Source organism: Anopheles maculipalpis, chromosome 2RL, assembly GCF_943734695.1.
Source record: "Anopheles maculipalpis chromosome 2RL, idAnoMacuDA_375_x, whole genome shotgun sequence".
In the NCBI taxonomy this organism is placed as follows: domain Eukaryota; kingdom Metazoa; phylum Arthropoda; class Insecta; order Diptera; family Culicidae; genus Anopheles; species Anopheles maculipalpis.
Window position 1 is genome coordinate 46127954 of NC_064871.1, and position 121896 is coordinate 46249849.

Genomic DNA, 121896 nt, shown 5'->3' on the forward strand with positions numbered 1-121896 from the left:
GCATGTGAAGTAATTGGTCGCGAAGAGGCAACGGTGGAATATGAAAATGGGAACCTTTGTGGTAAAAAAAGGATGATAAAAATTGCAAATATAAGTTTTTTTCCCATGAATTTAAAATTTGTCGTTAACACTATTTTTTGTAAGTGTTATAAGAAAACAAGATAATTTTTTCCAGTAGAACAGCCTGAGCGTATTGCTAAAAAAGACATAATTATCACCTATCAACCTAAACTTGGGCTTGCTGATGCATCTAAGTTGCTGAGGAATTTATTTATTTAATTTAAGTATGACAGCTTACAACGTATTGTCTTACTGATGAATTTATTTAAGTTACATAGATGTAAAATTATATTTTTTAGGCCATAAGTTTTAAGACACGAACGCATAACCTATTAAAATATTAAAAACATTTTAAGTGACTTATTATGACGCGATTAACTTTGAAGTTCTCTCACAATCCAAAAGCGGTGCAGTTATAGCTGCATTTTTTATCGCAAAGATATGCAAAAAAAAGAGGAAAACTCCCCCCGGGAAAGCGTTGCACATCTACAATGGTTTAGTCAAAAGGGGCAAACAAACACTCGCCGAGCGCTAACGCGCCACATTAGCCCATTTATGTGTATCCGTACCATAAATGAATTAGGCACCGTTCAAGTGCTCTCAAGTGTCATTTCAATTTGCATGAGCCTAACACAGGCACACACACACACAGACGCCCCAACTGAGCATTGTGCGTGGCAAGAAATGGAAGCATATGCTTGAGAGAATTGAGACCAACCAACGCACACACATCAGAGGGAAGGAAAAACTAAAAACAAAAAGAAAAAATCCTGCACTTTTCTTCGTAGACCAGACGCAGGATGTACGTGACGATGTCAGGTTACGCGTTCCGGGCGGATATGGTTTGGCGATGTACTGTGACAAGGCTAGCACAATGTGAACGATTCTAAAACAAAACATTAAACCACGGACGCACACACACACACACTCGTTGAAGTTGTTAATCCGTAATCAAAAGGACTTTATTAACCCTTATTAATTTCCGTTCTATTGTGCTATGCGATATGTTTTTGTGACGTGTTTTGTTTTTTACCCCGCTGCGTATCCGCGTGGAGTTTGATGATGCTTTTTGCCATTCTGCGGTTTCCGTCGCGGTGGCTTAATTCTGCAATAATTCGCGCTTGCTTATTACAGTTGTGCACTTCCTTCCGATACTGTGGAAATGTGTTTATACTGTATTTTGTCAAACTTGAAAGAATATTTAATATCTTTAGTTGTCTTTTGAAGGTTCTCCTAATTAAAAGCAATAATTTTATAAGTCTTATTATAGATGGATAAGAAATATCTCTTTGTTTAAAATTTTATATTTGCTGTACGTTGTGCTAATATTTATTGACTTTCTTCGCTAGACAAAACCTGGAGTGTAAGACGGATCTTCATATAAGCGGACTTAACGGCCACGTGGAGCCCCCACCTCGAAAGGCCCCGAACTGAGGGATGCCTCACCGACCAGGGATAGTGTTGGGTTCTAAAATTCCTTCCGCCTTTGGCCTCCTAACATCTTGATCCGCCACTGCCCCGCTCTCCCAAGAGCACCAAACCCATTTCCGCTAAGCGCCTCGGAAGGGCAAAATCCATCTGTGCGTGGAGTATTGATCAGACCTAATTAATAAACAATAAAAATGGATTTTGCCTACTACGGCCTTGACCGTCTGCTGAGATCCAGAAGACTTCGAGACCGCACGAAATGTGAGATATATCGCACACTGAATCGCCCGGTGTTTGAGCGTCGCATCCTCCGGACCATGTGTTCGAGGATGGAATGTGGAGGAGAAGGATGAACCACGAGCTTGCTGCGCTATACGGAACACCGGACATCCTGACGGTAGCAAAGACCGGCAGGATACAATGGCTGGGGCATGTTATGAGGATGCCGGACTCATGCCCCGCGAAGAAGGTATTCGTCAGCTTCGTTCGGTACGAAGCGTCGGGGAGCACAGGGAGCTCGTTGGCTGGATCAGGAGAAGCTGGAGACCTGTCGGAGATCGGGTGCCTACACGGATGGGAAGTTGCAGCCAGGGATCGAGTTTCCTGGAGAACCTATTGTTGACCGGGCCATGTCACGACGAAGTGCTCTTTAGAAGAGCTGGCCAACATGAGTGTGAGAGTGAGAGTAAAAATTGATTATTTCCTTTTTGTGATTCTATCGGTGTACTCTGAAGAAATCGTGCAGCGTATTACACTCGCCCTACTCTGGAGGGCCGGCCATGTCATGAGAATGACACCGGCAACCCAGGGCGTTCACATTGACAGAGGAGTGGTGGTAGGCCTGGTTGAGTTGGAGTGATGGAGAAAGGTCTAGGTATTGGATTGGACGACGACAGTTCTAGGATCATCAGAGATTTCGAGAATTTCAGCAGCAGGTCAAGACTGCGAAGCAGTTGTGTAGCCTAATAAGTAAGTTGATAAGTAAGAAATTCTGCTAATTGTCGCATTTTCTTGTTAACATTATTAGAGAGTTGAACAACATCTGTGAAACATCACGGAGAGTAAACACTTCAAGCATGCCGGGCTATAATATGACGGGAAACCGAAGCTCCCAGTACCACGTGATTAACCACTTTCACAATGACCAATTTGAAGCAGATATCAATTTGCCATTTGTTTTTTTAATATTAATAATAAATATTTAATTTAATTAAATTAATTAAAGAAAAAATAGAAGATTTTTTAACAAAAATGCTAAATAAAAGGTTCATAAATTTGAAGTTGCCTTTATTTCATTAGCTTATAAATTTGATGATCAAGTTCCTTGGAAGGAATAATACTTTGTATGAGTGTTGATAATAAACTTTGCAATAGATTAATAAACACTAATAAGTCACAGATCAAAATTGTTTGATAAATTGTACATATTTTCCATTTTATCCACTATTGAATCGTCAGCAACTATTTGTGCAATTTTGCCAAACTCAACAGACAAAACGATTAAGTACACGTGTAAGAAACACGTCGACTGTCAGCCACCTGCTCAGCCTACTGTTAACCTCAAAAACATCTCAAAGCTAGTGGACCCAGCTTCACGATAACCAACCATCCGGGCAGTACCAATCCGATGGCTTAATTGAGATATTCCACCATTAATTATCGAGACAAATGATTTCACGTTCGTTCAGCGGTAGACAGCATTGGTAGCGGACGAGCAGGACCGACGAGATGGTTACTGTTACCTACTTATTAGTCCGAAAGTACCGTGAAATACCACACCTTACTGGCATAATTGTTCATGCGATATGCTCAACGATCGATCGAAAGTTGTTGGAGCAAGTGGGATGCAAAGCAAATCTGGGGCCTTTTCCTTCAACTCCTTAATCTTGTTACTTTCCGTTCGCGGGAATCGATACTACGCACCACCATCAGGTGTGGTTTGTTTTCTGTTTCTGGATTGAAATATTTATTCGAATGCACTCGTTGCACCCTTACCCCCCCCCCCCCCCACCTCCCCTCCCATCCCCTATTCGGACAGTCCGTTAAGGAGCGTTAAGATTATTTATGCGTTGCGGACTGTTACCTCCGGCAAGTCCACAGCGCGTCCGGTAGTGCCCTTGATCCCTAGGGAAGGCGCCGGTGCGGTGGCGACGTGGGCGGACATGTTTTGGGTAACATCATAATCGATGCGATCGTGCCACCATTTGAGCCACACAATCGAAACACCTCGGGGATAATTCATACTTCGGGTTTTATTATCGCTTTTGTTTGTGGTTTGTGTACAACAGAGATCTCTGAAGAAAATCTTTGCAGCGATAAATACCAGGTGGACCCAGGTTAGGAGCTGTTTGGTAAAGGATGTTTGGTCGTGTTATCTACACCAGTTTGTAGCACCAAGCAGCAGCATCAGTTTTGGCACGTACCGAATGATTAACGACATCTCGTTCCATCTTTCCGATCAAAGCCAGCATTAACTTCAAGGGAGATTTACAAAATCTTTGTCTTAGAAATTCAAGAACCAGTTGGTGGAGTGCAGTCTGGGTGGAAGTAACCGATTCCTCAGCTTCTTCCTTTTCGGCGCAAGAGTCTTGCATTCACAAAATATGGATGCCGCCTCTTGTCCATTCGTACGCCAACTTTGTGTTGGGTTGTAGCCTTTAATTATCTGCAACTGCAACAGTACACCGCTGCGGCTGCTGTCCAGATATCGCTTCAGCGGATATCGGCAACTCCGTGCCAAATCCGGTCCAGAGAAATGGGTGTTAATAAGGGCTATAAAAGTGCAGTAAATTACACGGTTGCCGTAAAACGAGAAGTTATTCTTGAATATTATACTTTTGTGGCTGCCGGTATTTTCCTTTCTTGTGAGTGTGGTGTGTACCGTTTAAGCGAAACCGCTCATCGCGAAACACCGAAAGGTGTTGTACAAAAGCATACTTTCATTCATTTAATTCCCGGTTTAAGCTGCCTGTTTTATGTCCTTTCTCGAGGTGGCTTGGAATGTCAAGGAGGGAACTTGAAATTTGTTCTTCATTTTAAGTATCATATTTAACATGACATTTTTACGGCATTTGCCACCTGGCAAACGAATCCCGGAGGCTTCCGTGAAGGTGTGTATGGTTGGGAATGCAGACCTTTATCTTTGTTCTGCCGTTGTAAGCGCAACATATTTGTTGGAAATTTAATTGGAAGAGTCGTTCGGCAGTTTGGGATGATAATGAAGCAGCGCCGTAATTAATTTGTTTTCTTAAAGTGTATAATTTACAGTATGTTTAAAATAGTTGTGCTAATTTAATGCGCATTTCAAATATTCAGTCTCCCAGGTCCATTTACGGTCATTCGAGGAAAATGAGACTTTATTCGGTAACGGATTAAGAGATAAACTGGCATCTAATTGTAGGGTACGTATCTTAGGCATGTTTGTTAGAACTCAGAGATCAGTTGATCAGTTGGAAGGGTACTCCGAGTGAACACGGATGCTCTGACTTTCGGGCAGAAAGTGGAAACTGATAGAGTGACCATTATCTTCTAATACACTTCAGGTGTACTTTAATAGCACAGCACATAACAGTTTGTTCAATTCCAGAAAGAAAAGGATAATTTAAAAGATTAATTGTCTGCCATCAGTGGTCAGAAAGCGACACACTATCTTCAACTTTTCCGAAGCAGATTATGACTTTTATAGCTGCTACAAATTAATTGTTGAAAATTCCCAAAAATTCTCATGGTTTGAGTGATAAAATTTTTGTTTGTATTTAAAACAGTTCCATTGTCTACATAACGCTACACAATTTTTTGCAGGGGCCGGTTAACATGTGGGTGGAATAGGCGACCGCAAGATACATCGATCTAAGCAATAAATACTTATCGATGTAGTTTTTAAAGGTTTTATTTGCGATTTATGTGAACAGAATTATCTAGCTTAGCCAGTCACTCCGCACATAACTCATTGAACTTTTTTATATTTATTGTTTTTTGATTGAGTTACTTTATTTTATAGAAGACTCTCCGCCGCACTGGCTATTTATTTATTGTATTCAAATCATTTTCTAAAATTAAGTTGAAAGTCCACGTTTAAGCGAAGGTTAGGAACAAATACAAAAGTATATTCTCCACAAAATCGAGCCACTGTTTAATTTCAAATGTGTCCGGATTGTGCTTGGGGCATTATAAAAGGGCACGAGGCAGTGATCGTACAATAGTGGCGTGAATAATTTAAACAGTGCATTATAAATTTAAAAAAGATCTCCATTCAATCCATGTCACCAGGTTATTTGGACCGGAAACGATTCACAGATAATCCGTAACTGCAACACACTCAGTGGTTCGGATCTGCTTTTACCCCTGATCCCTTTTCCCCACAGCCTTTGGCCCGAGCGTAACGCTAGCCGATGAGCCTAAAAGCGTGTTAACGTGTTAAGGCGAAACCAAAACAATCTCCGTATGTGCGTGTGTGTGTGCAGGGCTGCATTCAATGGAAAGCCGTTGCATTACCATAAGGCGGGCAGGCTGTGCCGTCTGACAGAAAGAAAACATTTACCTTTTAAAAAGCTGACCAACAGCGACAGCGTTGTCGTCGGCTGTGGATGGAAAAAGTTCTTCCGTTGGAGACTAAACTCTAACGAATGCATCTCGCTCTCGTTCTGTGTATCTATTACCAAGCGCATACCGGACGTAGAATGCATGCGCACCATCAGGAGGCTGATCCAGATTCCGAAACCTACCCTTCGAAAGGCTCCGGCGGATCGGGACACTGTCTTGCTGACGGGCGAGATCCTAAGCCACAAAAATCACTCTATTAAAAACATATATGACAAAGCAGAGGTGCTACTTTGAGCCGGATTATCTCTTAAGCAGTAAAATATCCCAAAGGTTTGTTATTTTGGTTCTGCCTGGATTTTTTTTTGTGTGTGGTTGTTGTTGTTTTAACCAGCCTCAATCTTTCGATCTCTCTATCTCGCTCTCTATCTTTTCACTCTTGCTTTGATGCTGATATTTGTCAACCAATGCTGCAAAGGCACTGAATAACTGTGGCCGTAAGTTCATCCAGAAGTTTTTAAATCTGTTAAAATATTTCAACCATCCCTGCTTCACCCTCATCATACAGTCAATAATATAGGATTGCTTCTGGTCCTCACTGGCCGCAGTGTTGACAAATGTGCTTTTCGATACCATACGGAAAAAGGTCGTCTGGATTTCATCTGCCACACCGATGCGGCGGTCAGTTTTTGGACCAATACAAACAGTGAAAGAAAGAGCGAGAGTGACCCGAAAAGAAGGTGCATGGTGCACTTCACCGATCACTATACCGATAGCAAAACATTCGTCTTGGCGAGTTGCTATTTCTGGATCATTATCCGACTAATAGCCGTTCTGGTTTCATCAATGGTTCACCCATTTTGCAGAGGATCAGACACTGGAAAGGGGTCCAGATCTGGTCGGGATGCTTGTTGGTGTTTGTGTTTTGCCCCTGCAAATTCCTGCAACGGCAATGGGATAAACTCGGGCTAAACCAAACAAACAATGGTGAAAGAAAATTAACGCAAAAATTTCAAAGTTGCAAAGTTTGTAACTTGGTCTTGATGCATCGGACACTTTTTGTGTAGTGCAATGTAGTGTAATAATGAGTGGTTTATTGAATGGTTGTGTCAGCATTGCAAAATAATATCGCTATTTAATTTTTCATTTAATTTAATCGTTCGACGGACCTACAGGCCTCCTCAAATACAGTATTAAGCTAAGTGCGCAATAGTACTTACATAGATTGCTTAAGACTATGGCATGCTAGCGAGAAAGGGATAGTTAGCTGGGTGGCTAATGGTTAGCCATTAGATTGGTTGCAGAGATTACGGTGGTTGTTGATAAACTCTGTGCAGGATATGCCGGACTCAAACAGATTACAAACATGGTTTAGTTGACGACACATAACATATAATTGATACAGACCGCGAAAACGCGTACAGCGGTCCCCTAAGTTAATACACACTGATCGCATTCCGGTAGCGATCACTAGGAGGCTCCATCGCATTCCAATGTCATAGATCGTGGCGTGTGGCCTTGCACTGTACGGATTCGAGTAGTGCTAAAGAACGAGTAGCGATGAGTCACCAAACCACAAAGGCGTATTTCAGTTGCTGTCGAATTTGATCGTTCGCCTAAACAATACAACACATTTATGGAAATTTTATACAGAACTTCTTCTTTTTCTTCTTCTCTAGCCTCAAATGTTTAGAACGTATCGCCGCAGTTTGCGATCTGCACATGTAGATGTGCTTTTCCTCTAAAAAGGCTCCAAAAGTTGGTTTCTTATTGCGCCGTATTGCGAAAAATCTCGTCAAACTAAGTTTAAGAATCCATAAGCGTCGTTAACATTAATTGTTTTAAACAAATGTTTAGAACGCTAACGTCTATGATAAATCGTCAAGAATTGATCATGATTCTGATGCTCTGGGAATGTAATCTTTTTTTTTTTAAAGCTTTTAACTTTAAGGCTTATGCTGGGTTTTATACAAACGTTGACTCATTCATTTCTAATTTCTGATTATTTTAAATTTACCGCTCAATCTTTAGTTCGGTCCAAAACTCCTTCACTTGGTCACAAATGTTCAACATGCCAGACCACAGATCAAAATATTACAAGTTTAGTAATTCCATGGTTCCATACCATACGATTGATGTTCTAATAAAAAGTTTTTGAGTACAATAGAGCATTATGCGGAGGTAAAGTGACTTTGAATACCTAACCGTCAGCTTCCAGCTTTCTTCAACAGCTATGAAGTTCTATTCCCTTAATCAGCGCTTAGGCTGTGACAAAGTTCATTGGACGGATATATGCTATTAAATGGAATTGAAAATTTCCCAAATCGTACTACTTTTCTGTTACATTATTTTACTTGCCATAAGGCTGCGTTCATAAATCTCCCAAAAGCTCTCAGTACGCTTTGCACCATCGATCGTCGATATCCTCCCATCTTTGCAGTCCTTGCACTGCGCTCTCCCAGTGGCAAATAATACAAAAATCGCCGACCTATCCGCACTACCGGAGAATGAGTTACGATCGGTGAGAAACGAAATGCACATAAAACCCGACTGCTCATAACACCACCGGTAACCGATTCCATACGTCATCCTAATGATGGCCATCAATATCAGTTTATCATTCTGTCAAATTAACCTTCCGGAGTACCGTCCCTGCCAGAGATAGAAGAGCATCTGTGTTTACGCTTGCCCGTTTACGGTAAAAGTTCGACCGAACGTTGCTAGCAGGAAAAGAACGCCAGCGAATATGGATGGTGCTCGTGAGGCGATTGTTTTCTGGTTTGGTGAGGTTGAAGTGTATGGGAATGGGGCAGCTCCAAAAAAGTGAACCATTTGTACCCCATATTGAACACACTTGTAACTGACCGCGGGTGTAAACGTGGCATGGCGCGGCAAAACTTTAAAGAACAGCAAGCGAAGTAGGTCCTGAGCTGAACTTTAAGCGCCCGCTCGTCAGAATGTGCCGCACTGGTGGGGCGATCGGCGAGGAAAATTACTAATTACCATTGGCCACCGGGGTCAAATAATCATCATAAGTTATGCATTAGGTGTAGCCGTATGTAGAGAGACTTTAGGGCATGTGTGTATGCTTATGCTGCAGCACAATGGAGAATGGAGTACCGAGTACGATGGCTCATTTTCATCATCCGGTAGTCTCCAGCGAGTACTCACTGCTCACTGTTCCCGCCTTGACATCTGCTTCTTGAGTGGTGGTGGCATTTTGCTGGAAACGAATCCGACCTGTGAAACAGGAATATACACGCGAGAGCTCCAGTGTTCGAGGAGTTTTGTTTCTTCATGTTTTCCTGCCGGGAATAGATCCTCAGATCTCGACCCGAGGCTCCCACATCCCTCCCAAGCAGTACGAAATGAAGTTGTCCCGAGTTCAAAAACATAGCGCAATTAACCAAACCATGTGCATGGGGACTGGATGAGTAAGGTTTGCCTCCGTATGCCTTCCAGTGTTTATTATTTTAAAACAACCCCGCCAGAAACTTCTTGATGGATGTCCGGGACCCGGTCTCGATGATTCATTATTTATTAATACATCAACGTTCTTGGGAGGAACGTTTTTTAGGAGGAACTTTTTTTTATTGTTAGTTACGTACTTGTGCACAGGCAGTAAACGCGAGAAAATGTTCCTTTCTTTGCATGCATCTTCATGCACATGTAACGGCCTGTGGCATTACACCTTCAATACTGTTTCGGCGTACGTATGCTGCCAAGCGCGACATACCTGTGCCGTATGTTTTATTATGTCATTTGCGGGCTAATATTGTCGGCTTTTGTCTCAATCAAAACCCGTTGTGCTATGATTATCCTTTTTTGCTTTGCTTCCGAGTAAAAGGTGCGCTGTTCATTGAGGAATTGGAGCGATTTGGTACACGAAGTTGGTTCTGAAGTTGGTTGGTGAAGAGGGGAGCACAAGTGCCCGAGGGGTGGATATGAAGAAGGCGTTGGAAAAAGGACCCTCGTACCGGTAGTGGAGAAATGATTAATGGACAGTCGTCAGTGGGATGAATGAATGGAAGTGGAAATATTTATCGTTATTTGTCAAGCTGAACCGGTAGGAATTCTGAATTGCGTCTACACACATACACACAAAAAGTGTGTATCATACAACCTGTTTCATGCACATTTACAAAAAAAGGCTTTGGTTTTTTTTTATTAATGTGTGCTTTTTTTCTATGCGCTTTATGCGGTCGTTTCTTTTATGTCGCCACTTTTGCACCGACATTTGGAGCTGCACGAGCTCGCAATAATTAAGGTTCCGAGCGCAAACTCGGAGACGAGACAGTGTCGCATTAGCCGGATTGTTTCAAGTGAACTGATGTGTGAAACAATGGTTTCTAGTTTCTCTCTTCCCAGTCGACCGCGTCTCACGTCTGCCTATAACGCAATTAAATTAGACATGATGGTTTTCTAGGCAGCCTAGTTCAACGGCAACTAAAGAAAACACAATCGTTCATCCGATTAGCTACGCCTTTCTTCTCACAAACTCCGTGACGAATTGTGCAGTCAAAATGGGCAACCGAGGACGCATCCTCGATCTCCGATCGTTTGCACGATCATGACTTCCTGGTGTAGAGTTGCATCCGGTAGCAGTGGTAGCCATGAATATGAGGTTAGTGTGAAGTGCTTAAAGTGAATTTCACCTGCCCCCTAGAATATTTAGGAACAGAATATGCTTTTCCGCGTGGGACAGGTGTTGTTGACGTTACCTAATGAACATATTTCGTACACACGTCAATCAATGTGACTCTGCACTTTTTCTATCGGACAGACTAGGTCTGTGGTCTCGTTTCGCTACTTTCAAATGGAGCTTGTTTTTACAAATTTCAGCACGATTGTTTGTGGGTAATTTTCCAATGCTTTTGTTGGTGGTAAGCATAGCTATGACCAAAGATTACAGCCACCCAGAACGGTTGTAAATTGCTATTTTATTGTATGTGTTGGATCCACTGGGAATAACTGGACGGGAATGTTTTATAATAACGAGGATATACGTAAACATACGAAATGATAGGTTGATTTGAGTACCAAAAATACTTACACTGGAAAATAAAACCATTCGAGAACACTAGCATACACTTTCGGAAATACTCTCTCTGTTTCTACCCCATTTTGTATTGGTTCGGAGATTAATAAATTATTTCATTAGAACCCGAACTCTGAAACATGCTTTTAAATAAGTTTTTTAGAACAAAAAGCTAGCCTGTGTTAATATTAAACATCGGAGGAAGAGATTTGCTAACAGATTACAAAATAAAATGTTAAATTCAAAGAAAGTTCTTCGTTTGTTGTATCACGTGATTTTAACGTGGAAGTATAATCGATCGATGTAAAACTTGGTAGCCTTCATTTTAATAATAAGGAAACTTAATTGATTTCATGATTATCGACACATTTCTTTCTTTAGTCCGATAGAACGGCCTCGTCGTACTGTTAACATATTTCAAAATTTATTTAGATTCTATTATATTCTCACTAGCCGTTTATTCAGGCTGTTCTAAAGTAATTTAAAAAACTGTTGTATTAATATGTAAGAACAGGTTCTAGACTTCTCGTGCTTTGTTTTATTTTAAATTAATCTTTGAAACAATATTTTACACGCTCAGAACCTTCATAAAACAAATAAATAGTGCTTTTATTGAGCGTCTTTAATTTAAACTTCCTCATTAGAATTGCTTTTTATAGCAAAGACTTTTCCCGTGGATAGTTTTCGTTGAACATCAAATCATTGAAGAGTCGGTTGAATGCTTCGGACTTCTTTTTCTTATTTAACTACTAGCTTAAATTTCCAGCTCAGTATATGATTAATCGTAACCGAGTATGCCCGGGATAAGGCAAAGAATAAGGAGGAAATTCCTTATAAATCTGTGAAAATCTTTTCAACACAAGCGGTGTTGACAATACGGCACTGGACCGTAATAATCAATTGTAAATAAATAAAAAAAATAAATAAGTAAATAAATATGATTAATCAGTGTACGACGAAACGGTCCAAATGGGATTTGATTCTGGTCCTTTTGTTATAAAAGCTAGCTGTTCTAAATTTATTTGAAAAATCTTTAGCTGGTAGGAACAAATAGAGACATTCGTGTAATTTTTTTTAAATTTTGTAATAAACTTTAATAAACATGTTAAGATTCTAAATGCATAAATACGTATTTTTTACATAATTAAATTACAGCTTACAAAATCTTGAAATTTGGCAGCGCCATCTAAGCAAATGTACATCAATACATCAATCTCTGTATCGATGCTAGCGCACTCTAGCGACTAACTTTGGAACTTCTGTACGACTCATTTCTTCTTCTACAGATTGCTTGCTCGTGAAGTTAATTTGTTGCAGCGTTAAACCACTCCCATTTATCGACATGTCGCCATTTTCGTTACTCTTGCATTCGCTTTATCTCTCTTTCATTTACTCACCATTTTTTTCTCCACTCCACCATCGGACTGTAATGGCCGTCGTTCTCATTCGGTTCCACAGTATGACCTTCACACCAAGATATCGGTATTAATATTGACACATGCTATTGTAATATTGTAATATGATATAGACAATTTGATACTTTTGTATAGCAATACGAACAAAACTAGTTTCCCATTGATTTTTTTTTTCATATTGTGAGCTAGAAAACAACGCAAAGCAGTTTTGCTTCTCACTTGATTCACTCTATGTGTGGCAAGGATTCTTGAATTTATCGATGTGTCTTTCTATCAATTAGTTTTTGGAGGTACAAAACTGGATTCTGTGACCTAACTGCACGTGTCTTCAGCGCGTTCTCACGTAAATTAACGGCTCGTTAGCATTGCAGAAAACCGAGATGAAGAGCATCTCGTGTGTCTTGACGACAATTAAAAATGATTGATTTAGTGTCACTTCAGCTGTAGCATCGCAGTCACGAGAGCTCATCGTTCACGTGAAAGCCAACGATGGCACTTCATCGTCAGAATCGTGGCTCTAATTATCGTCTTCTTTTCGTAACTTGCGATAGGAAGGAGACGGTGCCGGTGCGATAAGAAATTATTAGTTAAATTTAGCCAAAGATGAAGAGCTCACAAGGCCCAATTTGAAATCTGATTTGAGGATCCTTTTACGGAGACAAGTCGCGGATTTTTTTTTACTACTCTTGCAGTGAGATAGTTTTTTGTTACATTATTTTTAGAATTGTATTATTCTTTATAAATGGAAAACTCTATCATTTTTATCACAGCTTTGTAATATTCGTATCACCATATTAATACGAGCTTTTTTGCCCTAAAAATTTCATTTTTAAATTTAGAATTACGGTATTTTTACTATGTAGTAATTGCCTTAAAAATTGTTTTATTAGTCTGCACTTATCTACATATATAAGGCATTAAACGTCACAAAATAATTAAGCAAAATAATCAAGGAAAGTCAATTGCTGTAAGTCAACAGTAGCAAAACTACACCCGTCCGTCGGGCAACCAGTAATTGAGCATCCGTATCGTTCTGAAGTAGGTTCACCTATTCCCGTATCACCCAATCTCCCGTTATGCAGCTCCAGCCATTTTCCATTTGCACCCAGTACGTTAATCCACTCGTCAGTATGGCAGACATGTTCAAGGACCCTACTACCCGATCCTTCAGGCGTACGGGTGTGTAAGGACGTGTACGAGAGTCCTCGAGAGACGGTGGCAGTCGTCGGGCTAAATTAAAACGTCACAATCTTGGCCGTGTGCTGGAAGTCAAAGAGTAGAAGCAAAAGTCCTCATTTTTCTTATTCCTCGTGGAATGTGGCTGCGTACGCCAGGTCTTGACGATGTGCAATAAGTGATCAGTGAAGCTACGATCGGATATTACGTTATGGTTACCGTGACGTTAAAATGCAACCACGGCACGGCTGTGGGAATGAAGAGGATTTTTTATGTGAAATATAGCACGCCGCACATAAATAAATCGATACATTTTGCTTATGAATTACCAGTAATGAAAGGAAAGAACATTTAGGTAAAACATTTGGGGATTATTATTACTTTGGTGATCATAAGAAAAAATATCTCACCAGGAAAATGTGTTAGAACTATGACTATAAATTGTACGTTTTATTAATTATTCCTGCTTGCTGACTGAGCAAAGATGTTTAATGAAAAAATATTTCCTTAACATGGGATAGTGTTTATGTAATTTTGAAAATTCTTCCAAATACCCAAATGGTTTTTTTGGAAGATTATGATTACGATGTTGTCTGAAAGAATGAGTCAGCAGCATAAAAAGTAGACCCAAGTAAACATTCCATAACACAAAAAACGATCCACGACAATTTTTGTAAATAATTTTGTTCATTTGATTCTTAGGATGACGTTTGAATAATATTTAAAAGAATCAGTAGCCGGTTTGAAGGTTTTTTTTTCCTCTTTGGCTTGTATTTAAGATAATGTTTAGATATAAAAATGTTTTAGTAACAATTTTTCCTTGTTTATTTATTTTTAAGTATGAAGACACGTCGCCGTATTGTCGAACAATCATTTTTCCTTCTTACCACAAAAATTATGCACATGTTCGAATGTCTTAAAAATATTTTCTTATGCACATATAATAAAAAAAGACTAGTAAGAAGATAAAGAGAAGAGAATAAATGGGGAGTGGATAAATCTTAATTAATAAGTGTTTTTCTGTTGATTCTATCCCTCAAATCACATGTTAATACATTTCACAATAACTACTACTTTTTTCGTACATTCAACTTTTAAACTTTTTCGTAAATTACAGTATTTTAAGGAAAATTTATTTTTGATTTAAGAAAAATTATGTAAATAGGAAGCTCTTTTGTTTCCATTATCTTCTTATAGATAAAAATGTGATGAAAAATAAAGAATGGCTCATTGCATTCTTTTTAACAACTAAATATTTGTTCACATACATAATTAGGCCTTTGAGACATAATTAGACTCTAAAATCATTGTAGATTTGGCTGTATGTTCATGTTTAACTGTATAATATTATCATTAAAACGATTTAACACCCAAAAGTGCCACGGATAATCCAAAACTTTAGAATGAATAGTCGGATTTCATTGAAATGAAATGAAATGAAATAAAATGAAACATAACTCTTCTCTAGACTTCTAGACGGTCTTCTAAGGTCTAAGCAATTCGACCTTAGACAAATTGATACCACTTAGTAGGATAGTTAGACCTCATATGATATGATTGATATGATATATGATTGTTTATAGAATTAAATCAAAGCACAAATGGCTGGTTCATAAATGGAAAAAATAGTGATTTGTGAAAAATATAAATGATTTGTTACAATAAATAGTTTTCAAATATATGAAATACCAATCAATGATCAATTCTACTTCCTAGCAAAGCAGCTCCTACCTATTCTTTACATAATCATAAAATATGACTCAAACTCTTACCGATGACTCCGCAATATGTAACTGATGTGTTGCAGAACAAGCACAACAGCAAAAAAATAGTCTAATTACACCAGCAGCTTAACGAACTCTCTCTCTGAGTGCCAAAAAAAAAAGAATACAACAACGTGCTTGTCAGTGAACTGTCCCGCGGGGGAAATTCCGCACCGTTCCGGGGAGTTGATCGAACACAAAAAACTGAACGCTTCAAGCGATTGGGAAGGATAATTTCGTTATCTAAACCATAACGATAAGGTTGTGAACGTATGTGTGGCTGTGTGTTGTGTGGCGCCTCTCCCGGAGGATATTATAGAGAATCGGTGCACAAGTAGCAGCAGCACCACAACCCGACAGGAAACCATTTCCATCCAAAAATCCTGGCCGCCATCATCCTCGCACACTGAGTTCAGTTCGAGCGTCAGTTGTGTCACGACCCGTAAAAAACTCAGAGCATTACCAGAGTCTGCGTAACGTTTACCACCGCCATCAGCGACCGAAAGCACCCTTGCTACTTCTTGCTGTGCCTCAGCATCACCCCGCGTGTTAGGAAAGAAAATGGATCAAATTTATGTAATAGGAAACGCTACCGGAAAACGAATGTCAATTATCCAAGTCGTTTCTCGGCGCAACATCAGCGCCCCGCCCGATATCATGGGCCGCCCGTGGCCTCGCAATTCACGCAGCCCTGGGCAGGGCTTTTGTTGGACCGTAAATTGAATTACCGAATTCATACACCGAAATCAGTCTGCGCGATAGCGCTTCGGGAGGCTATCGAGGAACGCCCTTCGAGGGAGGAGAGGTCAGGGTTAGATAAAGTGAGAACCGAATGGATAATGCACGACCGAACAACGCCCGAACTCCTCCCGTGCCGTTGTGTGTCCATTCCAGTTGCCCATCATCGTTGGCTGTGCCATTGATAGTGCGTGTGTCCTGCCGACACAAGCCCTACCCTAGCCGAGGCTGTCGAAGGTGTGCAATACGATTAGGAGCAAATGGTTGGAAACTTCCTGACTTTGTTCGAACGTCGACCGTTACGGTCGGAAATGGTTTCCATTTACAAAATGAAGTCAGAGTGCCCTCATTCGAATATTGAGTTCGCCGGGAAGGTTGCTTGCCGGCCGGAACCTGAAGGACACGCAACAGAAAACAGGAGCATTACGCACGTGGAGTTGTGGATTGAATTAATTCTTGCGAGGTGTTTTGCTTCCAAGAAATGTTTTCCCGGGTTTTGAAAGGAGATCCTTAAGCAACGGGAGCCTTATATGACAAAATGGATGGAATCCGAGCTCGAATGGTCATTGAAGTGTCCCAATACGGAGAACCGAATCCACCAACTACCAATACAAACCACCTCGGGGAGCTTTTATACCGCTGTCCGACAAAGCATTGACCAGGAACCTTTTCCATTTTGTTGTCAAAAATACATCCTGAAATAGACCTCACAGAAAGCAACAAAAGATCAGCGCTGGTTCGCTTATCAACTCAATCTTTCTTCCTAACGGGATAATCCTCTCGATAGGCGACCCACCCACAGCTGCAGAGGAAAGAATGTTTTAGGAAAGAAAGCAACACCACACCATTCGCAACGTGTGAAAAGACAACACTCTAAAATATTGTCGTCCAACAGCTACAAAAACGGCACAAGAAGTGTACCATTCTTCTCGCCTACCCATTGTGTTAACCCCGAAGCAAAACCACAAAACGAATAATGCTGGGCTGCCTGTCGCAGTTGCCGGAGGCATTCTCTGTGGCTTAGGCAATAGAACTGCCGGGTTTTAAGTATGGCTAGGCTACATTTTTTTTGTGTTGTGTGCATTTTGTCCATACCACTGATTCCATACCGATAATCATATTACACGCTCGCATTGTGTCGTATCATCTGGAAGAAAAGCTTTCCGTTCTCTTTTCTTCGCTATGCTCTTTCAAGAACACCTTGAAATACGAGTGCAAATTCGGTTTGATTGAATTAAATCGGGCTACGAAAAGGTGTGTGCTGTATGTGTGTGGATGGTTGTGTCTGGAGACGGTTGTGTGGCAGTTATTGTGACTTATTCCTAAGATAGGCGCTACCAAATTAACGTTAATGTTCTTTACACGGCAGTGCAAAAGAAAATGCGTAATAGGGTAATGGTGCAATCTAGTGAAACATTCGAAAACGTGACTTGGTGCGTATTGGTCGGTTTGGAAATTTATGTTCATTAGATTTATTGGAGCAAAGAATTGGAAGTTTTCTACCAATTTTGAACCTAGCCATTAAACCTACTTGAAGCAATTACACAATCTCTAAGAACGCATTCATTTTGTTACAATATTATTATTAAACCAACTACGTTCTTTGTTAAACACAGCATAGTCGTGTTATTCCTTTCAAGGACCAATGGAGTAAAATAAGTAAAAAAGATTTCTTGGCTTTTATTTTCTGGCATTTTAAGTCTCTAATTACCATTTACCATTTTCCATTCATTTCCTTGTATATCATTTCGGACAGGATAAGTTTTCTCATTAAAATTGAGGTGACTTCGTTGTTCAATAACAAATCTCATCATTTGCACACAAATCTTTTTAAATATTAGGCCCAAATTTTACCGGTCTTTACCTGTACATAGGATCCCATTCAGCTTTTGAGGCTGTAAAGTCGAACAGAGAAGAAATTGCTGAGATGAAATACTGACGTGGTATTTTGCTGATTGATGTAATTTTAAAAATTTCTTACGGGAATAAACTTGCATAGGTACTGTTCTTCAAGGAGGATTAAACAAAATGTGAAACAAAAAATTGGAGTGCAAAAATGCTCGAAAGAGTTTATTATTAACAGTTTATTATTTAGTAGCACAGCCAGGATAAAATTCTACGAGGCCATGAGCTCTTTTGAAATCCCGACCCAAACTGATCAGGCTGGTTAGAATGACCATGACCAACGTCACATGCCAGGTGAAGGTGGATAGAAAACTCTCAGGGTCTTTTGCTACCACCAAAGGCATGCGTCAGGGAGATGAGCTCGCCTGTCTCTTATTCAACTTGGCGCTAGGTAAGGCCATCCGTGACTCGGAGGTGGAGATTTCGGAAACCATCTTCTATAAGTCAACCCAGATCCTGGCTTAAGCTGATGATGATATGGACATCATTTATCTGCGTCTCTCGCATGTAGCAGAGGCCTAGCAAAGGATCGAACAGGCGACAGAAAACCTCGGGTTGCAGATTAACGAGGCAAAGACCAAATTGATAGTGGCACCATCAGCGGACCTACTAAGAAATCCGGAACTACGTCGAGGTGATGTAGGTGATGTATAGATGATCGCAAATTTGAAGTCGTCCAAAACTCCACCTATCTCGGGTCAAAAGTCAGCACCGAAAACAGCATAGAGACGGAGTTGCGCGCTAGGATGCTGGCAGCCGGTACTCACCTATGCCTCTGAGACATGGACCCTGTTCAAAACAGACGAAGCCTTCTTAGCCGCGTTCGAGAGGAAGATGCTCAGAAGGATCGTTGGCACCGTATGTGTGGAAAGACAATGGAGGAGCCGCTACAACGACGAGTTGTACAAAGTGTATGACGACCTCATCGTCGTGCAGCGAATTAGGCTCGCCAGGCTCCAATGGACTGGCCATGTTATACGCATGGTACTGGACGACCCACCTCAGAAAGTCCATTTAGGCCGTCCACACGAACAGAGGAGGTGTGGTAGACCCAAAATGAGAAGAGAGAATGGCGTAGAATCATTCACCATCAAGGCCGGGATAACGGATTGGCGTACAACGGCGCGGGACCGACGTGAGCGGTTCCGGATTCTGTTGCGGCAGGCCAAGACCGCAAAGCGGTTGTAGAGCTTGATAAATTAGTAAGTAACGCTTGAGAACAATATACGCGGATGTGTGTTAAAAAACCTGTAGAATATCTGCTAAACATCTCTCCAGAGTATACAGTATCTCGCATACAACAAGCATTACGTAGCATTATACGGTGAGGAGGAATTCACCAATTTAACAAATAACCTGCACTAGCCAAGAACGTAAGAAATGTACATTCAGCTATTTTGACCACGCGCACGCCTTAACATGGACATTCAAACACTGACCAGCGCACCCGGCTAGCGAGTGACGCAATGCAAAATAATAATGCAAAAACAACCAGCGAGTCCAGACAGTGGTCAGCAACACAAAACAAGCAACTTCATGATATCCGGCACATTTTAGGCAGACTCAGGAATCGATCGCACCGCGATCAGTTCAATAATAGCGACGCATTTCTTGCAAGTGCAACAGTCGGTCTCACCGCGACACATTTTGTGCGTACGTAAACATTTTTGTACTACATGGAATAACAAAAAGAAACACCAAAAAGGAACAATTCTTGGTTACAAAAAAATGAGCAAAAACTATGGTAAGAATTGGGTATAAATAAAGCGGTCTAGGAAGCCTTCGGGGCCAGATGGAGAGAGAGAAGAGCCTAGAGAAAAGGTACAAGAAGCTAAACCTTGCGTTCAATTCTTTCTAGAGGTTTGTGTGTCCCCCTACCCAAGGTAAGGCTTCAAACCTCCAACATGCCTGTAAGGGATATTCCTTCTGAACATCCAAAGTCCCCTGTCAGACTTGCTTCACCGATGAGCATCGAGAGTCCCCGCACCAAAAATAAGGCCTCGATGTCTTCAACGTTCCAGCAAGGAAGATTCTCATTTAGAACCCTCAGATTGCCTGGAAAGTCAGATAAAAGAAAGTATTGGTCCGCACAGCTAGCATCACGAAATTCTTCTTCTCCACCAATTGACGACCGTCCGAGTAATTTGTTCTTCTCCACCACAAACCATCAGGATTGCTGCTTCTTTTTCTTTGTCGATTTTACAAAATAAAACATAAAATAAAAACGGAACAACAGGATTGTATTTCAAAATACCATACCGTAAGTATTACTGTCGTCAAAAGATGCCTACATTGCAATTGCTCATGTAAGATGAATAATTGGATTCCTAAAACTTCAAGGAAATATGAAGAAAGACGGATACAGAAAACTGTTCCAGTAAGCAACTGAATTCGACGTAATTTAAGCATCACTTATTAAATAATAGTTAACATTTTGTAGCAAAATATATAATATTACTTAAAAATTTGAAAACATGCTGATCGTAAAACATGCCACAGTGGAAGTAAGTAAGTGGATAATATATAAATTTTAATACTGAATGCACCTTATTATTATTGTTAGTTAGTTTGTTATTTCTCTTTTTTCACTTCATTTATTACTTTTCATTTACTTGACAGGGTTTGATGCAAACATAAATAATTAAACAGTTAAGTGTATTTTAATCGTATATGTACACATAATTAGAAAATGTTCATTAGACAATTTGTTATTCCAACTTGATGGTGTTGAGAACAACCATAATTTCCTAATTTATTTTTAAATTGTGTAATCTTCTCTACATTTAAAATTACTATTACCAAAAACCATGAAAGTCTTTGATTTGCCATCGTTTTACAAGCTTTGCAAAATGTCTTCTTCAATCTCTCGCGTGCGAAATACATTGTAACACGGAAGCCCTCCATTTTCGATATTACGTCAATCAATCAATCAACCATCGCGTCCGGAACTGATGCCTGCACAACGTTCTACAGAAGGCCAAACGGGCCTTCATCAGTATTCTACTTCAAACGTATCCATGTACGCATGCATGAAGGATGCTTTCTGCCAGCCGAGAGTGTTCGTGACATGAAAGCATCCGGCATCCAACCGCTCCATGTTCTGAAAGGTGTGCGCATGCATGGCCCTATGGAAAGAGATACACAGCCGAGATAGTGCGATAGACTCACAAAGTGGCCCCCAGTGACCGAAACGATGATTGCCATCCACCGAAGGGAATCGATTGTCTCCTATCAAGGATCAACGTTCGAGTGCGAGCCGTACGATGAGCCCCGGGGTTTTTCTTTTTTTTTCCGGAAAGCCTACGGAAAGTTGGGTCATGATGGCCATGGAAAGCCATCGAAAGCCAAAGTGAGTACGATCCGGCTCGGCGTGCGATTGGTTTTACGCTTGTCCGTGGGTCAATATCCGTGTATCGTCGAGATGGCTCGAGTGCGATCAAGTGTTTCGTGCGATGAATAAAATATATGCATTACTCCGGTCAATTTAAGTCTTTTGGGGAGTGTGGATGGGAAGTTTTTGGAAGGGCAAAATTGACAAGAGTGGTTCAGCATACACAATCACGCGTCAGTTCTGTACTACAAATATTATATATTAAAATATATGAGAGAAACGATTCAAGTTTTTCAAGGTTATGTAATACAAAATGAATGCTTTCTATCCATATCTTCAGTGAAATCTGGAAAAGATATTGAATATTGCGGGGCGTCGCTCATATCATGCTAAACCTCATTTTGACTAAAAACCACCCTCTCGCAACAAAGATAAAGTAAAGTTTTGTAGCGAATAAACCTGCTAACCTCGCATAACAGACATTTTCACTCTTCGGCGTGCGTTTGGCATCCTTTTCGGTCCCCTGCTGAAGATATCCCTTGGGAGGAGTAAAACTGGTTGGGCAAAATGGAAGAAGAGAGGCAGAGAAGGCGTTGTTGGACCAAGATTGATATTTAATGCTTTATTCGCTCGCAAAAGCGATAGCAACAATGACTGCGAAGCAAAAGCATGAAATGGAATGATTGTCGGTGGATTAAAAGTACATTTTCAATTTGTATCCGCTTTCAATGGTGTCGTCATCGCTGTCACTTTAGCCATATTGATCATCTGCTTTGCGGGCTTTGATTGCGAGATTTACAAGGGAAAGATTAAAATAAATGTGGCTTCTTGTTTGTGTTTTTGATGTTGCAGTTTCGTTTTTATTTTATCTGTTCCGAATATTGATTCTAAACTAAAAGTATGACAAGAATGTGTAAATTAATCTGCGGTTTGAGAATAAATGCAAAGCAATAAAATGGAATACGCTAAACTTCTACCAGGCCTTCGCAGAACGTTGGTAAAAATACTTGAACTATTTATCGAGCTATCGAAAAACGGCGCACAGTAGCCAAAAGAAATCAAAACCGCTCTCCGTTTTGCGTTAAACAAGCGCTTGAAATAGGAACTTTTCGACTCGAACGAAGGGCGATATAGTACAACCAACGTTAAAAAGAAAAAATAAAACACAATTCGCCAACGGGCGCCATTTTTGTACGGCACCCTATGTGCGTTAAACGAAGTGTGTGCACCCCTTCAAATACGTTACCCCAGTCCCTCCGTAGGAAGAAGGAGAAGAATGAAGTCAACAACAAAAGCGTGAACGCGGACGCCTGGTGCTGAATATTGATATTGTAAGAGGTGCTGAAAAGAGTGTGTTACTCGGTGGGAGAATTCAATTCTTGTCACGCTATGAGACAACATGATTTTGTTGTTGTTGGTATTGCGTTGCTTTTCTCAACAAACAAAAATAAAAAAAATAATACAGAACCGTTGTTGTGTTGAGAAGATATTGTATTCGAGGTACAGAGAAAGAGCGAGTTAAATAAAATATTGTATTCAACGACGTAATATTTGGGTGAAGGATTTTTGTTAAAAAAACTACTTCACTTCACAAACAAATGTTGTAATAAAGTTCACATTTGTTCCGATAACATTGCATTAAAAAAGAGAAACTTTTTCTTTTTAACTTTTGCTGCCAAAGAAAATATTTCAGAAGAAATCGAGCCTCGGAGTTACTCTTAAGTTTGTATTACAAAAGAAGAATCGTATAGAACTGTTTAATGGCCAACACTTGTTCCTTATTCAATTTCTCGCGTTCTTCCTCATAGAATTAGGGGGTTTCAACGGGCAGTTGCTTACTATTTCCATCATTCTTTCTGAAGCTTTTAGACTGTTTTGGTCATAGCTGCGTGAAAGAGGTCGTAGCGACAATAGTCTTTAGATGGCAGAATCGATTACCAAATACCGTCTGAACCATCTTCCTGCAGTCATGATTGACTGAGAAGTTAAACTAACCGCAAAGATGCCAGCAGTGGTAGGCCAAGGCCTCTAGAGATTGTAGAGTTAATAGAAGATTTTTATTTCATGACGTAATGCCTTGAGCTACGCAACTATCCACCTTCTTTTGTGTCGTATTTATGAATATGGGACGGCCTAGTCGTATTGCTTAAAACTAATTTACAGGATAGCTGCAATTCACATTGGGGCCTCCTCCCGGATTTGCTCGGAAGTTTCGCTGACTGTTGTTTCGTCATCCAAGTAGTAAGTCCAGTTTTAAGCGTGGGTCAGAATTCATTCCACGAGAGTACATCACATCCCGGGTGTTCTTGATAGCGTGATCTGTGGTTTTGATGGTTCTCCAGGGCCGTTGTTCATTCATCCATATGCTTGGTCTGCTTGGTTGTTGGCCGTTGTAGTCCAAACAGTGTTTCACATATAACAGAATAAGTGTCGTCATGTTTGGAACAAATAATATTACGGGCAATACGACACAACAATATGATAATTTCAAGATTTTTCTCGTCTGGGAGTAATAATACTTTATTAAAAGCCACGAAAATAATATTATTGGGATCACTTTTTCCGAGTTTAGTCGAGATTAGTCCCATAATGCAAAAAGTGATCTGAGGGTTCTTGTTGAATCTAAAAATGTTATAGAGCTTAGTATGTTAGGAATTGCCGAGAAGGAATTGCCATTCTATCGAACGAATTGCCTTATTGCGTATCGGGTGAACTTCTGTTGGACCGCTTCTACACGAAAAAGATAATATATCTAAGGATACTTGAGGAGCAATAAAGAGCTTTTATCGTCAAAACGTAGTGAAATATCCTTGTTATTACATTAGACCTAATATTAGTGATTGTAATGGATATTTGATGCTGACTAATTTGTTGCTGGCCCTAAAACTGACACTACTTTATCCATGGCTCGTGAACAATACGTACGTTCCAGTTTCTGGTTATCAACTTTGTAGTAAACCATTACATTATGTCTAGAGAAGTAAATTACACGCATTTATCATTATACAAGTACACAGTATTACGAAGACACCGTCGGAATCGTCGGCTTAGAATTTTCACTTATAAATAATTTATAATAAAAACAAGAGAGATTCCAAATTTCCCCAGCGCAAAATCACGAGGTGTTTTGTTGTTCAGCCTTACACTGTATGAGTGATCAGATAGATAGGAGTGATAACCATCCCACAGCGTTATCAGAATCTCTGAGTTTATCAAGTGTCGCGAGGAATATGCTCTGGGATTCTGGGGCGGCCCGGTGGTATGGCGAGAGCAGCACCAGTCTTTACACGGTAGGACCATGGTTTAAATCCTATACGGACCGTCCCCCCGTAGTGAGGATCCATCCAACTATCCAACTACGTGGTATCGTCAAGTCTAGTAAGCCCTTCAATGGCCAGCGTGTCCTAGAAGGTCGGCAAGCCAAGAAGAAGATGCTCTAGAAAACCGAGATCTCATTGCAGAACTTCAGATCTGTATAGCTTGCGTTAACCTGTAATTCGGAGTTATGTTTACATTTGCAGAAACTGACCAATTTCAAACCAAACATTTGCAGTAGCTAATGTAGATAGAAAGTCATGTTTCTTATTGCTTATGCAGTTTCAGGATTAATAAGTAATAAGAGAATTGTAAAAAGAACGGTCGTATACCTTTGATGAAGCACTTAGTGAATAGATAACACCACCATAGTTTATAGCAATTTTTCTAACTCTTTCTTTAGTTACGGGCACCAGTCAAGATGTTTCTACGCTTTAGGGAAGAAAACCAGTTTAGAGAGTTGTTAAGGTCTGCCGTTTTGTAATAAAATAGGTGGACGAATGCATGCGAATAAGTTATCACATATAAAACCTTTATTCACGATCTTATCCTAAACCTATCCTAAACCTTATCCTAAACCCGAACCTAACGGCATCTCAGGAGATCAGCTCATCTGTGAAAGGCGCAATGAGTACAGGTTTCCTCACGAAGGCAAAATATTCACCATAAAAAGAGCATTTTTAAATCTGAAAAAATGAAAACGTGTAAAAGGAGATATATTTCGGTCCCCATTAGTTAAATCTTTTTCTTCTTGGCTTAACAACTCTTCTAGGTCATGCCGGCCATCTAATGGCCCATGGCACTTGCTGATACCACGTAGTTGAATAGTTTGAGCCATAAAACTCTTAAAATACATCAAACTACCCAAGACAGTCCAACCAAGGGACCAATAAAATTTGTTGGTCCACAAGTCTAACGCAAGGCCTTATACGATCCTCTATTCTTTCTGTAGCCAAGAGGGAGTAGCAACAAATCTCGATCACCTACAGTAAGCTGAACATCTGCGATAATTTGTTTTGGTACATTCATGACTAAGATCCTAGTTAACTGCCAAAAAATCGCCCAGGAAGGGATTTCAATATTATTTTTAGGAATTCTTTTATGAGCGTCGAAACAGATTAATGCATTTAGTTATCTGAACCATCAACCATCAAGTTGTTTTTTAATTGCTTTTAATAATTCCACTTTAATTGCCAATAATCCTTTATTTCATCCTTGTGGCTTTATAGTTCATAAATGTTATTTTATTACGTTAAAATGATGCTAATTTTCTTAAAGAACTAAATGCTATCCCATAAATTGTTAACCATTACACGATGTCCCACTGATGTACGTATGCATAACATCAACCCACTGCTTCATCAGTTGATCATTACCCTCTAAGCTTAATCAGCCCGTATTCATATCAAACGGTCCGGCACACCGAAACCGGCTTCATCAACGTACCCAGCACATGATTGGCAGGTACTTGACTATAATTTTTGACACTTTCAATGTCTGATGCCTTGACCGACTAAATGGCAGTTGCGTCAGCAGTCGAAACACCGAAACCGGAACCGAAAACGGAATCGGAAGCAAAACGGCCAACTGTCTAATAGTGACACACGCCGGGACTTTGCAGTTTCGCAATGTTTTAGATCAGTTATCATCGTTAGAGTTGGTGGCTAGGTGATGATTACTGGAGTTATGTGCACTGCCGCTCTCGGTAAACCACGGGCAGGGTGAAATGAAGTAAGAAAAGCAACGGAGAGGCCGAGAACGGAACGGAACGCCTGCCAACGTGAGTGGATTGCCCAATCGCGGCGAACCATTCACGTTTGACGCTGGACGCGGGACGAGTATTTTTCCAACCATTTCTCTAGCACACGCTGCCGGGTGGGCCATCATTTCGTTTACCCAATTACTCTGGATCGACACGATGACTCCGAGAACCCACATTCGTAGATATACGTGTGTACACTACTATGCAACAGCCTGTACATTGCACAGCCTGTCGGACGGTGGCTGCAAATGTGCAAACGTATAATTTTCTGTTTCGCACGAAGAACCAATTTATTATCAACTATAATTGACCTCGTTAACAACAATGACGGTGCAGAAATTCGCTACCATGCCACCGTCCGGAGCATTTTTCATTGCTCACCACCCCAGTGGCTACATTCCTTCGGAAGCTATCGATCGGTGATGGTGATCGTAGTTTTTATCGTGCACTAAAGCGCTAAAGTGGTGGCTCTGAAATTTATTTGCATACACTGAGCCAATGCAAATGAGTGTTGGTCCACAAAGATCAATAGCTGGTTTTTGTGTTTTTTTGACATCTTAATTAGTCTGCTTATGGAACATGTAAAACAAATATGGTTTTGTTTTAGGAGAAAGTGTAGAAAGTGTTATCATCAAGGTTCGTCTTGTTTGAAAGTTCATTGGTAGTAATTGTGCCTTATCCAATACTAAGGCAATATCATTCTTTTAAATCGTCTGAAATTTACTACCGCTTGCCTATTATAACAGAATCCAGAGGCTTCACACTAGGCTTAGATTATTTGTGGCTTTCGTAGCCAGATCAGATTTGACATATGGCAAGTTCATTTCTAAAAATTATGCGTAGATCCTTTGACCGTATCTTAATCAACTGACGTTTCACTTTGGTTTCACTTTTGTATATGTTTTAGAAACGTAGTCTCTCTTGAAGTCCTTATCGAAGTCCTTATCCCAACTCCCCGACTTTTGTATTTTTTAGTCGAGAATTTTAGTCCCGATAACCTGAGGAACAGTCAGGCGCAGTTATGCGACAACGGCGCCTGTCTTCACGTGGCAGTACTTACAGTCTGTTCCTCCGTAGTGAGGACTGACGATCCAACTACGGTGGTATCAGCGAGCCTCGTAAGCCATTAGATGGGCGGCGTGACCTACAGAAGGTCGTTAAGCCAAAAAGAGAGAAGAGAACATCATGCTAAATACACAATCAAACTTCTCAAAAAGTTGAGACAAACATTGAATCGAAAAATAAACAATTCATGACCATAAATAATGTTTGAGTAACATGATGAGTCAAATTTGAAATAATTGAATCCTCAAAATTTGAATAGCCGCAAGACAAAATCAACAAACAAATTATAAAGCGTGTGGATAACCACAACAAAACACGAAAACACAAGCGTAATACACGAAATACAAACTGGAACTATGTACCTTTTAACAACTTAATTGGCATCGGCCAGCGATAACAATTCAAGATTTCTAAGAACACAACCGATCAATGCGTGCACTTTCAATTTCGATGCTTCCATCTTCACGGCTTCAATTTACTATTGTGTTGTGAGTTTTATGTTGTGTACTCCATTTCGCTGTTTCGTTCCAAACTTTTCACCTTCCTTTCTATTCTCTACCTGATGATCTTTCGCTTAACCGTTTTCCCTGAAACTGCTTCACCGTATGTTTAGTGCCGTTGTCTATTAGCTCTACTGACCATGACCATTATTATGATTGTTATTATTTCTATTATTTATGTTATTTTGTCGCCGAGGATATGTGATGGCACAAGAGTTTGTGCCCCCCCCCCCCCCCCACCCTACCTCTAATCGACAACACGGCAACAAATTGTCCAACTGGTTTGGAGAACCGGCGCCCGGTTAGCGTTAAATAGAGCTTGGAGTGGAACATGTTGAAGTCAAAAGGGGTGGCTTAACAGGCGAGACGGGTAGCCGACAGTTTTCCGGTCATCTCATGCTCTGTCCCGGTGTGCTTGTGCTGTGTCATGTCCGATGACGATGGACGTAGAATTAAACACTTTAAACAAGCGCTCGCCACCCGTACCCGGACCGGGAGTTTGTTGAGGTTCCTCTGGACCGTGTCGGTAGGTAGGTTCGTAGCTATCCGAGACGCGTTTTCGAGTGGATAAAGCGGACATGGGTTGAGGGTGGGAGTGATGATGGGCCTTGTGCGGGGAGAACTCGTGTTAAGTGGCTCGTGTTTTTGCTGTGGCATTGAGACGCGTCCGCGTCCTTCTTCGATCCCTAAGTCTTTCGCCATGTCTGTAACTGCTGCTGCATTAATCTCGTGCTCATCAACACTGGAACCGGTTGCTGGTTTTTCCTCCATCCGCTTTTTCTCTCTTTTTCTCGCACACCCGCTTGCTTGCAAGAGTCGGAAAAGAAAGAATTGGGTGGCGCGTCAAGTGGACGTAGTGGTTGATGGTGATGAAAATGTTTCATGAGATGTAATTTAGCTGACTGGCTGCAAATGTCAAAAGGCGATCCTACGCCGTCACGTTGTGCATGGTGTGCGCTCGGACCTCCGGGTTACACTGGGGCGGAGAAGCGAAGAGAGGAGAATTTAATTCGTCAGTAAAACGGACGACTTGTCTGTCAAAACATTCAATTTGAGCATTTGAATGCATTGGGTTGCTATCTGAGGGCGAGCATCAGAACCAGGAGCCGTGTACAGGGTGTTGGGTGGCCCATCAAATGAGTTGTTTGATAAATCATCGTGGCGTGTGTGGTTGAAGATGGAAGTGGTGTTGGTGGGTGTAGTATTTGTTTCGCACTCTCTTATTCATTGCCAAGAAAATTGACTTCTTGGAGCATTTTATGCCCCTGCATGATTCAGAACAGAAGCTTCTTTGTGTTGTTTAGTCTGTAAATGTACAAGTATTAAGCTTGAAAAACAAATGGTTGTTATGGTGAAAGGAGAACAATTTTATTTATTCAAAAAATTAATTAAAGTTTAGATCGGATATTGAGTCCACCTAGAAATGATAGATCTGGCACTAACATGTCATGTGTCTTGAATTATGTATATATTCTCAAAATACACAATTGTCAACAATACCGATTTAACAAACGATTTATCATAACACAAGGTAACTCCCAAAATAACAGGTCACCAAAACGACAGTGACCTCCATTGAACAATGATACGTAAATAGAGTAAAAAACTCAACTGACTTTAAAACGTTCTATTTCTCGACTAGCTAAAATTCGTCGGACGATAATCACGACGTCAGAACGAAATGGAGCCTGGAGAACATTCATATTAATTTCGCGTCTTTTCATTACAAGAGCATCGGGAGTCCCCAAGGTAAGGCCTCAATGTCTCTGACATGCCAGCATGGGAAATCTCCTCTAGATTTCTATGATCGCTTGGAAGAATAACTACGTAAAAGGTTTTACGTAATGAGTATGCAATAAGAAGGGATCGTGTGTACTTCGGATAAGGCACAAAAAATAAGTGCCTGCGATCGTATACATTACATTCGTAGAGTTTCGTGTTGATATTTTATATGCAAAGAAAATATTCCTTTCGGGTGCATTAGTTTTAATATTTACCAGTAGAGTGATGGCATCGATATATCCTTTCAATATTGAGTCATAATTTGTTTTTAGATTCTGAACCAATGCTCTCATCATAATATTCCCGATAGTCATCCAACTTGCGCATTAATCAGGAATCTTGTAACGTAGTTGAATTCATTGACTGGCTTTACCAGCGCGGCAAATAACGTCTTTAAGCACATAGAATCAGTTAAATTATTTGCAAACCTTTTCAAAAAAAATCCTAGCATTTTGTATGTTTCGTAAGTAATTAAGGTCAATCGCGGTTTTGAAATTGCGAACAGTCATATTTATTTTCATATTTAAACGTCCAAAATTTGCAGGAAAACTGCTACCGTATCATTTTTTTATCGAGAGAGATTTTCTAACGTCAATTCGTTTCGTACACTTCATAAATAAAAACCAATTTATAGCCCATTTATAGAAGTTCATTTTCATTTTCACAGTCATTTTCACTTCATTGACTTCTTTTCATATCTTAATGTCATCAGCATAACGGTCAGCTGCGAGTCCTTCATAGTTAAATGATTTTTTAAAATGTTTTGTTTGTAATCCGCAGTAGGTCACGTTGGATAAAATAACCTTATTCCGGACAATCGGGCAACTCAGGCTTTATAAGGGATTTGGTTGGTTGTGTTTCCTCTTCTAGGAAACAGATTAATTTGAAATTTGTTTTATGATTGGTTTTATCCCATTTTTATACATTTTTTCATAATTCATGTTTATTTTCAATATTTCAGGTTGTAAAGGTCTTTGCTATCTTCTTTCGAGGTTTATATGTTTTAAATAGATTAAATAACGAATTTCGATGTAAATTAGTTCATTTCTTTAAATTTCCTTTAATGCAAATATACGGCCACAAGCTCAAATCGGTTTAATGTACTTGCTTGTCAAAGTTGACATCAGATAGGAATTTTCCAAGAAATATCTTGTTGAAAATCATACAAAGCATACTTTCACTATTAATGAAAACATGCTGTAGAGATGCTTATACAAACAAATATTAGATCCATGTTTTCATGTTTACGTGTACAAAAAGTAATATGTGACAGTTTGAATAAATCTTACCTTTTTCGCATCCTAATTAATATGTGCTAAGGAAAACATCAATTCAAATTTGGTGTTTCCCTAGCAGGTTTTAATTATTTTTATTACAATTAATATAGCAATATGGCCTGGCCGTCCTTTATGAATAACAAATAAAAAAATAAATAAATAAATTTTCTAAACAAATTTTCAAACGATTCTGGCTATTTGATTAGCAAGTTCTTGCATGTGGTTTAAGATTAAGTAATTTTTTGAAAATTTCGTTACATTTTTAACACTGAAATTTAATGTTTAAGCAGGTGAGGTGAAAGTAATAAGATTTGAATTTTATGAGCTTATTCTGTTCCATCATTTATGCTCTACGGAATGGTATTAAAAAATACATCATTTCCTGACAATATTTTTATTTTATAGTTAAGTATGATGGCTCTTTGCTGTATTGTCCCTTTTTTATAATATGGTGCAACATACTTAATGGTATTTGTTCTGTTGTAATTTCAAGTATAATAGTAAAAAACAGATAAAATGAAGAGGTTTAGCTAGTAAATGATTTTTTGTATGGTATATGAAAATTTGTTTAACTTCAGTGCAACTCTGTGTCAATTTGTCTAATTTGTTTTATTTTTTTTTGAATTAGTAAAATCAAAATGAAACATTACTGTTTTGAGTCCATGTAATTGAATTGACAGCTCTATAGACGTTTACTGATGACAATATGGCGAAATGCCGTCATTCTTAGTATATATTAGCCGTTCACTGACCAAGAATAAAAAAACGTGGTCCAAACTGCATAACAGATTATGGTTGAAGATGATAAATAATCAATATGTTTAACCAATGAACGACACTCTTAAATTGTTTTATGTGCTTAATTTAAAACACCCTTAATTGCTTAGTTGTTTGGAATTGTTCTTCTCCTAAACAGAATGAGGATGTAATGGGCTAGGTTCAATATTTATATTTGTAGTTCCTTTTTCGCATCTCAAGATTATTTATTTGTTTATTATGACGCCTTGTGCCGTATCGTGTCGCATCTCAAGATTTTTACAATGATTTGATTTAACAACTCATACATCGTAAAAATAGCTTTTTTTCGTTATTTTAGACTTGTGGTGGTTCCATCGTATGATTAATGCCACTACATTAATACTACTTTGTTTAAGTAAACTCAAAACATGACTACCATGCGTCGCGCCTTGCTTGCATAGTTTATCAGCTTTTCATAATTGTTGGGGTCCCATAATTAAACGAACGAAAGAAAAGCAAATTTAATCGGTAAAACAATCTTTATCTTTACCGTGGTCCAACCCATGGAGGATCTCACCATCTGTGCAGTGGCTCAGGCAGGCAGGAGAAATCAGGCACCCAGTAAATGCCAACTGTGTAGACCCATCCATTTTGGTAATTCTTTCAAATTATCCATTCATAGGCTCCATTCCATTCCACTCCCTAATCGAATGGTATGGTACGAACAAATGGAACACAAAACACGAGAAGCGTGTACCTCCGTAATTTTACAATTAAGCCAAACAGCAATCATACGAAACCGTTAATCGAGGTAAAGCGAAAAAAAGAAAGGAAAAAAAACAAAAAAAAAACACACACACACACACAAAATATAAAAGGTTGTAATGTGAGAGTTCTGCAGGGGACGGGAGTGAAAATGCCTGGCCATACTCCAAAACATCCAAAACAGAGCGGACGCCAGTGGCCACCCCGAATAGAGGAGGTTTTGTTCGTCGTGTCGTTTTTGGTTTTGTTTTTGTTTCGTCCTGTAGCAGATAATTCTGATTTCATCTAGCTTTTCAGTGGGCGAGTTAAACGATCGATGTGCAATCGGTCCTCCTGTCTGCCCAATTCAGATCGAGTGATCAGTTTTTTTTTTCGGACGGACTGACGGGCTGAAACTGTCGAATCATCCAAGTGCTACCTTTCAAGTTCACTTCGCATCCTTCCTAGCGCGCGATTCGCGTAATGGAGAAGATTGTTTTGTCTATGGCATTTCCAACCAAGACGAACCGATGGCGAGCGAACCCGACGGAAAATCGTACACGCAAGATGGAAAAGGTTTTTGCGGTGGGTTTTCAAATTGCTTAAAATCAATGCCATGTTTGGATAAAGCACCGTTTAGTTGGTCAGCAATTTGGGTCCGGGAGCATTCTTTGGGATCTGTTTGTTTTTCTATTTTGCTTGCCTTCTAATGGACAGCATGGTTGGTACCGGTTGGTCGGTGATCGTCATTCTTTTCTGCTTTTCTGGTTGACTTGGGCAATTATCCTGATGCCACACACGATCCAATGGATGGTGCATGTGTAACGCGTCAAATAAATCATTTCCTTTTTAAGTATCGATGCTCTAAACTCAACGGTTTGCCGCTTCAATTTCTTGATATAACAGACTTTATTCAGAATTAGTTTTAGCTGCTAGGCAATACGGCCAGGTCGACTTGTTCCAGAGTGTAATTTGCTTCTTATTCTGTCATTTAACATATAAAATAAGGTTTTCACCTACGAGGCGTATAAAGACTTCATTAGGCGTGGAGACAAAAGATTAAACTTAAATTCTTGATAACCAGACAAATTCAACAAGAGCACATCCAAATCTGTGACGAATTTACAAATCTCTTGCAAATGAAGTTCGCTGGAACACGAGTTCTCTTGGTAAACGTGGCCTCTTGATCGGTGAAATCATTTGGATGATGAGGTCTTTTAAGCGACGTTAGAGACTAGGTCTCTTAGTAGACCAGACTTGTGGACGGCAAAAAACCTAAGTCTACGACACCTCATAGTTGATGACGTATCTCATAGACACCTCATAGTTGAGGACGATAAAAACCCTTGGAGAACGAAGGCCATTGACGGTCGCCTACTAGGCCAGTGATTAACTTTGATGCCATTGGTATATCAAGTGGCAGTGTGAATACGTTTATAACATCTCTTCCTTTTCTGAATGATGTTTTTTTGCACTCAATATTTCCTTATCCTAGCAAAATGATCAAAAAAGTATTTATATTTGTTTAATACGTTGCTAAAATCAGGTACAGCACTACACGGCAGGCTTCGCGGCGAAACATAGGCAGTTCCGATCGATATTAAAGTTCACAAAACTCGAGTTCTGTTTCATGTAGTTCCCATCCACCACGTAACAGTTGTCACAAAATGGTGGTAAAACGGCAAGGGTCCCATGTTTCCTTTTGCGTAAAACTCGGCACCGTCATCGTGTTTCGTTATCGCGTTACAATTTATCGAAGAAAGAATAACCGACGCGCTCTCACCATGCGGCATCCAGCGGCGCGACATGTCGACCCGCTTCCTAGTACATAGCATCTATTGCCAAACGCTATGTGTATCCTTCTGAATGTGCGTGCTAACGATGCGTATCACATTTTGCCGTATTCAATCGGAACCTCAATGGGATGAAATGTATGAATATTAATAATCCCCTTGACTCGCGCACCCGTGTTCTCATGATGGTGTGTCCCATGCTGGGCACATAGGGGTGAGAAACAATACCGACGCCCAGTGTCAGTTTTGTACATGAAGCTGTTCCGATGGTTGTAAGCGGCAGCCTGTAATAGAATTTCGACCCTTGTTCTCTCGATAATGATACACCATTCTACTCTTTCGTGAAAAAAATAAAGGATGGCTTTCTGGCAATGGGGTGGGCGAGCGTAATGGCGTCAGAGGTTGGATAATGTTTCGAGGGGTTTTTTGTGTGTGCTTCTCAACAGTTGACAAAAAATAGGGGAAAAACGAAATAAGGATCATGCGCAAATTGGTAGGTCAAATTTGAACGAATGCTACCCCGTGTTTTTAATTGTGTTGGGAGAGTAGCTATTTTATATTATATATATTGTGACATATATTGTGTAAAACCTACAACTTATTTAAGTTTAATGTAGGTAATGCAAAAAAGTTTGCAATTTCAAAATGTAATGTGGTTCCTATAAAATCGGTAAGAGGCGCTAAATCAAACTAAATCGATATGTCGCTTTACCGATGTTAGCGCCACCTGTTGTCAACAATATTACAATTACAACGGTGCAAATAATTCGTAGCTGGAACTGGAGAGCAAATTAAACGTTTGTTTGATATTTTCTGGATTCAGTACCATCATCGTGTCCCTACAAATCACAATAGACTTTGGAAGAAATTTATGTCTGTCGACTATTGCATACAGCTTTTGCGTTTTTTAATGATTTACATACTACGCTTTTTAATCAAACAACCTCAGCCGGATAGCATCGAGAAAATTTTCGAGGATATACGATTTTATAGCCTAGTTATGTTAAGCAATTAATGAATTGTTAATTGCATTTTGTTATTTGATGTTCATATTATTTTCTGGTTGGCTTTGAGATGCAGCTGAGATGATTGGCTTTGAGATGAAGTTCACGGATTCTCTAAAGGATAGTCCAGTGCAGCAGACATTCAAAGTCCCTTTAGACTACACGAAAGATAAAGAAGCAAATATTCAAGGAAATAAACGCAAAATTGAACCAAGAAGATAGTTTAACGAATAACTAACAAGCTAAACCAGCCAGAAAAACTACGGAGCATCATGTATGTTCGCTAGAAGCTAGAAGCTCCACTAGCAGAAAATATGATCATTCCAGTGTCACCTGCTAACGGATACCATCTAAAGGTTTAGGAGGTCTCCTAAGGTGACCCCGCCGGATGTCTAATACAATGAATTTTTTATAAGCAGTCTTGTTGTATGTATGCTGAATCTGATTGAATGTTTAATCTTGAACAGTTTGATCTGGTATTAATGCAACTGGGTCGAAATTGCAGCGCAATGCAATCCATTTCCACATTGTTTCTTTGTTTCCGAGGTAAAAGATAACTGAGATTTTAGCCCCTTGGAAGGCCTTAAGTGGAATGATATTTGGACTATCGCCATGAATGGAAGATGGTGGAAGATCCTTTGTGGATTCGGGGCCTCATGCCAGAACTCGCCCCACGGCCGCTTACTCCGCGTACCGTTGAACCCATCACTGCGACCACCACCAGCACCGCACAAATTACCACGAGGCAATGGAGAAAAAGTTGAAATTGAAAATTTGAGATTTTTGGCACATCGATTTCAACAGTTCAAAATTTCCGTGGTTAACCCTAAGGCCTAAGCCTAAGGCGGATTGAACAGCCTCGAAATTTTATTCAATTTTGATCACTACTAAACAGCTCTGAAGCTAGATCACGGCAAAATTTAAACATAAACAGCACTTAAACAGCTAAGGAGTTCGTTTGCATACATTCTGAACGTTTAAGAAGCCATTTAAGATGCCATGCGAGACCATCAATTATTCGACTTTGCTAACGGTTTAATGGCTCATGTTCAAATGTTTGTCCTCATTAGAGGGTGCCGCTTGTGGAGTGGTCTGTTGTTATATAACAAAAATAGGTTTGAAATACAGCAAATAACAAAAAGTTTCTTTATGAAAATAAAAAATTTGGAACATTTTTTACTGGTTTCTGAATGCTGCGTACATATTCATATTATTTCTTCATTGCATTTTTACTCAAAAGAACATCCAACATCAATCATTTATGTTTTGAACATTTAGAGTTGATAAAATTGTTGACCTGGGCAGCACCGTCCAAATGTCACAACATCGCTCACTGAACGAAAACGTCAAACCCTGTCAAATACACAGCTGAACGAAGCAAACGTCAAACGTATCACACTTGCTTGACGAAACTATTGTTAAAAACGTCCATAATGCATAAAATAGTTGGTAAAGCTGCGAATATTAGTCATGCCTAATATTTTGTAGTTTTCGCGTGTTTAACAAGATAGTTTCGCATCACGGGAAAGTGTTCGTGAACGTCGTGCGCCCATTATTATCCGTCAATTTGTTTAGCTTCGTTCCCCGTGCGGCCATCGGTGGTGCTGGTGGTGTTGTGTGTATGTGCTAGAAGAAAAAGTAGATCATCTCCGCGAACCAGAGCATCTCGCGTTACAACACACCGTTGCCCGAGTGCATTCTCCTCCAGCGACGGAAATTCTTCTTGGCTGGGGGCCTCCGTTGAAGTAGCAGCAGCAGCCCGAGCAGCAGCAATCCGTAAAACCCACGTGAAGCAGCAACATTCACCGTGCGGGTTTGGCGGAAGCGTAATGCAATGCACGGGTAGTGTGCAGTGAAATGGTGTGTGAATATGGTGATGGCAAGAAGCAAATGAACGCGTGAAGTGTGCGTGTGTGTATGCATCGTCATGACGGGTGCCTCCGAAGAAAGTAGCGATTGAAGGAAAGTTGATTGGTTCTGCGGAAGTTTTTGCCAGCCGCCAGGTTGCACGCCATCGAACGTGCCCGGAGTGTAAAAAAAGTGTGCCCTAGTGTGCGAATGTGTGTGCTCGCGTCTATTTCGAATAGTGAAAATATAAAGTCTTTCAAGGCTTATTTTGAAGTCATCGTGCAAGCAGAGGGAAGGTTTTAGTTTCGGAAGTTACAACGAAGTGCCACTGCCTAAGGCCAAAGTAGAAGAGCAGCAAGCAGTGCTTGATACAATCATCCGATACACCACCGTGGTACGAGGCCGCACTTTACGTGGCTATCAGATTCCTGTTTCTGCCCAGTCAAAACCAGCTGGAAGTCGCTCGTACCAGCTGCAGCAGCCAACGAATGCGAATGGTAGACGCTGCCCCACGCACACCCGGTCACTTGCCATTGGCCCACCAGCAACGGCAGCATGAAATGAGTAGCCAGCAATGGGTTCGCAAACGTTAAAAATCCTACGACAGGGTGTGCTGGCCAGCTTGACCGGTGGCTGGTACTACGACGTGCATCAGAATGTCTTCTGCAATGCCGTCCATCTGTACATCTGGCTGTTTTTGTTGTTCCTTCCGTTCATCATTTATATGGTAAGTGTGCTGCGACCAGTGGAATCGACCGAGCGATAGAAAGAACAACAACAAACCCGTTCCTGCTCGGTGCATGAATCATCATTTTGGATGGTTTTCAGCTTGCGGTATCGGCAGAACGCGCCTACTGCAATCTGGGGGCACAAAAATAAACACAGACGAATTCACAACATTCCGCCAACGGTGCAATCCTACGTTGATAAACATTGGCATTTATGAGCCCCGATTATTGCCTGGATGCAATATATGTATATATGCCTCCTTAAGGGTTCGCTCCATATCGAAATGGAGCTCCGTCTCACGTGATGCGTAAAAACGAAGCTTCGGTTTATTGATAGCTACTTTGACCTAATTAATCAAAGCGGCTTTTGTCACAGTACCTCTTGGCAAAGGAATGGCAATAGAACGCTTTTTTAACGATACGCACTGTACCAGGCAACCATTTCCGCCTTCTTTGATAGTGTCTGTCAGGAGTGGTGTTTTTATTTCACCATGCATCATCAGCCATCCGCGCAACAACGTACAGGCGACAGTGTGTTCCCCGTGGTGTCTTAATGCTCACGTAATTCTAACCTCGGACGGTCGAAGGTGCTGTGTATCGGAGATAGATAATCGAGTGGTGCGGGGGTGGGTGATGGCCAGAGACAAAGCCCTCAGACGGTGTTTTGCTGTCGATTGATTCAAGTAGATCGTGTGCAACACCCATCCACGAGGCGTGCTACTGTCGGACGGCAACACAAGCAGCAGCTTCGGCTTTATCCGGCTTGTGTTATGCGATGATGGCAAACGCTATTACACTTGACCATGGCCTTGTTTCATAATGATGTTTTAGAGACGCGAAAGAAATCGCACGCATTATCATCCGCGGGGATTGTTAAGTAAGGGGACAGTTGGCGGCTTGACGGTAGTGTCTTTCTTATCACCATATTCGGAATACGAATTAGAATCCAAACACATTTAAAAAGGTTGCTTCAAAGAATAGCAAAAATTTCTGACCTTGTAATAGAATTAATAACATTTAGGTTAGTTATGTTCTGTAGCAAGTTTCTCTTCAAATGGCCTACACACTCTGAAACGGTATTGTTTAATCCAATCGCTTTTGCACATTGTACTACACGGCCTTTGTATCTGGTGCTTGGTCTTGGTGCGATTTTCCCATCCAACGGAACTTTTGTGAATCCCACGGCATGTAACAGTAGTCATCGCGCTAGCTAGCTAAAATATCTTCGTCTTCATCTTCGTTAATTTAATTTTTCTTTCCCAATTTCCTCTGTGACAAATGCACACCGTTCATTTAGAGTGGTGTACCGTGGTGGCACGGTGAAAAACTAGTCCTAATTTACTAGCAAACCTCCGACCTGGTACGGTAAGGTTGGTGTAACCTGTCTAACGTCTACTTTTGCCTACCAGTTTCCGGTTAGCGATGGGTCCGCTGTACAACGGCCGTGTAGGAGGGGTTGATGGGGAGGGTGAAGGATGCCCGTAACGAAACAGTACACGACCACACGGCACTGCAAGTGGACCTGTTCGCACTTTCATTTCTTGCGCGATGGTGATGCACGATGACGAAGGCATTTTGTTGGTGGACACTTTCGTTGTGCGTCCTTGCTACTTGTTGGACATAGGCGAATATTATAGAAACTTTTCCATTTAATTTAATAGTACAAAACAGCTTGGTGTTATCTTTGAGAATGCTTTTTAGTTTCCGTTATTTGAGACTAATACACATACAAATACAGTAGAACTATAACAGATGATTGTTAAAATCCTCTCTCATCCTACGATCAAGAAGTATACACAACATATTGCCACCCTTGGCATTGGCTCTTCAGCAGTTAGTCCAGCGTTAGTCATGGTTGTCGTGAAAATCTATGTTTACACTAGTGATGGGAACATTCAACTTAATTTCGGTACGGAATGGAATCAGTTTCAAATTAAAAAAATGGAACGAACCTGATACGATCCTTGAAGCAAATCCTACAAAAGGACTTCGAAAATCGGCAATGGAAGTGCAGTGTTTGTCAATCTAGAAATCTCATCTCAAGGATGGGCCATAAATGCTTAAAAAAATAAAAGATTCTTACAATACAGCAAGTGCTCCAAAAAAGTAGTAAAAGAGAGTATTTTAATACGATGCAGTGCTGAGCAGAAAAACTAAAAAATATTGCAGATTTTAATGTTCCTATTGACGATGAAATCTACCTACCTACCTGCAAGGACGGAACGAAGTTAGTAGGTTAGGAATGGTGTTCCCATCACTAACTTAAACTTTATTCGCTCTGTCTGAGCCTTAATAACCAGGTGATACCTTGTCTTGGTTAAATAATGATTGGATAAGGTCCATCGGATAAGCGATCTCCACACGACAGGACCTTGCTTCTCCTCGTACAAAGGATTGATTCAGCTGGAGTTAAATGAAGTCAAGGAAAACCAGAAATAGCAGGCTACAAGACCTTTAGAGATTTGCTAGTAACAAAGAGGAAGAATTTACCTTCGATAGAGGTATAAAATGCATGAAAAATCCCCAAATAAATCATTGAGGTCTATTTGAAGCTCCCCGTCGATCAACAACTCGCCTTAGAATAATAGAATCGCCTTAGAAGAATTATAACTCGAATTGCCTGGAAGTACCTCACTTTTTCCATCTTTATTGTTCAACAATAGAATTGTTTGGATGATCAATAATGGATAAGCTTTGAATTTTAGGGTATTCCTAATTTGTTTAGATTCCTTCCGGTGTATGCTGGATTATGTCCAACGTAAACCGCCGTCGTGCTGTGACCAATGTTATGTTTGATCTTCAATTTCCTTTCATTGTTGAAAGTCAACCTGATTTGTAATGTATTTATTTTTCTCATTTACGTTTCCAGTACTTCCCGACCACCGTAGTTGTATGGAGCATTTACTGCGTGCTGATCGCGATCATCATCACGTTCTTCAAGATGGTGAATGTGGCGCTGCACCGCATGTACGATCGTGCCCGGACGCTTTCCGAGACGAACCTGAAAAAACCGGGCAGTGCCAATTCCGGCAAGGCACCGCGCGAAGCGGACACCGGCATCATCGGGATCGGTGGCTCGGGTGACGATGAGCCCGGGATTGAAATGCAAATCCTTGGCACGGTGGAAGTGGTCGGCGGTACACCACCGGTAAACGCATCGTCCCGTACGTCGGTCGAGCACCATAGCGATGAAAACAGTTACGCTAATAGTGCGATATCGATCGACTACCAGGAGGTGACCAGTACGATCGATCTAAAGGTTGACGTCCATCGGAAGAATAGCTCCGAATCGAGCGATAGTGGACTGAGTGGTGCTGCTGCGGCGTCATCGGGCACGGCAGGTGCTGCCGGTGTTAGTGGAACAGCGGCGGGACTGGGAGCAGTCGTTCCATCGGCAGCTTGCAGTGACGCGTGCTTTCGAAGCGATCGAATTGCGGAAGCAAACAACGAAACACCATTTGGTGTGCCAGTGGTACGATGCGGGGCACCGGTGCAAACGCACACAGCGGAGGTGTGCAGTACGGGTAGTACGCATAAACGCTCCCTGTCCACTCCGAATCAGGATCGGTTTTCTGAGCTGGTGTTGGAAACGGTGATGCGTGAGATGACGCGCGAATTTGGCGATCTTCCCTCGGCGGGCGGTGGTGCAAGTGCCGGCGGTAGTGGAGCCGGTTCGAGTAGCAGCACGAAGGGAGATTCGGGGACGGGCACGCGAATGTTGGGTTCTGCCCAATCGAATGCATCGCTGCGGCGCCATCAGTACAAATCGAAGCGGAAACAGCGCTTCATGAACAGTCAACTACAGCGCCAAATATCGCTCGATTCGGAAAAGCTGAATGGCAGCAATGTGTTCACGGCAGACGAACAACCGGTCGACGGACAGAAGACGGTGTCGGGTACGGGTATTAGCGAGGTAACCGACGGTGGTACGCGTAATCGTCGCCGAACGGGTGCAGGAGGTGCTGCTGGAGCGGAGGGAGGAGGCATGCAGTTGCAGAGGCATCTGAGTTCGGAGGATCAAAATAACAAATCGGTTAGTTCGTTGTTTCATCATCAGCTGCACCATCACCACCATCATCATCACCATCATCATATGCTTGCGATGCAGAATCTCGATCCGGATCTATACATGGATCACAATTACACGAAATCGGCCGTACAGCTGGCGATAGCGGACACGGGCAGTGGGAACGACACGTCCAACAGCTCCAAGATCACCTACCTCCTGCATCAGGCCACTCCGATACGGCGAGATTCGAGTAGCACCATGTCCGCGCTACAGTTGCCAACGATTGCGAGCAGTAGCGGTCCGGCAAGCGGCGGTTCCATTACTGGCGGTGTGTCGGGGGATGGTGTCGGTGGAACACCGGGAGCCGAACGGACCGTTAACAGAGGTGGCAATAATGCGTCCGGCAAACGACGCCGACACTCGAACACTACCAACAGTGGGAATGGTGGACAGGGGCGACCACTGCCACGCTCGTTAACGTCCGTCAGACGCATCAAAAGTGCAGCCCTGGAAACGTGCAGTCCGGCCTCGATACCAAACCTAACGCCAACCCACCCGAACAGTGTGGAGGTGATCGGTGGCCAAACGCTGCGCAATCCGCGACATACGGTGCTGCCTCCGCCGAGCAAATGCTTGTCGCGCAATCCGTACCTGAACTTGTTTACTAAATCCAACGAAGGAAGCAGTGGAACGGGACTGGTGGACGTGTGCGGGGGCGGCTCGTCCAGCTTTATGGTTCAGCTTGGTTGTGATAGTGGTTCTGCCTTCGAATCGGTGCTTCCCGGCGCTACCAATGCCGGCAGCGAACCGGTATATCCGATCGCGGAACAATCTGATGAAAGTACGCCGGTAAAAAGTAGTGCGGTTGGTGGTAGTGCGACACGGCTGCGAGTGAGAGATGAAAACACACCACCGGTACAGCGTTTTGATCTGCATTCCGATTCGGACGATGACGGGCTGGAAGATGACGATGAGGATGAGGATGACATTCTAGAGGATGAGGATGATGGTGGACCGGAAAGCGAGGTGGACGAAGGGGATGATGTGATAGACATCGATCCCGCGGACGTGTCGGAAAATGGACGAACGACTGAGCGGACGAAGATGGAAGAAAATTACTATCCCTCGGAAGAACTGAAACCGAACCAACGGATAGGTGATAGCGAAGAAGATCTCACACTGCACGACCAACTACGACGATTGCACCATCAACAACAGCAGCAGCAGCAGCAGCAGCAACAGCAACAAAGAGTTCCAGAAGAGGAGGCGCCAATTGGGGTGGAGGAAGCTCCCGGTGTTGAATCGGACCTAGAACATCCCGACAGTGGTCTTCAGTCGACCGATTCAGACACAGAAACGAATGCCGGATCACGATCACCGCTGCTAGAACCGCGTACCCATCGAACGCATTCCGAACAGCAGGTTGGTGGAACGGCCACGATAGTGGAAGCGAAAAATCCAGCCTGTTGTGCCATAGTGCCTCCGAAGCTGATCGGTAGTAGTGAGGTGAAGAAAACTTCCTCCAGTCCAACGATCAGCTGTAGCGACAGGTGCACCGACACGATGCAACAGCAACAACACATGCTACTTCGTTCGCCGCTCGCGAAAGCGTTCGAGGAGACGGGATGTCTTTCTTCTAGCGATTGGGAGCAGGCGAGTGCTAGTTCGAAAGATTTGCTCATAGCAAAGGACACCGCCATGTCCCAGGATGGTGCAACTGGATCTGGGCTGAAGAAATCCGTTACGGGGAGTGAATCGGATCCGCAAATTCCTGGCTCGAGTGGAACAACGAGCAAACCGAAGGTAAAGGATGAAGGAAAAACAGGAGCCTCTAGTTGTTCGACCGTCGCAGACAAAGAGGCTACAAATGGAGGATCTTCGCTATCGGTGACACAGTTACAGCAGCGAAATTTAGGAGCCATTCCAAAAACCTCACCACCGGGACGTAGTGCCAGCGTGCGGCGGCTAAGCGTGGAGGAAAACTACCCCGCCACGAGCAGCAAAATCTACAATCGATCACTCTCCCAGCGGTTGCTGGCGGAGCGAATACCGGAAAACTCCACAGCAGCTCCGTTAATAACGTTCCTAAACTATCGTTCGGATGTGCCAATTCCACCGATCTATCTCCCGGGGAACAGTGCACTGTCGGAGCAGCAAACGGCCAGCTTTACGTTTCGTCGCCCAGCGCCCCTACCGACACGTCCTTATCGTCACCTGAACTGTCGCTTACGGATGCTGAAACCGGACGGTGGAAATGCCGATAGTGGTGCTGCTTCCGGTGGAAGTGCAGGAGGATCCTCAACGCAGGCTGGTGTATCTTCGTCATCCGGAACGTTTGGCGATTATTGGCGCGATGATGATAATAACAATTGCAATTACTGTCTGGATGCGCTTGAAAATCCACAAACACGTCTACAATCGATTGCGGCAAGTTCGAGCACATCCAGTGCAAGTAACTTTACTGGGTATGGTGGCGGCACGTCACGTAACATCTGTCACGACGCACTGATGCCGGGAGCCGTCGGTGAAATGCCTTTAAATTTCTACGTCACAGACGATTCCGATCGATGGTTGCGGTGTGCGGCAAATGTGATAAAGGAACGGTTCGGTGCGCTAAACCCGTTGAATCCGTATCTACATCATCATATGCATCACCATCATCATCATCACCGTACGATCAGCATCAGTGGACCGTCGACGAGTGGGACGGGTGGTGTGATTGGAAGTATGGGTAGCGGTGTTGGTGAAAGTGGACTTGCATCCGGTGGACCAACGGTTGGGACGATATCATCCGCGGGCGATGATTTTAACACAGCCTCAATTAACTCGGGCAGCGGAATGGCGGATAAAACGATCGTGGCATCGACTGATTTTAGTTTGTCGCGTGCGCAAAGCACGATCGACGTTGTGCCACATTCGATGTTCGGAGAAGCCGGTCCGAAGGTACGTCCAAAGCGGTACTACAAACTGTCGTTACGGTTTCTTTGCTTCCGGGAGCATCTGAACATATCGATGAACCGATTGCAGCTGTTAGCGCTGTTCGATCGGGACACGAGCTGGACTCAAGTGGTGTTGGCGATCGCGCTCTGTACGCTTGTATCGCTGCTCGGATCGCTCGTGCTGTATCTGAAGTTTTACGAAGATCTGTACGCGTTTATATTCTGCTTCGTGATTGCCGGGAGTCAGTATTCGCTGCTGAAGAGTGTCCAACCAGACGCAGCCTCACCGATACATGGATTCAACAAAACCGTTACATATTCGCGTCCCATCTACTTCTGTCTCTGCTGTGGATTGTTGTTGGGTGTGCATCAACTGTTGCGAGAGTACCAGCTCGGCCTAGGACACGGTAACAGCGTTTCGATGGTGCTGTTTGGCTTTCCGATCTCGATCGTTGCTTTCCTGCAGTCAGCTCAAACTATCCTCGCGGTGGTGATTCTATCGTTTCCGCTTTTGTTCAGCTTGGGACTGTTCCCGCAAATTAACACCTTCACGATGTACTTTCTGGAGCAGGTCGATATGCATCTTTTCGGGAGCAATGCATCCTGCAGCCTGCTCGCATCGTTTCTTTCCGTCGTACGTTCGATCGTCGCTTGTACGCTGCTGTTCGGACTCGTGTACGGAGCGCTGTCCGAAACAGGTACACAGCACGTCCTGTTTTCGATGTATTGTGCATTTCTGGTGACAGTATCGTACCATCTGTCCCGTTGCGCAAGCGATTACACCTACATCTGGGCGGTGATAAAATCCAGCCTCCTTACACACTCCGACTACGATGACACATCGAGCAAGGAAGATTCGAAAATTTCTTCCGATTCGTGTGACGATACGCCAAAGGATGGACAAAGGCGACAATCGAATGGTGATGGTGGTGGTGGGGAAGGATCGGCTCGATCAACCGATGAGATGAATCGTGACTTTGACGAAGAAGCAGGACGTGACGCAGTATCGAAGGAGTTGGATGATCCATTGCCTCGAAAGCTGCAGGATACGGTAACAGCTCGGTTGAAAAATGATGCCGTTGTGTGCGTGGTACTGTCGGTGGCAATGTTTAGTTTGCACTGTAGTACAGTGTTTACGGTACTGCAGCCGGAGATCAATCATGTGCTGCATACCGGTGCTTGCATCCTAGGCTTCCTGATGCACTACATTGTGCCACAGCTGCGAAAGCATCTGCCTTGGTTGTGCATTGCGAAGCCGATCCTAAAGCCGGAAGAGTTTGGGCTGTTTGAGGTGCACAAGCTTTCGAAGATCATGTGGTTCGAGACGATGTACGTGGTGCTGTGCTTCTTCGAGCGTAACATTCTGTATCCGCTCATCTTCATCAGCGCATTGACGGCTGACTGCATGCAGATAGCTCAAAAGTTTGGTTTCACGCTAGGCTCGATCCTGATCGCAATGTGCAGTTTGAAATGTAAGTCCCATTCATCAAACTTACGAAGGGTTATGCAATAATATCTACATTTTTTGCTTTCCATACTTTTTTTTAGGTGTTCGTAACGCTTACTCCGATACTGGCAGTCAGTACATCATACTCATCTTTACGGTGCTTTTCTTTCGGTTGGACTACAAAATGTCGAGCGAAACGTTTCTGTTGGACTATTTTCTCATTTCGATCCTGTACCGTAAGATTGCTGAATTTCTATTGAAGGTAGGCATATTTGCTGTGGCCGGCAATGTTGTCATGGTGTAGTAAAAAATTGTATTTTGTCTTTTACTTTTAGCTGCAATTTGTCGTGACGTACATTGCACCGTGGCAAATCACGTGGGGCTCAGCGTTTCATGCATTTGCGCAACCGTTCAGTGTGCCTCATTCGGCGATGCTGTTTCTGCAAACGGCGATTAGTGCAATCCTGTCGACACCACTCAATCCATTTCTTGGTAAGAATAATACAGGGATTTTGCAGCGAACGCCAGTAATATAAGACCACTATTCCCTTATTATATTGGCGGTCACTGTATGTGGGTTGGAGAACCTAAACATGCGTCTGATGGGAAAACACAATGTACAATTTGAAATGTATCACCGTTTACAAATTACTTTTTTTGCAACATTTTCCGCTTGAAAAATATACTTAAAATATTTTTATAATTGTTCACGTTTCTCGTAGAAGAGCTTTAATTTTTAATTTTGCAAGGGAACTGATGCACAAAAATTGCTGAAATAATTCTAAAGATGTTCATACTCCAGGAATTATGACATTTTTACCGATCATAACTCATACCGTTATTGGTTAAAAAATATTCTAAGTTTATCTGTTGATAATGTTTATATCGGTTCGCTGCAAGGCAGTGTACGATCTCATCTGATTCGATTGCAATATCATGTGGTAGCTTTACTACAAAAGGTCATTGTTTGGCATGTCATCTGAAACAATTACAATGTGTTCTAGCTTAGTATATCATTTCATCTGAAGTATTTGCCTTAATCATTGATGGTTTTACATTTTCAAGTAAACACCTGCTCTAAGACCGTGTAGTCTTCATATGGTTATCTGGAAGATGACTTAAGTTAGAAAGTTGTAGTTCTTAAATTTTCTAACTTAAGCCATCTCTCAGATAACCGAATGCGGATTTGGCAGTCTTATATCAATCTTCAAAATTTAGTTCGTTCTACAAATAGTCTTCGTTCCCGTTATCATCATTCATCTTCTTTATCTTGAGACTAGAAAAAATAGGTGAATTCATCTGCCATAAAACTGCTGTTGTGAAGGTGTGGAATTTTGAACTGCTGCTTTTCTTCTATCATTTGTTAAAGTTGCCCAAAAACTTGTTATTCTTGTGAAATAATCGAAAGTGATGTGCGTTCAATACTCGCGATGATTGTTTTAATCATCTGAACAATGTTGCTTTTACTTTTTTGTCTAATGGACAATGTGATGTGCTGTTATTTTTAAATCGATAAACTCTTGCATAAGTGTCTCAATATCATGCTTTCGTACGTTTGTTTAATATCTCTCCTCTTACTTATCTTGCAGGAAGTGCCATATTTCTCACCTCTTACGTACGTCCGATTAAGTTCTGGGAGCGTGATTACAATACTCGTCGCATCGATCACTCGAACACACGGCTAAGCTCACAGCTCGAGCGTGATCTCGGTGCGGATGATAACAATTTAAACAGCATCTTCTACGAACACCTGACGCGATCGCTGCAACATTCGCTGTGCGGTGACCTGCAGATGGGTCGCTGGGGAAACGTCAGCCAGGGAGATTGCTTCGGTAAGTTATGCGTGAATCAAACTGTGATCGCTTGCTTATTGAAATGAATTGTTTTTATCCGCAGTACTTGCCTCTGATTATCTAAACTGCCTTGTACACATAATCGAGCTTGGTAATGGGCTCTGTACATTTCAAATGCGTGGTCTCGAGTTTCGGGGCACGTACTGCCAGCAGCGGGAAGTTGAAGCAATCTCGGAGGAGGTGGAAGATAATATTGGTATGTAACAACCACTAGAGCCGAGTTTTTTTTTTATTATCCCCTTGAACGGTACTAATTCTTCCTTTCCTATCGGGTTGCAGGATGCTGTTGCTGTGCGATCGGTCGTTTGCCGCGTATGTTAAGTGCCAACGCAATGTTCACGACACGCTGGCTTGCCTGGCAAGTGATGGCGTCGAAGTACGTGTTGGAAGGTTACTCTATCTCTGATAACTCGGCCACCGCCACGATGCAGGTGTTTGAGTTCCGCAAGGTGCTGATATCGTATTATGTAAAGGTAGGTGTAGTACATCACTCTAGATGATCCGTAGAATCAACACTAATCGATTGGGTATTATTTCAGAGCATCATCTACTACACGCTACGATCGCCAAAGCTGATGAGCTGGCTCCAGTCGCAGGCAATTGAGGAAGCGCTCGAACACACCACCGACCGGCAGTTTGTAGATTTGGATCCGGTGTTCAACATCAATCTGGACGATGACTACGATTCACGGGCAGCCGGTATAACGCGCAGCAGCTTTTGGTGCGTGTACGGTGAATGGATACAGTTTTGTAGCGATAAAAAGCGTCAGCAGCTGCAGGCAGCTCTTAACGAGCGTACGCCACGAAAATCGGCTGCTACAGCTGCAAGAAATGGTACAACGAACAACACTACTGCTGCTTCGGGTGATAGTGCTGGAGGGAATTGTGTCGTATCTTCTACATCGAACGCCAATGTAACCAAAGCAGAGAGTGGCAGTAGCGGTGTGTTAAAGGAAGGAAAAGCTTCTTCGGAAGGTACGGGTGCCACAAACACGGGTTCAACTGCATTGGTGGACGGTTGGGTGGAAGGATCAGCAGCAGATGCTGTTGGTTCAAATAAGCCAGAATGTGGTGAATCTAGTGGAACCAATGGTAATAATGGGCCAGCAGGAACGTCTTCGAATGGTGCGTCTAGTGGTGCGTCAAATGCGAACGGTGCAGGTTCTTCGAATAATGGATCGAATGGCTCCGCAAATGCCTTTTTCAAATCGGTAAGATTCTTTATTTCTTTATTGGAATTAATTGCATGACACAAGCAGGGGCCTTTGCCATACTTATAGCTAGTACTTGGTATAGGCAAGGCAATTATAAATTACAACATAAACATAAACGTGGCTAACGTGTTGCTAAAATCGAAAAAATGATCAAACTTATTACTTATTATTATTAACTAATCAAACTTAAACCTAAACGGATATAAAAAACGCGTTCGTGAGCCCCTCTGTATGTTCTTGCACGATTGAATCTTAATAGAGAATAAATAGGTCGTGGCGCATGGTTTGGAGCATAAAAATTCAACCTGAATTAGTAGCTCAGGTGCATCAGGTGCACCAGGTGCAAGATTTGCTTAATCCTTTCTTTTAGAGTTGATGCTTTTCTTACCTGAGACATGTTTTTCTTCCTTTCACAGACTCGTGATTCATTGGTGGCCTCCCTGTGCATGTCATTGGCACTATTAGCCCGACGAACGCTTGCCACTGCCAGTCACAGTTCATCCTGTGGCGTTGAATTCTTTCTCCACGGACTACACGCACTGTTCAAGGGCGATTTTCGCATCACGTGCCCGAGAGACGAATGGGTATTTGCGGATATGGAACTACTCCATGGCGTTGTAGCGCCGGCCGTTCGAATGTCCCTTAAGCTTCATCAAGACCATTTTCTCTGTCCGGACGAGTACGATGATTATAGCAATCTGTACAATGCGATCGATTTCCACACCAAGGAGCTTGTGATATCGCACGAAGCTGATCCACTGTGGCGCAATGCGGTGCTACGCGGAACGCCAAATTTGCTCGCCCTGCGTCACGTCATGGATGACGGATCGGATGAGTATCGTGTCATAAGGCTTACGAAGCGATTTCTCACCTTCCGGGTGATCAAACTGAATCGGGAGTGTGTGCGTGGCCTTTGGGCTGGCCAACAGCAGGAACTGATCTATCTGCGCAATCGTAACCCCGAGCGGGGTAGCATACAAAACGCAAAGCAAGCGCTACGCAACATCATCAACTCATCGTGCGATCAACCGATCGGATATCCGATCTACGTCTCACCGCTGACGACGTCGTACGCAGAAACGAACGCACAGTTGTGTCGTATCATTGGTGGTGAGATAACGTTGGAAAAAATACAATCCATGTTGATTCGCACCTGGAAGCGTATACGGCAGCGCTGTCGGGAAGGTTGCAGCAGCGGTAGTGCCATTATCGAGGGCGAGATGACAGAAATGCAGGGCGTGTACTGCAATACACCGACGCCGAATAATACGCTATCCGGAACGGCCGGTACGCTATCGTACGGCAGTCAAAATATGTCCATCTCGGGCGCGGTGGCAAATCGGGGCAGTATGGCCAGTATTAACAAACCGACCAGCTCGACCCTGTTGGCTGGCTTTCTGATACGCGAGCGGGACGCCGAACGGGAAGCGATGGCGCTCGGTTTGACGGCGGCTGGTTTGCGGGAACGAAACACGATCGCAAAGCGAACCGTGGGAAGCACCAGCAAGGATCGGATTGATTGGGGAGCGTTGCAGATTAACAAGCGCGATTCGTTCCGTGAGGTGCTGGCGGAAGCGGTTGCCGCTGCTGCTGCCGGTGGAAGTGGAAACGATAGTTCGGTTGGCGCTGACGATGAAAGCCAAAGCACTGCGGGTGGTAGTCCGAGCTCGACGTTGAAGCAGCAGGGAAGTGTTGAATCCACGTCCGGATTGGCTGCCAGTGGGTACATCCACAAAGCGAACGTCCCTTCCTCGATGCTCTCTGGGGGTGGGCCGGGATTTAGCTCGGCACTTGCCAGCAGTGGCGCTGGGAATAATGTGGTGGCGGCCGGTAGTCGCATTCCGGGAGTACCTGGTACGTTGACGTTTACGCTCTCACCACCGGACGATGCACCCTACTCGTTGTTTGTGATGGCGGAGGCGCAACCGGACGAACCGAAGTCTGGGCTTCAGTGGCTGCATTCTCCACCGGCAATCGGACTGAACAAGAAAGTCATCATTGTGGATGCATCACAGGTAAGCTGGATGTCTTTCTCAGACGCTTTTCTATTCGTATTGCCTTTTTTTATAGCTACGCAATTTTGTTGAATTTTTCAATTTAAATCTAGAGCGCTCACAGGTAGTCCGAGAATGTACACTGTGTCAAAAAATTATCCGTACAGCCAAGGACAGGGATACAAAATAATTTATTAAATATATTCAATCAATTAAAACAAATGTTATGTTTATTCTACAAAGTAGTAAAATGTATTCTTATCATCAACCAGCGTTGATCTTATCAAAAAACAATAACAATTCCATCTGTGGACAAAAATGATTAATCTTTTTTTATCATTAACGCTTTGCAAACGTCTTTTCTTCGAGGAGGTCATTTTGAAAGTTTTTTATAAGAAATTTTCACCCATTCTTACATGAAAAAAAACCCTTTCAGCTAATTTTTATTCTGGATCGGGGGTTTTCGAAGTTTTCGGTGCCATTTGCACTAAAGGCACCGCAAACTATAACATAACTCACCAGCATGCTTCACAGTCGGGCACAGATTTTTTTTGAGTCTAGCTAAGTATTTTGCTTGCGCCAGATTCGATTATATTGATTTTGCATGTGTCCATTATTATGACCATCTGCCAAGACTCGTCTAGTTTGACCAAGTAGTTTTGGGCATACTTTAACAATTTTTTCATATTTTTGGTAGATATAACCGATTGCTTTGGAGCCTCGATATCCTTCTGTATGGGATCCTTCAGATTTTCGCCCTGGTTATGAGTGCTCATAGATAAACAATTTAATTTATAAAGTTACCTCGGATTAAATTGTTCAGATTGAAAAATATCCGTCTAAAAATTCTTAGATACTCTATAATTCACGTCTAGCTAGTACATGAACCAAATCTACATTATAACATTGCTTTTCAGATTTACGATTGCCTAGACCTTGGCCGCCGGATCGATGTAACCTGGCCAAACGAACAGTTTCGATCGAGCGGTGGACGCTCATCGTGGAAAGACTGGACGCCGCAGGAGGGCATGGTTGGCAACGTTGTGCACTTTTGGCAACCGAATCATCCCGATCATCACTTCCGCTCCAATGTGAATCGCACCATACTGCTGGTAAAGATTGGTGAACGGCATGTACCGATCGGTGAGAAGGGCATCAAGGAGTACAACACAATCGGCTTAGTTGCGGCGGATCCTCTCACAACCATCGTTAGTGTTGACGAGACGACCAGTAGTGTCACACCGGCACGACAGCATTCGCTGGAAGCGGCTGTGGGGTGCGGCGAACTCGGTGCACCTTCAGTAGAATTACCGACGAACGTGTCCACCGGACAGAACGAATTGCAAACGAATCAAGCTGAGGAGCAAGCTAGTTCCACCTCAAGCGAAGCCACCAATCAGAGTGTAATGGAAACCGCACCAAAGGGAGAGCTGGTGGATAGCGGAGTGGTAGAGCCACCAGAGACATCGTCATCGATAGATGCATCATCTACACAAACGAAAAAATAGCTGTTGCACTGAAACACTCGAAAAAACATCACAATGGGCGCTTACATTGTGCTGTGGTGGTAGAACAAAAAAAATCGCATTCAGTTGTAATGCTGTATTGTAAATAGCTATTTTCATCATCGCCTTATTCATGTTATAATAGTTGAATTGTGAACGAAGCGCGTGGGTTTCCCCGGACCCCGGTACGCTGTCGTCTGTTGGGATTTGTTCATTGCCAAAACGAACCTCGGGACACGGACACATACACTGTACGATTTGGTACGGTTCAAATTGTATGGAGCAGTTTATCTGTGTTAGATAGCCGTCGTCGTCGTCGTCGTCCTCGAAGGAACAATGATGATGGAAACGAATTGGTAAGAATAAAAAAAGTTGAGGGGATTTGAGAGAAAGTAAGCGATAGAGAAAGAGAGAGAGAGAGAGAGGTTCCTAACTAAAAGTAAACCGTTACATATGAAAAACCGAATATCGAGTGAGTCAAGCTGTAGTTTTTCCTTGTTTTGAGGTCGTTATTAAACACAGTTTTCTCAGTATTCCTACCGATCTGTAGCTACCGACTGTGTTGTGTTCTCTTAAAACACACAGACACACGAAACTATCACTTGTTTTCTATGCAATATCAGGGTTTTGCGTATTTCTTTTTTACTGTTTCTAGCATATAATGTTAACTATTTTTGTTCTTCTTTGAAACGCACAGCCAATAGTTTCAAAACACGAATTTCTATTCGCATCTGTTCCGCTGTTTTTTTTATGATAGGCATTTATCATATTTAGCACCAGTTGTTGCAGGCAATCTTTTTTTTCTTGCAATTTTTTTATTTAATCTTTTATATTCAACACGATACACGAAGATCGAAGTTTTACGACGTGTCTGTTTGTTTTAGTAGCTAGCAAAAATAAATTGCAAAAATCCGGAGAACCGCAGGGAAGGCATGTAGACGACGTGGCTTTGTTGTGAATGGTGGCAACTAAAGATGGAGTTCCCTACACCCGAAAAAAAGGAATCGAAAAATAACACAGACAACTGACACACACACATACGCATACACACTCACACAAGGGATCGCGATGAAATGTGATAATTAACATGTAAGTGAAGAAATCATATATCGTTGTAACATAGATAAAAGAAGAAAAAAAAGATGAAAGAAGAAGGCTTGCCTCTATTACGCTTTAGGAATGGGTTTTATGGATTGTAAATGAATAAAGAATAGAAAAAAACACACACATACACATAGATAGGACCAGAATGATACAAAAGAATAAAAACAAGCATAAATCATACGAAGAATTTAAATAGCAAAAATACGGAACATAAAACTAACCAACCAATACTATCGACAAACACTCGTTTACTCGTTATACCGAAGCAAAGAAAAGAATAAAGAAAATCGTTGAATTATTATTATGTAGAACACACACACACAAACGAACGTAATGTTTTTAAACCATTCAAAGCGCAAGACACAGGCCCAGTTCCGGATCCTCAATGATATGTATACACAGACACAGGTATAGGAATGAGTGTTAAGAGCTGAACACTGAACAAACGCTTGCTGAAGACCTCCTTACACAGTACGATATCGCGCGCCCCGTTCGTTCTCGCGAATTGACGAGAATTGTTTTTCAGAGTAGTTAGTCTAGTTAGTGAATTACTTTACACTGAGTACATCAACACGTGGGAGGACGTTAGAAACGCTAGCAAGAGCATGATTTGTTGTTATCGAGAGTCTCGCTGGATAGTATGGAGTTATAGAATCAAACGCATAGACGAAAAGGCAAAAGGGAGACGAAAATGCGATATAAAAGCTGTTTTTTACTGTCTAATACTAGAACATGTTGATTTGTTCCATATACTATTTCGCTTGCGTATGTATATATTGGTTTAATTAGGACTGAATTGAATTGAAATGAAAATGGGACGATAATAAGACGAAAATGAAACAAAACGAAGTGTGTAAGCTACGTTGAGGAACGAGCACACTTGGGAGCCACATACACACGGCCGGAATCGGGCAACTAAAAACTATCAATCGACCGTATGATAGTGATAAAACCAAAACAAAACGAACGACTATAAGTGCGTGAGCGCGAACGTGTATAGGTTTGTGTATGTGTGTCTGTGCGTACGAGGAGCCTGAATCTTGGAGCTCTAGAGTGGGTAGTATTTTCTTTTTTTTTTTCCTGTTACAATGTGTAACCAAACTCGCTCTTGGAAATCTAGAACACAAACACACACACACGGATTCACAAGTTATGCCTTTTTTAACAAAACAAAAATAAAACAAAAAATGATAAAATTTTTCAAAACGTAAATCGTTGGCAGATTTTTTAAATATTAGCTTAGTTATGCTTAGTAGTCAGTATCCGAAACTTTAAGCCAAATAATGTGTTGCTTACTTACTTATCCCGCGATACAACGTTACAACTCTTTGGAACACTTACTCAGTCGGACGTATCAACGTCTGGGTCGTCCGCTGCCAGTCTCATGACTGACTAGCCTAGGCCGTCGTATCCTTTTGAGATTATCTTCCTGCTTTTGAGCAACAGAAAACGATCAATTCTCTTGGACGCTGAGACAATTAGGAATCTTGATAGATGGAGTATTTTATGTCCTGAACGAAAAGATTTTTTGTAAGATTAGGACGATTGTAGAGGAGTTCTAACCATTCTGGTCGAAAAGATCACTGGAAAGATGAGGTGTTTTAGTATATATTTCCCTTTCATTGGTTAACGACCTTTTCGATGACGTCAGCCATAGCATGGCTTACTAGACTTATCACGTGATACCACGTGATTAGATAGTCAGTCCTAACTACGAGGGAAAGATCATAATGAGTTGTAAGTTCGTGAAGCTATTCGTGTTGCCATCTTCATTTTTGCCGAGGGACTTGGTTCGTTCATCTCCTACTCGAGGATCTGCTGCATAGTAAAGCCTCAATACAGTTATAGCAACGTTGACTTTGAGAGGATATTCCCGGAAGTTTCGGATGGTTTTCTCCAGGGAGAGAGAAGCATGGTGGCAAGACTCTTAGGCGCTCGACTTTGATTGTGATAAAGGTGCTCTACCATCATCGCCACGGTGACATCCCATGTCATCTCCTCTACTAAACACACTGAAAACCACCGATGTCCTCATACACTTATCCAAGTTGTGCACCTGGATCGTTCGAAATTTATTATGCGTCGCATCGTACATTTCACCACTCTGCTGGCTTTTCGAATTAGTTTAGTCTTACTCGCTATCCTAGGGTTCTCGCAAGCCTTTTCAGTAACTTTTCGGCTCTTCGGCACTGAACACTGTCGTCGTTTTTTAGCATAAAATCAAGAAACGGCTACTGCTGCTATTTTACAAAATGATTCTTCATCAAATTTGGCTGTTATTTGCTCACTTTCTAATGTTTCGGTGTGCCGTCTCAATGAGTCTTGTGTTCACTAACTCTGCCAGTATACCGCACAGTTTAAGTATTTAACAGTTGTCTGTTTTCGATTCTAAAGATTCATAGGATTTGTAAATTGTGTGCCTTTTTTCTTCCCCTCCCTGCCTCGTATGTGGTCATGCACCCATATGTAAAACTACTACACTATCTAAGCATTTAAAAAAATTACCACTAATTCAACCTGCACGGAGAAAAAACCTTTGTCCTGAGCGTGTTTTGAGTGTGAGGATATCAAAATCATGGGCTCACTCTTTATCAAACCAGTTCTGTATCATAATTTTGTAGGCACAAACAGTTTTAGCATTTATTTTTGTTCTAATTTTGTAATGACAAAAGGGAGGATAGAATAAACAATAGGCAGTCTGATTGTCTTATCATTCAGTCAATGTTCCTCATTTGTTTTGGATATTTCAAAGCAAGGTCCATCTTTACTCTATCTATTCGGTGCAGCCGGTGTGAGCCGATCTTGGTGGATATCACATTGTTATCAGACACATTTTAAAACAAAATACAAACAAACAAAAAACTGTGCATTAAAATTTATATAAAAGCAATAGCAGAGCACCGGTGCGGCAATCTGGCGTTGGGTGCCTTGGTGTATTCGGTTGGTCGCAGTTTATTTGCCTAAGTGGAACGTTTCTCAATCGAATCGCTATAGATCGAGTACCTTAAAACTAACTTTTTACAATCAGAACCCTTGGCTGGTAGGATTCGTTCAGGGTAAAGGGTGAGTGTTTTTCCTATTCCCGGATAGCTCACATGGAATGGGAAAATGATTTGCCTACCATCTCGAATAGAGATCGAGAAGAGGAGAAGAATTAGGAGGAGATGTCTGACGACGAAGACAATACAGTTTGTTGGACGGAAGAGAGTTTGAGGGAACAATCTAACAAAAACTACACACAAACAGGATTCTACAGTTAACGGAGAACTCTATCATCCCTCACAGAACTATATCAGCCGCTCCTCTGGTGGTGGTTTAAGCACGTTGTCCATTTCCAGTCTTGGGTTGCAGTACTCCTGCGCACTAGGGCTGTAGGTACCGCGCGTTGCTCGCTTGTTGCGTGCCATCACCAGGAACGTACCGATCAGGGCGCCGGCTATCGTCAGGATGCCGATCACCACCGGTACTACGATGAGTGCAATGTCTGCACCGGACGCTTCTTCCGCTTCCAGTGTTGCCTGCAAGTGAGATGCGAATGTGAACAGAAGGGAGGTTCGTTATTGCAACTGTAGGTTTTAAAAATTATGAGATCGATTTCTATGGGATGCAGACAGTGAAAAGCATGCGATGAAGATTGTTGGAAATGCAATAGAAAAAGGGAGTTAAGTTTGCTTGATATTTTATGTTCGAATAGGTTTAGATAGACTTATCAGACGATGAAGGTTGACCGGTGCATCTCAAATAATTAGGAGCCAACATTTGAAATCTGAGTTGCACTAAAGATGTCCTACTGATGCTACAGATAAGAAGTCTAAGTGTTGTATCAGGATACCCAAGTTATGAGTGCTTAATGCACTCATGATAGGAACTGATTTTACAGATTTAACTTGCGATTACTTTATCCCCGAGAAAACATACTGGAAATGTTGAAATAGTTGGAAATTTTCTTTAAACGTTTTCTTTTTGTTGTACTGGATAGAGTCCTTGAGACCTTTCCAGACCTTTTACATTAAAATGTCCAACTTTGATTTATATCTAGTCCAAATTCCAGAGATAGCAGAGAGGCAAACAACATAAAAGATCAAGAAGTTATTAACAAAGATGTGGAGTTTTGAACGAATCTCGGCACTATTTAGTTTACCAAGAAAACATTGAAGGAGATCACACTACAGCGAAATTGTGAACCAAACGATTATCTCCAATATTCATTTTTTCTGGTGGAGAATGAGTTGACCATCAGCATAAAAGAAGAGCAAATTCGTGATTCCAGCAATAAAATTTATCGGCCATACCAATTATTCCGAGGAACTTTTATCTGGTTATCCAGATACACTTTACCAAAGTCTGGAGTCACGAGTATTGATTTAATAGAACTATTTGAAGTTGTTTAAAATGCATGCGTTAGTAAAGAGCAGTGCAAATACAGTTGTTATGGATAAAACACAAAAAGAAAATAGTTAAAGTTAGTGTTGTCAGAATATATTCTACGCTTACAAAAGATAAGTTTGTTAGTAGTATAAAAGCATGTAAACATAAAACCGTGTAACATGTACAGAGAATGGCGACGACATTCGTTAATGCTACCGACTATTTGGTATTGTTTAGCATTGTGTAAACACGAATAGCGCCATGCGTGGTGTAAAGAGTTGATTAGAGTAAGAATAGAACACTCCCCACAAAGTTATGAACATAGTAGTAAACCGTGTCCAGATAGCTGATTTCATTGAGACTGTTATCGGCCTGTATGATGTGATGATGAGAAAGAGAGAGAGAGAGAGAGAGAGATAAGAAAATGGTGAGAAAGGAACGATGTGGTGATAGGATGGTGAGACCTCACTTAGAGGACCTAGATGTATAATGAACAGGGAAAAGGGTTATTGCACCAAAAACCCGGATGGTGTGTGAAAATGGCAACACGCTGTAGCTCCTTTCTATTGCCTACCTGTTCAGAACAGTTGACGCCCGTGTAGCCACCGGTGCAATTGCAGTAGTACCTTCGCTCTCTATCACAATCCTCCACGCAGATGCCTCCATTGAGACAAACGTTGGGATTCACCTGACAAGGATCGGACTGGGCACAATCCTTCCCACACATACCCTCCTCACAGTGACACCTAAAATGGGACAGAAATCAAAATTCGTGTAATCGTTAATTGTCGCTTCAGGTTTTAGAAATAGAAAACCTACCTAAAGGAACCTTCCGTATTGATACAGTGGCCTCGTCCACCGCAACTGATCCTTTCCTGTAGACATTCGTTGATATCGTGTTCGCAGTGTTTACCATCAAACCCTGTGCCGGTACAGTTACAGCGATACTCGTTGACAAAATCGATGCACTGACCACCATTCAGACAGGGTGCCGATTCACATTCATTCACTTCCGTTTCGCAGTACATGCCAACATACCCGGGATCGCAGATACACTTCGGAATCTGGAAAAGGATCAAAGATTTTCTTACAATCTGTCGAGTTTGAGTCATTGCTTAGTGATCCTTACCATAGCTTCTGTGTCACATGTGCCATGCTGGCACGGTACCTCCTGACAGAACGGTTTATCACACAGCGGACCAGCAAAACCGGCACTACACGTGCAGGTGAAGTTGTTTCCGGTCGTCATATCTGTTGAAAACAAGGCAGAGTGTTACTCAGGATGCTTTACAACAATTAAACAGACTCCACTTACTATATCCATCGACACAACGCGAACCATTGCGACAGGGCATATTATCGCACGTAACCAACCGGAACACATCGCACTGCGGTCCGGCATACTCCTCCGTGCAGGTGCAGGAGAACCCAGCCAATAGATCCTGACACACACCACCATTGTGGCACGGGTTGGAGTCACACTCGTTGATCTCGATCTCACAAAGTTGGCCCTCGTAACCCTCCAGACACTGGCAGGTGAAGCTGGCCACACCATCTACACAGGTCGCCCCATTCAAACAGTTCGCCGACAGACACTCGTCAATGTTTTGCGAGCAATCGTCACTCTCATACCCAGCCGGACACTCACACGCGTACTGTTCCGATGGATTACTGCAGATGCCTCCATTTTTGCACGACTGCTGGAAACACAGAATGCAGCCCTGCTCTGGTTGGCTCGAGTTAAGCTTAAAGTGGCCCTGCGTCAGATTGAACGTGTCCGGGTAGATGAGCTCGTGCGGGAAGTACGGCAACAAAAATCCACCGACACGCGTCTCCCCGAGACATCCCTTAAAGGACGAACCCTTGTCAATGCCGCCGCTTACGACGGAATTGTTCTCGATGTGTGCCATCTCGGGCATGCCACCGATGTAGATCTGCTGCCGACCGGAGAACAAATGTCGGAACGCGAAGTAATCAATGTCGGCCGTCAGACTCGGCTGTGGATCGATCGCCGTTTCCCAACCCTTCCAGCCGGCTTCCAACTTGCCACCCTGGCTAACCTTCACGAGAAGCGTGTGCCAATCGTAGCTATCGTCGTCTCCAGCCAGCTCTCGTTCGAATCGATGCGTTTCGGGTAGATCACCGGACAGTAGCCACGAGATCGTTACGAGCTGGCGGATGGTCGATATTTCAAAGTACATATCTCCATCGTGCACGTACAGGAGTGTCCCACCGAACTTGGTGCGGTAGGAAATTTCGATCGTATCCATGCTGATATCCTTCCGGTCCGGTTCGTCGAACGTAAAGACGAGCGGTTCCTTATCGTCGTGGAACGTCATGTTGGAGATACACTCGTAGCCGGCGTCCAGGTTCTGACAGGTAGCGTTCATTGGACACTTTTGCAACTCGCAGAACTGAATGTCCTGGCAGTATTTGCCCTTGTAGCCACGGGGGCATGTACATCTGAAAATATACAGGATTGAAGTTAAGAAAAACTGCTGCTCAAACTTCGTATAGCGTAAGACATTTAGAAGGAGAAGGAATAACGATCAAACGTAGAGGGAACACTAGCGAACAATTTATTCGGGGAAACCTTTACGGGGCATTTGATTTACCTAGCCCTGGATAGCTTGTTCCAGAATCTTTTCATTTCCGCTAACGATTCCACTAAATTTAACCACTTGCACTGACTGTCCTGACAGTCGAGCGATAGTAAGAATGTACCGACGTAGCATGTTAATGTGAAAGAGCAGTCAATTAGAGAGAAATGCCAGTCGCGTGTTAATAGGTATGGATGAGAGCGAATCATTCGATAGGTGGTCATGTTGAATGATCCTCAAAGGAAACAAATCTAAATGGCTTGCACAGTTAGCTCTTGGTTATTAGTTTTTAGTTAGTTTTTCTTAGTAATAGTGCTTACATGAAATCGTTCCAAGTGTTTTCGCAGTAGGCATCGTGATAGCACGGCTGGCTTCGGCAGAGATCATCCGACACAATACCCTCCAGCACCGAATTACGATCGATCGTAACCTGTCCGAATGGTGCCGGTAGCTCCAATCCTTCCGTTTCGTTGTCGAGCGGATACAGCTCAACGATCATTGCGTGCGATCCATTCGATACCTGCACATCCTGGATGATGCCCTTGAAGTACTGCTTCTCGGAGTCGTCCTTGTACAAGCTATTGATCGTATCAGCATTTGGAGGAGGTCCACCAAGGTACAGCACTTGCGCATTTAGCTGACCCGACGTGGAGAGCGTTTTGCGGAAGTATTCCGTTCCGTTGAGCTTCACCTGAATAAGCGTCGAATTGCGGATCACCTCGATCAGATGCAGATAGCCGTTGTCGAGTTTGTTGCCACCGACCGTATATCCTTCGGGTGTATCGTTAAAGATCATGCGTACCAGCAGTTCTCCTTTGGACAGGAAGGCAGCCACGTACGAATCATCGCTAGGCGATTGATTAGCGTTGACGTTTTGGTTGTCCGGATCGGAACCGAGGTAAAACACCTGGCCAGAGGGTTTACGTGTACGGATAAACATGGATATATCCAGCACGGAACGGATTGCACGGCGGGCCACATCGCTTACCGTCACCTTGACGGCGGAGTTGGTAGTGTTTTCGTGTCCGAAGGTGGCCGCTGTGATGTTGTACTTGCACGTGTGTCCCAGATGCGGTCTTTGACAGCTGCATGAGAACGTATGCCAGAGATCCGTGCAGTGACCGTTCGAGTGGCATGGATTCGGATCACACTGAGGCGTTCGTGGGCAACCAGTATCAATGTTGTGGAGTTTGGTGAATTCTTGCTCCTGTCCCGGTAGTACCCATTGGCCATTAATTACGACATCCTCCATACAGCCTACGAAACTCGAAACGGCACGTGCAATGTGTTTTAGGTAAGGTTGCGCCAACGATGGGATTGTACCACCGAGGTATGTTATCGGGAAGGACGTATTGCTTCCGTTAGTTCCTTCGTATGAGTTGATTGGATAGATTGTCTGCTCATCGTTTGCCGATAGGACCAAATGGGAGGAGTTGATCGCCACAAACACTTTCTGCCATTTGCTGTTGTTCAGCTCCGATCCAATAAACACTCCATCCCAACGATTAAGCAGGGCAGAGTGTAAGTTCAACCGGCCATTGTTGAGTACAAGAATGTACGAAGTTGCACCATTGCCGAAGGCAAGTATTCCATTCGGTAAGGTTGTCTTAAAGCGCAACTGAATATCATACCCTTCGTCACGAGTCGTATTCACCACGAGAAGACTGCTTGCTACCAGTGACATTGTCGTCACCGTGTCACACGTTTTACCCTGGAATCCTTGATGGCACGAGCAATTGAACTTGTGCTGTGTTTCATTCTCCAGATACGGCACACAGGTACCTCCATTCAGGCACGGTTCATTCACACACCCTGTCAACTGTACCGAACAGTTCTTGCCACCCCAAAGTCCATCACAGTCACAGATGTAGTTGTTACGCCCATCCATACATGTACCGTGTACGCAAGGTCTGTACTTCAGACACTCATCAATGTCCGTTTCGCAGTGCGAACCCTCAAAGCCTGGATCACACTCGCACGTATAGTTGCCGACACCATCGACACAGCCTCCATTTTTGCAAGGATTGCTTTCACACTCATTTATGTTCGTTTCACAGTTTGTGCCCATCGTACCGGGCACACAGATACACTCGTAACCGGCCGCAATCGAGTAGGAGAACGGTTGAGCAAAGTGAACCGGTAAGCCCTTCGCTCCAACGATCGGTAGCGGCTGGTAAAGGGTGTAGTTGGAGCGCTGCAGGCATGTACCACCATACAGACAGGGCACACTTTCACACTCGTCAATGTCCTCCTCGCAGTTCTTGCCCGTGTATCCCGGGAAGCAGTTGCACTGATAGTCATTGATCTTGTCCACACATTCGGCACCGTTGGTACAAGGGTTCGATTCACATTCGTTGATGTTCGTTTGGCAGTAGATTCCCGAGTATCCGGTAGCATTACAGTCGCACTGGAATCCTCCCAATTGATCGATGCAACGTCCTCCGTTCTGACATGGTTGACTCTGTAAGAAAGTGTGGACATGAGTTATCTACAGGATTCCTTATTCCATCTCTAGAATTCTTACCTCACAGTCGTCTATATCGATTTCGCACAATCGTCCCGTCATGCCCGGAACACACATGCACGTAAAGTTGGCCACCTGATCTACGCAGCTCGAACCCTTGGAGCATGGGTTACTTTCACACTCGTCAATGTCCACGCTACAGTCCTTGCCCGTATATCCCGCCGGACAGATGCACTCGTAGTCGTTCTGCTTATTCTGACACTCGGCATTGTTCTTGCAAGGATGGCTTAAGCATTCGTCCACATCCAGATCACAGTTCAACCCAGTATACCCAGGTGTACAGAAACACCGGAAAGATCCGGGCGTATTCTGACAGATTCCATTACCACAGATGCCATCCTTCTTACACTCGTCGATATCATTCTCGCAACGTTTTCCTTCAAATCCGGACGTACATTTACAGGCGTAGCTTTGACCCTGCTGATAGCAGGATCCATTGTGAAGGCACGGTGAGGACGCGCAAGGATTGTCGCAGTTCATATTTTCCGGACATTGACACTTTCCCCCGATGCATCGGTAAGGCTCGGCACAGTTCGATGGATTGCACAGGTTATTACCGATCGGTTGTTCGCAGCGTGGACCATCGTAACCCGGTGGACAAAGGCAGGTGGATCCGTTAGGTGCACAGCTTCCACCGTTAAGGCAGTTACATTCGTCGGAGTACGGTAGAGCAATGGGCGATTCACAGCGAGTTCCTGCGATGTTTGCGGGTATTTGTGTTGGGAAGAGAAGAGATATTAGAAAATATTCATGGAGTCATGGAAGGTAATCCTACTGTTGAAATATTGGTTGGAAGTGAACATCAATATGGCTAACATTGCATATATGTATAGTGGCTATTTTGATGGTTCCTTCCCAACTCTGCTCCCCAACAGACAGGCTAGTCCTGTGCAGGCTTAGTGCGCAATAAGTGCACGATTAAACAAGTCGACGACGTGTATAAGGAATTAATATTAAGCCAACCTGTGTATCCGCTAGCACAAATACAGGTTAAATTTTGACCGAAGCCGGCGGTGGTTCCGACCGGGACGCAGCTGGCGCCATTGTAGCAATAGCTAGCGCATGCATTAGTGAGGGCCTGGGATTTCTGTGCACTTGTGCCGGCGGCATTGACGTTGGTCGCGATCGTAGCGATGGCGGCGGCAGTGACTTGCTCTACACAAAGCCCTACCATGCCTACAATGGAAGCGGAAAGGTACGGGACAGGTTGGGGTAAAAGGGGAAAAAAGAAAAAAGAGTGGCCAATGGAAGAAAGTGTTGTTGAGAAATTTTGAATTTTGAGGTGCTTATCGAACTATAATGTGAAGGATGTATGAGCTGTATCTACAGGTGCTAGGTGATCATTGTGATGTTGCTGAGGACATTGAGTAGCTTTAAAATTTACTTGGATATGGATTGAATCTGAGAAATAGCGAAAGATATTGCCTACCTGTAGTACCCGGTTTGCAAACGCATCGTCCAGCGACACATTCGGAATCTGGTGGACACTGTCCACAGCCTGGTTCCAGCTCACACAGTGCTCCATTGTAGCCGGGGATGCAGCGACACTCAAAACCTTCCCGCGTGTCTATACACGTGCCTCCATTCTGGCACGGTTGCGATTTGCACTCGTTCACACTCATCTGACACTTGGGCCCGGTAAACCCAGATGGACAATCGCACAGGAACGAACCATAAGTATCGAAGCAAGTCCCACCATTCTGGCAAGGGTTTGTAAGACATTCGTCGATATTGTTCTGGCACAGCGTACCTCCATAGCCCGTCCCTTTGCAATCACAGGTGAACGCATCCACACCGTCGATACACCGGCCCCCATTGAGACAGACGTTCGATTTACAATCGTCCCAGTTGATCTCACAGCGCATCCCGATGAAACCCTTCAGACAGTCACACTCGACATTATTGGTTCCGGGCGCAACTCGGCACGTTCCATTGTTCACGCACGGATTCTTCTCACACAGCGGATGGACGCTCAGTTCCGTCTCGCAAACCACGCCCGTATAGCCCGGAGCGCATGTGCATCGATATTCGCCTTTGCTGTCCTCGCTACAGGTACCGCCATGCTGGCACGGGTACGACTGACACGGAGGACCCATGTCGATCTCGCAGTTCTTGCCCTTGAACCGTGCCGTACAGTGACACTCGTAAGAATCCGATCGCGAGATGCACGTCCCGTGCTGCATGCATGGATCGTGCGAGCAGTAGTCAACCGGTACACCCTCCAGCACGTCGTGATCCGAGCACGGACCGGCGGCCAATGGACACGGTCCAAATACGACCGCTTCCGCGTTCATGGCGCTCGAGTTGAACACCAGCCCGGGACCGTGCAGCAAACAGCCCGAGTACTGCTTGCCGAGGATCAGTACGGCTGCTTCGTTTTTGATCTCCTGATCGAGAATCAGTGGCGCGTTGTAGCTTTGATTCGCGATCGGGGTCGACTGCTTATCGATCACGCAGTACAGCGTACCGGCCTGGTAGATGAACTCGAGCGTGTGCCATTTGTTGTCCAGCAGACGGCCGGTCACGCGCGCCTCGATCGGTTGCTGGGCCGGTGTTGACAGCACGATGGACACCCAGTCCGGCAGGACGGACACCAGTAGGGCATGACCTGAATAGCGTTGGGAGAGAATTTCTCCACCTGCAAGTACGATCCGGATACGGATGGTGGGTGATTATTGGAGGCAGTATAGGTTGATCTATGATCTACGGGGGAGGATGAATAGGATGCAACAGACCGTTTGAGCAGAGAAGAATGCAACGAGTCGTTGTATTGTATGGAAATCAGAAAATGATCTTGCATTTCCATGCAATCTGACCTAGTAAATGATATTGTGAATCGGTTTATGGTGAAAAGATTAGTCCTTAGAAACAATCCCCAAACGGTTGATCGTTACGGAATGGTAGCTTTCGCCATACAGCTACATTGTGTTGGGCGTTGGATTTCCATATTTGAATAAAGTTGTCTAGTGAAACTAGATCACATTTGCCAAAGTTAAAGGTAAAGAAGGAAGTTTATTTGTTTTTCTTAGGCTCCAAATGAGATGAGAAATGAAGTTAACAGTGAGATGTGAGGATTAGACCGGATTGAATTGTAGTTTACCTAAGAAACAACGGAATTTATAGCACCACAAATGGCCTACAGTTAATTTTATGACTTATGTCGAGAAAACGAAAGGAGACACAAAATTCGAAAGTCAATTAACATGTAAAGTTATATGACAATTGGAGGTCTTCGATTGCTGCGCTCCTCTGTAAATGGAGCTTCGTGTAATTACTGATCTTTAATAATAGAAGCATCAGAGAACAATTTTACAGGAAGTACTTATTACTATCCCACCGTACTGACACAATTTCGGACGGAAGGCCCAATTTGTCATCTCTGGAAAAGCGGAACTACGGTACACCGGGGAAGTAGAATGTGTGTATGTTGAATCGAATGGAACAGCACATCAAAATGCTCATTTTCACCAACGACAGGAAAACTTGTAGCGGGTCTCTCCGCATGGTCAGCGTTTGCCGGTGTTCGCTTGTGTTGTGTCACTCGGTTATTTGTCGGTTTTAATGAACCGTTTTAAGCACCCGGTCACATACATGCCTGCTTGCATGGTGGAACGAAGTGGCCTATGTTAGCGGAAGAAACATTGGCCCAGCGAGGCAACCTTTCTAATGGAAGGGAAGCCAGAGAACAGCTCGAAATAGCTCCGTCATTGCTTTTACAGAAACTGTCACATCGTTCAACTTTCGCACCTTCGGACACTGTTTACAACTTACCAGGGGGAAAAAAGGTCTTACTAACGGGTTTTTTTTGTTTGAAAAACAAAAACAAATAACTGCATCCTGACCCGAAGTGGGCAGCTGTGCTGGTTATGACGAGGAACTGGAACTAGATTACAGACGAGCTGCCAAAGAATGAACACGGTTCCACACGGTCTGCGAACTGGGAACAGGGTTAAATAGGGTTACCGGAACGGGAAGCTCTATCAAATAGGCATGTGTATGTGCACACGTGTGTGCGTGTGATCAAGCAAACGATCATCAATGCGGCCTAATTTGCCGTCACCATCACCATACAGGCACTGCACGAAATTTACTTAAGCGCGACACTGCGAAAAGAACCTACTTCCAAACGACGACGAACACAGATTTCCGTATGGCCTATTTCAAGAAACAGGGTTAGCAAACAAACTAAAAGTGAAGCGGTGACTCTGGAAGCTGCAACCGAAAATCCAGTTTCTTCTTCCCTCCCCAGGCACGCAGATCGAGCGCAGGCGAACGCGAGGGATCAAAGTTTGTTGAGGGTTCAGCTTAAGGCAGAGTTGCATACCGAAACCGGTGACTCAATGCGGCTCAAGCGCGCGCCACACAACTACCTTCTGTCGCAGTGCGTGTTTGGCTGAGTTTGGTCGGTCGAGATATCGTTCGCTTTGGCTTCAATTGGGAAGCATACAAGCCCAACGGTAAAGTGTAGTACAATGCAACCGTTGGTATGCATGAACTGTCTTTTTGTTTTTTTGCGATATGTACATGCGCTTTTGGAGGTACTAATTTCATTCGAATGCACCGCTACATTGGCACACATGTGTACGGTGGAGCAACATTAAAACCACCTTCGGTGCGGCGATGCAGTTGTGCGTGTGGTTTCAGTAAAAGATAGCAAAAAAATAAAGACATACATGGTGCATGACTCAACTTGGTGCATGGCTTGATTTGAACATGTACGCCACTCGTAAGATTGTTTTGTATGAAAAAGATAAGTTATGGGATTGGAAGAAGTATTATCATTAGAGTTTTGCAAATAAATTCCCTGCACTATCTGCAATAAGCATGATTTTGTTCAGGGAAGTCAGATATGATTTGTTGAATTGAAAGCTTGTACTTCTTTTTATAAAATGTCTGGCTGGATTGTTTCTTACAAATATTATTTACAGACATTTGTTGCTGAAAACATGTCTTGTAACAAGAACTGATTGGAATTAACTTTGAATTCTCTCGAATCTCTTTTCGGTTAAGTATTTAGTAAATTTTTACTCATCAATAGTGAAGTAGTAGCCGGATTGAACCAAATATGAAATAAATGATAAAGGTGAGGAACACTTTCAACACTTTTGGGCCTGTTCTGATTTTGATGTTCTCCGATTCCTGATTTGGTTGCTCAATTCTATTGGTTGCTGCTAAAGTCAGTTGGAAGTCTCTACGATCGACGGCAAGTTCAATTTCAGAATGATATTTTTAACATTACCTTCATATAATTCGGGATAATTGCAACTTAGATGGCATCGTCTCAAAAAAATAATGCATGTTTTGAGCATAAATCATCTTGTCCAACCTATTCTTCAACCCTACTTGGGAGGAAGTTTTCATTCACGGATCTTAATTTCTCAACTTGAAGGATCATGTACCAATGTACTGTAGAATTCTGCAGCCTGTTACACATTTTCGCCTTTCTCCAGAAATGAGAAGCTGTTGTAAAACTTGTGGTCTTACTATTATAGTTTCTTCGCTCACAGCTGCTTCGCTGCAGCTGCACAGGAAGTGCTATGCATTGGATCATTTAATGCACTCAAATTTCCAAAGACGATTGGTTTTGTAGTTGAATTCGTTAAGGCTATTTCTTTAAGCTGTATTTAAGAATTTCAAATGAATTAAAATAAATCTACAAACCGTTTTAAAATTAAATGGAGTAATGGCGTTGATGCTGCCAGACCACTAGACTAGACCGTTGCCGAGAACTTCTGCAGCTTCTGACGACAAAAAAAAGTTTCAAAATCTGAATCACCGTAACACACTACATCTACTGTTGCATTGTTGAGTGCTTACCACATGCAATAAATCCCTGACTTAATGCTGATGCTTGCATCCATATGTATGAATACCAAACCTAACCTGTATCGTCACTCCACTGTACATACCAATGAGATTGAGATTAACAGCATAAGAAAATAAGGAAAAAAAACGTAGCTTTTCTCTTAGTACCATGTAACTTCACACTGCAGTACGCTGTGATTAATAGTTTCGGATTGGCCACAGAAAGAGAAATTTTGATCTCCAATTTCCAACTTGGGGTGGGAAAAAGAATCTCTCACCAACCAACAACACCAACCAAAACTGCCTCTCTCGTATTGGCTTGATTTTGGGGAAGTGTTGTACTTGATCGCAACACCTTGCAGCTACAACGCACGAACACGCAACATTGAGTCAACGCAAGACGCGAAGGTATGACGCTTTTCCGGTCTATTAAATGTTCGTGCATTTCATTGTTCGTCGATAAAATGATGGAAAGTGTGAAGTACAATTAGTGTATTTTTTGTTGTTGTTGGGATATTACATTTCCCTAATCCCGAGTCGAGAGTGAACGACAGTGAAAGTCTCTAGTTTCCAGTTTTTAAACCGTTTTTTTAAACACATTTTTAGACGAGTGAATGTTTCAATTATTTTTGATGTGGAATGTCATTGCTTCATTGTTCATTTTTGGCTATTTCCCACCGCGGTGAGGGCTTTTCTTTTTGTCTAGGGTGACTGTGCGCTATCGACACACATATCTGGAAACGAGATGCAAAAACATTCCAACACCATCGTGTGGTGTGAAGATCGTGTGAACAATGCGCTGTGGTGCGATCGGGGTCCGAAATGCCGCCAGTCAGACTACCATTGTGGCAAAATTTATGTTCATTTGAAACTGGGGTTTATGGGAAACTATTTAAAGAAGAACCCATATCGCACTCCGACTCATGCTTATGAAATTAGATAAGAGGTACTTGTGTTAGGATATTATTTCAACTTTGAGAAGCATTTGTGATTGTGGCCGCTTTAGATTAAACGCATGAAACTTTCCTTACTGCTTCTCATTTATCGGAGACTTAATAAGTGGTCATTATTGAAAGATCCACTCGTTCTCATTCGGCCGAGGGAACAAACACATTCGCGTCTTTTCATTCTGATGAAATGGATTTGATCATCACCGAGCCCCGAAACAGCGGAAGAAGGGAGTAAGGTTTCTGTTTTCTTCTGAAGGAATTTTATTTATCCTATCGCAAAATAAAACTGCTTCGTTTTTTGTTTACCTTACTTTGCGCATAGTTTTTTCATAGCAGTGTGCGGTTCGATTACGCTACCGTTACCAACTACCAACTATGGTAAATGGCGCCACGGTAGGCAAACGGTACGTTCCACGTGCTCGGAATATAGCGATCGTTGCATCATTCTAGCTCGCAACTAGCCCTCAGGTTGCTTCCCCTTGAACTACCCTCCTGCAGAGAACCACAGCAGCACATCATTGCACATCAATCCTGATGATTGTCCGCAGCGATCGACGCGAGCGGTCGTCTTTTGGTGGAATTTTATTATGGTTTTTCATTATTGCCACCCATCTCGCTCTGCTCTGCCGAACCGTAGCTAAGCCATTCGATTTTTGCAGTCAGCTGTGGAGGAGAGACCGGAGCTGTTTGATGGAGATACAGTTTTTCGATGATACTCGAAGCGTAACGATCCGCGTCAACTGACCGTGGATGGTTGGTGTTGGTGTGCTTGTTCTAGCCGAGTTTCGTACCTCTAGTTCATGTCTCCGGTCTATCGTTGGCGAAACAACTCACCCTTCTCAACAAAAGAAAATGCCTCGGCCAGAGATTGCAGCAGCGAATGTTTCCAACCCGTTGCCATCCAAGTTTCGCAAAGAAAAACCCTTTCCCATGAACTTGAAAATGACCACCTCTGGCTACCGTTGTGCATGGGCAAACCAACGCAGGCGAAAACAGCTCTCTCTCTTGTACGGTTCTTCTGCTGTTTGGTGGAAAACCTTCTACTGGCGGACGCAGTTTCTACTGACTTACCTCGGCACGATTTGAAACTAATCGCCGAATAGCTCCATAGGGTCATTGGCGTTTTTAACCTCAGGTAGGCCGATCCATTGAAGTAGGCTTCCTTTTCCGTCTGTATTGCCGTCACGGTCGGTACCGAACACTGAAGGATCATCACTGCAAAAAAAAAGAAGGCAAAAAAAACATTAAATTAAAACAATCTATTTGAGATGCGAAATTTATTATGGAATCAGCAGTAGCGATAAATTAACGGAATGTTCGGTATATTCTTTAATGGGCATTTTATTTGATGTTGCTTTGCCTCTTTTTAAGCTCATGATTCTGGGATTGAAAAATGGCCACGAGCAGTGGAGTTCAAGGTATTATGATTATTATTTAACTGATTTATTAAATTTGACTGGTTTACTAGAGATGTTTTTGTTTTAAAAAGTATAGCAAGAAAATAAAGTTATTAACCGAGTGTGTCCGTTATAAGGCAAAGAATAAAGAGGAAATGCCTTATCATAATGTTTATGTAACTTAGTCATCACAAGCGGTGTTAACAAGACGGCATTGGGCCGTCATAATTAGTTATAAATAAATAAATAAAAATTAAAATAATGTTTTTTTCCCATGAATATTAAGTGGTATTCGTGAATTTCGTCCGCTATTTGAGTGATCTTGGCTTCCTTCCTTGCTTATTTGACTTAATTTTCCCTCTAGCTAGATGGTAAATCTTCCATACGGTGAGACAATCTTAAGAGATTCAATATCTGGTGCTGATCAGAAGCCCGTCGGGTGACAAGAGTCAATATGAAGATATTAGATTTGCCTAATTTTATTTTGCAAAAAGAGAATTTTATAAAACCCGAATTGGTTCTGGCCGTAAATCAGAAAGTATCTCACTTCCAGTCAAGGGAAGAGTCAAGATTTCTTTTTCATTATTTGAGTTGAGTAGCTACTGTAAGTTGGAATTAGGATCAACAGAAAAGAACAGCATCTAATCATCTTCGAAAAATACCAAATTGATATACAAGACGACGGATATTTGGATGGATGGCTAGAACATTGAATGAGCATAATTTGAAATGCATAAGCTTGCTTGTCGTATTTTTTATTTCAGGTAAATGCAGATGCAAAATATTCTCCTTATACCTTAAGGATAAGCTTGTTCTATTCGTTGAACAGATAGTTGGAAACTATCAAAGAGGATTCCGTAACGGAAAATCTACCACTGACCAGATCTTCACCATGCGGCAAATCTTGGAGAAAGTGGATGGAAAACTCTCAGGGTCCTTTGCTATCACCAAAGACCTGTGTCTGGGAGATGGGCTCGCCTGTCTCTTATTCAACTTGGCGCCAGAGAGAGCCATCCATGACTCGAAGGTGGAGACTTTCGGAACCGTCTCATATAACTCAACCCAGATCCTGGCATACGCTGATGATATAGACATCATTGGTCTGCGGCACTCCCAGGCAGCAGAGACCTACCAAAGGATCGAGCAGGCGGCAGAAAATCTCGGGTTGCAGATTAACGAGGCAAAGACCAAATTGATGGTGGCACCATCAGCGGCCCTACTAAGAAATCCGGAACTACGTGGGGGTGATGTACGGATAGGTGACCGCAAATTTGAAGTCGTCCAAAACTTCACCTATCTCGGGTCAAAAGTCAGTACCGAAAACAGCTTAGAGACGGAGTTGCGCGCTAGGATGCTGGCGGCCAGCCGATCATTCTACAGCCCGAGGAAACATCTCACCTCAAAAAATCTGTCGCGACGGTCGAAGCTGGGACTGTATCGTACCTTTATAGTTCCAGTACTCACATACGCCTTTGAGACATGGACGCTGTCCAACACAGACGAAGCCTTCTTAGCCGCGTTCGAGAGAAAGATGATAAGAAGGATTGTTGGGCCATAAAGAAAGAGCGATTGCAGCGAATTAGGCTCGCCAGGCTCCGATGGGCTGGCCATGTTATACGCATAGCTCCGGACGACAAAGCTCAGAAAGTCCTTTTAGACCGTCCACACGGACAGAGGAGGCGTGGTAGACCCAGATTGAGGTGGGAGCATCTCGTGGAATCATCCGCCATCAAGGCCGGTAAAACGGATTGGTAGACGACGGCGTAAGACCGTGATCGTTTCCGGGTTCTGCTGTGGCAGGCCAAAACCGCAAAGCGGTTGTAGCGAACGATAAGTAAGTAAGTAAAGGCAGATATTTAGATATTTGTTTTCATTTAAATTCATTGAAGAACGAAAACATTTTCTTTGCATAAGTTGGTCACTCATGCCAATTATGTCCACTCATACCCTCCTGCGAGACGTTCTAGCACGACAAAAAAACTGACAGTTATTTTAATTTAATTTCAATCTTAAACATTTACCTCAAATTTGTTTATTCCAAACAAAAAAAAAGCTGTTTTCCCGTTACATAAATTGATGTCATGACATTGCATAAAACGTTAATTGCTTCAAGAACCATCGTTGGTAAAAAAACGCTTGTTGATCCTCTATTTAAAATACTTCTCATCGTACATCATCTCGAAAGACGGCAGAGACACGAATAGGGAGGTGACGAAAAAAAAAAAAAAGATACAACCGCAACGTTTCCAATAGAATTGGCATGTAAGGTTTTTTTTGTGTCCTCCATTTGCCACTATCACCGTAAAACCACACACAGCCTCACGTTATGTAGCGCGAAATCGACGGCGATAGATTATCCCATTCAGTGGTTCATCAAAATCCGCTAGAAAACTCGCACAATTTCTCCCTCACGGTTGTAGCACACAGCATCACGGGCTTGGGAGAATTTAGGTGATGAAGTTTGTCGCCTGTCGACATACAGAGATCGCGTGATCGTTCTCCATCATCATAACGGTTGCATGTCTGGTGCGCTCTTACACCGTCTTATGCAAACGCGCATTGTTTCTGCGTACTTTCTCAGTACGCGCAGCGTTGCCTTTCCCACCACGGTCAATATTCATCCCATCCGGCCACCATCGTCGGTTGGAACAGTTTTTAATGTTGATGAACCGTCATGTTTTCCCACCTGCTGCGATGCTGTGTGCTGGGGCGACCTCCTAGGCAAGCATACCGCAGGCAGGTGAAGATAATTTCATTAACATGCTGTCCATGAATGTTAATCGCTCCTTGATACATCCCTCTGCTCGGGCAGCTGTGCGGTGGACTTGGAATATGATTGTAATTTTAAGCACAAATTTACAGCGTGCATGGATTAAAGAGAATTTCACCGCATGGCGCACCGGCGGTTCGGCGGCACGATTTGATGAACGACGATGAAAGTTGTCATGTACGGGAAAAGTGAAAACAACAGTGCGTTATATTGACCGTGCACGATACGATGGCCGGAAATTTTTCCGGCAGTAGCCGTGAAGCTGCGGGCAAACAAATGACTTTCAGTGTTAGTGATCGTGAGAAAAAAACTGGTCGAATTACGTCGGCTTTCAACTGAGGACAGGTAATGGGATGACTGAGAGTTTAATTAGCGTTTACTTGAGGGATTTCCTCACGCCTGGCTTGTTAGTTGAGTTTAAAACTAGGAGATCGACATTTACCGGACGGTTTTGGACTTCTGAATCCTGGTCATTCTTACAAGGCTTTTAGAATTACAATGACCCACAACATATGTAAGGAAACATTCGATCTGATAACAAATACACCATTGGTTTGAGAGACTCCTATATATCAGAAACTTATAAAAAGTTTTAAGAAGGGACGCAAAACCTTATTAGACCATGACATGTGATTCTTCTTCTTCTTTGACCTGCTCAAGATTAAGCACGTCTTGTCGACATGGCCAGGTTCCCAATCAGTTTCCAGGAAAATCGGTCTAGGGCTGCTGTCCTCCATCCACGGCTGCATCCGATCTCCGACAGGTAAGACTCCACTTGATACAGCTAACGGAGGCTTGCTGTGCTCCTCTATGCCTCGTGCCGAACGGGTCGCTGACGAGCACCTTCTTGGTGAGGCATGAGTCCAACATCCTCATCACATGCCCCAGCCAACGTATCCTTCCGGCTTTGACTGCTGTCAGGATATCAGCACCGTCATACAGCCTCAGCTAGCTCGTGGTTCATTCTCCTTCGCCACACGCCCTGCTCGCACACACCCCCAAAGATAGTCCTTAGCCTAAAGATAGTCTTTAGGATAGCTGATTAAACCTTTCATTTTCAGACATTTTCAGAGAAGACATTTTCAGAGACATCAATCTGAAAATGTCTTCATTTTTATTAAGACAAGCAAGCATTTATTAAGCAATAAGCCAAGAAGGAGGACATGGTGTTGTATGAATGCGGGAAGTTCTCTTGTCTGCCTTACTGTTTCCAACAAAGACAATAGTAAGCAGTATTTCTAGATCATGCTAGATCATTTACCAACCCTGGTAAATAACTGATAAACACCCATTCGAGAAATAGGAACTAGGCAATATACACACAAATATCTTAAAGATAGTAAATATCATCATTTATAGCTATGGATAGGAACACAAATCAAAGAAACTTCAATAAAGTAGATGATGATGAACACATAACGGCTATACAAAACCTTTATAGTTGCAGATCTCACATACGCATGGATCTCTCTGAGACATGGACTTTGTGCAAAAATGACGAAACTGACTTAGCCGCATTAGAAAGAAAGTTTCTGAAATCTATTTTCCGGAACGTAAGTGTAGAAGACCAATGGAGCCGGCGCTACAATAATTAGCTGTACGACCTTTCAGATGTTCTCCACACTGTACAGTGAATTACACTTGGAATTATGGAACGAGATAACGCAGGCCAAAATAATGATTAGGAATATTGAATCAGCACACGACACCGCTAGACCATAAGCGTAATTTAGATATAAATAATCATATTAAATTTTTCACACCAAAAAACGATATCCTAAATTAAAACAATAAATCATCAACTCGATCCAAGATTCGTAAACCTCACCACCTCAAATTCACCGTGTGGACTTTGTGTTGTAGTAAGTTCGTGTGTTCTCCAGTTCTTCAAATATCAAACGTGACTGTAAATCAAATTGTAACAGCCTAAAAACCATCCACGATTTACGACAAATCGGCTTAAACGTCTTGGCACCGTCTACCGATGGTCATTCGCCCCCCCCCCCCCCCCCTCTGTAGAAACAAAATTCCTTTTGCATATTTTCTACGCTGATTCACGGTGTCATGTTGCCTGTCTTAATACGGCGTTACAAAGCCACATCGTTCACGCATAGCTGGGTGAGTGGGTGTCGATCACGGCGAAACCATTTATCTATGCTGCGGTCTTAAAAGGGCAGTGTAGGTACGCAGCTGGGTGAAAAAGTTGGTGTGTTGTTTGTGAGTAGCTCCAGAGCTTTTGGGGTCATTATCGTGGTGGTGGTCACGGTACTGTGAATTCGGCTAGCATCGGTCAGCATGCGTTCCCATTGGTCAAGAGTGAACACTCTGCTGTAAAACATCCATTCTACTGCGAAGGAAGGACTATCATTATTAAGCCGCAAATCTACAAGACTACAAAGAGCGATCGTACAAACAGCAGTCAGCGGAGAGATGTTTGATGCATTCCGATATGCGGTTTGCATTCGTAAGTGACTTATAGTTTAATTAAGTGTGTACATGTGTGTCCATGTGCATGTAACGTTGCATCCCGGTGGCAATTGGTAGAACAATAGTTGGGCCACCCTTTGCGTCCCTTTTTGATGGCAGCAGAAAACGCCGTGCGCCCTTATAAGGTGAAGGCTCTGCCGTCTCATGGACTGGCTGGCTTTCGTGATTCGAAATTGGAAGATCTTTTTACAGAACAAAGAAAGACAGGGCAAGACATAGTCTTGTGTTGAGGTAAACAAACAAAGTGCTTCCGTTAATGGATATTAATTATGCAGAGCCATTGTTTTCAAGTGTGTGAAGAACGATGATTCATATGTCATGAGATTGCGATCATCATCAGCCGAGGGATTGTTAGACAGAATAAATTGTAAGTTTTTCGTTAAGATATGTCAAAAACAAATTTATTAAAACACTAAAAGTCTAGTTATGGTGCTATAAATTAGTGTAAAGAATTTTTGGAGAAACAAATGCGCTTGATGCGCTAGAAAGAGGGGACGTTTGAGTAATGAGTAATAAAAAATCATCACTCTCAGATATCCAAGATCATCTACTTCTTGCACACATGCGTATCGAAATTACGCTTCATGCGATCTTCTAAACACGTTTCCCAATGCTCTAAGAGTCCATATTTGCTGGCTTGTCGGACTCATTACTATGGTTCGTTAAAGAGTGCACAGCTCAGTTGTAGCAAACCTCCGATGACACCATTTTAGTGTTTCTGCAGTAAACTCTGCTGCGTGCCAATCTTCTCCGATCGTACGACATTGACCGTGTCGAAGTTCTTGGGCTAGTCAATTAAATGTCGGCAAACACGTTCCTGTACATACACTCAACAAACCCAAGGGTATCGCTCCATTCACTTGCAATGAGCTGAAGCAGATGAATAAAGCCATCTAGACAGTAAATGGAAATATGGGTAATATGAGAAAGCGGACGATTCATTTTCACCCAAGGTCAGGGTGTGAAAAATGATACGTAAGGTCATCACAACAAATACGCGCCAAACACCGTTCAGTTAACTAATCGATCCGTCTCGATTGGACACATATCGCAAGAGAGGAATAAAACAAATCACTTGGATGCTGGTGTACAATGCGATTATTACATTACAATTTATTGGCGAGATTCGTTTATCTTCACCGCCATTATAACATTAATCGCTGGCAGAGATGAAGTTAATTGAGTGAAAGGTGTGTATGTGTAAAGTACATCGAAATCGCTTCATTCTGAGCTTTTTTTTCTCCCATCTCGATTGGATTCACTAATTTTCGCCACTCGATCGAAGACCGAGATGGAGGAGAAAAACCGCGAATAGGTCTTGTAAAAATAAGATAATTTGCCACCCTACGGAGCCTATGGTGGGTTTATTGACCGTGTTTCTTGTCTTGAGTTTACCACTTACCCCGCAAGAAGCGTTTGAATGGAGAAGGTAGTTCGGAAAACTGAACTACTTCTTCGTGAGCTTGGTTGTGATTCTTCTTTGCGCCGAAATATCAGACACTATTTTGTATCACCGCTGCCACTCTGGTAGCCTCTGAAGACGCTGAACGGCGGCAGTAAGTGGAAGTAAGCGATAATGGAAAGCAAAATGGCTACATCACCGTTGCGGGAGAGGTTACGTGAAGGTTTGGTGTGCCGTACAATGAAAGTGAAATGAAATGAGTGAAAATATTGTGGCTAGGCGTTTGCCGGTTTTTTCGACCCAACGAGCTTTCCAAGTTAGCTCTGACCTTGCAAAAATGAGTTGGAAAACATTTTCCTTTTTGTTTTTGCGTAAACTGCATCATTCGAGTGCCTGTTTTTGGACTTTAGAAGGTAGATTCTGTAAGAATTATTCCTCGAGCTTGTGTGTCCTTGTGGCAGGAAGAGAAATGCAGTTTTTAAGCAGTGATGTCTCTGACGATCTTTTCTCACGGTCAATGCTTTCACGCTCAGTGGCATAATGTGTCGAAGATGATATGAAGCGCACGTGTGAGACAATCTCACTTTATTGTCGCTTCAAGGTTGACAGCAGCATCGATACGCATCCTCATATTTCGCCACCCACCAACAACTGATAACGTTCGTGGAGCGAAAGAGTGTGTGTGTTGTGATTTGCTTTGTGTTCACGCTCGAGAACTTGTAATCGGTTATGTTTATTTGTGGCCGGTTTATTGAAGTGGGGGTTGCAAACGCACATAAAAAAGATATTGCGAAACAACCCTTTTTCTGTACGTGCTTTATTTAACTCGGACGCTTATCAGAAGAAGCGAGATAATCAGGGTCAGTAATTGCTTATAGCATTGACTTTGATTTTGCTTCGCTGATTTAGGGTTTATTGTGAAGCTTTTCAGCTGGTTATTTTTGTTGGAGTTTATGTTGGTTATTTAGAACAACTTGTGCTTGGTTAACGTATTCGGTGACCAAACAATTGTTTTGAATGACCTGTTAAAGCCAAGACAAGGCAAAGCCGGATCAAATTCCATCAGGATGAACTAGTAGCATAATTACAGTGTTTCTCAGGTCATATAGCAAATGTTTAAAGCAATATGCGTTTTAGATTGAACCATAATACAGGGTTTCTGAGTAGAACTAGACAAGTGCGAGGCATTTCAAGACAACGCTCAAGATGAACTGGACAGCGGGTAGGTTGAACTGGACAACCGTCGCCGTTTCTCGACAGTGCGTTTCCGAAACGCTTCAAACCGTTTCACCAACCATTTCAAATATGACTGTTCAGTTCTACTTGACGATTATCCATTTCAATTTAGTGTTTGTCCAGGTCCAACTTGACCACTGCCGAGAAAGGGCGACGGTTGTCCGACGGAGTTCAAACTACCCGATGTCCAGTTCATTTTGAGCGTTGTCTAGAAATGCCTCGCACTTGTCTAGTTCTACTCAGAAACCCTGTAAGATGTAGATTGTTCAGATGGATCATTCTGTCAAAATCGTGAATTTTTTTTAACATGGAAACACTTGGTCTGTGGCCTGAGAAACACTGTAAATCTAGTTAACAAGAAATGCCCGATTCAAAGCTCTTTAAGGTGTTGGCCCAAAGAAGAAGGGCCAAATCGGTCAGCTCAAATGTGGGAATTTCTAGAAATTTAACACAAAAAAGGAAACGTTTATTAAGGAGCAAACACCAGCTATTCAAGAGAATTTCAGGACCCTTAAAATGTAGCAGAAACTGGCGATTAATTTCAAGAGTTTTTAAATAGCTGATTAAATCCGTATGAGACTTGGATTCAGCTGTTACAACTTCTTCTTCTTCTTGGCTTTTAAAGACTACGGGGGAACGGTCCGGATGGGATTTGAGCCCCGGTCTCGCCGTTTGAAGACCGGCGTCACTGTCGCCTACACCACCAGGCCGCCCCAACTGTTACAACATAAGTCTAAATAAAACGAATAATATCCACATACAGATCAAGATTCGTTATCAACTTCGAATTTCGAAGAAGAATTCGTTATCAACTTAGAGGAGGTTGTTCATGTGTTGATCACTCAAAATGAGCGCCTAACGGGGCTTTACAAAAATATTTTTATCGCTGGATGGGTCGCCGATAAACCAGACTTCCAAATAATTGAGACACCTTCAATGGTTTTGTAGCTATGGCAATCAGCTATACAGCATCTTTGAAGCCTATGGAGATCTTTTTTTAGTCGCAGCTAAAGTTAAGTTTCCTATTGATTTCCAAAATTTCCTGAGTCGAGGTAGTAATATTCTTGTAACTCGTTTCTCAGATGTCTTCTTCTTCTTAGCCTGCTTAGGATTGGGCACGTCGTGTCGACATGACCAGGTCTCCAATCAGTTTCCAGGAAACTCGGTCTAGGGCTGCAGTCCACCATCTACGGCTGCATCCGCTCTTCGACAGGTAAGACTCCACTTGATACAGCTAACGGGGGCTTGCTGTGCTCCTCTATGCCTCGTGCCGAACGGGTCGCTGACGAGCACCTTCTTGGTGGGGCATGAGTCCGATGTCCTCATCACATGCCCCAGCCAACGTATCCTTCCGGCTTTGACTACCGTCAGGATATCAGCATCGCCAAACAGCTCAGCTAGCTCGTGGTTCATTCTCATTCGCGATACGCCCTGCTCGCACGCACCGCCAAAGATGTTCCTTAGCACCCGCCGTTCGAAAATGGCGAGTGCATTGGCGTCCTCCGTCAGCATAGTCCAAGACTCGTACCCGTAGAGGATGTATCAAGGTGCGGTAAATCGTGCATTTCGTGTGTTGTTGGAGTCTTCTGGATCGCAGGAGCTTGTGGAGTCCGTAGTAGGCACGACTCCCCTGAACTCCCCTTCTCAGATTTATTATTCGCGAAAAAATAGATTAAAAGTGTTGACGAAATATTGAACTGAACTTGGACCGTAGCTTAATCCGGTGTCGAAGTGATCTTTAGTAAGTAAAAAATCTTAAGATCCTTCAAGACCTACTCGAATCAAACCACATAGACAGCCGACACGACACAGTATGAACTCATTGCCGTCAAAAATTCCACCCCAAACAGTGGAACTAATTCTTCGGTAACGTACTATATACACCGCCAGCACGGATGAGCGTACGCTCGTTTTAAAGCCTTTTTTGCAGCATAATTACGTGCCCCGTGAACCAAAACAAATGTCGCCCAAAGCCTGTGTGTCTGTTGCGTACAGATCATTGCGTGTTGCAGGGTGGGTGAATGAAAATAGAGAAGGCAAAAAGTGAATCAAAACTTAAGCGAAATAAAACCACTTGTCAAGTGGAAAGTCTCGCGATGCGTAACAATTTTTACGTCACCATTTCTTACCGTGTCGACGGGCCGTGCAAATAGTCAAGCCGTGGACGAAACTCTATGGTATCATTGTTTGAGAGGTGTTGGTTTGTTTCGATTCAAGGTTCAATGTTCTTTAGATTGTTACAAATAGATTCTAGGTTCTTGGTAGCCGGGAACACCCGAAAAGCATACATGCCGACGAAACGAGGACTCTCGACAGCCGGTTGGCGGCTGTCTAATGATGGTGATTATGATTGCGATTGATTGGATGTACGCTCAATGAAGCATTTATTTTCAACGCTGAAACGATCATCGATTTATTCCGAACATCAATTACTGTGAGACTTTCTTAATTCAATCCCCTTAAAGCAACCGTCGGTAGTCTAGATCGTGAGATACTTGATCGTGAATTTTCTCCCAAACCATACGCTAATGAGTTCATGCACAAATCTAATCTCACGACCACATCATGATTTGTTAGTTGATTCATTCACACAGCAGGGTGGCAAAATAAATTACCCATCCTAGTTGTTGAATAGATTGAACGATTACAATTCGTCCAACACGAGTTTCAAATAAAAGTTTGCCTTTGAGTACTAGAACACGAATCGCGCGTCAATGGTGAGTACATTCTGTCGTGCAAAAGGGGACTGCCCCACAATGTTGCCTTCTTGTAAGCTTCACACTCATCCACATATGCCGGCCTCATACATCGCAGTGCGAGAGGAAGTCATTAAAAGTCACTAATGGAAACGACGCGCACCGCGTCGTCTGTAATGAGCGCTGGCTAAGGTTTCACGTCTCACAGGAACACGAGAAGCATAAATAGGCGGAAGAATGTGTTCGTACGAATGTTTTCCAAATCGTTGAGTAAGTACGGGCTGCTTAAGAGCTTTGTAAACAAATGATCGCTTCCCTTGTTTTGGCTGTTTCGATGGTGTTTGGTGTTAAACTCTTGCCACTTGCGGTAAGCACGTTGTTTTCGTTTCGAAAAACTGTAAGTTTTGATTGTTTGTGTGGGGATTGAATAGAAAAAAATAGCAAATCAAAAAAAGCATGTTTGAGATCAAATAATTTAGCTGATCTTTGGATAGGACTAGGAAAATAGGTTCAAATAAACCAAGTCCAAAAAAATGTGATCAAGGAAAAGGAAAACTATCGACGGAGACACCTAAAACTGGTAGCACAACAATTACTCAATCATACAAATCACCTACCGATCTAATGTGTTTCACGAGCCATAATTGAGTATTGGAAAATAGGCGTAGAAGTAAAGAAATGCGATTAAAAAGGTATTATATGGCGAAACCCTCAAATAGCTGGATCCTCCAGCACTTCTCGAGGCTGTTGCGAGTGATCATACTAAACCCGACCGGATAAATCACAAATCTGATTCGATCCTCAGATCGCGCTCCCAAACAGATCAATCACGTGTAGTATGGGGCAGCTTTTTCCACTCAACTCTTAGCCGTGATCTACAATTGTATGAAGCCGTGCCGGTCCGTCATGCCGGTCGTAACAGTTATGTAATGATCGAAAGAGAAAAACGAACTCCCTTAACTCACTCAAGCTGAACAATCAGAGTGAACGCTTCCGCAGTATTTTTCACAAATATTGCCTACCGAATGGAACCTTTGCGGCGGTCTTTTTGTATTTATAGTGGAAATTTGTCACGGTATGTCACTTCAGCTAGCGAAATAGATGGATAGGAATCGATCAGATTACAAGTCAGTTGTTTGGTTTATATCAATGTGTGTATTTTACAGAAAAGGAAAAAGCAATCATGTTAATTGTTAGTAAAAAAAAGGTATGAAGAAAGTTTTTCCCATATCTTGATTAACAAATCGCAAATTACCGTCCCAAAAATCCACCCCATGTTAGGTAAATAATTTACTTCGTGAACTGTTTAGGGCATGATGTAATCAAAATTCACTTTACTTCTCTTGACCGCATGACCGTTAAACATTAGTGAAACGGTTTGCCATCAAATGTTTCGTTATTGCGCCACGTGTACTGTAGTGGCCGTTGCCTTATCGAGGAAATCACACCTGCATGCGGTCAACGGCTAGACCGTTTGAGAGTTTTGTCGTAAGTAGTAGAAGCCGGCATAAGAAGGGAAAAAAACCGCCAACTGACCGCAACATACCGGGTAACCAAATGACCAATCGCACCTTCTCACAACAACACACCATTAGCATTCGGTGGCATTTGCTGTTGAGTGAATGAAATTTGATCTCAAAAATACTACAGCGTGCTGGTACACTTAATTCGTTTGTGTGTCACTCGCAAGGGCCGTGCGGCTGATAAATGTTGGGTGTGTTGGGAGAGTTCAGTATGAATGTTAGTCGATAAACTATCGCCGCAACTAGAAATGAAAGCCTTTTTGTGGGCTTTCGCTGTTTAAAAAAAATACATTCGTTTGTAAAGCGAAAGACGGTAATTAGTAAAGGTTCTTATTGAAAGGGTGCCACGAAATGGTACAATCACGTGACCAAGCTGGACAGTATGAGTGGTTTGTGTAGTATCGAGTACTCGACGATAATTGCATTTTATGTATTTGCAGGGTTTTTAACATGCAAAGTTCGAATAATTACAGGACCCTGTTAAAGATGAAATACCAAGAAATCCGGAACTACGATATCGCAAACGGATAGGTGATCGCAAATTTGAAGTCGTCTAAAACTTCACCTATCTCGGGTCAAAAGTCAGCACCGAAAACACTATAGAGACGGAGTTGCGCACTAGGATGCTGGCGGTCAGCCGATCATTCTACAGCCCGAGGAAACATCTCACCTAAAAAAACCTATCGCGACGGTCGAAGCTTGTACTGTATCGTACCTTTATATTCCCAGTACTCACATACGCCTCTGAGACATGGACGTTGTCCAACACAGACGAAGCCCTCTTATCCGCGTTCGAGAGGAAGATGCTCAGAAAGATTGTTGGCCCCGTATGTGTGGAAGGACAATAAGGGGGCCGCTACAACGACAAGTTGTACAAACTGTATGACAACCTCACCGTCGTGCAGCGAATTAGGCTCGCCAGGTTCCCATGGGCTTGCTATGGCTTACGCATGGTACCGGACCAGCTCAGGAAGTCCCTTTTAGACCGTCCACACCGAGGTGGGAGGATGGCGTGAAATCTTCCGCCATCAAGGCCGGGATAACGGATTGGCGGACGACTGCGCGGGATCGACGTGAGCGGTTCCGGATTCTGCTGCGGTAGGCCAAGACCGCAAAGCGGTTGTAGCGTCTGATAAGTAAGTAAGTAAGTAAGTAAGTTAAAGATGAACTGGATTTTATCGAGCCAGCACTAGAAGCTATTGCATTAAATTCTATCCTTAACAGTGCATCAGAAGTTATAGAGACCTATGGTGAAAAGGTGAGATGAGGTCTAGGAATCGGGTGTTGTCAAGGATCTCTTGCACCATGGAGACCCCTATACAGAACCTCTGGTGGCCGTCAACTCCGTAAATTTTTATGTCTGGATCTCTGAACCGTTCTGCAATCTCTGTGTGGCAATCTTTTGTCGCCAAAATTTCAGTGTTTTGAAACGATTTGGTCTACAAACCCCTTAAAAGATGCTACGTTTACTTGACGCTTGACGATTGCTAGTTGATTCCGAAAACCCTGTAACACCATCAGTTGGAAAAAACTTTCTGGTGGGTGGAGTCTTTTTCCACTCTCACCCACAACATCCCAACACACCATAAGTAGAGATTTCAGTAAACTTCAAACACAACATTTGCTTTTGCTCAAGGTAATGCGACGGGCAGCTCGCGACGGGCAGGGGCGAGGTGCGATGTAATCGATACTACTCAAAGTGCTTAAAGTGACCAGGTTCAAAGAGAATGAAAAAAAAAAAAAACAAACTGAACAGACATTCCATGGAACGTTATCCACTTAAAGTAGTAGCACGGTATCATCGACCCAGTGTAGTGAGGAAAAGGGACCAGATAGGTGACAATGTTGGGATTGGTCCCCGATGTCACTGGTGCGTAGCAATTTGTGCACTTCCCGTCACGGAGGGCAGAGGTGTGCAAAGCGATTACCATAAGGTTCATTGAAGCGAACCACCACCTGATGAGACAGGGAAAATAGTAGTTTTCAACCGTTTCAAAAATCTGGGTTTGGCATAACGTGAAAAGAGATACGTTGGGAATCGTTGAGCTCGAGAAAAAAAAGGTGAACCACAGCGAGTCCGTTGATGCGTGGTGCATTGTTGTTTAAGTGCACGTGATAAAAAGCTGTGTGGAGTAATTGTAGCAATATGAAAACATATTTTTGTATTTGATCATTTTTTCGGTCACATAGAGGCAACTGCTATATCAAGGGTTAACGTTTGCTTTTTCATTATTCATATGGAACGTATTTGATAAAAAACACCTGTGTTGCTTGTTTTGGCTGCTCGACACCTCCCCCCGTCGATAACGTGCATCAAAACCTCACGTGCATTTGCATGCCGTGTTCCCTTGGTGACTTAGGGCCTGGAGGACTTCAGGCGAAACATAAACAAATAACTTTAAAGCCTCCGAGAACCCTCAGCATGAATTCGATTTGAGCTAGCGAAATAGATACAATAAAAGCGGTGAACATTCTTACTAAATGGATTCCAAGCCAGAATTTGGACTGTTTACTTGAATGGTTGCTAGTTGCAGCCAACCAAAGTACAGTACACCAAACAGAGGAATTTAGAGAAAAACAGTGTCTTTCTATGGTAACACAAAAATAGTCTGTTAAAATAACCAAACATGTGTCGCTTCGTCCATACACAGTTACTACAGATGAATCAATGGGTTGTGCTAACTCTTAGGTCGCCAAAAATATGACATTCTTCGGCTCACGGTACGACCAGCTATCATATGAGAGAGAGTTCGAGGTCGGCATGATGATTAACCCGATTCGAAATGCAAATAAACGGTACAACCTAGGTCCCCGAAAGGTGTGAAACTGTTGTGTATGTGTAAGTTTGTAACAAAAATGGCTTAATTAGTGGGTGGTTTCGGTAGCTTACTGCTTTGCGGCGCGCTTTATACGGTTTGGTTGGCGTGGGTGAGAAATTGTAAAACAATGGCGTTCCATTCTTGGCCCGGTATGAGCGAACGCTAGTGTGTGAAATGGTAAAATCATAGGTTACATACGTATGGTTCGCGGGTTTTTTGTTGCGAGCAGTGAATTGGCTCGCAGATATGCTGACTGGTTTTTATGGTTGTGAAGAATTATTAAATAATAAAGAAAAGTTTAAGTTGATTTTCATTGCCTTAATGTTTTGGAGGACGAATCCGGTTTACTGCTCTTTATTAAAACGCAAAGATAGAGTTTCTAAGGTTAAAATGAAGAGATGACGAAGGAACAGAAAAAGTATCCCAATTTATGTCTTTCCCATCCCTCCGGCAAGTTATCCCAATAGATCCACAGAAATGCTTTAAATGGACCAAAAAGCGGCTAAAGCCACAATTTCCTTTTAAGAGCACATTAAAACCGCAACATCGCCTTCATGACGTAAACTCATCATGTTCACGTTGCATCCTCAAAGATCTTCCCAATGCTTCATGCACACACAGAAAAATAAAACGATCACTTGTAGCAGACGACCGTTGGATCGCTTTTTTTGTACGGTTAAAATGCCTTCACTTCCTCCGAAAACATCTCCTTCCCGGTTGGGCATCCGCCATAGTTCTGTTCGCTTGTCGTGAAACTCGAAACGCCCAAAAAACCGATCTCCGAATCAAGTTCTGAACGAATGCATTGTTGCTTGGCTCGTAAACCAGCCCTAAACACTTGCCCCAGATCAGGCTGTTCCAGCAACCGGAGCCCGGTTTTGCCGCCATGGAATCGCGACGCGTCATTGCGGTCACCGGCACAGCCGAACAAAAAGGAACGTCGTCGTCGTCGTCGCTCATTTGTTCGAGCCATCCGGTTTTTGGAGGGCTACAAAACGGACGCGAACACTCTCTTTTAGCCCATCCTTCGCGGCCACACCGTGTAAGTGCGCTTCCGCCGATGATTTGGCTGTGTGGCCTCATTTCTACACCCGATGAGATGACCGTAAGGCCTGGCGTTTGCGTCGCGTTGAGCCGTTCGCCGTCCTCCTCGAGGCGGGAGAAAGAATTCACATTCGAATGATGGACGACCCGTAGACGACCATACTATTCCCGGGTTTGCGTAGAGGTGTGAAAGAAAGCATACGGGCGCGAGATTACGCCATGTTGCGAAAGTTTGTCGCAACCCAACACCGGAGCTGCTTGATGCTGCTTTTACCAGAAGATCAATAGAAAACGGGAAGTATGGAGAAAAAGAGATACAAAGATAGGAAAAGAGGTGTTGGATTTATTTTTAGCTTTCGATCATTAATCTTTCAGAAGAATGTGTTTTCGCGGAAAAGTATGAGTGGATATAGTTAGCTCATTTTTTTCTGATGAAACGTATTCCATTTGCATTAACAATCAATAAAAAGCAACAAGGACAAGAAGGTATATGCATTGCATTATTATGTGCTAATTGCATTAAAGTAAATGGCATCGATTTTTCTACAACATTCGCATTCGCGCCGGAACCGAGTATCGATCGTTGCGGGTACTTGGACTGACGGAAGTGACGGGTAATTTATCGATTCGTAAAATGACCTCAGCGCGTGTGTATGTGCGACGTGGTTCCAGGTAACGTGAGTATTCTGATCACAGGTAACACGTTGTCGAGCCGGCTTTATTTCTTTACCCTTATTTAGCTTCTAATCCCATTTTTTCCATCATCCTGAAGGTCAAGATTTTCAACTGCAAAGGATGAAATAAAATGAGGTAAAAGGGACAAAGTAAAGTATGATTGTTTAAAGAAAAAGTTATTTAACAATGCACTTTTTCTAGAAAGAATTCAATTGTAAAAGACTTTCTATAGAATTGAAAGAAAGTTGCTGTAAAACACTAATCCAACAGATCGGTACAACGTGGTTTAAATGCTTTAATTACCATGTTCCCAAACCTGCCATTTCACTACGTAGTGATTTTATTCGTCCAAAAACATCATTATCAAATTAACAGTCAAAATGTTCTTCTCATGAAAAATTCCTTCCAAATAAGTAGGGTCGGAAAATGTTGCCTGAGCACATTTTCACTCAAAAGCGTCGTTTTTTTGAAATTAGAATTTTATGACCCCATCCCAGTTGCGATCATCTAAAAGTAGTTCTCAAGCTAATCCAATTTTTGGGATAAAAAATCCATTTCCAAACGGATATGCTTAGCATTGTGAGAACCATCTTTCCCAACCACTAGCAACGTATCATAAACTAGCCTATCTATTCAGCCACCTAACCCAAACCTACCAATTACGGAAGGACGGTGAAGTTGCCCTTAAAATTGTACCGATCGCGCAAGACGACCGACCGACTGATCAAGAACCAAAATTCGGTCCACAAGGGTCAGTGAAAGGTTGAACTCACGTTGAAAGCGATAGATTTCAATGGTACGAAAAAGACGAACCCCTCGATGAAGGGGTCGTCTGGTGGGCGCTGGTTTTACGGTAGTTTTCTATTGCTCCTTTTGGGGTGATCTTTTCGATCGTTCGTTCTCTTTGTGCGCGATCGTCTTGCTCCTACTGGCCACTCGTAAGGGAAGAGTGGTTTCTTTTGCGATGAGGTTCTTACACATGCTGATGATTTCTGGTTTTTGCTGATTCCTGCTGCGTCTTTAACTATCATCAGCATCGTGTAAGAAGCGTAAGGAAGAAAGAGACTTAGAAGGGAGGAAAAAAGTTTATGTTCGTTTGAACAATGTATGAGTGTGAATTCAGAAAAATGCACACACACACACATTGACAGAAACACACCCCACAGTAAGGCAGGTTGGAACTTTCTTGAGCATTTTGCCGTCCGTTCTTATGCTGCCTTCTACCCTGTTGGGCCGGGTCAGTGGGAAACTTGTGGAATTTTGGTGCGTTTGTTGGGGGATCGTCTTGAGCATGCGAGAGAGAAAGAGAGTGAGTGAGAGACGATCTTTTATGTTGTGTGTGCTGAACAGGTAGACACGGATAGGCTTATGTGTGTGCGTACAAACAAGGAGGCACCTGGGCCGTGTGTCGTATCATCATGCGCTTCCATGCTTTGAATTTTGAAACGCTAAGCGATCATCAAGAGGAGATAAGTTTACTGTACTTCCCTTATGCCTGGTTCTTGCATTTGGAAATTACAAGAAAGACTTTTCAAAAATGTTAAGAAATATCACATCAGAGCACTGTGAACTGTTTTATGCGAAAAATTCAAACACCAAGCGAAACGTGACGCTCCCACGAGAGATCCTACACGATGAACACCGTTGTCGCTTGTCGGTGTCGTTGTGGTTGAGCGGATGAAATTGAATCCAACCCCCGTACTGTGACGCTGATGGTGGTTGTAATGGCGCTGACGGTGTTAAAATTCCAGCGCATGACTCATAACTTGCGAGGGTATTTTGCATAGTACACGCGGCTAGACTATGTTCACGTTGTCGTACTCCACTCAGCCAGTGCTCAACTTTAAAGTTGGTGTTGGAGGCTTTCAAAGCCCGGGGATTTTACGTAGGGTTTATCGAAAGTAGAACTAAGAAAACAAAAAAAAAAAACCCGGCCTAGTCGAGAGCTCCAACTTGTTTGAGCTGCTTCGACCAAACAGCTTTGTGTCCCACAAACACTTACCTATGATAAACACCCCGAGGGTGGTGACCGGTGCAAGCACCAAACTGCGGATCCTCATCTTGCGGGTTCGTAGCTTGTGCTTATTTCTTTCCGTGATTCCGCAGCGAGCGCTGGATGCACTTTCACGGGGTGTTTGGACCCAGACGTATAACTGCCGCGCCCACGATAACGCGGTGCGTTAGATTTTCTACCAATATTTTGCTTCACATTCACCACTTAATATTTGCCTTCTATTTCTTTAAACATTCAATTTTCTACCGACACAAACACGAACGAAACCAAACAACACGGGGTGGAGATAACACGAAAACAACATAAAGCACCGCACCGCATTTACTGATGACGTTTGTTAGTAATGCATCAGTGCTATGGTGTTTTGGAGTCGCGGTTGGAGGTCTGGTGTTGCTACTGATGCTGCTGCTGCTGCTGCTGCTACTGTTGCTGGCGGGTTGTCGTTTTTCCTTTCTACTCTCATCGATGTAGGGAAAGTAACATTTCGCTCGTGTAGCAAAATCTTGCAAAAAACAACACAGGCACACACTGAAGATCAACAATATTGCGGTGAATTTACTTTTTCACGTGCCTTCTGGTGCATCTTTTTACAGCGAGATCTTGCGATCTCTTCTACACAGAATGATCAACACTTGTAGAACACATTCGCACACAAATACACTCATAAGCACAACCCTTCGAAACTGGGGAGAATGGATACCCCAACTCAAGCCCAACGGTGCTGAGCTATTCATGCAATTTTTTACTCTATCGCGTAGCACTCACGTCTCATTCACGTGGGTTAAGCGGAGGGGGCGTATATAACTGATCTAAGCACTATTACTATATGCATTAAATTTTTTTCACTTTACACAAATATTTCATATCAACACACATGCACATGGAAAAATGGGAATCCCGTAGACAACGCAGAACAGTAACCCGAGCCCTTAACAGCGACCGCAAACAATCTCTATTCCCGGAGCCCCAACGCACGGTGTCACACGCCGTCCGTACGCGACCAAACTTCGAACTCAACTGACCGCCACCGTACGCATCGCGGTTTGCGGAAAAACGAGCAACCCACACTACGACACCGGAGACATGCTTTTGCGTCCAAACACCATGCCAACGGAGACGGCGAGACAATAACGACGACGGCTAATGGTTGCGTTGTGGGCCCCGTCTGTATACTAAGCGTGTGTTGGTGTACTGTTGGCTGTCGCTGCGGCAATGTTGGGCTCTCACGCACGCACTGCGGGATTCGCTGATCGCGCCGACTTCTATACCAAGCCTCACGCACATTAAACACCTATTCACAAGATCCGGTGGTTGTTTATGTGGAGGCTAAGCGCTGTAACGCACTTAGTTTGGAAGGTAACTTACACACAACTTAACATGAAAAAATCTTTACAACACAATCACACAACAAAACGAAACACGCAGCACCAGTGCCACGAATGGGATGACGGAGCCCAAACAAATAGGGCCCCTTGCTAACAATGCAGCCACCGCGACCGTGTTGCTATAAACTGGCAGGTATATGCGTAGGCGCACCCGTGATTGTGTTCGTGTGCACAGGTGAACATTAACAGTAGAGGGTCGAAATAGTGTGGAAAGTGTGATATTTTATTATGATGGAAAACATGTTTTGAAAATTTTGTGTATTAATTTAATTTACTGAAAATAAAGTCAATGAAGTTGCAAAAAATTTGGCAATCAATAAAAATTTGGCCTCAGGCTAATCCTTTTGTTTTTAAACTTTTTTTCAGCATATCGTTAAGATGAAAAAAGAATAAGATACATAAAATAAACCACATGATAGAACGGACATGTAAAAACATGTCCGGACATGTCTTAAAACATGTAAAAATAAAATAAATCGACCACCCGTCTACCCCTTAATAATAAAGTTCATATCTCAAATATGTAATATTGATTCAAAATCCTCAATTAACTCAATATTTTCAACACGGATCATAAAACACAAGCACAAACCACTAGCTTGTTTTTTGACACACCTTGAAGGAATGATTGAAAATGAAGCGTTTAATTGACTGATGAAAACATAATATAACGATTGAGTTGAAATTGTTACTTGCATCTTGTCATCACGGTATTAGCGGCAAAGTTTCGCTAGCAGCACACATTTATAATGATTCAAACAGCTTTATTTTCAAATAGAAGATATAAAATAAAACATATGTTTTGGTGGTGTATTATACCCTATTGTTGTACATACAGTTTTTTTTAAAGGTTTTGTTTTCTTCCTCCATCTTTTTAGCAAAACTTTTTTTATACGTTTGTACATTCGGTCACTATGCCATTATGCGTGTTTTATTTTCTAGCATACAAAGCACTCTGATGATCGATGTCGCACGATCCTGGGTTGCGTTTGTGTGTATGTGTGTGTGTGTGTTTGCAGCAATTTTTAAATAAAATATTAAATATTTCTTCTACATCAGACAAAACCATTATCCGTTTGTACGATATCACACAGGGGATTACAAAATTGTTGTTTCTTTGATACAATGATATTACCGTGTTTTTACGCTACTGTATATCATCTGGACCATCGCGATCCCTTTGTCACTAAAAGTCTGTGGGAAAGCCTTAGGGAGCTTGCTAGTAAATGTCAAGGAGTAAATAGCGTCGCACCTGCTTTCAACGACGTCCCACTCAGCACTCACTCGGTTTGCAGATCATCAATTACCGCCTAACTTTAATCCCGTTAGTAGCATTATCCTAATGACAAAAGATATACATATTGCTCTTGAAGGATTATTGTACGGATCCCGTAAAGGGTTCCTCCCTTCTACTAGACTCCATTTCACAGATGCTTTCTATTCTCACCGGTGGCTTTATTTGCTAATATGAATAAGTTGGGTTTGGATTTGTTCTCATTGAAATATTTAAATTTTGGACATTGTTTCTATTTCTTGCACTTGTACTGCGAAGATACATTATTGTTCAAAACGTTAAAAAATGTTTCCTACACTGTATTTGCTCACGAACTGGCTCAGCTGTACTCGTACAGTACCGCATAAAGCTGACTATTGATCATGGAAGGAGATATCGAGTTCATACTAGTAGCTTGAGCTGCGGATAATACAAAGCAACATGTAAGACAGAAAGGTAAGAATTGAAGCATAACTATTATCCGAGAGGCTTTTTGCAAAAGGACAAACAAATAGGACAAACAAGAATGTGTTGAGCAAGTCATGTTTATAAATTTGACAACGAAATGTCATGTACTACAAGTAGTGGATTTAATTTACGAAAAAAAAACAATCGATTCAAATCAAATTTTCAGCTTTAAAAATAAATATACTGCTTTTGTTAAACATTGTGCAATTTAAAACCCAAACGGATCATATCTAGACTCAAAGAAACGTACAGTCAGACAACAAGAAGTCAGTATCTGGGATTGATCTGGTATCAGGATTTATTTAAATCTTGTTTTGGTGTGAGCTTGTGTAAGTAATAAATAAAACAATATAATGATTTAGTGTACGTTACGCTAAATTAACAAAAATAGAAACAAATGGCACTTCTTAGAGTGTTATGGCCAACAGGTATATGCAACAATACACAATTGCCCGAAACAAATTTGAAGATTATCAAACTGTGTTTACACGATACACACAGGTGGTAACAAGAATGGACAGCACTGAACTTTCAACATAAATAAATCATAATTCGAAACAGAACGTACAGTCGTATATCTGTTGATCCCTACCAACAGCTAGTACTTGGTGCTTATGTTTTGTAGTTTTGATGAGCTTTTACTATCAAACTATTGAGTGAAAATGATCCATGGTCTTACCACAAGTGAAATTTAGTTTCTGTGTTTAAGCTGACCTAAAATCTTCACTATTTTAATGTTTGTATCCGTATTAACGGTGTAGTTAAGTTCTTAGCAAATGTGTTTTATCCTTTTTTTCCTGTGTTATATTTGTAAAGGTTCTATAGTTTTCAAGGTTCTCTGAACCGCAGAAATGTTTTCATTTGCAAATATGGGATTTATGTTATTTATTTTCCTCTCCTTTTCTTCTATTCTATGTATGCGTTCTAGTGGAACACGAAGTAACGAACTAGAAATATCAGACACGGTATAAAGAGAGGAAACAAAACAGAGTTAATAATGTATAGATTACAAATTGAATTAATAGCAAATGCCCATTAACATAGAAATATAAAGAGAACAGATAGAAACTTATTGATAACAGTGAAAGGTACTAACAAAATTAAATAAACAAGCGAATGCAAAACAAAATATTAGTCGCATAACATCTATTAAAGTTTAACAAAAAAAAAAACACAACAACAAAAAAACGTAAAAAAAAACAAATTAGTTACTCCTATTAGCCTTCGTGTAGCGCCTAAATACCCTAAATGCAAGTTAAATGTACATGTTGTACGTGCTCTTTTTTTTACTGCTATAACTTGCCAACGGCGTTCTACACGACTAATTTTGCTTACGTGTTGTATTTTGTACCAGATCGCGATGGTAGTATAATTTTACTTTCCTAGCTTAAAAGGTGTTTTATTGCTGTTGTTGTGGAAGCCATCTCTATCCGTGTGATAAGAGTAGCTTCCTTTTCATTATAACTACAAGGAGCAGGTTGGAAGTATCAAGAAGCACTTAAAATAAGCCTCAAGAGCACAACGTGCTGATGTACTTAAGATATTGCTTTGCAAAAATGGCTGTACCGAGTCATGAATTGTGTAAATCCGCTGTGTAAACTAGCTATCAAGACTTGGTAACAACTAAAATTATGTCTACTAACAACCGATTTTAAATGCGGTGCGATCGTTTTTTGAGGATTTCTTTAGTGGCGATTTGTGGCGAACACATTTAAATTTACAGATGGTTGGTTAATGGCATGGTTAACAAATGTTTGTGAGTTATAAATGCAAAGTAATGTTGATTATTTTAAAATGATTTCTATGTTTAACCAAGAATGTGAAATGAAGGAAATAAATCAAAAGGATTCTACTCGCCAAATTTAAACGATTTCGTGATAAATGACACTATTTGTGTGTACCTGTCTGTGTTTTTTAGTTTTAATAGTTTTATAATTGCGATCCTTTTCCTCTTTGCCAGCTGTTTTTGTGTGTATTCTATAAGGCAATTCTATCGCAAGATTACGAAATATAACTAGTGTTAGACGAAAAAAAAAAACTAGATATAGTTAAATCTGGCTGTTTGGTTGTTATGATGCACATCTTCGATTAGCGAATTTTTGGTGTAAACGAAATATCAGTTTTTTGGGTGTATTTATGGTTTCTTTCAGCGCTGGCACGCTACACGTCATACAAATGTCATTGAAGTGAAAGGACACAGGCCGGCATGAGAGTTTGATAACACAACTTGGGTAAAGGTAGAGCATGTCAAGGTGTATCCTAAACAACGGTCAACGGTCACAGCTGTCCTGCACCGAGTGCTTCAGTGAGGCCGATAGTGTGGATCGGAATCGTTAAATGATGGCTTACCTCTACCATTAGCCAGATTCAGTGCACTGGTACCACACGTTGCTAGATGCGGGCTATGATCACTGCGTGTGCGATTGTTCAGAAACTCGCGGATGTGTTGGACGATCAGATCGATTGCGACTGGAAAGAAGAGAACGAAACGGTATGGGAATGTTAATAAACATATTTTAACAAGCTTTTCCGATATCAACAAAGTGAAGTGTAACAAAATTTGGAGAACTGAGTAAGCAGTGGCGACCGAGATTGCTATACAATAGAAAGACAGGACGACCTATAAAGACTGCCAGACCAAAAAGACAACTTCGGGGATACGAAGATGAAGGTGAAATATGTGCTCAGTGGAGTGGACCAATTCTGGCCAAATCGGCGATGCGGTAAGTCTAAGAGCCCACAACAGAAATAGGAATAAATATGAAAAATACGAAAACAAAATGAAATAAGTCGTACCGGTGTATGCGTATTCGAAAAATGTCCTCTTTATTGTGCCATACACAAAAAACATGCCTTATCAGATTACTGTTGGGTCTATTGGTCTTATCGGTTTGTATGATCACCATTCGTTTCGATTATGTGTTATCATTTTCGTTTTCCTGGTTTACCTTTTTTTCTTAAATGCTACTATTACACACGAATGCTATTCACGTGTTAACGTCGAACGGATGACGGGACCATAGATAAAACACCGTAATTATTTCTAACCGATAGCCCACTCTGAGGTGTATAAAGGACTGTGTATACTGAGTTTAACTTTTAAAATACTATTTTTGCACATAGATCCTGCAGCGTAGCAATTCACTGATCAATAATGTAGAATGCGTTAGATAAAGAAAGAGTTAGATGGTGACGTAATGAATTGAATTTTAAATTTGGCAGTGATGCGAACATGTTAATTGTGTGGAAGGAATGTGTTTTGCTGGGGTCATTTCCAAAAACTGAACTGAGGAATGTGGGGATTGAGAATCGGTACAGCTGCCTAAATGCATAGTTTGAAAATGTGTGGCACGCGAGGCTGAAGGCCTTATAAAGGCTAATATTGTAACAGGTGTTATTGAAGATAAAGTGTAAGTCTAATTAATTAATCGTTTTAAACTATTGTAAACTGAAGCTGACATTTCAGGAAGGGTGTTTGTGAACAGATTCTAGTAACATTACGCGCCAATAGTTCCTTGATACCGAATTGTCCACAAACATGCATCTTCGTGTAGCTCAGATATTCTACGAATGGATTATTTGAAAAAAAGTCTAAACATTATTTTAACATAATGGATTATAGGATGTAAGGTGGGTAAGGAAATTAAAAGCCCAAAAGCCCAGTGGTATAAAATTCCCAGCGAAAAACTGTATCAAAATAGCTGTCATGCAGTATTATGTTAGCTTGGAACATTGATTTGGCATGCGTTTTCTTTTTCTGCTGAGGTTTCTTGCCGTTACGCCTATATTTTTGAGGATCCTAATATCTAAAGACCACCGGCGGCTTACTACCGCCGGACGCACAACAACAGTTGATGGGTTTTGCGGTGTTGCGCATCGGGTTTGTTTCTTTGTGAAATGGTGGTGTGCTTTGGTAATGATCATTGTTTGAATCCTCACAGGCAGCGTTTTACATGTGGCAATCATTTTGACACTCTGGTCCTGTTTTTTTTTTTTTTATTTTGTTGTATGATCGCTGCAGAACTTTGCGCATTGCGGAGGACCAACATGACCTACACGACCCCACGCGGTATTAATGTCCGTTATGGTTGTATCCGCCACTGGGATGCAAGATCTCATTAATGTGATGTACTATCAGATCGATCGCAACTGTAAAATGGTTAGAAAAAAAAATGAGCAAGAAATGTAAGAGATAAGTCCAGATCGAAACAATTCACCGTGCCTACTGCTTCGTATGAGGGCATCTTGAGCAAAAGAGATCATTAACATAACAAAACGAAAGAGGACAACCAGCCGTCGAAAGAAGTGGAAAATTAAACCAAGGACTAGGGAATTTGTTGTTCAATGTGGATGGCTTCAAAGATTGAATGAAATTGTTTCGAGATCTAGACAATAACATATAAAACACAAACTAACAACACAGACCATATTATACTGGTGATTTGAGTCGGAAATATCAAAGAAGTATTATATCAGGCATGAATTACAACACACAACTGATCAATAGGTCGTAATCTTTCGAGAAGATTTTTGGAGCATACAAGAATATTACAATAAATAAGAAGACAGATTTAGGAATAAACCCAATAACGTGAAACAGAATTTCAGAATCTTACGACTTTTGAACAGCTTTAATGCAGAGATTTTTGGCTGGATCAAGAACATAGATAAACTATTGAAATTTTCTACTCAAAATTATTTGGAATTTTGAAGATTTTTGGTAAAACTGTAAAACTGCAGTGAAGTAGAGAATAAAATATAAGATTGTTCCAGGAATTGATCAGAAATCCCTTTCAAATCTAAGTAGCAATTTACCTGTATTATCTGCTCCACGCGGTATAACGACGTCAGCAAACTTCTTGGTCTGAAATGAACGAGTCAGTGGTGAGATGAGAATCGAGCAATGAAACTAACCATGATCATACCGGAGAGCAAAACTCTTCAAACGCGGGTTTGACGAAATTCATGTAAGCATTGAGCACCTGATCCAAGTCTCTTCCTCGTTCGTTAATGTCACGTGGAACTGGAACAAATATTATGTTTCGAGGATTGAAATAAATATCATCATACGGAGAATTCAGTCAGCTAACGGCTGCAAAATAAAATCATTACCTCGTCGGGCCAGTCTTGTGTCCGAATCTGTGTCGACAAACAACTTCATGTGAAAGAGATCACGAATGGCGGGAAAGTAGAAGACTAGTATGCCCTCAAACAGCACCACATCCGCCGGGTAAATGGTGATTTTCTTCTCCGGACAGACCGAGTTTCTACGATAATCGTACTCGCTAATGTCGACCTTTTTCCCCTGCAGTATATCTTGCAGGGTTTGTAGCATCGCTTCCTCGTTGAAGGCGCTCGGATGGTCGAAGTTAAACAGACCCCGCTCGGCACGTGCCTTCTCCGATTCCGACAGCTCCCGATAGAAGCTGTCCTGGCTTATTGTGACGACCTATGCACCGGATAGAAATGAACAAAACAAACGCAAATGCAGGGGTGCAGTGTGTGAGCGAACTGCTGATTACGTAAATGAGTCGTGGGACGCTTTGCTGTTTGCTCACTTGTCGTTGCGTATGGTCCATATCAGCTTGGCCTAGTTGCTCCATGATACGTTTGCATACCGTCGACTACGGAACAGAAGAAGGAAGTAGAAATGGGTGTGTTGGATGATGACTGTGGTACGGGTTTTGAGTTGATGGTGCATGCAGACATGACGACCGTCTATATTTGGCACCATTTTCAAGGCCGGGGCCATATTTTGATTTGCACTGCAGACTGCGCAGCAATTTTGCGGGCCATAAACCCCCATCCCAGGGCGAACACTCACCTTCCCGCTGGCCGTTCCACCAGCAACACCGATCAGAAAGGGTGTTTTCACCGCATCGGCCGCATTACCATTTAGTCGGGCACCGTTTACACACTCTAGGTCACTCATTGTAGCGAAGTAAAGTTAGTTTTCAACCAACTTTGGACGTGGAAAATGGGAAAACGGAATCTGCACTACGGCAGTACGCGAACGAAAATATTTTTCACTATCTTGACATATGGTGTATGATTTCGTTTGTGGGGGGGTATGAGACGTTTATTTACGTTTGAACAGTTTGGCAGTTGTCAGTATTGTATCTGGTTTATGCTGTCCAGTTGAAAGTTATAGATTCATCGATTCTGGAAGAAAATCGATCACGAAGCTATTTATTTTGAAATATAGATAACTATTGTGGAATTGTTCTTATAAACGGTTGTTTTTTTTTCATAATAAGTGATTGGCATTAGTTTGTTGATAAAATCTTAGAACGCAAAGACGATATCGTTAGACTTCTTCCAAGAAATCAATTGCGTCGTATAGTGCCTAAAGGTATGCAATTAGATGTATGCTTTCACCGATGAGCAGTACGATAGGGGAATACTTTTGTGGCATTTTTTCGAAGTCCGATAAAATAACCCACATTTTATCAACATTGCCTGAATGGTTTGCTCCATATTTCAATTCCTTTTTGTTTTCCAAAATCTCTTCAGCCTGGACACTTTGAAGGACCACCATTTCAGAGTCCATTAACAATCCCTTTCTTAGGGAGCGTGCATCAGGTGAATGGATCTTGAGTGCATTGAGGTACTTCCTAGCCCTTTCCGTAGCAATCATCCGGTTTTTTGGGGGATGATTTTAATCACGAACCTGCACGCAGTAAAGTCGATTAATTTTGTATAGTGATATGAAAGTGGTAGAAGAGACATCCTGTCTTGACGGTAACGAAACAAACGGAATGCGTCGTTGCAGTCTTCTGGAACTGTGGGCGACCAAATTCCGGTTTATTACGAACGATGAGAGGTCACACGGGTGGATCAGGGTGATGATGGAGGAGCATTGAGAATGAGATTACCGGACTGTTCGTATGATAGGTGAAATATGTGTTAATCTTATCCGTTCTCTGAAGGTCGTAACGTTTTTGGGATTGGGAAGAGTTTCCGATAATCCCGTACCTAATCCGTCCTAATGAACCAAGCGATCAGTCATATCGACACGGGCCATTTAACAGTGAAGCCGACCACTTTCGCACTGTTGACTCGCGAACTGTTGGCCTTCCGATGCTCCGTGCAAAAACAATGGAATGTTAGCACGTGAACAATATGAGGGCCATACTGGTGAGTGTTGCTGGGTACGTCTGGGTGTTGCTGGGTACGTACGCTGGCTAATTTTTCGTAATGCCGAATTCGTGGCCGATGGTCAGTGAAACGGTTCGCACGACACCAAACAGTCGACGGCGGTCGTGTCATGGTCGAAATCGGCGTGGCCAAAACCATATCCCATAAATCAAGCTAAACGCCAGGTAGAAAGAAAATGGGAGTTCTCTGCTGATTATGTGCCGCGAATCTTTATGTCTGCAAGTGTGCGTAAATGTTTACAGTTCGTGCGACATAACGCTGAGCTTGGGTCGGCTAAAATACGCAAAACAGATCAACGATTGCAGGCCACATTTGATCGACGGCCACAATCAACCCGCCAAAGTAAATGTAAGCTTCCTTTTGTAAACACAAGCTAATGAAGATGCATCGATAAAGTTCGTCTGTGAACTTTACTGCCATAAGCGAAACCTGAAAACGACACACCGTTTGTTCGGTCGTCAATATTTGTGTAAAAGCCATCCCCGTTGTCGATCATAAGGCTCGTGCCTAAAACACGGCTTAGACAACCTTCCTGAGGCGCCCGCGAATCGATGATGTGCGTGTGTGTACCAATTAGTGGTGATTTAATTCGATAATACAAAAGCGATAGAATAGGATGGAACGACCCGTAGTTGGCAGACATCGGCGTCGGCGTTCCGCGATGATTTCATCTTGTGTGCGATCCTTCCAAATAGGATCATGTTAAAGTTCGCCTTAAACGGGACGATGGGGTTGACGGATTGCATACATGTGCGTCTAACAAGCTGTTCACTTTCCCGTGTCCAAAAACGCGAACGGTTTTGTGCGAGTCTTCGACATGACGCATGACTGCGATGTTGTGTTGTGAGTAAATATTGAGGTCATAAAGAGCGCTTAGCAAACTATTCTTTTTGTTTTTTGCATCAATCATGATTGGCATTATTGGATTTGATGTTGCACGCGTAGACAGTGTGCAAATAACGAAAGTATTCCATATCCGGAATTCAATATTTGGGGCACCAAGAAATTAATGGAGCAGAACATTGAATCTTTTGGACCAACGTGCCATTGTACATTGTAAGCAACTTTTTGATTCTGAAGTATTACAATCTTAGAATTCTTTATCACCCTCGACTCAGCTAATACCCAAAAATCCTCTTACGAAGGCTTCGTTGTTGGTTAATATCCTCTTTCGAACAACTTATCGATAGGCTCCCGTTCGGAAGGATATATTGCTAACTAGCCTTGATTTATACTATACACCGGGAGAATGATTTATTATATTTGCTGAAGGTTTAATTTAGCCTATTAAACTGTTTCCACCGTCGGAGAGGATCACACACGGGTGTTGATAGCTTAAAGTGTGGTTCTAAATCAGGCAAGCTGACCACCCAGTGCGACAGAGCTTGTTTGTTGGTTGATTTATGATATCTAGTAACGAAACGTGTAGCCGGCCTTCCGTTGAGCAGTTTAAAAAAATCAGTTTTTAATCCGTAAAGCAAGACACAGTTTGATGTTTAGAATGTTTTTAAAGATACTTTGGTAATGTAAAAATGAAAGAGAAACCTTGAAGGAAGGAAAGAATGATATATTGACGGTTTTGCATCTTGGTTTTGTAATGAATTTTTATTTATGTACAAGCTGTTTGTAGAATCCTCAAGTAGTTTAGAAACACTCAAATCTGATCGATGGGATTTTATGGGCACTTTGGTCTTAGTGTTAAACTAAGAAAACAAGAGGGTTTGTTGGTCGCCGCCTAAATTCCGATGGCCGGAGCATAATTGGTGCCGCACTTTACATAACATGACCGGATGTCAAATCCCGTCCGGATCGTTTCTCTTACTAACTTTCCTGAAACGGGTGAAATTAAACCGAGCTTGCACTACCAAAAATGGAAACTAAGACAACTTATGGTCCAAAAATACTAAACTATAGCTCAATAGGTAAATTTTTGAAAAAGCTTGTTTTTATTCTTAAATCAGCAATTTACTAGTTCGCAAAAACACAACAGAAATCGAATAAAAATTGAAAACAAACAAATTATTGTCTGAAGCTCTTTAGGGATTTTTCTTTTTCTTAGCTTAATGACTTGCAAGGACCCAGCCAGCCATTGAATGGCTTACTAGATTTATTGTTACGAGTGTATTGTTTCCTCTCTACGGGGCAACGGTTTCGGATGGGATTAGAATCCCGGACCTGCCGTGTGACGACCATCGTCGATGTCCATAAAAAAGGCTCAGATGTTCAGATGATTAAAATAAAATAATAGTCCAAGTAATGTCCGCTAAAAAGCAATTGCCAAATCATCCGGCAATTATAGACAGAACCGATCCCAAATCTTTAGTTTTGGCCTGTAACGAAACACCAAAGTCAGCGGCAACGTACGGATATATCGACCAACTGAATTACTGCAGCGCTAAGGTCATAAAGCTGCCATTTTTCGTTCCCACAAACGGTATCAGAGCATCTCGCGTAAATGCATTCCGTTGTACCTCACTGACGGTTTACAAGTGTTGATCATTTGTAAACCAAATCCCGTTTCCTGCGTTCCGTTTATCCCTCTGGCTTCTGCCAAAACTTTGCCACCCAGCTGGCCCTTTTAAGCTTGCCAAATGGTGCCTGTGCTGCTGTCTTATGCACTTTATTTATTTTACCTTTTGATGCATTTCGACAAGATAGAGAAATGTCGAACAATGGCTTTGAAGCGTTCCGATTCGGACGTGCGAAATCAAGCGGAATACAATGCCGCCTACCAGACCCCGTGGTAGCAACCTGTTCGGCAAGCCGATCGAGGTGACGATGAGCTTCCTTCCTGTTTGGTGCGTTTCGCTCCACAGTTGTTGGGCAGTGACTACGCACCATGAGCCCTGCTGTTGTGGTGTCAAAAGTGCACAGGTTCGGGGTTTGTGTTGCTTATCGGATGCATTTCATCGTCAATTAGCAGGCAATTCAAAGGCGTTAGCGTATCTGCGGCCGGCGAAAGATACCACTTGAGTAATGATAATGCGATTTGAGGAGAAGATCATGGCGTGGAAGGGGCACAAAGGCGAAAATAAAGGAATTGAACTTTAACGAAATGCGAAAACTTTAGCACATTTCGCCGACTGTTGATAAACTAGATTTTTCATATCAGCTACCGAAGAACAATGGGAAATTCCGGAAATATTATTGTACTTATATAAATGAAAATCATAAAACGTTCACCTGACGAACATTTTTTATCGCCCTAATTTTAATTTTTGAAATTGAGCAGAACCAAACTATTCAATATCCACCGTCATTGACCCTCTAAATGGGCATGTCACAGAAAAAAATGGGTAAACGACAGAAAATTATCGTTCCCTATACGATCGGTTATAATTTTATTCGATTGGTAAGGAATCGAAACTGTCCTCATTTTGGTCAATTTCTCGGCATTCATTGGTCGCTTCTGAAACGCTTCCGTTCCGGAGAGGAAAAGATCATCACATTGGCACCATTGAAGTCGGCTGATCGTATTTTGTGCTGGAATAAATGTTTTTTGATTTGCAATAATTCACGGACTTTAGCCGAACACCCTTATGGTTCGGCCGCAAACACACAAGTTTGGACAAACGGTCGTCTTCCAGTCTTCCAAAAATGCTTCAGGCTCATTGCCGCCTTCTGCCGGTGCCGATTTAACGCAAAACCAGACAACAACAGACAAGCAATTGGTTTGAATTCGGTTGGGGATGGGATTTTTTTTGTTTGCGGAACGATCGATTCTCCTGGTGACTTCTGCAGTGCAAGAGCAATCTTTTGCTGTGAAGGTGTCATCATCATTTCTTGCGTTCCTTTCTCAACCCTCCAGAAACAGACGTTTTCACACTTCATTCTCTTGAATGGGTTTGCATTTTGGGAAGTTTTTTTTTCTTGAAAAGACCGTATACGATTCGAGTCAAAAGCAATTGCGATGGGTTTCCTGGTTGCAGCACCAGTTTTTGGGTGTCTGTTCCCCCCCCCCCCCACTCTCAACAGGCAAAATCAGATTAGTTAAATTTATGCATGATTGTTTACGTCTCGATCGAAGAAGGTACAAGTGTTGTTTTCGAATGGAAGAAAGATGAACAGGGAGTGGTGGTTGGATTTCTTGAGCTGTGGTATCCAATTTTCGAACCTGAACATTGGGGCGCGTTAAATGTTCTATCCTGTTGGTGGAATACTTTATTTTCTCTTGTTATTTCGGCTTATCCAGTTAGCAGTTTAAAAAATGAAGCTTCATAAACTGTAATACAAATTGGCACAAAACATCGATTCGAGCGAAGGCTTTGCCAAATAGGCAATATATTGGCGAGAAATTCATTTAGCGCGAATCTTCCAATTAACGCTGTCCGCTCGATCTCGGTTTAACTTATGAAATACGCGAATTGTTGTGTTTGGGATTTTATTAAGAAAATCTCCACACAAAAGGAAATCATACCGTAACGTAGCCGGCATAGTTGCTGATGCCGCACAGGTTTTTACCACGGGCCAATCGCATATAACCGTCCTCTCCCCAGCTTCCCCACCAGTTCTTCAGTATCCAGTAGTCCTTGGTGTAGCCGAGCAGGAGCATCGCATGGTTCACTTTCGAATTATCACATGATGCTTCATCGTCATAAATGCCATTGCTGTATTTGGGTTGATGGAAAAAGAAGAGGACAAGAATGTTAGCCAAAAAAAAAAAACACATATCACTAAAAAGTGTTTTAATAAAATGTCAGAATTTACAAATGGAGTATAGAATTTTCAGGCAACAATATTTATACAGACTATTTTAAATAATTCACGAAAAATTTGCTGTTTTAAAATCACTCCACAGTTCAAATCTAGGTTCATTAGGAAAATAATTGGTATGAGTTTTGTGAGTGTAAAGTATTACTCAAAAAAAAAAAATATCACGAAAGAATCTTCATTTTTTCCAAAAATTTAACGCAATTGGTCATTTAATCATCTAAAGCATCTTATCATTGAATCAACACAACATCACAAATTTGTGCTGGTTTAAAACTAACGGTGAACAAGCCACGAACCTGGAGCGGCAAATTATTAAAACATATACAACAAAAAGACAACTGACCAGCTTAACCTAAATTGGTTCGATTATCAATATCAATTTTATTATTTAGAAGACTATGAGCTCTTTTCGATTGAGTCCACATGGTTGGCAAAACTATTGCTACGATCTGCTTGAAGAAATGGATCCAGAATTTTGGTGGTAGTACAATGATTGGTCTGATCCCGGTTAACAAAGTTAGTGAAGATAGTTATGGCAGGTCATAACTGACCCACGGCCTTGAGGAACCAAAAAAATAAAATTCGTAACTGGCGGTACATTCCTCATTTTGAGAAATATTCGATTAGTAGAAACTTCATCGAGACTGGAGTTGAGAGACTATAATGGAATGCTAGAAATGATGACCAATCTCAGATGGATAAAAATTTCGCTATTGCAGCAGTACAATGTCGCTAATCATTACTCTAAATTGAGTAAAGTCTTGATTACAGACAAACAAATAGAAGTCCCCGAGAGGCCAGTATGTTTTCTGTATCTAAATCCTTTATAGAACTTTTCATCTACTTAGGCCCTTCATAATAATGAAAAAGGCAATTTTGAAACATTTATTAAGGTAATTTTATGAATCTTTTACGTTGAAATTATTTGATTTGCTCATCGATTTTTTTCAATAAGATCCGATCAGGCAGTATGTGACAGAGAAATTTTTTAAACTAAAATAAGGCGCCTAAGACCTAGAGCATGTATTTCGACGAATTCTTTATAAAAAAGTAAAAGAATTTATATTTGAGAATGACGGCTCTCCGCCATATTGGAAAAAAGTTCAATTAATTGTAAAAATTTAAGTAGAAATTACAATAAGGTCTTCTTACCTGTACAACTGGAACGACTTAGGTGCCGCATTGATACTGACCGGTAAGGGACCAACCTTCCACAGAGCAAACGCTAATGCATCCTCATTTTTCGGTAAGATCGCCCACTCGCTTATGTTGGCAATTGCGTAGTCTTTGTTGAAGGAACACTGCCCTTGCTGACGTTGTGAAAAGAAACAAACAAAACCATACAAACAATTTAACCAGAGTTGAATTCCGCTCAGAATTACATTGTCAAAAGGGTGTTATTTGTAATCAGAAGACGCCTGAACCCACGCTTGACTTGCTGTAAGTAAGAAGCAGAAGTTTTAAAAATATTCAAATTCATATTCTTCCAGAATGACGTGACAGAAGAAATAAGTATCCTTTTTCGGTACACTGTGGAACCACAACCGTCCAACATGGTGGTGTCGAATGACACTTTCACGTGCCGTGATGAGGGGGAATCCCGGTATCACTGATTATCTTCACTGGCTCCATGTTCCACCGACATCCATCAGCTGCGTTGATTGAAGCCTGGTTTGAACATTATCCGGTTGTCATCGGTAGGGATGCCTATACACTGACGTACGAATTTTTTGTCTGCCTGCTTGTGCGCATACCGTGAAGGATGACGTTGCACACAGCAAAACTTAACACCTTAACACGCATACCGTTTCGCAGGCAGCTACGATACGATACGATCGCGAAAGAAATGCCGCCGGACATGATGTGCGTAGAATGCCGTTTCGTTTGGTTTTGAAAATCCCTGGCCACGACTTGCAACTCGGATCAAACGGACCGTCCATACTGAACGGAAGGGTGTGCGAAAAGCACTTCACAGATCGTGGACGAGAAATCAGTGGCGATTGCGGTGGCAAAAGGGTGCACCGAAAGTGCATTGTTTGCATTCTTGCGGACACCGAAATGGAAGATCGCGCCTCAGCAATCGCGTTTCTTTTCACTGTTGCGGGCGTTGCCGTTGTGGCACTGGGACATTGATTTGACTTGCACTTTGAACTGGCGGTGGCCGATGACTATGGTTCAACCGTTAATCATACGCTTTCGGTTATCACGTTTGCCAGCGAGATGATTGACGTGTCATTTGCACGTGTCTCATAAATCAGGTTAAACTAGAATTAAGAAACCCATTTCTTTTATGTTTGTGCACAACCAGTTCGGGATGTAATGTAACAAACTAGCACTTTGAAAGTAAATTTTGGTCTCGTAGGGATGGCACCATTAGCTGTTCGGTTGGAGTAATTTCGCACCAATGTTCAGATACTGAATGAACGGTGCTATATGCTGACACCATTGGCTGAGCCATTTTAGGCTTGCGAATTAAAACAGGTAGTTGTTTGTGTTGATAGATCATGATAGAATTGTTTTGATGACCATGCAGAAAAACAAAAACAGTTTAAAATGAACACAAAGCGGGGTGGTTCGTTTGAGGAGGACATCAGATAACTATTGGGTTCGAAACTAAGCAACGATCGTTTTGGTTTCGCTTAGGCCGACAATAGCTTTTGATTGATTTTAGTGGTTTCTAAACATCACAAATTAAGATGAACTTTAGTTGCTGGTAGAAAGGTTCGACGAGGAGAACTTCTAGAACTGTTTGGAGAATGGTTGGAATAACAAATAAGACATAAAAAAACGATTCCGAAGCTTCATAATTTGTGTTCTCAAGTTGATATCAATTGAAATGTGTAAAGAATAATTAAAAATGGAACATTTACGCCATCTCATGTCTTCTAAAAAATCATGAGCTAATACGTTCTTAATATAAATTTGATTAGGGGCGGTCCGTTGGTTGGAGCGATAATGGCGCCGATCTTCACAAGGGGATCAAGACCGGGGTTAAAATCCCATCCGGACTTTTCCTAGAAGTGAGAACTGATTATCCAACTACTACGAGGTATCGGGAAGTCTAGTTAAGCTACTCGATGGTCGGCATGATCTTAGAAGGTCGTTTAGTCTTTTACGAGGAAGAACATGATAAGTTTTATTACAGACCATTTCACCAACGATTTGAGAAACAGTGAGGCTAAACAATGTAAATTTTGGGTTTACAAAATTATGGCTCTTTTGAAGAATCGATTCCAATTGCTATCCATCAGTCAGAATATTCGTATAAACCATGCTAAATATTTTGGACGACAAAGACACTATTACACTAAACTCACTGTCTTTGTTCGAGAGCAGCCTTTCGATTAGAAAAACAAAAAGAATGCGGTGCTTGATTAATATATTTTTGCTTTGGTTGGGCCCTTTGGTGGTAGACTCATAACTGATAGACTACAGTTAGATAATCGTATCAAATCATGCTGCATTTAAGGCGGAGTAGCAACTGGTCGTTAAATTTCAGAATGATCTGGACAATATAAAATATTGAATAACTTTTTGAAAAAAAATGAATTTGTAGGCGTAATAATTCAAGATTTTAATAAATCCGAAAGAAATATAAACAACAAAAATCGGATCTATGATAGAAATAATAGCCCCAAATGATGAACATGTCGATGGAGCCTTAAAAAAGGCTATTACTTCAGGTGCCGCACATCTGTAAGATATTCGCAAAATGTATGAAAAACTGTAATTGTGTTGCATAAATTAACTGGCTCGATGCACCTGTTTGGTGAACCATCCCGGTTATAATTTACCGCCGATCGTTTAAATGGTGCCCTGGGATGGGTTGGTTCGGTGTTGCAATAAATTAAAAGCTTCCTGTTTATCTACCATTAGGTACTTCATTAGACGAGCAATGCTACGAGAAAGCTACCAACATTCCACTCCAGTCCGAGTGTGAACCGCTCTGGACGGCACAATCCGGAATGATTTAAAGATCCCCAGACCCTTGTGGCCTTAAAGATCATTTCTGCAACTGATTTATTTTAATGACAGTGCCACCGATTGACTGCGATACATTTCGCGCCCGCTGGGAAGGCTTGTGAGCTAAAATGCGAGAGCTATTCGGCTCGGTAGCCGGTGTCCTGTGACGCGTGCGCGTACAGTGCTAAATGGTGCATATTTTATCACCTTACGTTTGCCGAATGGATGGTTCGGTCGAGCAGCGGTGTAGTGAACTCGAAACGACAGTTCTGGTTGCTTGCTGATTGTCGTTAAAATCGAACCCACCACCACACCGGGCTTTGTAAAGCTATGAAGAAGTACGAATTGAAGATGGGACCAGAGTGGCATGATTTAATTACAGCGCCCATTAAGGTGAAAAATTTGCTACACTTTTCATCCGAAACTGACAGGAACCCAGCTGCTCCGGGGCTTTCTCTATCTTCTGGCAGCAGGACAGCTAGGATGCACTCAAATGCCCTATTATTAGCACGCTTTGAAGTTATCGACTTGGTCAGCGCGATTGCCCAAAGGGAACGTTGGAACTAAATGCGTCCTTATGTGGTCATCCATTTCTTATAATGGCGTGAGATGGAAGACGTAATACATCCTTAAGGAGTAGTCCTTTGCTGCGGTTGTTCTGGTATCCTCTGAGGACCAGTGTTACAAGCAAGGGAAATATAGTATTGAGCTCCACGATCGCATTTACATTCCATCCGACCCTGCGCTGAGGGATCGTCTCGATTGCAGACGTGTCTCGGGTGTCTCAGATTAAAGCACATCGATAAGCAGATTATATGTGCCCCGATGCACACGTACCCATTCGCAAGGTTTCGAACGCTTATTGGAGCGATAACTGGCCCCGTGCAAAGGAAGTGGAACTTGTTCCACATGCTCTGGTGAGGAAGAAAGCAAAGAGCAGGTAGTAGAATCGGGAGCAGTTTTTCACTGAAAATAAATTATTATCACTGTCCGGTGATGGTGATAAACCTTTGCCCAACTACACCCAGATGGGTAGTCCGGTTTATTTTTATAGCAGGGTAGCTTTAATATGGTCTGATACGTAAAAGCTTCTGTGAAGCTGATCGGTCCTGGGAGGTTTGAGGAACATCCCAAGCTCGAGGTGCAGGAGTTTTACCTTTCTTACCCTCCCCTCAGGAGTCACCCTTCTTTCTCCCTCGTGTCATTGGTTATCTAACATTAATTAACATATAAATATTGATCTTTGCATCGTTGCGCTCAGTTCCACATCTTATCGAACCATCTGGCACTTGTAGTGGTCACTGGTTGGTTGTTGAGAATGAGTTTGCAACCTGTTGGCGCTGGTTTTCCCGGCAACTCGTCCGTGGTGCGTAGAATCAACTGTACGGCCGGCAAGCGAGCAAGCTAATCATCTTCAGACCAATCTGACGTACAAAGTGTTTGTAACAACGTGTCTGACGGTGTGGAGAGATCGCACCGATAACACCGTTTGACATGAGCAGTGCAGAGCATTCGATCATTGATCCCGTGTGAGTAAGAAGCCGGCTAGGACAGGACCAGTATGCTAGTGTTGTGTGATGATGACGATGTCTTTTAGATGTTACTTGTTGGCCCTCTGGCAGGTTCACGCAGGTTATCAACACTGTCTGTGGTGTAGTTACTCTTTGCGTTTAGCTAGACTGGGCGCTGGTAACGAGTTAGCCGGAGGAACGGTGCATGTTTTTTTTTGTCGATTGGTATCGTCTGGCGTCCTGGGGAGCAGCTGCAATTAATCGATGAATATCGATAAGCAAAATTAGTGTCAGGTATGATTAGAAATGTGTACCGACCTCTGGGTGTGCTAATGGAATCTTAACGAGCTCGTAAAATTAAATAAATAACACGTAGGAACAGGAGCAGGCGCAGGTGAACGAGGTGTCTGTGGGGCGGTGTTGAGAAGGTGATAAAAATTGTCCTAAGAAAACATTGAGGTACAGACTTTGTTGTATCTATTTCATCGACTATTCACAGCGAAGAACATAGAAAAGTCATTAAGATTTCTCAAGCACCCTGACGAAATTGAGTCCTAAAACCCTTCGCTACATCCCAAAACATATCAACGGATGTTTATTGTAAAGTTATTTGTTTATAAAGCTGAACCTTAAGAGAAGTTGTAAAATGTTTCGACTTGTCGGAAACTCAAATCAAATATACGAATAAATCATGTCTCAATTCGATTCGAACATGACGTGCAATCATGTACATAGCGATGCAAACCATTTCGAGCAAAACAGAACAAAAGAGCGCAAATCATCAAGATCTGAAGGAAGCGCTGTGATTTACGCACCATCGGAAATGGTTTTAGTTTTAGCGATCACAACACCTCACAGCAGGTTAAAATCATCGCATAAGATCGACATGCGCATGTGCAGTTTGAGAATCTTGACCACTATCATCATGTACACGCAGGCTGACCTTTTCCCGACACACAAGACTGATCAATTCGTGTGGAACGAGGGTTATCCGTTTTGGTTCCTTTTGCATTTCGAACGGAAAATTCAACTTCATCGCCCGGCAGATCTGATGAAGGCGATTTGGGTTGAATTGAAGGAAAGAAGGACATTTAAAATATATGCAAAGAAAGATGAAGAAGATGAGGGACTTTTGCAGGAAGGTATTAATGTTCGTTCTATCGTTGTTTTATGCACTTCTTGTTCGTAGAAAGGGGTCGTTGAGATTGATGCAAAGAATGAAACACAACGAATGATCACAATCTGTATATATGTGATACAATTTATTAAAGTATGTACGAGAGTAGAATCAATGTTTCATGAGCCAGAGTGAGAAATATCAAAACTTAACTTTGAAATTAACCAAAAGTTGAAGATCGTTTTTATTGTTTGATAATTGATTTATTCGTACCATTTTGGCAAGCTGAAGCATCCTTCTTACTTATATTGCACAAAAGAAGCCAAACCCACGAAAGTATTAAGCTCCTAACGATGCATCGTTGGGCGGGCAACCAACCAAGTTGCCGGTTCTGCATGCACGACACCTTTCGACTGCACGCCCCAAATTAATGTACAGCTCTGCCATAGCTCCACACCCACCGAGCAAAACGGACAAGCGTGAAATTTCCGTCCACAAAATTTATGTCCTTCCGAAGGTTCCGCGATATCGCAACGCCGACCGTAACTGCCCCGAGGTTCCGATGCCGTTCGATCGACCCGTTCGATCTCTCCCGAGACAGGCGTTAGCAATTAACACTCGAGCGCGAAACCGGGACCACGCCAATTTCGCTGCGCCAGACAATGTCCATGACCCTGGTATTGCTGGTGAAGTTTTAGGGGTTTGGGCGAAGAGCGAAAAATGCTCTAAATTAATTCTCTTTCATATGCGCGTGTGGTGTGGACAGGACTGTTGGTGTGGGTTCCGGTAGATCACCGCGAAAAGCATCGCCAATCGGGGTTTGTTTGCTTTCCGTAAACCGGCCCATCTTTCTTCCCCCAGGCGAAAGATGGTCCGTGTCTCCGTGTGGGATGTAGTTTGTGGATGTACTAAAGTATGTATTAACGACTTCTTAATTATGGCCATCGCTGAGCCGTTCGCGATGCACTTTACACCAACTGGAAAGCACGCCGGAATGAAAAGTGGTAGAGGAAGAAGCAAGGTTTTGTATGATTTTGCATCCCAAACTCCCGAGAGCATTCCTTTGGAGTGACGAAGGCGTCACTAACTACTTGACTGGCATTGGGGGCCCACATTAGCGATTTATATACACGGATTCGTTCCGGATAGTAAATAATTAGTTCAACGCCCGGTTCGTTCGAGTGTTTAATTAGCCGCATATATGTCGTTGACAAGTTTTTGTGTTAATGTATGTGTGTGTGTATGTGTGCTAATTATATGAGGGGAAAAATATGGAAACCAACAAACGAATTCAACTTGAACGCATATTTTGAACAAAAATATTCTGTTTATGGCGTAATGAGGAATATTAAACGGTTCCAACCGTTTGCTGGAGCGGTTGGAGCGTTGGACTGCCCCCAAAGGTCGTTGCAACACGCCCGTAATAAGTGTGGCTGGCCGGGTTTTGTTCGGTCGCGTCAAATCGCGTTGATTATGCGGTCGTTCAATAGGCCAGGCGGTAAGGTAAGGTCCTCCAAATTTGGTCAAATGAGACGCGCGCGCCAGCAAAGCGGATGATGAGGCTGGCACCGAACTAAGTGCTTGGGTGCCACGGAATAGTGCAGAGCCGGTGCATTAGTTTGCCAACCGGCAAAAAGGAATGCACGGTCCTGCAGTTGCCGTTGGTACGTACCTACCCAGCGGGTGATCCGGTTGTAACATTATTTGGCGCAATTTTATGCTTTCTCACGGTTCTTGTCCGGCTGTGATGCGATGGGTCGCTTGGATTGCTCGGGTGAACTCGAATGCTGGCATGAAGATGCCTATATGGGCAGACAACGCAACAAGGTGCTACGTGATTACGCACGCTTCATTTGCGGCGTAGACCTATGACAAGTTGATGAACTTATTGAGTCACCGCGAAGTGGAGCGGTGTAGACGGTTTGATTAAGAAATTTAATCGTGAGATTGTTATGTGTACTTTTGTCGAATGAGAACATTGGCTTCCAATATGTTTATGCAAATACGTACGCGGGAAGAGTATTTTACAGGGTTTTCGTAGTGTAGTAGCGACATTCGAATCACTTTGGGATTTATGTTGAAATTTTGGAGGACATGGAAAATTATATAACTGATACTTATAATTATAACAATTATGTAACTGAAATATAATATAAATTATATAATTATATAACTATATGGAAAATTATAACCCTCCTGAATTTTGTTTACATTCTAGCATAATCATTAAGATGGCTGTACAGGGCAAAGATGTGAACAGAGCAACTTAAGTCGGTTACATAGAAGAAATCGTAAAACAATTGTTGTTTAATGTTTATAATTTAATATTTAATTAAGTTAAACTGTCAAACTGAATGTTGTTTCTCCTTGCCTACGGAGACGAATATAAAATGGAAGAAGGAGGTAGTGAAGAAGCGTAAACATAACGATAAAATCTCTTTAACCACTTAATAGAACACTACTAGCTAAATAGAAGCCACCTTACAATAGATTTAGATCTTCGAAGTACGTTCCGTAGCCCAGTTTAATTTCGGATCCTTCTTCATTCTTGTTATACTGGGGTCGAGGTTTACTTTAATTGTGAAATTTCAAATATATTTCCAGGTATTAATTCATGAAATTGTTACACTTTTGCTAAGACCGAAGTTAAACAGAGTTTAGTATCTTTACAGAAGTCAAGAAAAGGCCATCGTTTATCCTGAAAATTATTAGAAAATCATGAAACCCCTGTAATGGGTATCAAATTTCCTTCGGTTGTATGAGCTGTTTTTCAATTTTGTACATTAACTCGTTCAATGAATGCTGATTGAAACCATAAACACCATAAACAAGTTCTTCCCTCTACCGCCGATCGCGGCAAAAAGGGAAAATTAATTAAGACCCCAACACTACCGTCCGTATTCTTGCAGAATCCGAAACGAGCCCCAGTAAGCGTTTTCCCATCGCATTGATATTGTAACCATTTGCTGCCGCAACAAAACTGTCAGTGTTCCTTTTCAATTATTTATGAATGAAGTAGCAAACAGGTTGCGTTCGACCACCGCCGACTGTTTCGTCCGAGGAGCGTTGTTGGTGCTCCGCAGCAAATATAAAACTAATTGCATTTTCCCCCATTGCATTGCATTACCGATCATGATCGCGTTGGTTGTGATGCTTTTCTGACCCTTTGCAAGATGCGTCTGGTGCAGCATTCCCTTCGTTTCCGATCGTCTGGCGGGGTCTCAGGAATCGAACGGTTTGCCGATGTGTCGATCGCGCAAGCTCTGTCGTGCTGCCTATTGAGTTATTTATGATGGAGCTATTAATTTTCCAAACTCCCTTCGGTGAGTTCTTGAAGCTGCATTTCCATCATGCGGTAGTGTTTGGGATCACACGCTCCGGGGGGGTTGAGTTTTGAAGAGTTTTCATTCAACAGCATCCACAACGAACACAGCAACATACTCCCTTTTGCCTGGTGGTGTCTTAGAGAGTTCGTTTTGAAAGAGTGAGCTGTAAAAGTTTGATGAGCAACTGTCAGCCGATAATTGCAATCGATTTAATGGCTTTATTAAGTTATTACAGTAGTTTATGGTTCCGAGCTGACGTCTGATCCGGCGTAAATGCAGTCGCACTCGCGGTCCGTGGCAGTGGCAGATCTTGCCGTTGGACGAGAAGGGAGTTGGGCGTGCGAGTCCTCCACACAGTCCACTGCTGGTGTGCTGCAGTTGGGCTGATAATCGATCGTTTCTGCCGCTGCAAAACTGCAGCATTGTTGGCAATAAATAGTACCTCCATTTGGTGTGAAGGATTGGTGTTAATTGATGATACTGTCGACGAGTTTTTTGTGGTAGGGCTAGCTTTAATGCGAATGTGTCGAGCAATCACACCCTTCGACCTTGTTGCTAATGTTGCAAATTGATTTCATTGTCAGTTCGATTTCATTCCTCACGTAACTGTTTCGGTGGCGTATGGAATTAATCGTCGGGGTTTTAGACATCAATCCGAATCGTCGATAAAATGCATATTAATGTCATTGAGCGTTGTATAATTTTGATTTATGTTGTGCAATTTTTATACAACATTATTATAAATTGCATAAGTGTGTCATGTGAAGCTTTCTCGTAACAGTTAAAGATAATAACAAATTTAGTCATGTTAAGCTTAATCTTACTTCTGCTACAATTTAATTTGTAAGCTTGCACAAAAGTTGCATTCTAAAATGACATAACAATAAATTACTTCTTTGCCTTGCCTTTGCCTTGGGCTCTGTAGGTGTACTCTAAGATTTACAGCATTAAATACAAAGCAACGAGAGAAACCGACACCAAACACCGCATGAACACCAGAACACTAAACAATACAAACATCGGCCTGATGTGATGTCGCGTGACAACATACATGCGTACCGCGAACAATGGCAAACACTAGCAGCGGGAACGGAAAGGTAATCCAATAATTCTTAATTTCTGTTTGCTTTCGCCCATTGTGCAGCAGTCAAAATAATTCAATAGCCGAACCGGCCGATAGAATGTAAATTTAGTTGGCAGCATCCAAGCCCGACCGGACTTTTACGACAATCCGGTCCGTGTCCTAGCGATTGGGGATCGTAAAAAGTCGACGGGTCATCCGGATCGACAAATCAAAATTTAATAATTCTACCAACACCTTTCCCGTAATGCTGGCCCAAGCGATGGCGGTGGTTAAACCCGTTTTCATATATTTCAATGCCTCCCCCGGGGTCTATCATCGCCTCGACGCCTTGGGAGTAGCTGGTACCCCGGAATGGGGGCTAGGAATTGCGCCCCGTGAATGGTTTGATCCGAGACGAATTCGATCTCAGCGGGACTACTGGGGTTTTCGGATTTTGTTTTTTTCGTCTGTATTCAAAGTTATGTCGATCGACAGGATCGATTGATTGTCGAGACGACGGGGTTGAACGGTTCGTACTGCTACGGCTATGAGACGATCGAGCGAGTGTAAAAAAAGTGTAAGCTGGCTCATTGTCTACCGGCTAGAGAGACAATGATGGGCGAATATTGTTCCACAACATATAAATTAATTTAACAGCGTGACCGAACCGCAAATGTCGAAGATTCTTCAGGGCTGTACTCAACACTATCGCGCGAGCTGTTGTACGGCGACCACAAGTTTGCCACCTGTCGTGCGACGGATCGGGACAACTATTTTGTCGTAAAATATTTGGCTCGTAAAACAGCTAAATCAAAGCAGCGAAGGCGCGGGTGTTTTGGAGCGTCGTCGTGTGCCACAGTCATCAGCCACAGGATGAGAATACTGATTAGAAGGAGCTCTGTGGGACGTCCCTAGTGTTGCCGGTTGTGTCGTCGACGGTTTGGACGGTGAGCCAGAAATTTAATGCGTGCCTTTTGCCCGGTTCAGCACCGGCAGATGGAGCGCAAAACGCTGGACGACATATTGGTTTGATTTGTTTTAAGCACCACGGTACGAAATCGTATTTTTATGAGGCTTTTATAGAGTCGCAGGTCGCATTAGATGGGCACCGAAAGATGGACCGGAACGGGGACGTCACGCTGTGCAACGTACCACCGGGCCACGATCGGGGAGGGATAGAAAATATATTGGATCGTAGCGATTCATGGTAGCAAAATACCAGAATTACCGTTTGAAGGTGATAAAAATCGGCTATTACCGGTGGCGGGTTGTTTTCATTTGTTGTGGAGTCCGTATGGGGCCATCGGGGCATGGTTGGTAATCTGGGGTGGGGGACTTTAAGCTGATACTGATCTCCATGTTCATGCACTAAGCATTGATTTATTTATCAATCAAGCCGGTAGATAGGAGTGCGGTGTTTGATTTGTTTATCGATTTTTGATCGTTTAATGGTGGTTTAGCAAAACGTTTGTATAATCAACACAGTGATAGAGTTGTACGATTTTTGTACATTGTTTTTTTTTTTTAAATAACTTATCGAAGCTGGTTATGAGCACTGATTATTTATAAGGACTTTTCGTACAACATGTCTCGAAATGTCTTCTATTCGTAAGACCGCGCTGCGTGATATAATAGAATTTAAAGCTTCTCCGCCAGCTTGTCATCGTTTGCAGGCTTGTGCTTTTAAAATATGTCAAAACTTCAACAAATTGTTAGGCACAAGTCTATTTTTTGAATTAGTCTCCGTTGGGATCGATTTGTCGTGTTTAAAAGTATTTTAACCTGCTGTAGGTTTCCAGTAAAGTTCAAATTCACGAAAAAAAGCGTGTGGTCCTTCAAATTCTGTTATACAAAAAATATTTTAACAACAAGCAACATCCTCAATCTCATCTTGTGCGTTGAAGTGATCTTTCCGACTGAAATACGACTGGAAAGCGTAATGCTTTATGCATTATAACCATTTGTTTGCTCCTGTAAACATTTTGTAGTTACGTGAGATTCCACTTAGTTCTACGTTCTTCAGTGAATAAAAAAAGGCATTTCACTTCTGGTTTTAGATAATGCGTCTATATATAGAAGTATTATTTGGATTATCTGGATAGATAGGTGGCGGCCCAGTGGTGTAGGTGACAGCGGCGCCGGTCTTCATACGGCAGGACCGAGGTTCAAATCCCATCCGGAACGTCCCCCCGCAGTGAAAACTGACTATCCAACTACGTGGTATCGGAGAGTCTAGTAAGCCATTTTCGATGGCCGGGCATGATCTTAGAGGTCGTTAAGCCAAGAAGAAGAAAAAGAAGAAGTATAGATAGCTAACGGTTATTGGGTCTTTGGAAAGACCCAATTGGAAAAAGTTTTCAACGTTCTTCGTAAATACTGATTTTAATTATTTATTTTCCTTACTTACCAAATAACTAAAAAACGTATGTCCAATCACGCTATTTGAAAATATTTATTGAAATGTTTTGTGTGGGCTAGCATTGAGACATACTCCAAAAAATTTCCTGTCTTTTACTTACATCCCAAAAATCGCAACCTACCCTCTGTTATGTAGACGATCCAGAAATTGCCAATTTCTCCAACATTGGGCATAAACAATCGATCCCTATCTTGGTAAAAGGGCACCGGGGTGCGATAGATAGCGACAAAAAAAAAGCTGAGTTGAATTGCGCAAAACGCACTCGTGGTCCAGCAGACTCTTATGAATCCGCGGCAACTTCATCCGTAGCATAACCTAAAACCACAATGCAATCCCTTTTTGGGGCCGATTGCGATTGCGATCTTCACCATACCGGACAGCAGAGAACCCGGCCACGGGTAAGGCGCGATGTGACACGATCCATTGGAAGAGTGATGATACGCCATTGCCATAGTCCTACGTCGTCTGTCTTCACTTTCAGCTCTCGGTGGCTCGTCGGTTGCTCGTTCACCGATTTCTTCTCAACGCAGCGCTCCGTTGCATATCTCCGTCTTAATTGGTAATTTCAATTTGCGCATACCTGCGTCGCGTAATGCGCTTCCATATATCACTGCCACCAGCGTACCGGCCAGCATGTTGCCCAGCGGCAGCATTTTACACGCTTCGGCCAACCTATTTGGATCGGTCGTGCATTCCACGCTCATGTCCGTCAAAGTTGAGGGACGGAAGGCAAACGACGGGCGGTACGCACGGGAAGATCGTGGATTGTTTCTTTTTGACACTTGATCAATGCAGTGCACCGATCCGGCCGCACTGGCTGGTACTGTACGGGGGTATCCCTGCACTGCAGGTGTTGCGTGTGTAACTGCCCTGTATATAAGCGTGGACCAGCAGAAATCCCGACAGTGCGATGTGTCTAACAATACATTTGCACGCGTCGTCTAATGCGTGGTGTATTACGGGAGAGCTCGTTTCGCTGGTGGCGCACGTGCATAGAAATGCAGGGGCGTACTGGAGACCAATTGCCGTAATCCTTCTGCAAGGTTTGATCGGTATGGGGCTGCGATCGGCTCTAAAGTTGCCGTTAGAGCTATGTGCACTATGTCATTCGCAGTGAATTGCAACACACTTCACCACACCATAGATTCTCGTAGCCCATTATAAAGGCATCGGTTAGATGGTGGAATAAAATTTATTGATGGAGATGCATATCAAAATATATGGCCGGTTATTATGGACTTAAATATGTGAGCATTTTTCTTACTTTGTTTTGTTTCAAATATTTTTTTTCGCTTTTCAATCAGTTTTAATAACTAGGCTTATAAATCTGTAAGAAAGCTTCAATTTTGTCTAGAAACTATGTTTTTATAATAACTTGTTACAAAATTCCATAAGATCTACACAAATAAAACTTTTTAAAAATTGTAATCTGTAAAAACTGGAAATACATCAGTAAGTTTAATTTAACACAACTGTTAATCTCTTAAATCAACCACCATTTTTAAGACATAAACATATTTCTACACCGGCACGTGCCTGCTGAAAGAAAGAAGTAAAGATATAATGATTTGAAAATAAATGCAATCCAAATCACACTTATTGGAAAATAAATAACCTTTTTATCGCCTGTACCCTCAAGCGCTTGGGCAGGACAGGTAAGGGAGGGTCGAGGATAGTCGTTCGTTCGTTGCAGCATTCGCTGCATCCCTGCACCGAGTGCCCATGAAGTTGATCGATGGTACACCAGTCGGGTTTAGAGCTCTGGTGGTTTATGGTAACGCTGCGTCTCGATCGGTTCTGCACCGAAGCGAAGGCGTCACCATACCATGGCAGCGTGTGCGTTTAGGCTTCGATGTTTGTCCGATTGCAATCGTGAAATCGCGATGGGAAGCGGATTGCTCCGTTTCTTGCTGCTTCTCTCGCTCTCTCTCTCTCCTTTCAGGTTGGAATTTGAATTTTGCTTTCCTTCGACTGTTATGTGGAGTTGTACATTTTTTTTTCTCCCTCAAATAAAGTGGAGGCGCACACGAAGGGCCATAAATCAAGGGGCTTTCAAGCGATTTTTCGATGCAGTGGTGCGAAACATATGTATGAGCCTGTGCTTAGCCGGTCCAATTTCTTGCCCTTGCACTCCCCATCCGAGTTTGCTGTCCAGTTTTTTCCTACAAACCCGTGTAGATCGTTTGTAGTGCAAGCAAGAATGGATTTGAATGTTGGATGCGATTATGGAATTTAGTTGTCTCGCACGGGTTCGCCCATACCCGGCGTATCGATCTATGAGACCGTGATTAATCGAATCAGAACGAGTGGTAACAAATGGTTCGAAAGTAGTAGGATGTATGTTGCCGGAAAATCCGTGTAGCAACAAACTTGGATGATGTTATTCGTACAAATAAGGACGGCTTATGTTATTGCATCGGTTTAGCTCCTTATCGCTTAGTGGTTTGATAAAAATGCATGGATCGAATCAGTCAAGGATTGCACGGAATGTAACTTTTAAATTTAAGAAGATATTTTATTCCTACATGCTGGATAAACAACATTAAAAGAAAATATTCTAAATGAAATGTAATAGTATTAAGAACCATTTTTAATTTTGAAATATGTGGTATGTTTGTGAATATCCGAAATTTAATCAAATTATGCTGCTATTTGTTATAGAAGTAGGAATAAATAGGATAAAGTTTAGAAGGAGTTCTGAGGAGTGTAAAACGCTGGCCATAGCATGGGGCTGTCCAATTACGTGTTATCAATAAGTTAATTAAGACATTCGCAGAATGGCATCTCCTACAAGGAAGTTTTGCCAAGGATCCCCTATTTTTGCCAACTCGTCGTACGCGTTATAGCCATAATGATCCGATTCTTGTTTGTATTCGACTCTTTAATTGTTTCTCTTTCTTATTTGATTTAAAGCTATCCCTTACCATCTTTTGTTCGCGTCTAGCTTCTTTCCCTACAAATTCCCAATAAACCTGTTTATTTTTAGTTTATCTTTACTTGTTTTGCTGTTCCCAGCATTTTGTTGAGCGATATTTCTTTGTCTTTGTTTGTTAATTTTAAGCTGGGTGAGTAAGTAAGTTAGTTATTAATGAATTTGGTTTAGTTTTGGGCGAACCTTAAATAACTCGTTAGTAGAAGAGAAAGTAGCAAAGTTCAGATATTTAAAATGGTTTATC

General features: G+C 42.3%; 4 protein-coding genes across 10 annotated transcripts; 1 reads left to right on the forward strand and 3 right to left on the reverse strand.

Annotated features, from left to right (window-relative positions):
• Positions 1–37761: 37761 nt before the first annotated feature.
• On the forward strand, positions 37762–52913 carry LOC126556556 (protein pecanex). The gene is made up of 10 exons (XM_050211855.1): positions 37762–37948; positions 40819–46369; positions 46446–46606; positions 46680–46836; positions 47934–48176; positions 48241–48393; positions 48477–48670; positions 48737–49408; positions 49828–51426; positions 52323–52913. The coding sequence occupies exons 1-10, from the start codon at positions 37796–37798 to the stop codon at positions 52911–52913; spliced, it is 9474 nt and encodes a 3157-aa protein (XP_050067812.1). The 5' UTR covers positions 37762–37795.
• A 4387-nt stretch (positions 52914–57300) lies between these two features.
• On the reverse strand, positions 57301–90400 carry LOC126556602 (protein crumbs). 4 transcript variants are annotated; one of them, XM_050211939.1, is made up of 12 exons: positions 90313–90400; positions 71333–71476; positions 64936–66144; positions 64470–64682; positions 63507–64201; positions 61303–63443; positions 59698–60845; positions 59512–59633; positions 59202–59446; positions 58957–59128; positions 58683–58754; positions 57301–57532 (listed from the first exon to the last, which is right to left on the reverse strand). In XM_050211939.1, exons 1-12 carry the CDS (start codon positions 90368–90370, stop codon positions 57302–57304), a joined length of 6450 nt encoding a protein of 2149 aa, XP_050067896.1. In that variant the 5' UTR covers positions 90371–90400; the 3' UTR covers position 57301. The 4 variants fall into 4 exon arrangements, with proteins under 4 accessions (XP_050067896.1, XP_050067892.1, XP_050067895.1 ...); XM_050211935.1 differs by lacking the exon at positions 58683–58754; XM_050211937.1 differs by lacking the exon at positions 57301–57532 and having other exon boundaries at positions 58653–58754.
• A 2922-nt stretch (positions 90401–93322) lies between these two features.
• LOC126558720 (uridine-cytidine kinase) lies at positions 93323–99432 on the reverse strand. 4 transcript variants are annotated; one of them, XM_050214774.1, is made up of 7 exons: positions 99275–99432; positions 99009–99074; positions 98563–98899; positions 98376–98473; positions 98266–98314; positions 95800–95919; positions 93323–93402 (listed from the first exon to the last, which is right to left on the reverse strand). In XM_050214774.1, the coding sequence occupies exons 1-7, from the start codon at positions 99380–99382 to the stop codon at positions 93323–93325; spliced, it is 858 nt and encodes a 285-aa protein (XP_050070731.1). In that variant the 5' UTR covers positions 99383–99432. The 4 variants fall into 4 exon arrangements, with proteins under 4 accessions (XP_050070731.1, XP_050070734.1, XP_050070733.1 ...); XM_050214777.1 differs by lacking the exon at positions 93323–93402 and adding an exon at positions 94364–94397; XM_050214776.1 differs by lacking the exon at positions 93323–93402 and having other exon boundaries at positions 95737–95919.
• Positions 99433–104989: 5557 nt separating this feature from the next.
• On the reverse strand, positions 104990–119424 carry LOC126567185 (cathepsin K-like). Its single transcript, XM_050223416.1, is given in 5 exon segments — positions 104990–105215; positions 106474–106660; positions 106880–106907; positions 106909–106973; positions 119301–119424. Coding segments are annotated over 5 exon segments (600 nt in total). The 3' UTR covers positions 104990–105019.
• Between the last annotated feature and the right edge of the window lie 2472 nt (positions 119425–121896).

Excerpts from the sequence above, each read along its gene's own strand:
- LOC126556556 (XM_050211855.1), top strand. The coding sequence starts at position 37,796 with ATGGGTTCGCAAACGTTAAAAATCCTACGACAGGGTGTGCTGGCCAGC. Across the intron at positions 48,671-48,736 it reads TGATATCGTATTATGTAAAG|AGCATCATCTACTACACGCT; the intron begins GTAGGTGTAGTA and ends GTATTATTTCAG. Across the intron at positions 51,427-52,322 it reads TCATTGTGGATGCATCACAG|ATTTACGATTGCCTAGACCT; the intron begins GTAAGCTGGATG and ends ATTGCTTTTCAG.
- LOC126558720 (XM_050214774.1), bottom strand. The coding sequence starts at position 99,382 with ATGAGTGACCTAGAGTGTGTAAACGGTGCCCGACTAAATGGTAATGCG. Across the intron at positions 95,920-98,265 it reads GCGTGGAGCAGATAATACAG|TCGCAATCGATCTGATCGTC; the intron begins GTAAATTGCTAC and ends TCTTCTTTCCAG. Across the intron at positions 93,403-95,799 it reads GAATCTGGCTAATGGTAGAG|CTCAAGCTACTAGTATGAAC; the intron begins GTAAGCCATCAT and ends TATTATCCGCAG.
- LOC126556602 (XM_050211939.1), bottom strand. The coding sequence starts at position 90,370 with ATGAGGATCCGCAGTTTGGTGCTTGCACCGGTCACCACCCTCGGGGTG. Across the intron at positions 71,477-90,312 it reads CCTCGGGGTGTTTATCATAG|TGATGATCCTTCAGTGTTCG; the intron begins GTAAGTGTTTGT and ends TTTTTTTTGCAG. Across the intron at positions 60,846-61,302 it reads AACACTTGGAACGATTTCAT|ATGTACATGCCCCCGTGGCT; the intron begins GTAAGCACTATT and ends GTATATTTTCAG.